Source organism: Netta rufina (assembly GCF_964035555.1).
Source record: "Netta rufina genome assembly, chromosome: 19".
Classification (NCBI taxonomy): Eukaryota; Metazoa; Chordata; class Aves; order Anseriformes; family Anatidae; genus Netta; species Netta rufina.
In genome coordinates, this window is record NC_140143.1 from 8213734 (window position 1) to 8352504 (window position 138771).

The following is a 138771-nucleotide window of genomic DNA, read 5'->3' on the forward strand; positions in this document are numbered from 1 at the left end:
CCCCGTGCTGCTCAGAGCTGCCTGCCAGCGCCGCGACGTGCTCCGGCTGCGCCAGGCACCAGGCGACATAGAGCTGTGATGTACCTCCCTGCACCACCAAAAGCATTGAGGATTTTGGCCCATTCTCAGCAAAAAAGCGCCCCCAGTTTGCTTTGTCAGCACTCAGGGCACTGAGCTAAGAGCAGGGAGGGGATGCAGCATCCCAAAGCCGCCTTGTGTCCCTGCCCGTGGGAAGCTCAGGAGCCACAGACGTGAGTCAGTGCCACTGGGATGCCCCAGGGACAGCAGGTGGAAAAGGAACGAGCCAGGAGGTGGCACCAGCCCTGGCGTCCTGCTGGGGATAGGCTCGACCCAAGCTCTGGGCTCGAGGCTTTTGCCAGCACTCTGCTTGTGTTCACTGCAAATATTGCACAGGGAGAAGTCAAAAAGAATATTTACCTGCCCTGCAGCCAGGGTACGGCTAGTAAGCTGCAGCGAGTGCTTAGGTTTGAGGCCAGGACCTCAGATATCCACCGTGCCCTTGTTTCTTGCCCCTACAACCCCACCTTGCGTTGGAACCGGAGCAGCAGACCCCAGCCCCACCACCTGCTGCTGCTCTGGCTGGAGCCACAGCTTAAAAGCAGGGGCACTTGGTACCTGTGACCACTCAGGACATCTTTGCCCCAAAGATCTGGTGAAGAATAAAGTCAGCGGTGGGGCCAGGAACAGGGGAACACGCCAGTTTTGGCGCTGGCAAGCACAGCGTTTTAAGAGCAGACCAAAATTTAACCACAAGATTTTAACAGGCAGAGCACACCCCTGGGAGAGCAGCAGCACCCAACGCCCCTGGGGATGCTGCACTGGGGTGGGTCCAACCACAGACCCCAAGCAGGGACCTGCCCGAGTTCCCCCAGGGACGCAGAGAAGCAGTGAGGCTGTAGGAAATTTGGTTTATGGGTAACTTGGTGTCCCCACACCAGGTCCCCCAAGGCTGCTGGTGGAGAACAAGGGTCAGGCAGGGACCGTGGCCGATGGGGACATCCCCACGCTGCTGATCACACAGCCCAGGGGCTCCAGAACCTGCTGGAGATGTGCAGTGGGAGCACAGCACCCTCTGCTCCCAGCACCACGGGGCAGCACCACCACAGCCCTGCACGAGGAGCTCAGGGAGCTCCTGCCCTCGCCAGCCCATCAGCACCACAAATCCTCTGCTGCCTTCAGCTGCTGACTCAATTCCAGCTTGGGAGAATGATAGGAAGGTAAGGAGGGCTCCGCGGGTCCCAACAGGATTGTGTGTTTTGAGGGAAAAAGAAGCTGAATTTCCCTTCTTTTTAGGGAAGGGAATTAGTGCATTTGTCTTATGGTGTTAATTAAAAGCAGCAACAACCCTTGCTTAGCCAAGGAGAAAAAAAAAAAAAATAGCAAGAGGTAAAAGGAAAGCCTGAACCAGCTTTATCAATCCAAAACACTTCCTGGCTGCCCTGCTGTGGAGGGAAGCGCCCAGTGGAAACAAAAGCAGCAATTAAAAATTAAAGAGAGGGAATGAGACGCGGCAGAGCACGGAGGTGCCCTTGTGCCACTGCGGGGCGTCAGCAGGGCTGCAGCTCCCCTTCGCCTGACACCAGCGGAGATGCTCCCGGTCCTCACAGCCGTGGGCAGCTCCCAGCAGCCCAGAGCCGGGCAGGGAAGAAGAAATGAAAATGGGACTGAGCCAGAAATCCCCCTTTGGGTGAGGTTGGTTGAGGCTAAGCCCCTGGAGAGCCAAAGCCAGGCTGGGGGGCAGGCAGCCCCTGCTGGGTTGGGTCCGGATGCCTCCAAAGCAGGTCCTGGATCCATCCTTTGGCCAAGCAGGTTCCTCGGGGCTGCCACTTCAGCTTTGCCTCCTCCTCCACGCTGCTGGCACACGCAGCAGAGCGGCATTCTACAGCCCAGCATGGTCCCAGAGGACGCTCCATTGCTCAGGCTCTGAATTAGCATTGAGAGGACATCGCACAGGGGAGACCAGAAGAAAAATAGGCTGGAGGAGCCTCGCAGGGTGGATAGCTCCTGCTGCAAGCTCTGCCTCCCCTGACAGGGTCTGCCCAGGGCCAACTGGTGCCCCCCAGCAGGGCTGGTTTGTCCCCCAGGGCTCAGCCAAAGGAGCTCGCTTGTCTGGCAGCACCAAATGCAGGGTTTGGAGAGGTGTCTGAGCCTGAGAACGGGAGAGGATGCCAAGAGCTGAGAGGAAGGAAGAGCTTATAGCCTGCCAGAACTACCTCCTGCTCACCAAAACCCAGCCCTGGGCTGTGAGCACCATGTCCTGCAAAGAGCTGAGGCGCAGGGGAGCCAAAATCCTTCCCAGCCCTCCAGCACCCAGACACATCCGCAGCCTGCTCACCTCCCCAGGGACACAGCGTGCGGTCACCGCCTCTGCCAGCGGCTGAGCCCCACACATCTGCGACACCAGCACCCAGAGGAGAGTTGCAGAGCCCTTGTCCCAGCCAAGGCAGCCCCCAAACTCCCCCCCCCCAAGAAGCTGGTGCGCCCCAGGCAAGGCACTTCCCCTGCCAGCACCCAGCCACGGCTCTGCAGCAGGACAACCAGCACACGTCCACCCCAGAACATGAACCTCACTTCACATCCCATCTCATACACCCACCCTGCTCCCTTCATTTTCCCTCTCCTAACGACCCCAGCAGGATCAGACCCCATGCAGGGGCTTCACTTGCCTCTCCCAGATGCAGCAGAGGGAGACCCGAAGGGCACCCTCATTGCAACCAGCCCCTCGCTCCTACTGGGTTTTCCTCCCACCCCCTCTCAGTACCCCCAAACCTCCACAACCATTACCCCACAATTAACACCAGGCAATCCTAGAGCCCTCCCATGCCCTGGAGACCACCCAGACCCATTGCACCCCAGCACCCCAAAACCTCCTGGCTGTACGCAGCATCAGGACAGCACCAAGCAAACTGAGGGCACCAGCTCAGGGCAGAAGGAGGCACAAAGGGACATCAGGCACAGCTTGTTTTTTCATTATCAAGCCTTTTTCCTAATGCAAAGCACCTGGGAGACCCTGGCAGCACATCCCACAGCCTCCCAGCCCCATCCAGCCCCAGGAACTGGTGATGCTCTGGATTATCTGAGCACACAGAGCTGGGGGCAGCAGCCCAGAGGCTTCTCCAGCCAGCATGGGGTGATGCTCAAGGGGATTTCATCGGGTACCTGCTGTGCTCGAGGCTGCTGTGTCGGGAGGCACCTTCCTGCCGTGCCCAGACACGGGGAGAAGTCACATTTTGCAGCCCTGCCCCTGCCAAAAGGCTTCAAAAATCACCCAGGGAGTTTTATGTTGTCCTGACACATTCAAATTCATAGAGCAACAAATGCAAAGCCCCCAGCTACAGGCTGAGATCATGCAATTAGGCCATTGAAAAAATAAAGCCCTGAAACCCTCAGACATTTAAACCTGATAGGCTAGATGAAGAAAAATGGTCGCTTTTCACATGCGATGAGTGGAAATCATTTTAGGTTTTTATTATTATTATTTTAGAAGGGAAATAAGCATATTTCAATCCAGTCAAGAGTGAAATTGAGTTTAACAACAAAGCAATTTGTATTAGAAGAGACCCAGGGAAAAAGCACAGATGAATAGAGGACCAGGAGATACAGAGAGACGTGTCAGACAACGGTGGGATTAGGAACTAAAAGCGACTTTGCTTTACCGCTGCTAATATAAGCACATAATGATCCACCTCGTTGCTCTCTTCCCAAATAAACACCATAAAAGCACAACAGCAGAAAAGACATCAGGCCCATGAGGCTGCAGCCTCCCCTTCAGCCTGCAGCCCCGGTTTTGCCCCTGGTGGACAATAAAACCTTTACTGGGAGCTTTGTTTGCCCTGCTTTGGTGCGCAGCTTGGTTTTGGGATGGACACCTGGCACGACAGCGTCTCTGTGGGATGCTGAAGGTCCTTGTCGTGCCTTGTTCCTCCTTTTGAATCAGCTCCATTGCACAGGATCAAGGCCACTGGGTCAAAACTTGGACATGTGAACCGGTTGAAGCAATCGTAGTGTCCTACATCTTCCCTGGCTTCAAGGATTCACCTCACTGGGCAGCTCTGCTTGCATCCCCCCAGCACAATTCATGACTTGAATAGGGAGACAAGCGGATATTGATTACATGCATTATTAAGTGGAATTTTGGAGGCTCTTTTCTTTCATTTTTCTTTCTCTCCATCACTCTTTTCCTGCAGACAAGGAGGCCACCAGACAAGAAGGCTTTTCTTTTTCTCTTCTCATGGGGAAGGGCGCGGCCGGCAGCGCTGCTCTCCCACGTCTGCCCACACCAGCACCCTTGCCAGGCCCTTTCTTCTCCAATTTCCCAAAACTGAGAGGAGCAAATCAGAACCAGCAAACTGAGGAGACATCAGAGCCGTGCATGGCATTGGCAAGGACTGATAAATCTCCTCCAACACGAGCAAACCACCAGCCTTCGCTGCTCGCTCAGGGGGAGCACCCCCCAAACCTCCGCAGTTACGCCTTTGTCTCCTGGAAGCTAGTAAATAATTCAAACAAACTCTCTCTCTCTCTCTCTTTTTTTTTTTTTTTTGTTGCTTTTGTTTCCATTTTAATTAATCCACATAGAATTTTGTCCTCCAAACACAATCGCGGCAGCGCAGGAACAGCAGGTAGAGAATCTCATTACCCAGCCTGGCAGCCAGCTCCTCGCGCCGTTATTAATAGAGACGTCACCGCGCGAGGAATTAATAAAACCCGACTGCGAGGGGGAAGGGAAGGGCTTCTCCTGGAGCTCGTCACCCTCTGCCTGGTCCCCAGGGTGCTGGAGACACCAGGGGGGTGCTGGGCTCCATCCTGTCCCCGTCCTGGTGTCTGCAGCCCCGTCGTGGCTCCTCATCCTCTCCAAGCCCAGCAGTGCCACCTCGCCGGCTGCAGTGGGATCCCAAAGCAAGGCGAGGAGATGGAGAAGCCCATCCCCAGATATTTGGATGGTGCCTCGGCATCAGGACCTGATATCACCCATGGGTGGCTTTGCAGGGGCACGATAAGCTCCGAGGTGATGCCAGAAGGACGCAGCGGGGTCGTTCCTGTGCTCGATCCCATACCCGTGCCCCGGGATGTCCTCATTCCCCACCTCCAGCTCCTGCCCTCGCAGCTCCCCACAGGGCTGTGACCCGCTCAGGCTCGTGGCTCGTTGCCTTCATCAGCTGCACTCAGCAGCACATCGCTTAGCAGCTTTAATTAGAGGTGTTAATAGCGCCGGGAGCTCGGGGAAAGAGCAGCAAGGCAGGAGGGAGCACGGTTTGCAGCCTGATAAGATAACAACGGGAGGAGCTGGGAGACCCCAACCTCCCCAGGGCTTCCCCTCATGCTGCAGGAGAGCCGCCGGTGCCGGCACGGGGACCATCGAGCTCCAGGAGGCTGCGTGAGATTGCTAGGGAAACATCACCCGCGCTGATTATCCTGAATAATTTATGCAGATGTTGTTACGCATCCGTATTTCACGGAAGGCTCGCAAAGCCACCACCCTAGTTATTCGCAACCATTTGCTGCGTTCCCAAAAGATCTCGTCCGTGGCAGGGCAGGGAGGGGGGATCAGGGGGCAGGTTGCACCTCGGGGTCCTCAGCTCCCCGCAGCACCGGGGGCAGCCGTGTCCCCGGGCACCTGCAGTTCCCTGGTGGCTGGGACCTTCCTCCCAGGGGCTCCCCGACAATGAAAAAAAGGGAATAAGGGAAAATTTGAGGTGTGCAGACCGTGCTGGAGGAGGACACAGCCCAGGGGAAGCCTGCTGTTACCCAGCAGAGAGGGTGCTAAAGGAAATATCTGGTGGGTATTTTGCTCCCTGTGGCTCCAGTGTCCCTGTCCCCTACATCCTGGCAGGGTCACCCCACCCTGGCCACCTTTTCTTGGTTTCGTTTCTTTCCCTCTGGAGGCACGCCAGGGAAGTTTCACCCAAGCCAGGCTGCCTCTGCCTTCCGTGAGCCTCACCTTTTAATTACAGACACAGCCCAAACGAGGAGGCCAGCCAACTGAGCTCCTGCAAGGCAGGGCTGTGGAGACAAGCGGGTTCTGCTATGCTCGGAGCCTCATTTATCACTCACAAGGACGCCGGCGTGCCGAGCCCCCCGCTGCGGGCAGGGAGCCAGCAGCACCCCCAGCAGGGGGAATTTCATCCAGCTTGGCCCCTGCAGCACGGGGCAATCGGGTATGGAGCTCGGGGAAGGAGCTGGTGCCTGCCCCAAGGCGAGCATGAACCCGGGGACTTGCCCAGAGCCCAAATCCCTCCGGGAGCTCACAGCATGAGCTGTTATAGCACAGCATGGGTGATTTATTGGGAGAGCTGCTGTCTGCAGCAGCTGCGAGCCGTGAGGATGGAGTACCAGCATCTGCTTCAGCACAGAGGGGTCGGCAACGACACGGTGTGATTTACAGGGGGGAGCTGCTGTTTGGGCACAGGGAGACCCTCCTGCCTGGCTGAGAGCTGCCACCAAGGGTCTTGGGGGTGACAAGCCAGGGGTGGCAGCACAAGGAGGGCACGATGCTCACCTGCAGCCCCCCCAGCCACCTGCCACCTCCTCAAAACTCCACTAAAAAGTAGGAAATTTGGAAATGCCACCTCTGCAAGAGGCCACCAAGCCCCAACAGCAGGTGTGTGCTCTTTGGGGTTTTGCAGGAGGCAGGGAAAACCTAAATACAGCACGGATCAGAAATTTCTGCCAATTAAAGCCCATAGGGATGCTGGCCATGCATTAAAGGATCCATGCAGCCCGAGCATCCTCCTGTCCTGACCCCTAGAGCTTCACATGGGGCTGAGAAGTCAGCTCCACCTGAGCAGGGCTCTCGTAGCCCCAAGGAGGCAGGAAAATACAGAAGGGATGGAAATCAGGACCCATCCCTCCTGTTCCCTGGCCCCGATGCAGCAAACCAGGCTGCAGAGGACTAAAGGAGCAGAGCACACAGCAGCTGAGGGCAGGGAGAGCACTCCTCAGCTCCAAACATACAAAAGAAGCCTTTTTTTTAAATCTTTTCTAGGGAAACAGCTTCATTTCTTTTTTGTCTGGAGCAGCCAATCAAGCCCAAAGAGTTGCATCCAACTGCGAGAGGGGAAAAAAAAAATACAGGTCTATTAAAAATGATGAAAGACACCTTGACAGTGTCCTTTTAATGTAATTAAAAACCTATTTAAAGGCATGCCAAATGTTTACTAATTAAATGAGCGCTTCATTCTGTAGACATAATGGGGAAAAAAGTAATCACGATACTTTTAGCAAATCCCAGGTTTTTAAAGAAATAATTACTTGATAGAAAATGAGTTACTAAATTAAACCATTCTTTACCAACTGCGGTGTTTTTTTCTTCTTTTCTCTTTTTGCTCATTTTGTGCAGCAAGTCGAATCCCCAAACTACCTGGGATGGGTTTTTATTCTGAATAACGAATGGTTCAGATGAAAGGAACGAAGAAGGAAGAGGAGTGGGACTGACCAGCGGGTCTCCAGGCCCTAGCCCGTGGCTACTAAAGGGAAAAGGGTGATGTGATTGGAACAAACTTTGGGGTTTCAGCCTCCCTTGGGAACGGGGGACTTCTGGAAGGTGTCTGTGGGGCTGATGCTTCGTGGTGCCCTGGCTCTGCTCCACCACAGCCACCAGCGGAGGCAGAGCCCCGCTCAGCCCCCGGGCAGGATGGCCATGAGGTTGGCTGTGGGTTGTCAGGAGGTGTTCAGAAGCCCCCCAGACACAGTTTGGGTGGCCCCGCAGTGGGTTTGGAGCCTCCCACGTCCCTTCCCAGCCCAGGCGCCCTGTGATGGCCCAGGAGGGCAGGAAAGGGGCTGGTGCCAAAGGCAACGCTGCAGCCCCCGGCCCTGCCTGCCAGTCCCAGCTCCCAGATCCAGCACACGGGAAGGGAAAAAGGAATCCAGGCACCTCACAACCAACAGAAACCAGCACGTCCCCTCCTCCCGCAGGCACTTGCAAAAGCAATTCTGGCCAAGCCAGCTCTTATTTCCGCGCATCGAGCACGCGGCGCTTAACAGAACACGGCTCCATAAACCACCTGGCACTTATTTTTTTCAGCCCAGCAGCTCTACCTGGCTTTTTCCAGGCAGAGGCACAGACCGCAAACACGAGCCCGCTAATTTAAGGCGACACCAGCCCGAGAGGAGAGGTGGCAGAGGCGCGGCGGCGGCCGACATCTGCGCAGGCAGGCGGCTGACGGCTGGCTCCGAGCTGTCGGCTCGCAGGGCACTTTGATAGCAGATGGCGAGTCTGATTGCATTTGCTGATAGCGGCTTAGGAGGCTTAGCTTTGATCTTGACTTTCCCCCGGTTAGCCGATTTCTGGCGGGGCGCTGCGGGGAGGTGTTACGAGAGATTTATTAACAAGATAAAGTGCAACGCCAGGAAAAGCTGCTTCGGCAAAACGCGCTCTCCCCCTCACGCACGCACAGACATAAATCCACCCCCTGCTTGACTACACTCAGCATCTCTCCTCCTCAGGGGACTCGAGCAGACCGGCTCTTCCCCTCTCCGTGTGCTGCTGGAGCTTCACAGGTGCAGGGGGAAGCTGCTGCAGCCCTCCCTGCCCAGCCATCCGACAAAACCCAACGTGCATCCATTTGCCAGCGAGGCCAAGCGTAAGCACCTCACCAGCCAGGCATCCAGGGCAGAAAAAACTGGGGTAACTCCATGGCACAGCCTCTCCCGGCCTCATCTTCTCTCGGCTGCTTTTGCAATCAGCCCTCAGAGCCTGGCTTGCACCAAGCCCCCTTCCAGGAGCTGGGGGCACACACATAGCCCTTTATAGGGGTTACACTGCTGGCCCCTTGCACAAAAACCAGCCTGGAGAGAGCTGCTGAAGCCAAGTCATTAATTTTCAGGTGTTATTCCTCGAGCTCAGCCCACCAGGCATCCCCCACGCTCTCCAGATGCAGACTCGTGGTCGCAATGCTCCCATGGTGCGGGGGGAAAGCTGGGACAGGCTTTAAGTCACTTGCCCAAGACCAGCCAAGGAGCAAGGATTGGAGGCATGGAGCTCGAAGCTGTGTCTCTTTTGTGCCACTCACCCTCTGCTCCAGGAGCAGGACTCACTGGCACTGCGGGGGGACAACCCCAAACCCCCTCGCAGACCCCACACCAGCAGCCACGGCCACCAGCGTCCTCCAGAGGAAGGGGTCCTCTCAGCAGCTCAAAGCACAGGAAGCAGCAGCTCTAAAAGCAACCGACAGCTGCCGCATATTTAATCTCACGCTTGGCTACAAGCTGCAGAAATTGGCTTTCCTGTGAAACAGCAGCTGTCACCGTGCCAGCCACGCCGGAGTGCCCGCAGCATCCCCAAACCTGCAGCCAGGGCGATCTGCTCAGCGTGACAAACCCCTCGGTTTGCTGCCTTCCAGTAGCCCGCTTGCTCTCTGAGGATTAACCTGATCTTGTAGCTCTGTTTCCCTGAGGGAGGCTGGGGAGAGGCGTTGCCTGGTCCCCAGTGCCACCGAGCAAAGTGCCACAAAGCACGAGCGACCTTCTGGGACGCGGATCTACAAGCCTGCTCTGCTCTCTCCGTCAGTGCCCGGGGTATTTGCAACAACCGAGGCCCCGTGCAGAGGAAGGATGGCACCGGAGGCTGTTCCCATGTCTGCCTTCAGCCCCGAGGATGATAAATGACTCCCGCAGCCCAGCCGCAATTCATCTCAGCTGGCTGCCTGCTGCCTTTAGAGCCGGGATCCGAGAGCAGCCACCACTTAGCCTGGCCAATTTCCTCTGCTGATGCTTCACCCGTGACCCTGGCGGGAGAGACTCATTAATTACAGAGGCTGGAATCGTCTCCCCGGTAGATGAGGGGGGAGCCAAACGTGGGTCAGCAGCCGCACGGCCCCAGCAGAGCACTGAACTCACCAGCAGCTGCTGCTACACGCAGTGCTGGGCTGGCTGAGCTGCTCAGTTTGGGCAATGAGGGTGCCTCGGGGAGGGGAGATGCTGCCACGTTCGGGACTTCTTTGGCAGCTGGAAGAGGCTCCCTGCCCACCTGGGGGCTCCCAGCACCTGCTGTATTTCGGGCAGGACTTGGATTCCTGCATCCAAAGCCCAACAGGGACCTGCAGCTTCGTGGCTCAGGAGGATTTGCTCCAAAACCCAGTCCTTTCCGGTGGCAGAGCATCCCCTACCGACCCAGGATTGGAGCAAGGAGTTACCTGCACACCCGGGTGCTGATGAAACTCTCATCACCACTGTGCTCATCCCAGGGAGCCCAGCTCTGTGCCGAGCATCTTCAGAGCATCGCCTTCTGGCTGCCCCAGGAGGATGCACAACAGCCTCTGCAAACACAGGGGACAGCCTGCACTCCGTCAAGCCTTTTCCCATCTTCCAGCACTCAGAAACAGGCTTAAATCCCCCAGCATAAAGTCCGAGAGCTCTTCTGCTGCTTCTGTGGTCATTAATTATGACAATTGGACCTAGGAGGGCTTTGTGTGCTTCGAGTGCTGTGCGTGCAACAGCCGACCAGCATCATGCACACCCCACACCTCCCGCTGCCCACCCGAGCCCTGCAGAAGAAATTGCTACAGGAAAGAAAAATGGGAAAAAAAATATGTTGGCTCCCAGCATTTTCTCTTCTTTTTTTTTTTTTTTTTTTTTTTAATATATATATATTTATTTTTTACAAGGTGCATTTCGAGAATCTTCTAACCTCATGTTATGACGGATGCTGCCTGGCAAGAGCTGGGCTGGATTTAACTGGAAGCTGTTTGCTGGCAGTGGGAGCAGGGGACCCAAGAGGGCACTTTCCAAAGTACAGGGGGAAGTATTTTACATCCAAAAGAGGGGAGAGCTGTTAATGGGTACAGGCTCCCAGGACGGGAGCATGGGCTGGGGACCTGCAAGCAAAAACTGCTAACGTCAGCTCCGCCGCTGAGGATGCCCAGAGCCCTGGGCACAACTTCACTGTGCTCCAAAATTATCCTGCTCTGCAATATTTATCCTGTGTGAACTTTTCAGGACAGTTTATTGGCAGAGGAAAAGCGAATCAAGTATTTCAGAGCAGTGCTTTGCAGCAGGAAGCACGGAGAAGTCACACCAAGTATTATTGACACCAAGTCTGTAACTCCACCAGGGACAAAACAAATTCATGTGAGAGCTTGTCAATGACCCCCAAACACCATCGTTCTCGCTAAATACAGCCTCTCTTTAAAATATTGACTGTCAAACTCCACTTCCAGCTGCTTGGAATATGGCACAGGGTCCCAGCTCCTTGCACACTGTGTCCTCCTCCCTTCCCCATCCCTGGTGGCAGTGCTTTATTTGTTTACCACCGAACACAAGCCTTCTTATCGCCCAGCAAACTTTTAAAATCCAATTGCTTTCTGCGTGAAATGAAACTCAGCGTGCACAGTGCCCTTTCCTCCGCCTCCAGCCACTTCTGGTGCGTGCATCAAACCCCAGCAGCGCTAGCAGGGAGCGTACCCAGCGCCGCTCCACGCTGAGCACCAAACACCCGCAGGGGCACCACACGCCAGCCTCCGCTGCAGGCTGGGAAAGGGCAGCACTGCGTGTATTCCTGAAACAACTGAGAAGTTGCAGAATTAGGCTCTTACGAGGTATGATTATTATAATTATTCATAACTGTCATTGAGCTCTGCCTGTGATTGCTGCTCTACTTCGCTCCGCATTGAGGTAGGGGCAGCACACAAATGTGAGCACGGGAATATTCCTGTTTGGAAAAAAAGTTTCACTCATGCCTTAATTTCCTCCAGAAATCCCAATTACAGCACAAGCGGCCCTAGTACTGGTGAGTTCCTAGTGCCTGCCCACTGCACAGCCCAACACGCCAAGGGAGAGCATCGGTCTCACGCCAGTGCCTGCAGCTCCAAAGGCAGAGGAAGAGTCCCAGCGCCGAGGGGAGGAAGAGCAGGGAGGAGGAGCAGCCACCTTCATCACGGTGTGCATGGAGAACACCCCTAACTGGAAGCACCAGCTGATGCGTGTGTCGTCTGAGCGCAGGAATACATCAGAACAGTGGTCATTTATATTCCGTACAAGTATTTCACAGGAATCGCATATTGGGAAGAAAGATCATTTAAAAACGTAGTCTGCAAATTTCAGATTAGTGTCACAGATAAATTAGCAGTAAGGGGAAATGCTGAGCCTTCACAGCTGTCCTCCACCTGCACTCCTCCATCACTCACGCTGTCCAAACAGGAGAGAAGTGCCCTGGCAGCTTGTGATTCCTCCCAGTTCCTCCCCCTTTTAGCACCATGCTGTCACAGAAGTGAGCATAACACGCAGCCCAGGGCATCCTCAGCTGCTGAGAGGTGTGACACCAGCAGCAAAGCCGCCACCAGACAGCTCCCAGCTGGACATCCCGCTCCCACCTCTGGACAGATGCCTGCGGGGTGTCTGACAGCTGCCTCCAGGCTGGCGTTCCACCCATGGCACCGACTCCTTATCCCCAAATCACAGGGCCAACCAGCACGTCTGCTCATAAAACGCGTATTTAATAAAAAAAATCAGCAATTAGACGTTTAGTCTGGAAAACGTAAGGTCACACCAGTTCACTGGTTCAACTGGAGGACTGCTCGTTTTATTTCCTTAGCAGAACCATTCAGCACAGGAGCAGGTGAGTGCTCTGTACCAGTTATACTTCTGCAAGCACGAAACAAATAGCGATGTATGTTGGCGAGGCTCTTTTAAAGAAGCTATTATCTGTGTAATTGTTTTTGTTTTCTTTACATGAAGATTAATCATAACAAAGTCCGCAGGTCAGGCATTGTAAGATGAGTGGCTCTGACAATAAGCAGTCACCGGTGCCTTCAGAAAAGTTGCTTAATTGAAGCTAATTTCATTAAGTGACCTTAACAAATAGCTGTTTCCCTTCATTATGACAGAATGAATGATTCTTCATTTAAGGCACAAGCTTTTCTATTCTCTCCCCTCTTTACGATTTAACTTTGAAGCACAAACTACTAAATGTCCTTTTATCCAAAGCCTCAAAAGGGCTGAGTGCAATGAAAGCTAACCTAGGAGGTTCTTCTATTTGCACATATAAAGGATTTTGCAGTCAGCAATTGAATGTAGATAAATTATCTCGGAAATGAGAACACCAAGGCCACCTAGATGTCACGCTATGGAACCACGGAGGATTTTTGAGGAATTTGCAAGTGACAGCATCTTCAGAGAAAAATGCAGTGGGGAAAATCTGTCTGTCCTAGCCTCATGCCACTGGCACCTTCCCCTCTGCAGTCATGTTTTCACATACAAGCCAGTGCGACTGCATCACAGTTTCTGATGGGACAGCCACCCTCCTCACCTCCACCTGATTTCAGATAAGCAGGATCCAAACAGCAAGCTGCAAGCCACAGTTCTGACAATTTCATGGAGTATCAGACATGCAACACTTGAATTTGGAGAAAAGTAGCAGCAGAAAAGGACCCAAAGTCATGGGAAAGGGGAATGGAAGAGGAATCAAAAAAAAAAAAATTGGATCATTCTCTTCTTACCAACAGGATCACTTTGTGAAAGATGGGTTCTTAAATCCACACAGAGATGGAATGGGCCAGGACTGGATCAGCCACCCTCATTTCCTCATGACATTTCTCTAGCCTATGCCATAGCTAGAATTAAGTTACTCAAAAAGGCTGCCTAAGCCTTTTTTGTTTTCCTAAGTAGGCCCTTACAAATGACAAAATACTTCAGAGATCCATCAGTTAAGACCATCTCTTTTCCTTTACAAAGTTGTTCCCCCCCCACCACCATCCTGGAGTGTTTAAAACAGTTTAAGAGCAATTCAGATGACTTCACCAGCATATTAATAAAATCATTGTCTGTCATTTTTATTTGCGTGGCTGTGACCATGTAAAGAAATATAATAGAGGCTGTTTTCATTCAATACATTTGAAATCAATGTTTTCATTAGGATAAATGTGAGCCTGTTCTCAATTAATGCATCATCAATTCAAACCTAAACACACCTTCTGTAAAAGAGTTTTCAACCATTAGACTTAGAATGAATTTGACAATGTCAAAGTGTAAAGAAATGACAGGATAGCTCGGAAGAGGACATTCAACAACTGAAGTAACTAAGACAGCAGAGAAAGCATGAAACAAACAGAAATTGAGTTAATTCCAGCAGCTGCAGCTATGTGCCCAAACTCAACTGCACAAAGCATCCCCTCCGTGTGCCTGCTGTGAAGCGTTATCCTCAGTTCAGTTTCGTTCTGTTCCTCTTTAGGGCAGTTTCTTCCACTGTCATTAGTGCTTCTCTTGTGGCAAGAACATAATTTCCAAAATTAAGCTTATCAAAGTGTCATTCGGAATTTATCTGCAAAAACAACAACCGACAGACTCTCACCCCTGCTCCTGAACCAATGCGGACACATCAGAATGACAAGCAGCTTGCTTCTTGACTTCAGCTCCACCTTTAACTCTGCCTTTTTGGTTTTCTTCCTTTTGCTGACAGCAAACAATTAAACACTGCTCTAGAAAACGTGAAGTTCTCTTCATGCGTGGCCTACTTTTCAAGCAGAGGCAGACTCCTAGGCAACCTCCGCAGCATTACTCACTGGCATTTAATGTAGCCTGTCAGGGGAGCCACATTCCCCAGCTGAAGTAAACTAGTGGAGTTAGCAGAAAGGCAAGTGGAGCTTTCTCAGTCTGGTCAACTCATGCAAGGCCCCAGATTTACAGTTTTCTACACTAAAATTATTCTTCAAAGCTCAACCAACAAACCCCACCAGGAAGGTGTTTCCCATACAGCTTAAACTGGTCACAAAAATGTAGGGAACTTTACCAGTAGACTTGTAGCTTTTAAATAGGCACACCACAGGAGGGCTTCTACTAAGACAGGACCTTAGTAAAAGTCATGACTTCCCCCAAATATCCCTTATTAGTTTAGATGTATCAGCAAAAGATTATAAAGACCAGACTTAAAAAGAACGTTTTATGAATGGTTCCCTTGTTTATCTCAGCTTTCTAACATAGGTTGTACCAAATGAAATGATCACAACAAAAATAAGAAGGACATAACTTAATTATGAACAAGGTCTAAAGCTGTAGAAATTCTCTTTGCATACATTCATATTATATCAGAAGGAAAACCAACTGGCAAGACAAAAATATAGATATGCTTATACGATATGCATGAAAGACTAATTTACAGCAGCTTCTTTGGCACTCAGAAGTCATGAATATCAGTTTTCATTTCCGCTTAACATTTGTTTGAAAAACTTGGATGTGATACGTCAGGATATTAGACTTCAGTAACAATGTAAAAGGATACAAGCAGCAAAAAAAGATGTTTTTAATAAGCCTAAGCAAATTAATGTGTACTTTCACTTAAAGATAAAATCTCTAACATAAAACAAAACCATGATAGCACAAATACAGCAAAAGCCTTTTTTCAAATCCCACTGAAATAAACAGTAAGCTTACAACTAAGATTAATGTGAAATCGTTCAAAGATCAAGGAAGCAAAATGAATGGGGTATCGTCTCAGGGCTGGTAAATACTGATAAAAAGATTAAGAGATGGAATGATAATGGATGCCAGCATTCCTATTCTTCATACTGCTCTACCAAAAATTCTGACCAAACTATTGAGTTTTGCTGTGTGGATTTTTATTACCCAACAAATCAAGGAAATAAGTGAAAAGCAATCATGTGTCATGGCCAGCTTGATTAACTGAGAACGGTTTCTTAAGATCAAAAGGTACAAGGTACACTTAGTTAATAGTAAAATAAAAAATGAAATCCATGAAATTCTCTAAACTGCATCACAGATAGCCTTGTAAAACTTGTCAGAGCAATAATACTTCACTTCAATAACCCAATAAATAGTTCTGAATGGCCTTCTAACATCATCCAATATTGAGTCAGACCAAGCAGAACAGAAAGAAGGGAAAAAAGAGTAAAACATCTGATTCACATACATACTGAACGTGCACAAGTCCTAGTTCATTAGAATCCCTGAAAGCCAGCTTCAAAATGCTTGCTGAAGCTACACAAACTTAGAGATTTCCTTCAATTCCTAATAAAATAGTTGATATAATTCTTATGCTGCAGATGAACACCACAGAAGTTCATTAAAAGGGATCAATTTTAAAAGCAACCTCATGAGAGGCATTACCTAGCTAAAATTAAGCTGCATCACTTTAAATGCATTTGTAAGTTACTCATTACCACAAGACCTGAGAATCGTTTTCCCTTCCCATGTACTGTAAGACAAAGTTGTTCCTTGTGGACTTTCAGTCCTTCTCTTGTTGATATGTACAGCAAAAACAGGTCCCACAAATAATCAGACAGAAAAGAACTCCGTATCTTAAAAAAAAAAAAGACTTGATCACTTACAGTATTTGGAAGAAAATACAAATACATAGCAACAAGAGAAGTGTCATCACTGACAGTGTGCTGTCATCCACGATGTATAACCTGTTACCTAAGATGTATACCTTCAGGTGTTCAAGATAAAAATAGTATGGTTCCAATTACAGGAGAACAGGAGTGGATAAGAGCATTAGAGTGCTGCTACTCATTTTTGACTGAATACTGAACATCCAGTTTGACAAATTGGAATGACTTCAATAACCCCAGTCAATGTGTGCTTTTTTTTTTTTTTTTAAACATTATTCATTTAATCTCCTGGGAATACACAAGGGCTTTCCTGCCTGTCCTTACATTTCTTTGCTTGCCAAATGTTCAGGTGCCCAATAATCCTCCCTAACACCCTCTGAACTAACTCACAGCAAGAACCTGGAGTGAATTTAAAATCTTTCTGTATGCCTCTAAAATAATTCTTTGCTATTTTATTGTGCATGAAGACAGCTGTGCTTCACGGGAGTAGTGCTGCATGCCCTGTGAGAGTAAAAGTGACAGCAAATGTCACGGGAGATACTGCACTCCCTCAACAAGTCCAACCTCAGGTACACCTACGTAGTTATGAGATGTAGGAGCTACTGACAAATACTCTGAGTCAACTTTTTGTTTTTAAATGTCTTCAAAAATAAGACATTTGCATTCTGACTATACATAAAAAGGCTAACAAACAGTACTTTTCTAAAAATAGGAGTGTCGAAAGACACACCTTTCTCAGTCTTCCATATCTGCTCTCAGCTGCATCTTGTCTGCTGGATGCAAACAATGCTGCAAGAATTAAAGTCATGTAGATGGATAAAATCAAGGTGGTTTTGCGTTTGCTGCCTACATTAGACTACCATCTACAACAGTTCTGGATTAAGAGTTAGTTGCTGTGCTATTCAGCATGTTTTCACATTTTGCAGAATGAGATTACAGTACAGTATTCCCAAAATATATTGAACGAAACAGCTTACGTCAATCGCCTCAGGTATTTTTAGACTATGCTGTAGAATAAACACCACAAGATTGTTCTTACAGTTCACATTCTGGGTCCGTTTGACAATGCTTCCATCACAGATTATGATGAAGGTTTCAGCAAACTCAAAGGGACTATTTGGAAGTCTAAGATGGAAGCCATGTCCTGTGGTCCTTCATATGGCACCACCCTGAGAAAGTTACAGCAGCGACCTCAACGCAGTTCAATGCTGATAGATGCTGAGCCTACAAGCTGTTTCCAAATACCAGTACTTCACAGGATCATGTCTTTAAGATGACTAAGTGAAGCAAATTCTTGTAAACAAGAATTTGAAGACTTTCAGTTAAAGTAGTAAGGCAACATTTCCCACAGAAATACTTCTGCATATCTAATTGCTGAACAAGTCAATGACGAATTCATTTTTCAGTTGTACAGACACACTCTGTAATAACACCTAATGAAAGTATTGCTCGTTCAATAGAAGAACTCAAGTGTCTGCAGAACTAGAACATAGGTAGAAAATAATATATGAAAAATAATTCTGTAGTGAATAATAGAGTAAAATTAGGCAATTACACCTTCAGAAAGGTATGGCTTAGAACAGAATTGCTCAATACATAAGTCCCTATTTGCTTCCATCTCTAACACGGGATTTTTAAGAGCATGCATACCACACTCAGCTGATTAAAGAAAAAAGGCTATCAGACTTGGCATTTTTTCCTCCCATGTTTTGTGTTCAGTTAGACTGATGGCAGTTTAGGAGTAGCTTCCTCCATCTTAATCTCTTCAACTCGATCTTTTCACCTTCCCACATCACTTGGCAGTAGTGTGCCTCTGCTTTTCCTTACGTTGGACTACGTGTGGTGTATCTAGATCAAATGCTGCTGTACTCAGAGCCACGGGCACGAAGAGTCGCTGCTTTCCACTCCACTGCAAAGAAGGTGATTGTTCCGAAGAAGCCCACAATCACCATGATGAGAAGTTGCCACTGCAGAAGGAAGTAGTTGCTGTAGAAATATGCAACTGCTGCACAGATGGACTGAGAAAACAAAAGCAAAGATAAAGACCGTATGTGTAGATATCCAGTCCAGCATTGGTATATAAGGATGATCAAAGTGATATATGAACTGATACACATAGTTAACATGCATCCCTTGATACACTTCTTTAGAAGGTATGCCATCTTAAACTCCATTATACCTCAACATATGCCTTGATTTGATATACAACAGATTTAGTTTTAACTTGTTATTTAAATAGCATAAGCTATAGAAAGCGAACACCACATCCAAAAGCGTGTGTTGCATAGCAAGTGCAGTTCTCTGGTATTTCAAAACATTTTGTCTGGAAGCAACACAGCCAAGGCTTTAGGACAAAATCCAGAAAACCTATTTTCAGTTTTACAGCATCACAAAATATTCTATACCAAAATAGCTGGAAGTTTTGACAGGCATTGCTGCTCGCTTGCAGTATATCCTTTTTAAGGGTAAAGTTTTCATTAGAGCTTGCATAAAGAATCTTTACCTTTCTTGTCTATCTCAGATTTTAAATATCACTGAGAAGATATATAAGATGGAGCGGTGCACCAGAAAAAAAAATATCACAGAAGATAAAAGCCCTAAGGCAAGCAATGATAATCTTTTAAACTGGACACACCCTGGACTCTCCTGCCAGCACTAATTTATGATGGCGTGACCATCCGTGAATCGTTTCAATGCCTTGTACCTCAGTTTTCCTACTGACACCTCTGATTAACGCAGATCTTAACCCATCAGTATCAAACAGGGTTAATTCCTGTGAGCAAAGTGATCTATCCAGAACACACATATGAAGACTTTTCACTGAGTCTCCAGCTAGCATAAATACATCCGTTTTGGCATTATGACAACTTAAAAACAGGTAAAAAAAAAAACTTTTCTTTTGTCTGCATACCCACCTGGTAACACCCAATGTCATAACACAACACCTGCAAACTCTTCATCCAATACTTAAACTTTTTTTTCCTTTTAACTCAATCCTGTAGCTAAAAACTTAAGTAAATAAATTCCATAGACAAATATTTGCATAAAACTCAAGCCTGCTTAACTGTGCAAGTCTTCTGACTTTAAACAAGAGTTTCCAGTATTTCTAATCTCCCTCACAACTTGTAATAGCAGTTTGATTACATAATCACAGCAAGCTATACAATTAAGCTACTCCTACTTGAGAACTCCTCTGTGAAAAGCAGGTTCACATCCTTTGTGGAAATAACATTTTCTTGAGCTCAATAAAGAAGCCAACATGACACTTCAATAATATTCCAACAACCTTACATTCAAAAAACTGTGAGAGGTAGTACCTGAACAAACTTAAAGATGGCAAAGGCAGGAGCACTGTCTTCAGAATACAGGAATCCTAAAATGCTGAGGAGTTGGGTATTAAAGCAGCTGTCTCCCAGGCCCAACAGAAAGCTGCAGAATATGGCCACCTCTTTGCTGAAGGAAAAAGCAAACCAAATTTGAGAATCATTCATTCAAACAGCTTACACAGCTACAAACTAATGTACAAGCCTACGAACTATTTTTTGGCAGACTTACTTGGAAATGGAGAATGGAAGAAAGTTACCAAACTTTAAATTTCACTGGAAAAGAACTGGGAACATTTGGCTGGCAAAAAGAATAGTTTCATCAGATTTTAATTGCTTGAATGCCAAGACTTCTGTTAGTATTACCAACAATTGATTCTAAACTGAATTAGAATTGCTAAAAACTCATTTTGGTGCCTGGAGCCACAAAGCCCACATGGTAGTGATCGAAAGCTAAGACACATATGGTGAAGTCACAGAAACTGTGGGAATACAAAAGAAAGACCAATTCATATTGCAGAACGATACTCCAGTTAAAAAAAAAAAAAAAAGGTGCCTGTACAGGCACAAATGCTTATAATTGCATCTTAGCAGCTGTGCCTGCACAAACTGACAACACGAGCTTCATGCAAACTGGCAAAGATACACCCCAAAAGAAGGTTGCAGTGATGAGATAAGAAAGCTCCCTATGGTCTTTCCCTAACACTGAGCAGTATAAGACAGGCAGAGCACGGCTCAAACTAGATCAAGTGGACTTCAAAGAGCTTTCAAAGACTTTGGAAACTAGAGCTACAGGACAAGGCTGGTGCTCTATGCTACTGTAAAACTGAGCCCAACAGTTAAACCGAGTTCCTGACATCTAGCACAACAGTTGTTGGTCATACCCGTAAGAGTCATGTTCTCAAATGGCATAATTGCTGCCAAATATCCTCATGCTTTTTTAAATTCTTAAAATGAGTGTACACTGGTAGAATATCTAACACAAATATACCAAGAACTCCCAAAAGCCTTTTCTACAGGCTTAGTCTCTACAAAGCGAAGCAGCTTCAAGGAGTTTTCTGTTAAAGCACAGGCTGTTTATATACATCTTGAGATATACCAGCCAGAGCAAAGAGCTTACATACCTTGGAATCATATAAGCAACACCATCTGTTCCTTCCATGGGAGCAATAGGGGCATCATTTGGCATGTTTATAAAAATTAAATAGAAGGCTATGAAATGAATAATGATGCCTAGCATCACAACAGGGTTCCTGCCAAAGCGATTATTCTTGCTCAGTAAACCAAAGATTCCTCCACCTGTAGAAATGGAAAAGATCAAATAATAATCAGAACTGAAGAGATAAAGAACAGAACCAAACTTAAAATACTGAAAACTGAAAAATGATGAAAACATGCTGCAACTTTCCCCATGTTAAATGAAACCAGCCCCAAGGAGTTTGCCAGTTCTGCCAGACCAGCTTGCCAGATGACAGAACCTCTGGGTTGCTGGAGATGTCTGAGAAAATGTAGGCAGGGGATTTATCAGATGAGTGCTGAAGACAACACTTAACCTTTTTGCAAGATATTTTGCCAGGCTACTGTTTCCTCCAGGATCACAATGTTATGAAGTAAAAAGGGACAACCTTATGTTTAGCTTTTGTAGCTGCAAAAGCATGCATCTCTCTATGCAGCCAAGCTACTTGCCAACAGAAAATGTGTTTAAATGCTGCAGTACTTGAGTTTAACAAAAAATATATATTAACACTATCTATATTCAGTTTTATTTAAAAATCAAATATCATTTAACACAAGCTTTTAAGAAAAATCTTGTGTATTTAATGAAAAACAGTTATCATTTAAATAATAAATGTAAAGAGAATACAATTTAAGAGCAAAATATCAAAAATGCTGAAAATTACCAAATGCAAGTTTCTCCCATCCTAAATTGTGTTCCTCTGCACTAACCCAAGAACACCACAAAATCTTAAGATTCATAGCCAACAGTATTTCACATCCTACTTTGCATTCATTTTACATGGCGTACGATATAATTCACAGTGCAATAAAGAACCATGCTGACAATTTTATTTGAGATTTTATTTTTTGTTCACGTAATCGTTGCTAAAAGCTTGAAAGGCACTATTCAGCCAAACACAAAAAAACATTTTGAATAACTACAACATCTTAAACCCTTTCTCCTCTAGAAAGTGGTAAGTTTAGACTCACCTAAAATTTCTCCAACGCCAATAAAAATACCAGAGAGACCAATAAGGCTTTTCTCATCACCACCAAACCTATTCACAGCACCAATACATGTTCCATATACTCCAGAAAAGAATGTTAATTCCAAACCTTTGAAGAAAACCAAACAAAACTGACAGATGAGCTATTACAAAGCTAATGAAAAAACATTGTATCTAAATGTTTTTCCCTAAAGTAACTTTCAAATACATATTTTAATGAGGTAAACATAACAGAAGGAAACAAGAGGATTTTTAAGCTATGTAATTACAGTAATTTCCTATGCCAGTTTATGTAAACATTAGAAAAAACTGCCACTCTAATTAGTGTCAGATGCACTTAGAGTCAGTGCTGCTGCTGTTGACAGTTCCTGTATACCCTTAATATATAGTTTGCATCTTTATTTCTCAAGATCTTTGGAGTTTCATTCAAATGGAAAGCACTATGTGCAACAACACTTAAAATAACCGAGGAAATGAAGCAATTTCAGTTTAAGATGGTTTTCCCTAGATTATAGTATTTGTAAGACCCCTGCATCTCCAAATTCCAACAAATAGGTAGTATTTTTAGACTGAATTGTTTACTTTTTCCAAACACACATAATGAACTAAACTGAGCAAGAACAACTATTTTTTAAAATTCTTCTTTCTTTCTATTGTCATTGTTGTGAAGAAAAGTAATGTAGCAAAAGGAAACAGTGTGAAAATACTAGCTTCTTAATAGAAGTTATATTTAAAAGAATATAAAGTGTAATGCTTAATAAAAAAGTTATAAACTAAATCTGTTTCTCATTCACCTCTGTCTTTTGTTATTGCAAAAACACAGTACACCACTTACTGGTCTACCAGTAGCAGGATATCTAACATGGTATGTGAACTGCACAGCCTCAAAGCTGTGATCAGTCTTATTAATCAGACCATATTGTGGGGGGATGTAAAAACTTTTGTTAACCTTAAACTGAGCTTTCCTATAAACTGGCAATATTGACCAAGAGCCACCAGATGGCAGCAGATGGTTCTTCCAAGCTGAACTGACTTTTTCCACATACCTTCAGGACCTATTTCAAATTAATCATGCAAGACCAAACTCCCCGTTGCCTCATTATCTTGCTTCACATTCCTATTGTATGAGGACTTCAAGTTAATTTGGGTTAACACAACACTGGAAATGCTGTGAAGTAACTTGCAACTCAAATTAGTAGCTCTTAAGTCAGCTTGCACCACTATCACTACTTCCACTGGAAAGTGACTGCAAACTTTGGCAGACCTTATGGCACCATTTCTACTTTATTCACATTTTAAAGTTTCTTTTCACCTACAAGACTTAATTTTTCATAATGGAAACTCAGAGATGAGGTTCGAAAGATATATCTATCTTTCCAAAAACTTAATTTGAATATTTTGAGCATTTTATTTTATTTTTGTGGAAGAAGTGCTTTAATATACAGCAAAAATAAATGCATTTTTATTCTCCTGCTCATAATTTGGTCTAATGATGGCAGGTCAAGTTTAACTAAAGTTGATAAAAAGAGAGCTCCTACCACTGTAAATACTAAAGACAAAAATGGCTTAACTTTTACCTAGTCTTTGTTTTAGCCTAGGTTCTATTGGGAAATCCCCCACATCTCATTACAAGCCTAGTAAAGGTGATACTGAAAGTGTAATCTGCAAAAATTGTAATTCAGATGTAATGTAGTTGGATTGAATATAAACTATAACCTACTGATAGCACAACACCAAATTACATTAAAATTAGCCACATAAATTTTGCCTAACTCTCAATTTGGGTGACCCTGAAGTATATCAAAACAAGTATCATTATATGCCAGTGTTAGCAGCGTTAGGTACACCCCTCCTCTCATACAGAAACACTTTCCAGAACATAGAAATGTCATAAATGAGTAACTCATTCAAAGATAACTGAAATGTTCAAGTAACATTTGTGGAGATACAGAATCACAATTCACTTTATATGGTTATTGGTTAAAATCCCTAACAATGCCCCAACACTGCTACATCATTACACACTCTCTGCTTGCTTCATACCTGTGTAGGCTGTTGTAACACTGAGAAGCAGAATCTCCTTGGTGAAGCTTAGCTTTACAGATCTCTCTATAAAGACACAATAATAGAAATTAATACAGCTTCCACTAGCATTATGAAGAGTATCTGCACTTTTGCTCTTTGCTTAAAGCAGAAATAAGTTGAAATTATTCAAACTGTGACTTTACTGAAATAAAAAAATTACAGAGTGCTAAACAGACAGACCTTGACTTGTGCTTTAAAAAAAAAAAAAAATGTTTTGATCCTAAAACTTTTTTTTTTTGTAAGAAATGCGAGAGAGGGAAATATTAAAGCAGGAGATGAAGTTTTCAAACGATCTCAGAATTAGCAGACAGTTTTTTTTGTTCTTGTTTTTTCTTAAACTCACTGTATTTTTGTACTCTCAGTTCATGGTGATTATCTCCAAAAAGAATAAATGCTTTTTTTTTTTTCCATGAAGATCTCCATGTTCTCAAAACAAACTAACAGTTACAAAGTTTGATATGGCATGTTAGTGAAACTGTGGACAGTCCAGTTCAAAAATGTTGACTTAAATGGTATCATTTGGTGACAAAATAAAACAATATACAACTTCTCTACTAACATAACAGCATAAAGGAGAAGAAAACTTTACTTTAATGCAGTAGCTTTCCCAAGCAGTGACCTGCTGTTTTTGAGCTTATCTGTATAAGTCACTGTAAATCTTTGCTTGCAGTCCAACTTTGTTTCTATGATACAGCCATCTGGAAGGAGCACTTTTGAAGCATAAGAAGCCAGCCCAATATCCATATAGAAATCTGAATTCTTATGAGGCTCAGAATTCAGTCCCATAACCCTATGTGAGTGGTCATCGCTGGTCTGAAAACCATTGCCATTTGGCATTCATTTTCTCCTGTAGACCAGACCTGAAGTTCTATATTTGAAGTGGAATAACCTAATTCTTAACCTCATCTGCCTGCAAATTTTTTTTGTTCTCAATGATTTGTACATTATCACACCTCAGCAGAATCATGGAGAATTGTAAAAGATATGTTAGCATTTTTTTTGAAGCAACTCATTTTAAATAGTACTTACTAAAGGCATCCACTGCTTTTGTCATTTTGTTTTGTGCAGACCTGGGGAAGCAAATGACTTAGTCAAAATGGGAAAAGAATAGCCACATTTCATTGCCAAGCTGGAAAGCAACTGAACTCATTTTTTAAAGTGGCTGTATATTTTTAGGCCAGCATTATATACCAGAATATGCCAATATATTGTTAGAAGTTTGAGACTTTAAACTACTGACCACAAGTTGTATTTGCTTTCTGGGCAAGTGAATGCCATTCAAAAATTAACCTACTCAACAGACCTTCTGAGCATTTTTCACAATGAGCACTTTTTTCACTAGCATACCTGTTCATGATGTTCTAACACATTCATTGTCCTTTTAATTAAACAAAGATATCTAAAATGATGTCTCAGACAAAACTGGACTGAATCTGTCTGCCTACCTAAGCATTTCTAATGTATTCAGCTGTGGCCTCTATACATTTAGAGAGGATGCAACAAACATATCAGTATGCAAGAAAACTTATAAAAAGGAAGGGAATAATTTCTGCTCATTACATCCCTTAACCTGGACTGATGAGGGCAAGAAAGATGATGAAAGGTAGCTATATGTTTAACAATCAGCAAAAAAAAACACTTGCCATAAACACTTACGAGCTTTCCCCTGGGATTTCATTAGTAGAATCTGCCTCCCCTGGAGCTTTCGTGTCCTCTTGTTTCCTAATCAGAAAGAAGAGAACTGTGCCCACCAGACTGATAACAGTCAGCGCAATGAAGACAGTTCTGCGATCGCTCTCTGGAAAAGCAAGTAAGAGTCATAACTAGATGTGCAGAAGTAATTCAAAGTAAGACAACTACCTTCACAGAACTAATACAGGGATACTTCTTTGTGTTTAAAATGCATACCAATTTTCAAAACTTATGTTGCATATGGAGCAAAAAGAACCCAGCTGCTGTTAAATCCCTATCTCAGTTTTATGATTCTCATAAAATATTGTTATGTTAAAGAGTGTTCCTTAATTCTCTCACATGCTATAGCCAAGGAGGAGCCAATTAGCAATGGAAGTGCATAAATTATTAGAAGAATAAAGTATGTCTTTCAAGATTTGTATAATTTAGAGTAGAGATGACAAGCTATGCCAAAACCTTTCAGATTTCTAAAAAAAACTCTTACCAGCATCACAAAAGTTAACACTGTAACATCAAACTATTAGGCCTGTAAACTACAAAGGCCTTAAAACCACTGAAATCTCAATAACTGACGCAGGACATAATGTGTTGATGGAAGAAGGTAATTACTGCCCTCTGCACCTGCTCTGGCACACTACTCAACTTGTTTGGCACAGGAAAACCTGCAACACTAAAGTCATTCCTATTTGCAAACATTAGTGAGGGGAAAAAAAACACCAAGAAACAGCAAATAACTGTGACAGAACTAACGTAAAAACCTGAGGACATTGTCTGTGCTTATATTTACTGCACTTTAGCTTAAAGGTAAACAGGAAGCTGTTCTATGTCAATTAAAAATAACCAGTGTATGATTATAGATCAAGAAGAAAATGTGCTTCCTCTTCAAAATATCTATAATGTTCTCATAGAGGTAGTAAAAGGAAGGAGGAATTGATTTTTAAACAATGTCAAACCTTCCAAAACCTACAGCTATCTTTTAATAAAGAGAAGTCTCAAGACATCAAGAGTGTCTTCCATTTAAAGATGAAGGTAAATGTAACAGCAGAACTCTGATAATAAATTGCTGTATTCTGTGGTTAGCAAGGGCAATGAAATCTAGAATGCACAGAACTTCAAGGCCTCCTGTACTTTCAGTAGCATTCAAGTCTCTGTGCTAAAGATGATGGAATGTGGGAGCTGACCTTTCAAAACTAACCTGTGCAGTGCTACCAAGCCCATGTCTGTAGAGAACCTGAGAAGATATATCTAACAGAGACATGACTACTCATTTCAACAGAGCAGCATTTCTAAAGCATGATAATTATCATTTAGAAGTCAACATCTTATTCCTGATTGAACAATTTTTCTAACATATAATAGACAAGGCTATTTCTCCTATAGTCATTCAGCTAGATATTTTAGTTTGTAAGACCACAATAATAAAATAAAACAACTCTCATGATCATTACAGACCAGGTCAATTAACCCTATTTATTAATAAATTTCCAGCAATTTTTTTTTTTGTAATTAAAGTCTTACGATTTGCTCTATCTTCACTATTGCAGCTTTCTTCACAGATAGCCCTACCCAGCTTGCCTTACTGACTTCAGCAGTTGCCAGAAAACTTTATTCCTTTATTTCATAGGTTAATCAGTCTCCAATCTGATTTATAATCATGGTCTACACTGGGAACTTACTCTGGAATGGGATAGCATTCATATTAAACACAGTCATTCCAGAACACCTTTCCCAACAAACGTGAGTGTTTTGGCATGCATGTGCACAGAGGAAAATCCCATGGTAGCTACCACAGAAAACTTCATTCTGAACTAGCATTTTGAATAACTTTGTAGGAAATATCCTAAAAGAAGTCATCCAAAGCGCACTGCATGCAGAAAACCAACATACAAAATACAAGGGCTGTGTGTACTGTGGAACACTGAATCAAAACATCCTCTAAAAATACAGTCTATTGGGTATCGTACAAGTTTCTTGCTGCTTTCCAGTTATTTCATATGTTCATGTTACTATACACCGAAGGATAGTTTCCCACAAAGAAGTAATACCCACCTGTTATGTAAGTTTTTCCTTGCCAAGCAAAGTATATGTAGAGGTTTCCAAAAAATAAGCTGCAAATAAAAAAAGACAGCACAGGTAAGCAGCACTTTCTGTGGTTAGATTAAGGTTATAGCATCATGGTAATACTATTATATGCAAAAGTAGTGAAAGAATTGTGAAAGAAAAAGAAGCTAATCATTCTCCACATCAACTGCTAACTCCATACAATATTTCAAACAGTAGAGGATTTTTTTTTTGCCATGAGAGTAGGCATTCATTTTTAGGAATCAATACACAACAAGATGGCAAAACCGAGGAAATTAACCATCTAAGTTGCCTCTCTCCCTGATTTTGTTGAGCATAGCTTAGAAAATTGGCCTATCCTATAGAAAGAATGTTGCAGTGCTTCCCTAGGAATCACGTGCCTTGCCTGAAATATTGGCCCAGCAACGCTAAATTGGTTGTCAACAGCTCAAGGGAAATTCTGTTTCTACCTATAGCTTCCTGAAGTACATTAACTCACAATGAACAGTGACTCAAAACAGCCTAAGAGTGAAGCTTCCTCGTGTAAAACCATGCATTTTATTTCCTGTAAAGCACGATTAGTTGGGATTGTAGAAATTGCTCCTCTGGTAAAGTACCAAGATGTTAATTCCTGAACATGAAACTTAAAGGACACAACAAGCACACCACTGCCTCATACTGATGTTCCATTAATGCAGCATTCTATCTCCCCAACAGCATTAGCAAGGCAATTTAGCACAAGCTCAGCAGCCCAAACACTGTGATTCATTCCCCTCATTACCTCCCAATATCCAGAATTACTGTACAAGCAGTGGTAAGAGGTATCTGCCTTCAGGATACATTTGTGGACCTGCCATCAATGAATTTCTTTGCTCCCTTTTTGGTTTTGCTGACACTGCCCAACTTCAAACCCTCCTGTAGCAGCAAGTTCCAGAAGTTTATAATCCGTCATGGGAATAAGCACCTCAGCTGTTCCAAACCAATCCTCCTCCAGCCTCACCAAGCAACTAGAGCTCCAGCATTTGGTGAGTAATAGCTTTACACTCAGCTCATCTGCCACCTTCATGTTTTGGTAACCCATGAGTAACCCTTCTCAGCCACCTTCTCTCCAAACTGACTGGCCCAGCCTTTTTAATGTCTCCTCAAATCTAGAGCTCTATTTTCAAGCATGTTGTTGTTATTTTTCCCTATACTTAAACTGCATTACATTCTCCCAAGATGGATAAACCCTTTCTGCACAAAACATTCAAAGGCAAGCTTTCTTAAGGCAGGAACACAGCATCCACTGCCCTTGTTGAGGCTGAGCATTTTGTTGGCTTTTTTTAGTTGCTGCAACGCATTAAGCTTAACTTCAGAGAACTATCAACAAAAAACATACGCTTTCTTCTCTGACTTCCAGCTGCCAGTTCTACCTTCAGCATCTTCCTTTTGGAAGCTCATCAGTGAGCAGCATGGTTCAACTGCTCCCTCAGGGTAAGAAGGCTAAGAATCAAGGGGGATAACACAACCAGCTAGGAAGGAACCTTACCAGCTAGAGGCCAACTCCACATCCCCAAGTAAAGAAAGCCAAAAGACGGACTGTAGATAGGGTCACCCAAGAGACCAGAGCATCAAACAAGCTTGTGGTGATAAGGCAAGCCAGAGATCAAGTCAAAAAAAACAATCCACAGGCCAGAGTCATAACCAATAATTGCCACACAGGTCCACAGTAACAATGCAGAACTAAGATGGGAAATCATTTTGTGGATTGTGGTCCAGATCAACAGGGCTTAAACCAGATGCAGGCATGCATGTATCTGAACTGGAGACCAGTTCTCCTCTAGCACAGCTCCAGAAGAAGTAAAGGCTCAGCCCTGAGCTTAAATGGGGGCACATGGGTGGGGTGGGGAGGTAGTGGTCCCAAGTGAAGCAGTTCAAGGTCATTAGGGCTCATTAGTACGCTCAGGATCCTCAAACAAATTAACACAGCCCTCCAAAATCAACAAGATTTCTATTACATACACCAAATGGTCCCAAAACTGAAATGTATATTTTAGCGCATCAAAAGCGGAGACTTGCAATAGGTAGCTCTCATTTGCTGTTCTGTAATGCACAATAGCAACAGTATTTTTGCTTCTAACTTTCCCTTCTGCTTCATTGACTGCAACATGCCAGTGGATGTTTTTTGTGTTTTGTTTTTTGTTTTTTGTTTTTTGATGCAGTCTACCATTTATCAAAAAATATAAAAAGTAGCATGTGTACACAACCAAAAATATTAACAAACTAAGATTACCTGGACTGTAAGAGTGCCCAAAATACTCCACTGTTCCTTCCAATGCTGTTTTCATCAGAATTTACAGTCAAGCAATTTCCCTGTGCTGTCCATAGTACTGTCATATACAAAAGATATTGGTCAGGAAATAGAAGTGTTTTAGAGGTATATTTAAATATAGCAAATAATAGTGAGCAGAGTAAGAGCAATGCTTACCAGCAGCTGCAATGCCAATAAAAACAGAAGCAGTGTAGAAACTCCACGTAGAAGGTTGGATAAAAACTGCAATGTACAAGCTGGAAGAGAACAGATCTGTTTATTGAATGTAGACTTAAAGTGGACAGAGTTCTTTGACAAATGAGTATCTCACTTGGCTTCTTCTAAATCCTCTACTGTCACCCAAATGACCTTGGAAAATAGTTCAGGTCATGTGTGAAAAAGGTAAGCTTTTAACTCCACCAAGCATGCAGAATGTTGTTACTGTAGCCATTAACCTGAGACCACAAACTGAACTCCACAGTCAGCAAAGTCTGGAAATGCTGAGGAAAAAATACACTCTGTTTCCAGTAGCCTGAAGGACCTTGAAGTTACTCACCTCCTGACACATACACTAGCTCTGCGAGACACTCCGCTTAGCCAGTGCAATTTCATGTATGGCAGAGTACTTTTGTGTGAAAAAATGACAGAAAGACATTTCAAAGAAAGCAGACAAAATCAAAAATAATACTTGCCTATAAAATAGGCCACTAACAACCATGGAGAGTTGAGGTCCCACTATTGCAACCACTGAAGGTGAGAAAAGGTTTGATGCCGAGAATACTCCATAAATAATGGACATGCTGCATAAATAAAAAACAGAGATGGTTAAGTACTTAAAATACAGGTTATAAATGCAGCTGGTTTAAGAAGACTGCTCAGTTGATTTCAAAGTATCAGTATAGATAACTTATGTAACTGCCTAACTTTCATATTCAAATATTCCCTTCCTTTCTCTTACTAATTACCTGCAATCATTGCACTCTGTCTAGGAATATAGGAGTGTATAATGTTTCTAGGACTGATGAATCACGTCCCAAACTATTGCAGGCCAGCACATCCTGTCATTTACAACATGGATTTGTCAAATTGTGCCTTACCAACAGTTACTGTATTTTGTGCCCAGTACTTCTACAAGAGAATGTACCAAAAGCTCTTTCATCTATTAGTGAGATTTTCAGCTTCTATAAAACACACCATGGAAATTGTATAGACATATTTTGTGCTAGCTGTACTTTTAATTTATATTGAGACTGTAAATCCTTCCCAGCAGCAACCGGGTTTTCCTATATGACAGATCAATTGGTTTACAAAAGCTCCCTGACTGTACTTGGTGAGTCTGGCTATGCCAGTGCAATAAACAATCAGATTGGTATTTTGCAGCTTTGAACCTTGCTTCTCTTCTTGTCTTTCTGATTACTCCTTAAACATTTACATTGCAGTATTTCCTGCAAGTTGATCCAAACAACCCATTCTACACAAAGGCACAGAGGTGTACATGGACAAACAACCAAGGCTTTAGCAAGTTTTAAACTTCATTCTTCATCTCCTAAGACAAAAAGCTGAGAATGTGATGACTGCATGTCTTTTCTCCCTACAAAGAAAATATCCAAAACGGGCATGTAGCTCAATTAGAAATTAATAATTCAGAATAAAACTAGACTAAGTGTGAGAATGCCACATTTTAAACTGCTTTGAGTCAGCAGTACGCTAGAATCTCTTGAGATCATATCTCTACCAGATGTAATTATAACTAGCTTCACCCTGCAAGGAGCAAAGTAGTAAGATCTGTGTAAATTACCTCGTGTAGCCGCTGCCATGAAAATCTGTGCTGTTTAAATTTGTTATAACAGTTTGCTGTGAGGAGAAATCAAATGAAATAATGTTAGAATGTCTCTTGTAATTTGAAAACATTTGCATTAGTTTGAAGTCAGTATTAAATGTTAGAAATTATCATTAACAGACCCTACAAAGTACTTAATTTAGAGTGTTAATTACAACTCACAACACCTCCACACTGACGATGAAGGAGATATTTGGCAGGGAAACATTTATGTTTGAAGCAGTAATAAGTATTTTAGGATTATACTATGATTTCACCAAGATCTTCAAGTATTTTCCAAAACTTGTTTCACAAAACACCTCTCTTAGATAACTATGCATGACTATCTTCATGTAAAAAGTGGGGGGAAAAAAGGCTGAAGCTGTACTCTTAATTTAGCCTGACTCCTGGACTTCAGCTAAGAGTTTCCATTCTTTCTGTCTTCCTGTCAACACCCTGTTCCGTTTTTTTTTCCCTTGAATCAGCTTTAGTGATCATGAGACCATGTAATGAGCTGGATTCTCTGGCAGATCTGATTGAAAATCACTTTTAATGACTTTAATGACAATACAGTACATGATTGCATGATTACTAGGTCCGGTTCAGTGATATGCTATAAATTCATTGCATAACAGAACTTCTATGTTCGCTGTGCTGTACTTAGGTACTGATACATGGTATCATGCTGTGCAACGATTTTAATAAGAACTGTTGTAAGCAATTATTTCTATAATGCAAGGAAGGGCATTTATATGTCTGAATCTAGAAAGGATTCTTCTTACACACAAGAAAAGAGAAGCTCTAAGGCCTGTAAGCTCAAGAGGTATGTTGAAATCTAACAGCCTTTCAAGCATAAAACTATATTGAAAGTAATGTCAACAACTAAGTCAGAGGATCTGGTCTATCAGATTCTAAGCATTTAATCAGTAAGAGTGCAGTGTGCTTGTATTAGTAAATGTGGATTATGTTATTCCCAATTTTGCTTCAGCATGCAAAGATACACAAGATATACTAGCAGTAAATTTCTTCTTCAGATGGAACGTGACTTGGCAGATCTAGCAATTGTGGAAGTCTGACTATTTGTCAGATGTTATCCTCATACCCCTCAATGTCTAAAGACACTCTAGGAGAAACTACAGGCATATTAAAAAGGGGTTAATTATAACATCTTAGTCAAATATTCTGAAAGGGACTGTGTAGGAAAATCAGAAATATGAAAGATACAACTGTTAAATATTGCAAGTGTCAAAGCAGACATTGAAGTTCTAACATTTAACATGATTAATTATTTTTCTAAGCAATCAGGCACAGCTACATATGTAGCTATATTAAATAAATAAACCGCTTAAATATCCAGTTGATCAACTTAATCTAGTTAATGCTAAACCTAAAGAAAGGAGAAAAAATTATCTATTGTATATTAAAAAATCTCCAGTAAAGCAAAAGACAATAAAACTGTGATACAAATGCGGCATGTTTTGAAATTCACACCTACCGCAATATTTCCACATGTTTGAAAAGCTGTAAATATAAACATAAATGAGACTCCCAAAATAAGTACGTTGAAAAGTTTTTTTGATTCAGGAGACATTTTGTGTTTTCTTGCCAAGTCCTCAGCTTCAGTCTGGAAAACCTCTATTTCCCTTGAAATAAAGTCCCTTTTCCCTTCAGTTTCCACTGAAAGTCCTGTTTAAAAAATAAAAAAAAAAAAAAAAGGAAAAGAAAGAATGCTTCAAAAATTATGATTACTTATTGCTTCTTGTTAGTTCTAACAAGAAATCTAGCGACTGTCTTAAATAATGTACAGCAAAGGCAGTAACTTGGAAAACAAAAAGGAAAATAAAGGTTCAAAAGGTAACATTCAAGCTTCTCCCTACCTTCTCCCATGAAGTTAACAGAGCAGGCTGCAGTTACTTCTTCGTGACATCTCTTGCCACCAAACGAAGCTGTTTTCTAAATATCAAGCTAGTTAATCAACGCAGTTTCTTGCCATTGTTCTGGATCGGAATTCCAGCCAAAAGCTGTTAAATCACCTGACAAAGGGAAGATGAGACATTTGTACACACAAGTCATTTCCATGTATGTTGGACAGGAAATCGGGAACATTTCACAATACGGATCAGCTGACTCTGCCCAGAAAGCCCTTGTGCACTATGGGAAATGCAGTTTTATGAAAGTACACTTTTTTTTTTTTTTTTCTTCTCTACTTGAAAGTGTGGAAATCTGCTGAGTGACTCCTAAGGGCAAAAGATTCCCACTTCAGAGAAACCAATGTTAAGTGCTTCAGTGCTACCAATGCACATGTTCTGCTCATTGCTTCTGCCTTTCATTATCTTAATGATTCAGGAGAGGAGACGGTCTTTATAACATTTCACTGCTTTGTCTCAAGCAACTACATTCATTTTTAGCGACAATAAACACTTAATATTCTGTTGTATGTTTGTTTGTTTGTTTTATGGTATTTTTCACTAATAAATTCAAGATCAATTGATCTTTTCATTTTGAAGATCTCTGTTAAAATATCAGCAAAATTAAAACAGGGAATCACACACCTTCTATGGACCAAATTGTTGCTTTTTACTGTTAGAATCTTGTGTATGTTCTATCGAAACATAAGCCCCACTTAACTGCCAGACAGAGAAAGGGATGGAAATCCAGAATTGGAGTAAATGGCAAATCACAAAATTTCACACCTGCTATCTACAGTAAAGGACTAAAACAAAATCCATACCTCAGCTACCGTGTTTAATATTATTTTTAAATTCTTGAGTTGTATTTTCTAAAAATGTAAATTTTACCTTTTAAACAACTTTTACTTGAAAAAAGTCAATGGAACCATGCAGAAGCCGCTTTACAAAGATGAAATGAGAATATCAAGGTGCTGTTTTTAATTCAGGTGAAGCTAACTTATTTTCCTACATTAAGTATGTACAGTTCAGTTAGATTTTTAAGATCCAGCTTTTATGGTTACTTTAAGCTGTCATTAAAAAAAAAATAAACCCCATGTTTCCAATGCCTCTAGCCACTGTGTTCCACTCACGCTGCTTTTTTCCCCTTGTACTAGCAAAAACATTCACCCAGCTACATGGAAAATTGAGCTGGTATGCTGGCCACAGTAGGTTATATTGATTTGAACTTATTGTGAAACTCACTTCAAATCAATATAAGGAGAAAAGAAACAGAGGAAGCTCCTTGTGTCATTTTAAGGAAATTGTTGGAAAGATAGGATTTTGAAGGATTTCAGCAGATGAATCAGAAAATTTTGAATCAAAACTATCTGAGCAGGAAAAGAACAATATAGCATGAAGCAATAAAGTATGTTTAAAAAGCTAGGTTAATTAATTCCTTTGTAGCAAGAAACAAATCATTGCTTCTGGGTTTGTATCCATGCAATTTTATTTTGTACTTCAGTGTAAATAAAAAAGTTTATTAAACACAATTACAGTAAGAATAAGGATTTTAATACTAAATCTGAAATTGCTTTCTCCCTTTTTTTTTCTCTTTACTCATACCAATACTGTGTTTTTATTTCTATTAATAAGGGATTTCAGAACAGATGAGTAGAAAGATCCAGTGTTGTTTTACGAAGTAGATATTGCAGTTTATGTTTGTGGCTTTTATTGAGTGCCTAGAGTGACAACTTGGAGGGCTTTTATGACTTCTCTAGCAAAACCCAGGGAACTTGTTTGCCCTCCTTCCACAAGGGCAGATCTCCCTCGCTCCGCTTTCACCACGCACGTTGCCTGGACACAAACTTTCAGCGTATCCGACGGCACCAGCAGCTTAAAACTCCAGTATTTCTCAGCCTTGATTCCCCCAGGCCTCAACACGCCGGGTGGAAACCGCCGTAGTGCCAGGAGCGTCCCGGTGCCTGAGGCGTGCCCGAGGGGCACCCACTCCCCTCCACCAGCACCCCGCTTCGTGCCCCCACCACAGCGTGGCCAGGAGCCCGAGCAAACCGGGGCGGCTTTAGGGGAAGGTTCCCTCTTTTTAGGGGAAGCCGAGGGCAGGAGGAGGCAGCATGGAGCAGCGGGCAGCCCGCCGGGCCCAGCCGCAGCCCCGCACGCTACCTCCCCCCTCACCTCCCCTCAGCGGCCGCCATTTTAAACCGTCACCTCCCCCCTCCCTCACGGGGGGCGCTTCCCTTCGTTAAGTTTATTTTTTATTATTTTGTTTTCCCACACGGTAGGGGTTGCCCACCCCTCTCCCTCCCCCCTTAGAATAGCCAACCCTCGGCTTATTTCCGATTTTGGGCCGTTTTCAGCACAAATCGTTCAAATTTTCCCCGCCTCCTCCCATTCTTTCCGGGTCACGCCACAGCAGCCTTCAACGGCCGCTTTAAAACGGCGGCGAGCCGGGCACTTAAACACTAAATTTCCACCTTCCGCCTCAGGGAAGGGCGGCTGATTAGAAAAAAAAAAATAGGAAAAAAAGATTAAAAAAAGCGTCGGGGAGAGGTGAATCCCCACCACCACCCCCCAATTTCTCTTCCGGGGCGGCGGCGGCCATTTTGTGGCGTTAAGTAGGCGCGCGCGGGCGGCGCCCCGCTCATTTCCTCACAGCGGCGGGCGCGGGCGGTGGCTGCCGGCGCCTCGTCCCCGCTCCGGCCCTCGGCCGCCTCCCGGAGCCCCGAGGTGGGTGCCTGCCCCCCTTCGTCTCCCCGTTGAGGAGCTCTTCTCTTTCCTTTCTCCGCGTTTTTTTGTTTTATTTTTATTTCCCTCCCCTTCCCTCTATGTGCTGTGAGGCCGCTGTGAGGCCTCTCCCCCCCCTCGCGCGCCGGGCCGCGCCGCCTCCTGCCGGCTCCCCACACGCACACGCCGCTTTCCTTCGGGTTTCTTCTCCTCAGCCGCCGCTGCCCCTCGGGGGTCGTTGCCCGCCATGAGCTACGGGCGCCCCCCGCCGGACGTGGAGGGCATGACGTCCCTCAAGGTGGACAACCTGACCTACCGCACCTCCCCGGACACCCTCCGGAGGGTCTTCGAGAAATACGGCCGGGTCGGCGACGTCTACATCCCCCGGGACCGCTACACTAAGGAGAGCCGAGGCTTCGCCTTCGTCCGTTTCCACGACAAACGCGACGCCGAGGACGCCATGGACGCGATGGACGGGGCCGTGCTGGATGGCCGGGAGCTGCGGGTGCAGATGGCCCGCTACGGCCGGCCCCCCGACTCGCACCACAGCCGCCGGGGGCCGCCGCCACGCCGCTATGGGAGCAGCGGTTACGGCCGCCGCAGCCGCAGGTGAGCGCCTGGAAGGGTGGAAGGGACCAGCGGTGTCTCAGGAGCAAGGCAAGGAGCCCTGGCTGATACACGTGTGTGTGCGGTGGGGCTGCTTCGTTTTGTTTCCCTTCCCAAGTGAGTTTCGACCTGGGGAGGGAGCGAGGGGGTTGGCACTGAGAGCACGTGGAGTTGTCTCGTGGAGTTGTCTGGGAGCGGGAGGGTTTCTCTCGCTTACTAGATTTAGCCCCCGGCCACTCACTCTTGAACAATGGCGCCCTCTTAACTCGTTTTCTCGCCCACGTGGGGCCCGTTTCGCCTGCCCTGTCCCGAAGTAGTCGCGGCAGACTGTTGCGCCGCCTGCGTTCGACTTTTAACGCACTTTTTTTCCCCCCTCTCTTGTTATGTTTTAGCCCTAGAAGACGCCGTCGCAGCCGATCTAGGAGCAGGAGCCGCTCTAGGTCCCGCAGTCGGTCTCGTTACAGTCGGTCCAAATCCCGCTCCCGCACACGCTCTCGGTCTCGCTCCACATCCAAGTCCAGATCTGCCAGGAGATCCAAGTCAAAGTCCTCATCTGTGTCCAGATCCCGGTCCAGATCAAGATCTCGGTCTAGATCTAGAAGCCCTCCACCTGCATCAAAGAGGGAATCCAACTCCAGATCCAGGTCTAAGAGCCCTCCCAAGTCTCCGGAAGAAGAAGGAGCTGTATCCTCCTAGGAAAATGGTAATGTACCTCGGGATCAGCACACCTTGCATGTTACTTTATTGTAGCACTTCAGTGGGGTGTTGGGTAGTTTTTAGCATTAATAGCCTGAACCAAGTGGATCCTAATGGGGCACGTTGTTAGCTTTTTTTCTTTCTTGAGCAGTGCTTTTTGGTTATTGGTTTAGGGAAATTAATACCAAAGGGCTTTCTACACAGAAAATTTTCATGTTTTGTTGAGAGATTAATGGCTTGATTTTAATAAAATATTGTATGAGACGCAACCTATGATGAAAATGACTATTTCTTACTGTATTTATCCAACATCTGCATTTTCCCCTTTAAAGCTGCGGTCTCCTGTTTGCTAAAAGAATATTGGCCAGTATTGCAGATTTTAACTGATTTGGCTGATCCTCCAGGGACCAGTTTCTGTGGGCGTGTGTTGGAGCAGGTTTGTCTTTAAATGTTAAAGATACACTATCCTTTTATAATGGAAGATCGGTTCAGTGGCCGTTATACTGACTGGAGGTAACTGTTCTAGAAAAGTGGCAAATTCATTGCAACGAGAAATCAACGGAAACTTAATTTTTCCTCAAGTGGACAACTTGAAGAGGCTTCTAAGGATACACACCGGGTGGGGAAAGGATAGTGTGTCTTTAACCCTTCAAACTGTTTGGTCCTATTTTTTAAAAGGAAAGGGCCTGAGCTAGCTCTGAAGTTAGATAATTGTAGCCAAAGTAGTGACACTTTGTTTTGAATGCTAATTAGAGTTTAGTTAAGTTTTTATTGAGCAGTGTTAGATTTATAACTTTTATATAACTTTTATTTAACTGTTAATAATTTATCGTTAAACAGGCTGGTTTCAAGTTAATGGTGGCTCGACCTACAGCCTGATGCTTATTCTTCTTTGTAACTTAATGCTTCGGCAGAACCTTACATTTGGCCTCTGAATTAAAGCAACACCTGGGGGGAGGTGGAACACTGTGGTAATTCCTAAAACTTTAAGAAATTAGGCAAAGCCAGTTGAAACACAACTAGAAATATACGTGAAGTCATCCACACAAGTGAAAAAAACAAAACACACAAGGTTAGAAACCTAGCTGAACTCTTCTTTCTTCAAACCTAGATGCATCAGATAAATGAGAGCCTACCTAAAGGACGCCTTTGGGGGGAAAAGATCGCTTGAGTCTTCAGTCCATGGGAGAGACCCCTGGCCCGAGCAACCAGCTGTTGAAAAGGTTATTTTGTAACATTTTGTCTAACTTTTTACTTGTTTAAGTTGCGCCTCAAGTGGCAGATTTTACATTTTTATGTGCCATTTTGTTGCTGTTATTCAAATTTCTTGTAATTTAGTGAAGTGAACGACTACCGATTTCATTATTGGCTTGGATATTTGAGGTAAAACTTCATTTTTGTTTATATAGTGCTGACTTTTATTTGAAATTAAACTGATGGCAACTTGCTGCCTCAAGTTTCATACTGAGGAAATATGCAGCCGTTACATGCTGAGTAGCAAACTGTCAAAAAAAAAGAAAGGAAAGAAAGTATGCTCAATTTTGTCTTTATTACTTAAATAAAAATCTGCAAAACTACAATTTGAAATTTACTGTAAATGCTTTTTTACTTTGAATTCAAATAGTATCTTCAAATCCAAATTGGTAGAAATCTTTTCAGGTGACAGTTGATGTTTGAAAGGATTGTTTTATCAGACTCAATTCTAATCTCTTCTCTTATGTATTTTTGTGCACTAGGCGCAGTTGTGTAGCAGTTGAGTAATGCTGGTTAGCTGTTAAGGTGGCGTGTTGCAGTGCAGAGTGCTTGGCTGTTTCCTGTTTTCTCCTGATTGCTCCTGTGTAACGATGCCTTGTCGTGCAGAAACAAATGGCTGTCCAGTTAATTAAAATGCCTGACAACTGCACTTCCAGTCACCCGGGCCTTGCATAAAAATAACGGAGCATACAGTGAGCACATCTAGCTGATGATATACACACCTTATTTTTTCCAGAATGGTAAATCTTGCCAACATGCATATATGAACTTGCATTTGAGAAATGTAATGTTAAGAAAGAAATGGTTCATTCCTCTGTAAGTACTGATTGGTGTATCTTTTGCTTAAGACATCCTGTACTATACCCACTGTCTCTGTAGTTAATATTAAACATTTTTCTGTGTTAACTTTTCTCAACGTAATGTCCGAGTCAGCTTATTTTTAGCTTGAAAAGATTTCTGCAATTATACTGTCAATGTTTAACTTCTATATAGTAACTGAATGCATTCTACTGCTTCTAAATTTTATCCACTGGGGTTGCTTTTAAGTTACTATGGGCAAACTTACTAGTATTGTGACTAACCCGAATGCTGTATGACTAGTGTTGCACACCAGATGATAAACATGAAATCAGACAGGTCTGTTGGACATTGTTATGGAAGATACACACTGAGCAGTACTAATTGCATTTGCTGTGTGCTTGCCCTGCCTCAACAGGCTGCTGCTTGATGGTAGCTAATCTTACAGTAATGATTTTTTCTTCTTGATTTGGATACCAACTGAATTGTAATGTCAACTGTCACATGTCAAGGGTTATTGTAATGCCTTGTTAACTTTATGCATGTATGTTTTAACGGGAATGGGAAGATCTGAATACTTGCAATCTGGCTTGACTGAGGATTAAAAGTACTTTTCTACAAACTGAGGAGCTTGTGTGTTCCAGGACTGCGTGTCTAACAGCAGTCTACATAGTCACTTAAAAACAAAGGGACTGGCTTTTTGTATACAAACCTTCAGGAAAGAGCTTCAGTCCTGGGCAACCGATCCTAAGGGGATATTTTTTTATCTTGAAAGAGTGCGGTTAACCTTTCTTCATAGCTGAAGTTGTGAATTTAAGTTGGATCTTGTGGATTGTCAGGTTGTTAAGCTATGTTGTGTAGTGGCTTACATAATGGAATTGAGTCTTTTGAACTATTACATGGTCTTTGGGAAGGAGGACAAATTTCTCAAAAGCCATAGTTAAACAAATGAACAGCTTTATTTTTACAATGCATGTTTTAAGTACTGCTGAGGGGGTCTGCTTCCCAAAAAAATACGCATGAGGTTTGCTGTAAATCAGACTGTTCTCTGCAGATCCATGCTAAAGTAAAAGTTAAATATCATCTTGTATTGGAACCAACAAGTGGAATAAACTTAAGTACCATCTGATCTTGCCAGTGAGATGATCATCATTTCAATTGTATGTCTGCCTGGTAGTGAAGAGCCAGCCAGGTGCTCTTTGTCTGCACCGAAGGAATGTAACGGAATGGGGGTGTTCTTCAGCTTCCACTTGTAGAGCAAAGCCTCGATAGACCAGTCAGCACTGAGGGGAGGGAACGTCAATGCATGAAAACACAACCCGAGTGTGGAACTTCAGCAGGGATTAGAGGAGGCTGTCACCAAAGTTAAATATGATGCCCCAACACTGAGTTTGTTTACTGTTCTCTATTCGACAATAAACCTGGGGTCAGCTGCTTTTATCTGATGCTCCCAGGATTTATTTGGCTAATACCAACCTGATTCACAGTCTGAGAGCAGCTTAGCCTTTGGAATCAGTGCAGTTGTGCCTCTGAGAAGTTGGTATTCTCTGGTGATGTAAATGAGCTAAGGCAGGATTAAAGTTCTCAGTCCTACACGTACAAAAATGCTTACCTTCGGACTTGGTAAGTAGTCCAGAACTGAGCTTGTGGATTCTTTTCCAGCAAAAAGTAAACTGTAGTTAAAATATCTTCGAAGTCTGCATAGTTGGGAGGAGATAAAGCAGTCTTCGTTAGTCTCCAGATTCATAGAGTAGTTAAATGTCTGCTTATATGAAACAGTGGTTGAAAATCAAAGTAAAGTGCATCTGTAGGAGAAATTTGAGAAGGATGGCCTTGAGCAGTTAGCTAATTATTCCAATTTTCTGATAATTTATCTTCCAGTAGTATTTATGATAGTTTCATATTGCTTACCCCAAGAATAACAAGTTCATTTACAGTATCCCTGTAAAAATCTGACACTTCATTTTTTTTGACAGTGTTTGGAAAGGAGAAGTCCTTGCATTTTGTCCCAAACCAAAGCCACCTGAGAGTGTCACCCTACCTTTTGGGTCAAAAAAGACATCAGACCCTAAAATAACATCTATGGGAGGCAGAGAGAGCAGCTGGGGAGACATCCTCCCCCAGGTGATGCCTAGAACGGGTATGTGGGGCAGGGCGTTCATCAGGCAGCTCCGCCGGCAGTTCTCCAGGCACTGGGGCAGCTCCTCGCTGTCCGACAGCAGCACCTCGGCCCCACACTTGGCAGCCACTATTCCGGGGAGGCTCACGCCTGCTCCGAGCTGGAAGGAGAGGGGAAGGAGAGGGGTTCCGTGAGGGATTCCGTGAACGAGGGGGAACGTGGGAAGGGGAAGGGTGGTGGTGGCGGGGTGTCCTGCTGCCCCACAGCCCCTCACACCCTGCGGCTCAGGGAAGATGCTCCCCAGGGAGAGAGAGCAGTTACCTGAGGGGTAACTGGTAACTGCTTGGGGGCTTGTCTGAGTAGCTAAGTATTAACTTAATTAATTAATTAATCAAGATAATTAATTAAGCAGTTGATCAATTAAGCAATTAATTAAGCAATTAATTGCAGAAGTGGGGCTCTAGGAGCTGCAGGAGGGCTCCCCTGCCCTGCCTGTGAAGCAAAGCATCGCACGAGGCCCATTTTACAGCAATTCTCATGCTTTTCACAGCCCGCCCTTCCCCGCCGCCCCCACCCGGGGTGCTCAGACCCGGGCTCTCCCCCTCCGTTCCCCCGTTACCTCCAGCACCCTGCGGCCGGGCAGCGCTCCCCGGCGGGACCAGACGAACTGTGCCAGCACGGCGGCGCAGGGCCAGACGTAGAGGCCGTAGCGGCGGTCGGAAACCTGCAACACGACCGCGCTGCAACCGGGACCCCCCCGCTGCCCCCCCACGGTTCCCTTCTCCCCGCCCCCCCCCCCCCCCCCCCGTGCCGGTACCTCGGGCACGCGCAGCGTCAGCGCCTCCCGCCGCCCGCCCCCCTCCTCCGCGAACCGGAACCGCCGCGGCTCCGCCATGGCCTCGCCCAATCGGCCGCCGCCACGTCACGGCAGCGGGAGGCGCTGGCCAATGGCAGCCTTGCCAGGTTGCTGCCTCACGCGGAGCGCCGCCGGGCTGGCTTCGCCTCCGCGAAGCCCGGCGCTAGGCCGCAGTACGGCCTCAGCCCGTACGGCCCCGCCGAGCGGCCGGCTGGCCCCGGGAGGCTGAGGGGGAGGCGAGGGGAAGCGGCGAGGCGGGCGGCGGGCGGCCCTCCCCGCTCCGGGCGCGCCCCGCTAGGCCGCCTCCTCTCCCTCCCGCCCGCCGCCAGCACCGCCCTTCCCAAGATGGCCGCCGCGCCGCGCCTCTTTCCCCTCCTTCCCCCTCTCCGCCCAATCAGCGGGCGAGGCGTGACGGAAGACGGCGGCGCGGCTGGCCAATGGGAGCGCGGCGAGGGCGGGCTCTCGGCGGCGGCGGCCGGGGGGTGAAATTTCTGGAAGGTGCGGGCGGGGCCGGGCCGCGCGCACGGCGGGGGGGGGGCGGGGGGGGTCTCGAGGACCCCCTCAGGTGCCGACCATGAACCACAAGAGCAAGAAGCGGATCCGCGAGGCGAAGCGCAGCGCCCGGCCTGAGCTGAAGGATTCGCTCGATTGGACCCGGCACAACTACTGCGAGACCTTCCCGCTCAGCCCCGCCGCCTGCAAGGTGAGGGGGGGCCCTGAGGGGATTTTTTGGGGGGAAACGGGGTCCTGAAGGGGGTAAGGGGGATCCTGAGGGGATTGAGGGAGGTCCTGAGGGGAATGGGGGGCTGGGAGGGGGTCCTGAGGGGGTTGGGGGGCAGCTCTGAGGGGAATAGGGGAGCTCTGAGGGGATTGGGGGGGTGAAAGGGGTCTGAAGGGGATTGGGGGGGGGTCCTGAGGGCATTGGGGGCAGCTCTGAGGGGGATGTTGGGGTCCTGGGGGATTGGGGGGTGGGAGGCTGAAGGGAATAAGGGAGCTCTGAGGGGAATTTGGGGGGGGGGGTGAAGGGAGCACCGAAAGAGCGGGAGGGGGGTCCTGAGGGAAAGGGGGGGAGGCTGATGGAGAGGGGGAGGGATAAGGGGGTGTGAAAAAAGCGTGGAGGGGTCCTGAAGGGAATGGGAGGAAACCAGGGGGGTCCTGATGGGAAGGGTGGAAGCCGGGGGGAGGTCTTTAAGGGAGCTGGGGGGGCTCTGAGGGGATGGGGGGGTCAGGGGGTCCCAAAGGGAGGGGGAAGGGGGAGTCTGCACTGGGGGGAGCCTGAGGGGGTGAGGAGGGACCTGAAGAGAGTAGGGGGGGGTCCTGAGGGGAATGGGGGGAAGTGGGGGGGTTCTCGAAGGGAAGTGGGGGGTTCTGAGGGGAAGGGGGGGGGGGGGGGGATGAGGGAGTTCTGAAAGGAATCGGGGGGCGCTGAAGGGGGTGGGAGGAGGCTGAGGGCAATAGGGTGCTGAGGGGGACCCGAGGGGAGTAGTGGGACCCTGAAAGGAGTTGGGGGGAGAGGGGAAGCTGGGGGCTGGGGAATCACAGGGAGCCCAGGAGCTCCCTGTACCGGAGGCTGGAGCTGCCCTTGAGATGTGCTGGCCGTGGAAGCTCGAGGGGGAGCACGTGTGCTCTCTCCTTCCCCAATTCCTCTCTCCTTCCTTCCCTCGGGGAGCAGCGGGAGAGGGGGCGAGGAGGGAGCAGTGAGCCCTGAAATAGGGTGAGGGTCTGTCAGCCCAGAGGGCAGGGAGTTACCGTGCTGGAGACTGGTGCCAAACGCTGCCTCAGCCTGCTGGTGTTACCGCTGGGCACGGAGAGCAGGGCTGCAGCCTCCAGGAGCTTAAAATAACGCACAGGCAGCTCCATGTCCTCGTGGTGCGTGGTACGAAGTGTGAGCGCCTCCGCGCCGATGCAGAGAGCGCAGCTCGGGGATGTTAAAGGCTGTCCCAACCTTCTGTATTCTCCGTGTTCCCCTCTCGGCTCCCCAGGATAACGTGGAGAGGGCAGATGCGCTCCAGTTAACGGTGGAAGAATTCGTGGAGCGTTACGAAAAGCCTTACAAGCCCGTAGTCCTGCTGAACGCTCAGGTGGGCTGGTCTGCCCAGGAGAAGTGGACTCTGGAACGGCTGAAACGCAAGTACAGGAACCAGAAGTTCAAATGCGGGGAGGACAACGACGGGTATTCGGTGAAGATGAAGATGAAATACTACATAGAGTACATGGAGACCACGCGTGACGACAGCCCGCTGTACATATTTGACAGCAGTTACGGAGAGCATCCCAAGCGCAGGAAACTCCTGGAGGACTACAAAGTGCCCAAGTTCTTCACTGATGACCTGTTCCAGTATGCGGGGGAGAAACGAAGGCCTCCGTACAGGTGTGTATGGTACAGACACCAACATACAAGTAGGTGTTTTCCCCATCATTAGGTATTCCTACATAGGTACCGCTTTTTTTAAAATAAAGCAATTGTAGTTTTCTATCAGCTGTTCTGAAACGAGCACGTGCCTGGAACCCAAAAGAAGGGAAGAGCTGGTTTGTATGTTGAGGCTTCTGGCCCTGTCACCGGTGTAATTATTATTTTTTTTAATTAGTTTGCCTCACTTGTGTGATTTAAATAAATAGGGACATAGCTCCCGAAAGCTATGAAGATTCCTTTCTTGCTGCGTGTGACATTGCCTGCTGGCCTTTGCATTTTCAAGTACCTCAGGACTAGCTCCTGGGCCTTGCTGCAGTGGCTCATGTGCAGTGTGGGAATTGGTTTAATTATGAGTCAGTCCTTTCAAGGTAAAGATCTTAAGCTAGATTAGTATGAAGTGTGGAGGCTGGCTCTTAGCTTCCCTTCAGGGGATACAGGACAATATTTTCCCATCTTTTTTTGCATCTGATTTGAAGAGTTGGCACTTGATTCCTGAAGCCAGGTGCAGCAACCAGGTATTTTGGCTAGTAGATGCTCAAGTAATCGCCATTTGCATTAATGTAGTGCTTCATAGCATAGAATAAGCTGAACGTTCCCAAGTAATTAAAGCCTTTATAGCCATGTTATAATTGTCAGAGAAAGCCTTGCCCTTTGAATGACACAAGGCTCTGATGTGGATGGGTTTTTGTTCTTTAAATATAATAGAACAAGTAATGAATAAGAGTAGAAGTAATAGTTCGGTTGTGCTTCTTCAGGAGTGAAGTGTGAAACCAGTTCTGTTTAAGAGCAGGTGTCTTTACAAAGTTGTAACCAAACCTTTTATCATGAGTTTAGAGCATCTGCTGCTGGGATCAGATGCGAAAGCAGGGTGGGTGCAGTCTCCAGCAGTAACTGAATGCTCTGACAGGACAGGGAATGGTTTATCAGACCTAGAGGTAAACCAGGTAACCTAGCTGTGACTCACACTGATATTCCTTATCCCATGCCCTCCCCGCCTACAGGCACGTGCTGAGCTCGTCGCTTGTGAGCTTAGTGTTTGTAATTCTTGCACCTTGCTCTGGAAAATGTGAGTTTGGTCTCACTTTTTTGAGACAAGTGATGCAGTAGAGCACATCTGATGCCTCCCAGGGGTAGAGGTTTAATCTAGGTGCAGAAATGGTTGAAGATTATTCAGTAGTTCAGTGCCACAAGGGAAAAATCAACCAGAAGTGATGCTTTCCAACCATGTGATCAAGATGTGCGCTCTACAGATTGACTTCTGGGCTGAGAGGTGTGGTAGTGTACAGGTCTTAAATAAGAACTCATGCCTTTTAGGCCATCTTCACTGGAGTTGTTCCTCCTTAAAATAAGGGCAGTAATTCTTGGAAGCTGTTCCCTGAAGTAGCTGTTTTGTTTCAGGGGATTTTTATGATGTTGCTGTCATTTGTTTTAAGTTGACATTACAGGCCTTGAAGTTTTTAATTGTAAATTTGGTGTGGCCAACTGGGTTATGTTCATCATAAACTAAATTCCTGCAGAAAGATGCTGGTAAGTGAGAGTGTTGCTAAGTAAGAATTTAAAGGCCTTCCCTGTGTAAATTCTGACAAGAGAAGTGACAAACGGCCTGGTTTTTATGGTGCTTTCATGAAGCAGGAAGTGTGCTAACAAAACTTAGTCCTATAGTCGGTGCTAGCAAACAGTGAGTTTGCTGCTGAATTTATACCTGGATTGGGAAGGGAGATGGAGAGTTCTGTGACTGGTGGTATTTTTTCAACATTTGAGCTCCTCTTGCTCAGTATCAGTGCCCGTCAGCCACCCAGTGGAGAGGTCTTAGTGGAAGAAGACTCAGATCCATGGTTTTGTAGTTTCTTCCCTCTAAACAGCTGCTGCCATTTCTTCCTCCTGCTGTGTGGTAATAAATCACCTGGCTTACCCTGGTTTATCTGGTATAGTAGGTCTTACTGTTCTGTTATGCAGCGATTGGAGGTGCTGCTGCTGTTAAATATCTGTAGCAGCTAAACTTCATCATAGGGAGAAACAAGCTTTGCAAATTGGGAATTAGAATATACACGCCAAATCCTGAATTGCCACAAAAGAATAAGCCCCAGCGAGTTAAATATAGGAATAAAAAGCCTTTTGTACATGAACAGAAGGCACAGAGGCAGGCCTGGGTTGCATAACTTCACTCTCCTCTTTATTTGTGTCGCTTTTTGTTTGTTCCTCATTGTTCTGTAGTTCTGGATCTATTTATGAGTAGCAAATTTTAGAAAAACAGAGGCTTAGGAGCATCCTCCTGCATAGCAAGAGCCCTGATGCGGGCTATTGTGACTTAACCACGTTCATAAACATTGCTGCAAAAGCATGAAGGCTTAAACCTTGAGGCCAGTGTGTATTTTCTTGAAGAACTGCTAACGTTTCATAGCTGTATTTTGTGTTACAAAGCTATCTACTGTCTTGGCCTAGAGACCTTCCTGTCCTGATTCATTTTGGTTCTTAGCTTAAACGCATGTCATATCATTTGCTGTAGCCTGAGCCTAACAATCTCAAGAAGGTAAATGAAGAAAGCAATTGAGGTAACTTGTATGAGAACTTAACAGCTGTAAATGCCTGTCGAAATGTGAGGAAAAGAGAAGGCAGCAACTTGCTTTCCGACTAAAGGATTTTTTCTTCCTCTCCGTGCAGGTGGTTTGTGATGGGCCCGCCTCGGTCTGGCACAGGAATTCACATCGACCCCTTGGGAACTAGCGCGTGGAATGCCTTAGTCCAGGGACACAAGCGTTGGTGCCTGTTCCCCACCAGCACCCCCAGAGAGCTGATCAAAGTGACGCGAGAGGAGGGAGGGAACCAGCAGGATGAAGCTATCACGTGGTTCAACGTCATCTATCCCAGGACACAGCTCCCCAACTGGCCCCCTGAGTTCAAACCCTTGGAAATCTTACAGAAACCAGGCGAGACGGTCTTTGTACCAGGTACGTACAGTATCTCTGGTAAGTGAATCTGGCAGAGAAAAGCATGTTTTTAACGTGAATAATAGAGATAAAGAGAATATTTCAGATTATTTTGTGGCTCATCTCTTAGGAAAGAGAGGACTATATATTGTGAGGCCCTCTTCGAGACTGTTGAGTGGTTTTCGGAATGTCGTGACATGTAAATGGGCTGTAGCATAGGATTGCGTGTGGTACAGATGGCAAACCAAATGGAAATCGAGTTGCAGAATCCTAGGAATGTGATCCTGAACTAAATTACATAAATAAGAAGAGATGGAAGCATAAAAGAATAGAGCTGTTTGAGTATTAGTAACGCTCAGACAAAAAATATTTGAGTTTATACACACTGTACCAAATTCATTAGTGAATTTTGTAGCCTGGGTAGGCTGACTGCATATGTGTTTTTCTTGGCTGTGGGAAAAGAACTTGAAGTCACTGACACATTCCGCCCACTTCTCTGTGGTTATGCTTAATCTGGTGTTTGAAATCAAAAGCTAAAGAAAGATCTGATAAGGATGCTGTTCCTGGAGGGTGGCTGTGCAGCGTGTCCCCACTGTAACTAGGAGGTGAGGTGGCTAGTGGATAGAGTGGGTGAGTTCAGCGCCTAGCTTCCAACCCCTAAATCTTGCATTGTTTCTGTGCAGCATGCCACATAGCATCTATCCACCCTGCTCGGCTCTAATAGCTGACTTCATGTTTGAAGGGTGCCTTGTGATTGTCTTGGCACTTATTAGTGACTCCTCGGTGTACCTTCTGTTAGGATTTTGTAGCTGTCGGTTTCCATTAAACCGTAGTCTTTTTATGAGGTTTTAAGTGGGGTGTAGGAACATTGCTGCCTATTTTTGTTCTGTGTGGGGAACCAATTTGCATCTATTTTTAAATGAAAGGTTGGTCTGTGATCATAAGAACCTTACTAATTCAGCATGGAGAGTGTTCCCTAGCTTAACAGAGAGGATCTCTGTGCTGTCTGGGTTACAATGGCTCTCTTAAATATGCTGTCAGCAGCCAGTGTGTTGCTGTCGAGTCAGATCTTAAGTACTGTTCACGAGCTGGATGACTTGCTCAGAGCATTGTGCAGCCTTCTATAATAAGAACCTGTAGAGGATTGGAATGAATCCTGAAATAAGACTGAGGACAGAAGACCCTGTGGCAAACTCACCTGGCTCAGGAGATGAGGTCTAATTTCCTGTGGGGCAAAAGATGCGTGGCTATTCTCCAGCGTGCTTTCTGCTGCGTAGCCAGAAGTAGTCACTGGTGTTGTGTTTACAGGTGGCTGGTGGCACGTGGTTCTTAATCTCGACACGACGATTGCCATCACGCAGAACTTTGCCAGCTGCACCAACTTCCCCGTGGTGTGGCACAAGACAGTAAGAGGGAGACCCAAGCTGTCACGGAAGTGGTACAGGTAAGAGAGTTAGTAACGCTCTTTTTGTGTTCTCTAAAACAGAGAAGCAAAACTGCTACTGTTCAGGGGTTAATGCTGATGTTTGAACTGTGTTTAGGATCTTAAAGCAGGAGCATCCTGACTTGGCAGCCTTGGCTGATTCGGTTGATCTCCAGGAATCTACTGGTATTGCTTCTGACAGCTCTAGTGATTCGTCCAGTTCCTCAAGTTCTAGCTCCTCCGACTCTGATTCAGAGGTAATGGGTTTGATTTCTTTTTTTTTTTTTTTTTTTTTTTACTATAGTAGGTAATCCGTATTCTGCAGTTGGTTATTTACGTACCTGATAATGTGTTATCTCGAATCATAATCCACATCCTAAGATTCACATCTTACTGAAGAATTTTTTAGAAAGCAACTAAAAAAAACTGTGGAAGAATCTGTGCTCCCAGCAGGTTCTGTCTGCTGAAGCCCATCCTTGTGTTGGGAAATGAATTTGGCTTCTTTGATTTGTGCTTCTCTAATATATAAATCTGTCACACATTTTGCTAAGCCATGCTTGTATAAAATGGCAGCAAACTGGATGCCTTTCAAATGGGAAGGGGGATTGAGGTCCAGAACAGAGACTACCGGTTAGTCTCTTCACTGTAGTGGCATAAACTTGTCAGAAAGTGCTGAATCTGCTCTTAGATGATTAGATCCTTCTAGGAGCCAAACTGAATGCATCAATTGTCTTGCCACCAAGCTGCATTAGCCAACGACCAAATCTAAGAACGTGCCAGTTTCTGGGTTTTGATCACTAAATTTAAAATTGATTTCATGTGTTTAATCTAGACTGGTCTTTGACTGTTCATTATTCTGGGTTGCTGAGGCAGTTCTTGTGCTGAATTCTGTAGCACAAACATTTTACCAAGTTTCTCTGAATTCTGGTCATCTCTTCATATTTCAGTGTGACTCTGGCTCCGAGACAGAGGGCATGATGCACCGGAGGAAAAAGAGGCGAACGTGCAGTATGATGGGTAACGGTGACACGACTTCCCAAGACGACTGTGTCAGCAAAGAGCGCAGCTCCTCCAGGTGACCCGATGGCGACTGTTTTCCTTTTAAACAAACAAAAGACAATGCAGGGCAGAGCTGTCAGTAGGATAGGACAAGTCCTGAGCTGAGTAGAGGGGTGGAGAGCAAGGGGATCCTTAGGGGGTGTGACACCGTTGGCTAGGGGTGATACCCTCCTTCCATGAAGTTGCTCCAAACTGAAAACTAAGATTCTTGGTGTTTTTAAAAAGAAAATGAATTTTCTACATTATTTAATAAACAATTTTATTACTTTTTCTAGTTGTCTTTTTAATAGAGAAAGCATATTTTTCAATCGGAGAGGTGGGGTATTTTAATTGCTCCCTTTAGAGCACAAATAATGAGTGAACAGTTTTGGAATGGTCAGGCCAGACTCTGTTTCAGATGTCTTGCTGTCCAAACAGAAAACCTTCAAGTACTTGTATGGTGTCTTGTTTCATTGTGGCTTGGATTACTTCAGTTTGGTGCACTCTTTTATCTGTTAAAGGCAGAATTCATCCAAAATCACAGATGTCTGTGTTTACCTGTTCAAAAAAAAAAAAAGCAAGCTTCTCATCAGTCAAGATGGATGGAGGGAATACTAATGCTGCAGAACCAAGAATAGATAATTGTTGGGGGGTAAAATTAATGAGGAAGTTCTGAGTTGTCAGGCTAAAAACAGAGAAACAGTAGGAAACTGAGTATACTGCAGGGGAGAACAAACAAACACAGAAAGTCTTTGCTAAATGAAGCATTTTTCCTCATATAAGAGAAGCTTGCCAAAATTCTGAAGCAAACTAACTCCTGGTGGTTTGGGTAACCAGTGCTCCTGCAATAGCTGCCTGCCTGCACTAGGGTGCTGTCTAGTTCCTGAGCTGTTGGATTCTCCAGGTTTGGCACGGGTACAAGTGCTGCAGTGACTTAGTGCGTGGTCTGCTAGAGAGGCTGTGCAAAAGTAATTTATCAGAGAAAGTCCAGATTCTCAGCCTTACACCCTACCTATTAGGCCAGGTACTGCCTAAAGACCTGGTTGCTCCTGTCCTTGTTGCCACTTTTCTGGCTGGGATATTTTGCTCTCTTGTTTTCAGGAGTTGCTTGTAGCTGGCTACAATTGAGTTAAAGTGCAGAGCATCCTTAAACAGTTGGAGTGAGCTGTGCTGACTGCTTATTTTCCCCTAGAGGTTTTAATAATTTGTCACAGTGCTGTCAAATCCAATTTCAGCAGACAGTTGTGATTTCAGGCAGGGAACAAGCAGCAGGTGATAACAAATCATAATGCAGCCCCTGCTTTAAATAAAGCTGCAAAAGCAGACCACATGTGCAGATCTGCTCTGTTGAAAGTCCTGTGTGTTTTTCTGTTCTTTGCCCTTCACATTTTGATTATCTTAAGTATTAAAAATTAGCACCTTGCCTAGAACCTCCTCTTTCTGGGTTTCATTCTTCCTGAATGTCGATTGTTCCTCTCTGTGAGGATGGGTGGGATTTCTGCTCCAGCTGTGTGACGGATCAGTTAACAGAAACAGTTTCAAGCACAGAATCTTACCTAGTCTGTACGATCGTGGGGGAAGTAAAATCACACAATTAACCTGCATGTTGTGATCTTGTGCCCTGGTATGAGGGGAAATGCTATAGTTGATGACAGGCAGTTGTACCTTTTTTTGACAGGATTAGGGAATCTTGTGGAGGCCGCAGTTACCCCTGAGAGATAACAGCACCCGCCTAGAGGCAGCTGCCGATTGAAGCTCCGTTAGCAGCCAGCCAGCTCTGTTCTACCCCCCTCTGCTCCTGTTTCTCACGGTCCTTACGTTTGTTTGTCACTCTTCAGTCCAAACATCCATCTTCATTACGTGCTGTCGAAGGTTGGCTCCTTACTAACTGAAAGGGGAACTCCCCACCTCCATTATTGTGCAATGCTTTGTCCCCTCCGCGCCCCAAGTGAGTGCACTAAGAGCCCATCTTTGGGTAAGGACGTGCCGAGTATTTAATGGTTCACGTAACTGGCGAGGAAGACAACGGTCAGTTTTTAAAGAACTCTTTTTAAAACCAGCAGGTAAACCTAGAAACCTGCCTTGCTTTGACACTGTCATATGTTTACATGTTGTCCTGTACACTTGAGGAAAGGAACACCAGCCCTTCTGGCCCGTCTGAACGTCTGGCAGATCTCACACCAGAATTTCAGGAAAGGAAGGTGGTACGGATGCTCCAAATGCTGAAGCAACTTCCATGGAGGTGGCCACCTACCTGAAGCATCTTTTGTGGCCCTTACCTCCACGCGTGCATCAAAGGTGTGACACACTAACCAGCAGCAGGCGGTTTACTTCTGCTCTGTGTGGTAACAAAGATGCACTAGCACCTTGCGATAGGAAGCTCGATGGAGCAGGAGAATCCTGGAGTTTCTTGCACAGCAAAAACGAGGGAGAAAAGTCAGTGTTTGCAGGTAATTACACTCCTCTAGGTGCAGGTGTGATGTTTAGCACTGGGTACCAACTGACAAAGTCAGGCTGACTCACATGGCAACAACAGTTGTTGGGCTTTAAATACTGAACAGTTTCAAGGCCGTGGGCTTGTTCAGGCCAGTGCAGTTCACAAACATAAACGGCTTTTCTTTGAGGCTATGGGTTCAGAAATTTCCAGACCTTGCAGTGCCAATTTTAAAGGACTGGGAGGGGGGACGTTGTTTTATGCTTTAAAAAAAAAAAAAAAAATGCAATATGATGCTTAAGTCTGTGTTAGGTGCATTTCTGTTATACCAGGTGAAGCGCTCATCCCCAAGGGATCTGTTGGAGTTGCTTTCTTTCGCAGGGGCTTGTGCTGGTAGTGTCAGCAGCAAGGTCTGTCTTGCCAGAGGTATGCTGCAAGGAGGTGAGGAGGTGATCCTTCTCGATCTGAGCAGCGCAGCCAGAAGCCAGCTGTAGTTTGGGATGCTTCCTTGGGTGCTCTCCTGAGACCCAGGAGGTGGGATTGGAGCTCACATCAGCCGTCCTTCTTTAGGAGAGGAAACCTGGAACCAGAAATGGTCACATTCACTAATCATGAAGGCCCAGGCACTGGTAGCTGGATTAAGAAGCAGATTGGCAGTCTTTAATTATGACTTTCTTACAGTTCTTTCTTTCTGTTGGGTTTGATGGAAGCCAGAACATTGCTTGTCTGTGCTGTTGGGGTTTTTGTTTTGTTTTCAAGCCTGTCTCTTCCTATTTAAATGCTCTCTCCTTTCTTGGAGACTGGGCCATATCCTGTTGTACGAGGGAATCCTAACTCCATTCATCAGGATCTCTGTTTCTGAAACTTCTGTACCAGTCAGTTATGTCGGAGCAGTGTGATGAAAAAACAGAGGGAGTGAAGGTTTAGTGGTGCATTCCTTAGCTGTCCTGACTCCTGAATTTCCTGTGATAGCCAGACATACGTGAGCGTGCTTGCTCCATACAGTGCTGCAGATTCTTCCAGGAAACTACTTCCCAAACTTCTAGCATTTCTGGCCAAGGTTGCCTTTTTTTTTTTTTTTTTTTCCTGCCCAGTTGAACAGCCTGGGAGCCTGCACAACCCATTTAGTCCTTCCTAGACAGAACAGGCTTCAGCTGCTGCCTTTTGGAAGAACATAGTGGCCTCGGGAGGCGAAGGCTCAGCACTCAGCTCTGTCCTGGTGAGGTGAGCCCTTATTAAACAACCACCTGCTGTTGGAGCAAGGCTGCCTGCCCTCCCTGGTGGCTTGATGGTTAGTACGTATGGAAGATGGCTCATGCAGTAGCTTGCTGCTGTTTGGCTGCATGGTTCAGCTTTGGGTTCAGCTTTGCCATCTGAAAATCTGAAGCATGCTTGGAAGGCTGATCACTGCGCCAGGAATCCCATGCCTCTTCCCCCAGAAGCACAGCGGGAAGATGGGGAGCGCAGAGTGTTCCTCCGTGCCTGTGAGCTCGTCGTGGTGTGGAATAAAACCATTTCAGTTCACAGCCTGTGTAAACGTGACGTCCTTCACAAGGAAATGTGTTTGAAACGGGCCGCAGGCGTCAGGATACCAGCAACACCGTGCTGACTGCTCCACGAGGCGCTCTGTGATACGCCATGAGGCTGTGTGTGCATAGGCAGCAAGGGAATTGCAGCTCCTGGGGCCTCTGGGTCTTCCTCTTAAAGGTTCTTGCCTCGACCAGACTGATGAGCCTCTCTTTGTCTCTGTAGACAGGAAAACACCTACCTCACAGGGGTGTTGTGAGGCTGAAATGTATTAACTGTAATGTGCTTTGACATCCTCCTCCCACAAGAAGTGTTCCAGAAATACCGAGCAAGCCGAGGCTTCCTAACCTGGCATTAGCTTTTCCTAGCAGAAAACATCAGGGATGTTGTTCCGCAGTTTTGGCCCTGGGGCGTTCTCTGGTGGCCCTTCCAGAATTGCTCTGTGGTACGTCAGCTGGGGCAGAATGAGGCTTTTTGTCTCTCCGGGGTTTAACTGGTGGCGTTTCATGGCCTGCTCTAACCAGGAGGTCCTGCTAGATCAGGATTTCTTTTAAATCGGGCTGGGTTCGTTATTCCTAGCAGGGAGTTAGCCTTGCAGGAAGGTGGGGGTGCTTCCAGGCCCTCTTCCCAAGCCACGTGTGTTGGGCACGGAGTTAAAAATCAGCTCCCCTGTGCCTAGAGCCCTGCTTGTGGGAGGCTGACCGTGGAGAGTGCGTTTTGTGCTCTCACCTCTCCGTGCTGTGCTTCCCATGGCTCTGATGCCTCAACCCCAGCATCTGTGTACTGTGGAGCCCCTGCATGTAGCAGGCTGCTGCGGGCTGTGCCCAGGCCCAGCGAGCCCCTCGTTTCCCGGAGCCCCAGAGCAGCACCAGCAGGGGCTGTCAGCCTCCCCTGGGTGCCGTGGGGCTGCCTCGCTGCCCAGCCTGAGAGAGCCACGTGCTGGTTTGTTCCGTGGGCTTCCTCTCCGAGCGGTGTGTTGGTGCCAGTGTTCTGCCTGCCCTGGCAAAACCTAAGGGCTTTGTGAGCTCTGGTCACCAACACGGGCTCGTCTGCTCTGATATGTCAGGAGGAAATTAACTCACAGCCCCACGGAGCTGTTGCTGTGAGCATGCACACCGAACCCAGCGCCTGCTCTCTGCACAAGCGCTCTGGGAGCAGGCGATGCCGAGGAGGCACTGCCCTCCCTGGGCACTGCCCTCCCTTCCTCCCCTTCCTCCCCTTCCCTTCCCAGCGAGCGCAGGCTGGCTCCAGTTCGTCTCCTCAGCTCCACTCAGCCTCCCCGCACGCCTAGAAGGAAGACAGCGACCTCTTTCATAGCTAACCCAGACCCTTCTCCTCCCCGAATCCCCAGCCATCGCGGGGCAGGAAGCGAGACTGTTGATGGAATCAGAGCTGAAATGCCTGAAATGTTGGGCTAATTGGAACAGCAAGGTTTTGGCGTTCCCCTCACGAAGGGAAAGGAAAGGAAAAAGCTTACCCGATCCCTTCGACAGTCACGCTGTCGGCCCCGAGCCCTGCCACCGCCATTAGCTGCTTTTATCACCCCGTCCAGCAGAGCTGGGATACTCTTAATTGTCTTGTTTGGATGATTGTGGTTTTGCTTTTTATTTTAAATAAAATCAATTATTTTGCATTACCCTGCTTGCTGGTCGCTTTTTCTTTTTGCATGATGGTCTGAAAGGACTACGGGCACCCGTGTTTCCTGCAGTAGGGTGGTGTCCCTCGTCACTGAGCTCTGTTAAAAACAGGAGCTGCGGGTAAAGAAGAGTGTGGGACGCAGCCTGGAGGCTTTTGAAGTATTTATATATATATTGTGGATTGAAACACTGGAGAATTGTGTTGGCAACAGACAAGTTTGCTGATTTCCACATAAACCTCTGTCCTTCCCTCGCCAAACACCGATGTAAGAACTCCTCTTGTTTATTGTTGGTTAAAAAATAAAGCTTTTTTTTCTCCTTTCCAGCTGCTTCTCAGCGGCTCTCCCCTGGTGCCCTGTCGGTACCCTCTGCTGGCTGCTGCCTCGCTCAGGGCAGCCGTGCTCAGTGATGAGCCTCTGGTCGTGCGGGCTCTCTGGGGGGGGAACACCAGTGCTCAGCGCTTAAAAGCCCCAATTCCAGCAAGCTGTGGTGGCTGAGAGCAGTGCAGAGCCGCTGTAGAAATGTTCTAACGTCTCTCCTGCTTCTCTTTCCCGAGAGAGGTGACTTTGTGCGTTTAGCTTTAAAATAATCCCTTTGTTCTTCCTAATCTGCAGGTGCTGAGGGCACCTCCTTCAGCGCCGCTGCGGCCTTGATTTGGTTTTATTCCCCTGATTTACTTACCTGGCTTCCTTTTTGTGACAGTTGCAGCCTAATATCTTATTTAAACAAGAGCAACAGCACGTGGGGAGCTTTTCCTTGCTCCTGGGGAGCCAACACAAGGTTATGAGTGGGGATGTGGAGAGCTGATTGCGCTGCGCCTCGCTGGTGTCCTTGTGCCTTCCAGTTTGGTGTAAAACCCTAGCTGAGTGTTAGCCACAGCACCAAGTGACTGCACAATTTGGGATGGTTTGGGATTAAACTAACGTGTTTGCAGAGCCTCCACTGCTTTTCAAGCCGTGCAAAGGCTCCTCTGTGGGACTGCCCCTCTGCTGCTGGAGCAGCGCAAATTGGGGCAGGTGGAGCTGGTTGGAAACGTGTGCAAAAGAGGGGTGGGGGGAGAAACAACAACTCATTCCCTGTCCCTTCTGATTTGAGATCTGGCAGCTGCCACCTGTGTGCGGTGCCTGTCCTCAGCAGTTGTGCCCTCTCCATAGACACGGGGACCTGGAGCTGGTGGCTGCCACGTGGGGAGAGCAGGAGGGGCATTGGAGAGCTTGGATATTGCTGTAGGGATTACGCTGGAAAATGTGGGCCTGAAGGCTGTGAAGGAACAGCTGTGCTGGGTCAGGGGGGTAGGAACGGGTGCTGAGGGGGAAGGTCTGAAAACCAGTGCTCCCAAGAGAGCCCTTTAACAGGATCCGTCCTTCCAGTGAGAGCCAGGCCTGTCCATCACCTCCCTGGTGCTGCTCGGACCCCTGGGTGAGCCGAGCTCCTCGGGGCATCCAGGCTGAGAGCCGGAGCAGCTCTTGGGCACGTCGGAGCTTGGGCACGGCTGGGTGTGAGGAGGTGAGCGCGGGGCACTCGGCTGGGCTGGTGGCCTCCAAGCTGGGGCCAGCTGAAGACCAGGGCTTTCCCTTTCCCCAGATGGCTTCTGCTTTCTGGTGCCAGGGCAGAGAGGACGTGGGGAGAGTGAGTGGGGCTTGCAGAAACGGAGTTCGGACAACGGGCCCGGTGTGTGCTCGTGCTGCGTTGGGAGGGAAATGGGATCTGGGATGACTTGGGGGCACAGTCAGCTCCCTGGACGAGGCACTGCACTGCTCGTGTGCTGGGGGGCAGAGCCGGCCGCGGCACAGCAGCCCTTGTATTAGGGTGCTCTGCCAGTGAGCACCCATGGGACCCCCCCCAGCTGCAGCCAGCTCCCTGCTGCAGAGCTGGGCTTCTCCCAAGAGAGGGCAGCCTGCCCGCTCGGCTTGGCTCCCACGCAGGGAGCAGCTCCACGAAGAGCATCACTCATGGGAGCCCCCCTGGTGCTCCCCCTGCTCCAAGCCGGCCCCGCAGTGTGTGGTGTAACAGCAGGAGCCGATCCCGTTCATCCCGCTGTTGGGATGCTGCACAGCAGGAGCTGATCCCATTAATTCTGGTGTTGGGATCCAGCACAGCGGGAGCTGATCCCACTCATCCCGCTGTTGGGATGCTGCACGGCAGGAGCTGATCCCATTCACTGTGGTCTCGCAGACCCTCTCGGTGACACCAAGCCTGGCTCCTGGTGCACAAAGGAGCTGCCACCAGTTTCTGTGGGCCTCCCACCCTGCTGGACGTGTGGATTTCCCATCCCTGCGGCAGTTCAGAGGGACAGCAGTGTATTTTTATGAGTAAATTGATGGGGAAACCATACGGATACCCTCCATCCCTGCCAGTGGGAACCTGGCTGCACTGGGGCAAGTTTTCTCTATCCCATTGCCTCTGGAAAGCCACAGAGGGGACAAGAGGGCATCACACGGGGCATGCTGGGTCTGGGTTCTGCTTGGGGCATCATCCCCGTCAGATCCTATTCTGCAGGAGAGGAAATTCCTCCTTGTCCCCAGATCCGACCGCACACCCGCACAGGGGAGCAGGGAGCCAGTCCGAAAGCCTCGGTGCCATGGGTTTTGTAGGTTTTTGTGGGTTTTTGTGGGTTTTTGTGGGTTTTTGCTGCTCCCTGGCAGAGTCCCCCAGAGGGGGACTCAGCTTGAGGAAGGATTTCAATCCGACTGCCCTCGGAGCCACTCGTGCTGCTTTGTATTTCTCTGCTGAGCACAGCTGGCAGGCGTGCGCCTCGTGCTTTTCCTCCTGGTGAGTCAAACTTCTGGAAGCCGGTAGCTTTGCTGAGATAAAGAGCAGATTTGGAGGAGAAGGGACCAAATATGCATCCAAAAACGATGCTGAGCCCATCCTCTGCTGAATGGTGCTGAGGTGCCACCAGGCTCTGGAGGTTTTGGCCGAGCTCTCGAGCAGCTCTGACGATCAGCGCCCACAAACCACAAAACAGGAGAGGGGAGGATAAGTGCCAGGCTCGATTGTTACTAAGAATACAATTATCCATACGCCGACGGTTGCCTGCCTGATAGGATTACCAGTAAAGACAAACGGCAGCGAGGATCACGGCTTCACTTCCTTCCTCCCACCCTGGGGATTTAATCCCCTCTTTGTCCCCGGCTTGTTTTTAGCCCGTCCGTAACGAAATTCTGCTCTCACAGACAGCTCCCAAAGCTTTTCCCTGGAGGCAGCTCTGGGGGCACATTCCCATGTCTGCTCCCCGTGCGTGCAGCTGGGAGAAAGCTCGGGGCTGGCTTTGCCCTGGCAGGAATAGCTCAGGCCTTCTAATTTCAGCCCGCCCTGCAGACCGGTGCCTAATCCTCCCCGCGGTCCCCAGAGGCAGGAAATCCTCGGCAGCAGGGCCTGGGAGGACCTGGCAAGCCCTTGGGCAGACTCCCTGCCGGCTCACGGTGGGTTCCCAGCACCCAGGCTTTGAATATTCCCATTTTCCAGCCCCCCCCCAGCAGCAAGGTGCCGGGGGGAGGCTCCTGCAGCCCACCTGCCCCCGGCACCCGCTGGGTGCGAGCGTGGCTCGTGTCGTGGCATCGGGGGCACCCGAGGGTGCTGTGGGCAGGGGGTAAATGGCATGGGCATGGCCTGGAGAGTGTGGGCATTGCTTGGAGAGCTTGGGCATCACCTGGGGAGCTTGGGCATCACCTGGGGAGCTCGGGCATGGCCTGGAGAGCTTGGACATCTCCTGGGGAGCTCGGGCATTGCTTGGAGAGCTTGGGCATCACCTGGGGAGCTTGGGCATTGCCTGGGGAGCTCGGGCATTGCCTGGGGAATGTGGGCATCTCCTGCAGCCCCCTGGGCAGGTGGAGCGATGCTCTGTGCCCTCACACAGATGCCCCTTGCTGAGGGTGGCACAGCCTCCCCTCACCACCCCAGCCCCTGCGCCTCCCAAGCGAGGGCCCAAAAGGTGCAAACGCTCCCCAAGGAGCATCGCCCGCAGCCCGGCTGCCACCCCCAGATCCCACAAATCCTCCCCGGGGAGCTTTGCGAGGCGTGAAGCGATCCCAGAGAGCGAGCAGTCCGCAGAAAGGCCCTCAAAAAAAAAAAAAAAAAAACCCTCCCAGCCCCAGGGTTGCGATTTTTGGGGCTGGGGGCCACCCAGCGCGGGGGGCTCCCCGATACCACAGGGAAGCCTCCCCCGGCTCTCCCTCGCCCCAAATCCCTCCGGGTTTCGGTCGAGGCCGGCTCGGGGAGTGGGAGGAGAAGGGGGCCGGGGCTGTGGGCAGGGCTCGGGGAGATGACGCCGGGTAAAGCCGGCCGGGAGCCGGCCCAGCCCCGCAGCGGGGCGGCTCGGGGCAGGGAGGCAGCCCGGCCATGGAGCTCTACCTGGCCGTGCCGCTGCTCTTCACCCTCCTGGCCCTCGTCCTGGCCTCCGTCTTTGTGAGGCTGCGAGGGACGGGAGGAGAAGGAGAAGGAGGAGGAGGAGGAGGAGAAGGAAGAAGAGGGGAGAGGCTCCGGGAAGCGGAGGAGCCGGGCTCTGAGGGGCCGGAGGCTGAGGGCGGCCGGGTGCCTGTGGAGGAGGTCGGGGCGGGCGGTGAGGGGAAGGAGGCGGCCTCCGAGCGGCGGGGGGACGAGGAGAAGAAGGAGGAGAAGGAGTTGAAAGAAGGGAAAGGAGAGAAAGGAGGCAAGGAGGAGGCTGCAGCAGCAGCACAGCGGGGCCCCGAGGCTGAGCAGAGCCCCGCGGAGATCGAGAGCATCCCCAGGCAGCCTCCAGCCAACGAGCCCCGGGAGGCCGGGCAGCAGCAGCAGCAGGAGGAGCAGGAGGAGAAGGAGAAGGACACCAAGGTAAGGCCGACACCGGGCTGGGGGCTGAGGAGGGCATGGAGGAGGCTTTGAGGGGGTTGAGGCTGCTGGGGTGAGGCTGGGGGGGAGCGCTGCGGGCTGGGCTCCGCTGCCAGCATCCTCCCCACCGGAAAAAATACGGGTGGGGAGGGGGATTTAGGGCTGGGGGAGCCTCTCCTCTCCCCACATCCAGCCCCAGGGGGTTGTCTCCTTCCCCCGGGAGCTCATCCAGGTGCTGGGGGTGTGGGGTGATGGTGCTCCCTCTCCTCGCCCTCTTTCTGTGGGTTGCCCCCATCTGGTCCCTTGAAGCTCAGGGATGCCTTTGGTGCCCTGCTGCTGTCCTTGCCCCCTAGGGAGGGTCCTGCCTCCCCCCTGCCTCCCTCCCACCCCCAGCAGGACGCTGCCCCCAAGCTCTGACCCCTGCTTGAACTAAGGGGGAGGCGGCGGGGGCTGCCTGCTAAATCCTCCTCCAGCCCCGGATCTTGTTTAAAAATAAAAGGGCGACCCGGCGGCTGTGGAAAAAGCGCCTGGCTTTGCTCCCGCCCGGCTCTGCCCTGTGCCAGGGGCTCGGTGACCAGCCCAGGGGGCTGAGCTCGCTGCTCCTCGGCCCCAAAAAGGGGGAAGTGAGCCATGGGGTGGCTCCCGGCCCCGGGAGGGATGCTGCCCGCAGCCTGCTTGCGCTGCGTGTTTCGGCTGGGGAGCGCAGGCCCTGGGCGCTGGCGCCTGCTGGCTATTATTAGCAGCCTTTGTAATACTCAGCGACCGTGCCCAGGCTGCTGGGCAGCATGCAGGCAGACAGACAACCCTCAGACAGACAGACAGCACTCGCCACTGACTCACTGGATGGCCTCGGGGAAGTCCCAGCGGGCTGAGCTCTGTCCTGGGCTCTGGGGGCTGCGCCCATCCTCTGGCACCCCAACCCCTCCTCGCCTCCCGTTTCCTTCCCCGAGCCCCTGCGCCCTTCTTGGCCATGGGCACGGCTCTCGAGCAGCCCCCTCCTTCATCTGCCCCCCTTCGGGGTGATTTAGGGGTGCCTTTGAGCTGCTTTGTCAGGCTGGGAGCCCTGTGCCTGCCTCGAGCTGGTCGGATCCCAGCTGGGTTTGTTGGCAGCACCCAGCTGGAGCTGCTGCGGGGCCAGGGAACGAGCAGGGCTCCCTGGTGGGACGTGTCCAGAGCTCCCAGCACGCAGCTCCTCGCCCGTCCCGTTAGCTTGAGTCCTCTCAGGAATGTTTTTCCTGCCTTCTGGCTGTTCTTCAGCCCCAATTTCCTCGACCAGGCACCGCTGCAATCCTTCAGAAACGTGCTCAGCTCTGTTCAGGCAAAGGCGGCACCGTGGGGTCTGCTCGGGGCGCACGGGGAGGCTCCTGACCCCACAAGTGCCCTGGTGAGCCTGGCACTGGGTGGCCACAGTCTCGAGGGCACTTTGCCATGCTGCAGGTTGTGCCAGCCCCTCTTACCACAGCGCAAAAATGGGCACAGGACCCGAGGAGGGTCCTGACCAATTTGGTTTTTGCCTGCCAAATGATTCCTTTGGCTGTAGGAGCTGGGTGGGATGAGGTGCCGTGGCCCCCGAGCTGCGTTTTTTTGGGGAAGGAGCAGGACCAGGGGGCGGCTGCGATCTGGGCGGTGATGGAGAGCAGCAGGAAGGGGGAGGGATGCGTCCCGCTGCTGAGTAAGTGTTTGGGAGCGCTGCCCTGTGCGTGATCGTGGGGCTGCCAGCACGGCCCGGTGCAGGCTGCCAGCTTGGCAGGGGCTGATGGTGCTGGGCAGCCGGCAGGGAGCAGGGAATGGCGGAATGCATTCACCTCCCGCAGGCACCGCACCCGAGGGAGCGGGGACTATCGATCCCATGGGCAGAGCAGGGCAGACCCTCCCCGGCGCTGCAGCCCCCCTGTTTTTTGTGGGATGTTCCCTGCAAAGGCCCTCCAAGCTGCCTTGATGCTGCTTTCCGTAAAGCCCAGTGGATGGGACTGGCCTTGGGCAGGGAGCTGGCTGGGAGCAGCGTGAGCTTCGCAGGCTGCTGCTGCTGGGATCCAGCCTGGCTGTGGCTGTGCCGGGGGCTGCGGCCCCGATGTGACTCAGCAGAGGCTCCCAGACAGCTTTGGGGCTGCTCAATTGACTCCATACAGCAGAGGGCTGCACTCTGAGATCTTTCTTCCTTTTTTCTTTTATTTTTTTTTTCCTGTCTGCTCAGCGGGTCGGGGCTCCCCGCAGCCATTAAGCGCTCCGCCAAGTGCTGACGGATGAACCTGCTCGGGGTTTGCAGCGCTGGCACGTCTCATGGCCGGCTGCAGCCCTGCACCCTGCTGCCTCCTCTCCCTTTGGGGGCAGCTGCCGAGCTCTGCGGCCCTCCTGCTCCCTCCCCACGGCCCCGTGCCCTGTCCCGGGGGCTCCATCTCCTGGGGCAGGTCCGACAGAGAATGGATCAGAGGGAGAGGAGCCCAGAGCCCTCGTGTCCATCCGCTGCTGGCCGTGGTTCCCCTCCTCCCTGCTGGCTTCCATCACTGAAGGAGAAGTTAATTAGTGTGTCACTGGCTGTTCCCAGCCCCAGCTCGTTAAGCGACAAGGCGCTGCTGCTGCTGGAGTGCTCCCTAATGAAAGGCTGCTGAATCTGCAAAAAATGGCCCCAAATCTCCAATTCTCCACTGAGAAATTCTCCAATTTCTGCCCTGCCCAGAGGCTGCTGCTGCTCCCCAAGGGTGGGCAGGAGGGAGGCACTTTGCTACCACGGGGCTGAGCACTCCCCCTGTGTCCCTGCTGTCACCCAGGGGGCTTCCACCTGCCCCTAACGCCGAGCCCGAGCAGCCCTGAGCACACCCCTCTGCTGGAAGGGAGTGTGTCTAATTAGCCTGCCTTTAATTAGCCCCCGGGCCAGGCTGTGCCTGCAGCGAGGTGGGGAGGGATGGGGCGATGTGCAAGCCCTGCTAGGGGGGATGTGGGGCCAGGAGGGCTCTCCCGAACCCACAAAACTTGGATGTGCCCTGACTTTAGCCTGGCTCCATCCGTGCTGCTAACGAACGTGCCACAAATTGGGAAGGAGGCAGGAAGGGAGGCAGGAGGTGGCGGCCCTCCGGGGAGCCCACGTGTGCCGTGCCCGTCCCTCCAACCAAGCCTGGGTACGGCCGAGGAGCTGCACGGGAGCACCAGAGGAGCTCCAGGACCCGTCCTTGCCTGCAGCAGGGTGATGGGGGCGGTTTTGTGGGGTCAGGCCTGTAGGGTGCTGCCTCTCTCCATATGGGGACACGGCCCCGGGGCAGGAGAGCATCCCCACAGCGTGGCTCAGCTGCTTGGGCTGCCAGGAGGACGGGGAGCCGCGGGGTCGGGCTGAAAGGGAGCTGCCGACACAGCAGCTGCTCCGCTTTGCTAAACCTTGCCCCACGTCTTTCTTTCTTTCTTTCTTTTTTTAAGGCTTCCTCCTTTCCTTTTTCCTCCTGGCTTCTCTCCTTCTGGCCCCGCTCTGCTCTCTTTGTATTCTTTCTCTTGCAGAGTCTTGCATCAGGCTTGGATCAGAAAGCGCAGCCATAAATGGCAAGGCGCAGGGCCCGCAGCTCGTTCCAAGACCGCTCTCTCCCCGCTCGTTGCAGCCCTGGGACCTTCCCTTTGCCCACAGTGGGGCTCTGCCTGTCCCCATCCTGCCCGTAGGCACCGGGGCTGTCCCTTTGACCGGGATAGGGGAGAGGGACCCCAGCCCGATGGCCTCCTCGTGTCCCTAATGAGAAGGGAAACCCATTTGGGGATGGAGGGAGCGGGGAGGAAACATCTCCGATCAGCCAGAAATGAGCTGAAAAGACCAAATGGAGTTGTGGTGGGGATCCCAGCCTCTTCCCGTGGCACCGAGCTGCCCCCCGAGCCTCTCCTGGAACCGCTCCCAGCTTCGGGTCGGGCTGGGAGAGGCCCCCTATGGTGGCAGAGCCACATGTGGGCTTTTTCTGGGGGGACAGCACCAAGCTGGCACACCCGAGCTGCCTTCCCTGGGGGACCGGGGCTGTGCCCAGTGCCACCGTGCCCCAAAAATCCCCGCAGGTCCTGTCCTCACCCCTGCTTTTCCCTGAAGCCTCCGCTCTGGAGTCAAGGCTCGCGCGCAGGCGTCTGCGTGCGGGCCGTGGAAACTAAAAGGGCAAAAGCACATTTCTGAGAGCTAACGAACGCCTCAGCTCCAAAGCCAAGGCCTGCCAGGAGCCAAGACAGCTGGATTGCTGCATTGTTGGTTAAGGTAAACCCCTTGCTGGCTCTTAACCCTGCTTGTGGGCGAGGGCTGTGGCCGTGCGGGCTGCGTTCCTCGCGGCTGCCCCCGCGATCCCCTCCCCTGAGCTCCTGGCTGCCCCAGCTCCACCTGGTTCCCCCTCTCCACAGCCAGGGTGGGCTTCCCAAAGCTGCTCTGCGGGGCGTTTTTGGGAGCGGAGCAGGCAGGAGCTGTGCCAGGGGCTGAATCTGGCCGCCTGCAGCGGGGAGCAGCCGGGGGCCGTGGGCACGTTCCCAATTCCCAGCCCCGGGGCCAGGCAGCTGCTGCCCCGCACGTCCCCTCGCCGAAGGCAATGCCACCTTTGTCTGCTGCAGCAGCTGGCCCGGACAGCCCGTGTCAATCCTCCTCCTGGATGTGAGCAGCCCCCCTACAGCTTGCGGCGCTTTTTGTCCCCCTCTTTTTCTGCGGGGAGGCTTTTTTTGTTCGGTGTATGTTTGCTGATGTGAAACTAGGAACACGCAGGCTGGTGGTCGGAGCGCTCGGGTCTCCAAATCTCCAGCAGCTCCTGCTGCTCTCCGGCCCTGGTTTGCATTTCTTTGCTCCCTGCATCGTCCTGGGCTGTGCTTCATGTAGAAAAGCCTGCTGGAAATTCGGGACCGGCTCCCTGGGGTGCAGTGATGCTCTTTTTCTCTGCCCCGGCTGTCTGGGCTGCGGGCATGGCGTGGGTTTTGTCCCTGGCTGCTGTTTTGCAAGGCTGCCCGGGGGCTGCTCCCATCCCCGGGCTGGTATTCGGCTGCAAGGCCACGGGGACGCGGCGTTCCTGCTCCCTGCCCACGCACAGCCGCCTCCACGGGCACCACAGGGCTGGGAGGGGAGGGCTGGGAGGGGAGGATTCTGCCTCCAAGCTGCAGAATGCAGAAACCCCAGCCTGGGGGGCGAGAATATTTAGGGGGAGGAAGCTTCCCTGCGATGGAGAAGGTTGGGAGCGGAGCTGCTCCTCTCCTATCACCCCCTGCTGCAGCAGCCTGCTGGGCTTTAGCATCCCCAAATCCCCGTGTGAACACGACGTGGTCCCAGGGTGGCAGGGCCCAGGGGGTGAAGCCTGCCCCCTGCGCTCCCCTGGGGCTTCGGGGATCCTCTCCCAGCTGTGTTCGTGTGCTGGGGGTGCAGAAATGCTCCTCGGATGTGCGCCCAGGGCTGGGAGCGCTGCACGGCTTGGCCCCATGCGCGCCCCTTGGCAGCTGGCTGTGAGCAGACAGACAGACAGACAGACGGATATCGGAGCCAGAGCTGCAGCACAGGGGGAAGGGAGGTGCAGGCATCTGCCCCTGAGCAGAAAAACGTTTGCTCTCTCCAGCAAACTGTCGGCTGCCACGGGCAGGGGTTCCCGGCACGGCCGGGGCACGCTGCTGTCGCCTGCCAGCTTGGCAGCCCCGGCTGCTCCCGCTCTGCTCCCATCAAGTGGTGCCTCCAGAGGGTCAGGGCTGAAATATTTTCTGTCCCTGGAGGTCTGGGACTCCTCTTCTCCCTCGTCCTCGGCAGGGACAAAACTCCGTAAACCCATCGGGGTTGTTCCTCCAGATCCTGGGGGGTTCGGCAGCGTTCTGGGGGAGAAAGGCTGCTCCCTGTGCTGGAAAACAAAGCACCCACGTTTCCTAATTGCTTCCACTGATAAATGCTGAGAAATTCTCCCTTCCCGATGCCTGGGAAGGGAACAGGCTAAAAAAAAAAACCCTCCTGGGTGGCTCCTGGGTTGGTGAGGTCTGCAGGAGGGGTGGATGTGGCCAAAATGCTTCCTCGGGTTTAGCTGGGAGCATCCCCGGGGCCAGGGCCGAGCATCCCCTCCCCGAGGCTGCTGCTTTGGGTGCTGCCGGCCCCGGGGGTGTCGCAGCAAAGTGCCCATGTTAGGAAGCGTGGCCCGAAATAGCGGTGGCTGCTGGGGGCGGGGGGCTCGGCCGCGTGTCCTGCTGGGGAGCCCGAGAGCCGGGTGGTGAGGAGTGGCCGTGAATAATGCACATTCCTCCCCGATGACAAAGCAGCCCAGTTCTCTGCAGCATACCACCACGGGGCGGTTTCTACAAAGCCGTGCGCTGCAAACCCTGCGTGGGGTCCGTCCAGGTTTCCCTGGGGTCTCCGTCACCCCTGATTTTCCCCCTGTCCCCCCCCCAGGCTCCCCCACGCTCCCTCTCCCCATCCCACATTCTTTGTCCTCGGCACGTGAGCCCTGCTGCTGTGAGCTGGGATCACGGTGGGTGCTGAGGGTGCTGTGTGTGCCTGGGTTTCGCCCGGGGGGGGTTTGCAGCCTTATCTCCGGGGCTGGCGAGGTTTCCTCCCTCCCTGCTTCCCATCTGCGTGGCTTCGTTCTGCGCGTACCGCAAGCGCGAGGAATCTGGGCTTGATAAAGTTTGTCGCAGCTGGTGGGAGGCAATCCTAAAAACTTTCAGACTTGCTTTGTGTTATAAAAAAAAAAAGAAAAAAACAACGCACAAAACAGCCGTGCTGTTTAATTCCTGTGCTCCAAAGCCCAGCCCAGCCGGTGCAGCAGGAGCAGGGAGGTGCGTCCTGGGGTCCCAGCACGAATCCCCCGGAGCACGTGTATGGGACGGCAGGGCAGGATGCTCCTTGTGCCTCTCCGTGCCCTGGACCCAGCCCAAAACCTGCCTCCTGCCCTCCTAGGGCTATTTTTGGTGCTCGAGGGCCCGAGGGAGGAAATGACTTTGATGGCAGCCCTGTGGGCACGGGGACCAGAGCAGCCTCCACAACGCGTGTGCGTGCTCACAGCCGCTGCTGCGGGACGCCGGCCCCGGTGGGTGCATGGCTGTGCCCGGGGGCTCCTCGCTGTCCCCCACTTTACAGGGAGATGCTGGAGGTTTGCAGCCCAAAACCCCACTGGCACCCAGCGAGAAAGAAGCAGGTTAATGAGCACTTCTCGTTAGTGGGCATCCTTTTGGCTTCTTCCCGAAACGAGGCAGGGAAGGGGTGCCCAGCTGTGGGTTCTCGTGGCCAAGCTGAACACGGGTTCTTTAGGGCAGTGCCTTCCCCTCACGGCTGCTCTGTCTTTTATCCCCTCCAGGAGGAAGATCCGGACTCAGAAAGTGAGAAGTTGGTGGTGAGAGAGCCGGAGGATGAGGATGGTGAGTGCCGAGGAAGGCTCTGGGGGAGGCTCTGGGAGGCTGAACCCACAAGAGCTTGGGGCTGGTCTCCTTCCTCCAGACAACACAGAAGGGACCGACAGCCCAAAATGAAGGGAAATGTAGGGCAAGCAGGTACCAGGGTCCCCGCAACAACCCAAGGGCTCCCGTAGCTTGTATTTATATTTATGTCCTTATTTATAAATAGCTGGGAGCAGGCAAGAGCCAGGATTAGTGCCCAGAGCCAGGGTGGGCGAGGGGCAGACTCGCTCGGCCCCAACTTTGCACCCCAACAGCCCCTTTTAGCTTCCCCTGGCACAGCACGATGGAGCTGCCCCAAAAGCTCCTCGCTCCCCTCCAGGAAGATCTCCAGGAGCTTTAGTCAGAGCCGCGTTTAACTGCTTAGGCAATTAGTTGATTGGAAAACGATTAATTGGCTCGTTGGGGGGACAACTGCTGGGCTAAGAAAATGAAACAGATGGGGACAAGCAAAGTGGGTCCGGGGGGACTCTGCCCTGCCCAGGGGTGCTGGGACGTCCCCCAAGGCCTGGTCTTTCAGAAGGGTGCGGGATGTTCCCCCTTCCCTGCCCCACTTTCCACCTGCCCTTTTTAAGGCTGCGATCCTGGCTCAGGAGGATTACACCTAATGCCCCAGGGAATCCAATTTGAAGCCCGGTGCCGTGCCCAGGGTGGGAGAAGCGCCTCCCCGGCAGGCAGGGCAGCCAGGGGACGCCGACTGCACCCGCTTGGGCGTCCAGCTGCTGGCGAGGGTGTCAGCAGGACCCGGTTTGAGGCACAAGGGCCTCATCCTGCCCTAAGGATGCTCGGTGACGTTGCTCCGCCAGGGTTTGCCTCTTTGGGGTCAGGGCTGTTTGGGGGCCGCGCCGCTGTGCGTCACCCCCAGGCGGCTGGGGCTCAGATGGAGATCTTCATCTCGGGCTCGTGCCTTGCTCAGCATCCCCCAAAACCCAGGATGTCTCTGCGGGAACAGGCAGACCACCAGAGCATCCCGTCCCCACTCCGTGCCATCCCACCCTTAGGGAGGGAGCAGCTGCAGAGCTCGGGGGTGCCCCCACCCCGCTCACACCCCTACAAGCCCAGGGTCTGTCGCAATGCGAGCGCAGGGAGATGAAAGACAAATATTTTCTTTAATAGGATCTCCGCGAGGCTCCCGGTAAGTAGGTCACCTCGAGTTCCCCTAGTGTTTTCGCCATCCCCGCGGAAGCCCTGCCTGCTGTTTTGGGTTCGTTTCCTGAAGTTTGTTTTCAGTCTGCAGAGAAAGTTCAGAAAACATCCAGCGGTTTCCAAAGCTGTGTGCTGGCTCTTTTTTTTTTTTTCATTTTTAACCACAATACGTGGGCAGTGAGATAGGTAACCTCCTCTCCTCCCTGTTTGCTTCTTTTCTGGCAGGGCGGCAATGAAACTGCCCTTTTTCGGACAGGCCAAATCCCCAAATACAATTTTTTTTTTTTTTTTTGGCAGAGAACTGCATGAGGGAAATGCTTTTAATTGTCCTTGAAATCAGGCAGGCTAGACAAAGGTAGTAAAACAGCTCCTGCTCTGCATCGGGGCAAGGAACAGGATGTTACACCCTGGGGTTTGTTTGCTTTTTTTGTCGTCCCCCCCAAGATCTCCCAGGGCAGGGCCAGCCCAATTTTCTTCCCGTGCACTTTTTATGGCCACCCCCAGGGGCTGAGGAGCTGCGTTACCATTTCCAGCTGGCCAGGCTCGTTGGGCTGCTGGTTTGGAGGGGGGTTTCTACCCAGGGAAGTGGGATACGGCCAGGCTGAACGTGTGGGGCTGTAGGATCGGAGCACGGAGGGTTGGGTTGGCCAGGCTGCTCCCTGGCAGCGGTTTAGGATTAGAGAAATCGTAGAATCAGGGAATCTCCCGAGCTGGAAGGGACCCACAAGGATCAGCGAGTCCAACGCCTGGCACCACACAGGGCAACCCAAAAATGCTGCGGACCAGCAGGCGACCACATCACCAGGACTTCATGGGAAAGCTCAGTAGGGTCAGAGACAGAGGCAGGATGAGGCTCTGGCTTTCCTGTTGCCTGGGCATCCCAAGCTTTCCAAGAGCGCCGGCAGCCGCTGCAGCCGCGTGGGAGCCTGCGCTTGGAGGAATTGCCAAATCGAGCCCCAAAGAAAATCCTTACGGGCTGGGTTGCCCAGAAAATAAAGGAAAGGTTCTGATGCTGAATCCCGGGAGCGAGGAAGGGAGGGGGGAGGCTGTGGGGTGGTGGTCACTGGGGCAGGGGAGACTTTGAGGCTGGAAGGGGCTCCCTGGGGCCAGAGGCTACACGGGTGGGGTTTTCTCTCCCGCCCAGGAGTCAGAGCGGTTTCACCACTTTTGGGGTCTTGTTGGTCCCCCGGAGGTATCACGCGGGGTATTTGGTTTGTGGATAACGTGCAGCTTTCCAAGGAGAGCGAGATAACATCTGCCGGCTCCTCAGAAGTGGCCCCAGGGCTCGGCGGGTCTGTGGCAGGAGCAGATGTTTTGTGTGGACGTGGAAAGAGCAAGGCTGGATGGATCGAGGGGAGGCAGCCCTGGGGAGATAAAGGCTCACAGATAAGAGCCCGCAGCTAACCAGGAAAGGCAGCTGCCCCGAGCAGCCGCTCCTCCTGGGCTGCCCTTTGGATTTGCCCTCTGCTCCCGCTGTTTTCTCCTGCGCGGGGGAAGATAAAGCAGGGAGAGGTTCTTAAAAGCAAACAGCGCTCCCACCAAATCCGATTGGGGAAGGATCGGCTTTGGCTCAGAGGCCGTGAGCTCCGGTGCTAATTAGCCCAGAGGAGGAGACCCCCGTGGCCTCGTCAGGTCTGCTGCTGTGACGGAGGGGGCTCAGCGCCAGCCGTGTTGGTGCTGTGGGGGTCTCACGGGCTCTGCTGTTTGCACCCCGGGGTGCACAGCCTGGCACCTCCTCTCCTCGCCAGCTTTGCCACGAGGGCTGCAAGCTCAGGGGAGCCGCTGGGTGATGTGACCCGCACCAGCTCTGCTCGGGGCACCGTCCCCTGAAAGGTCCCCTGGATGAGGAGGGGGAGAGAAGAGGAATGCAGGTCTGGAGAGGAGAAGCAGTAAATGCTGCCAGCTAATCAGGGCAGGATTAGCATGCCTGGATAAGCCGGGATGGGTCTGCGAGGCTCTTGAGGGCAGGCAGAGCGCAACACGCGCTTCCCGTGCTGTGGGATTTGTGTGTCTGCTCCCAAAGCAGGCGGCTCGCTCAGGCTGGTGAAATCCCATCTCTCTGCTGCGATCCCTGGCACTGCCCGGGTTTTCTGGAGGCTCTGGAGCTGATGGCAGGAGTCTCCTGTGGTGGGGCAACCCGGGGTGTGTGTGGCAGCAGGGGTCAGCAGCTGGAGGGAACAAGCCCCTGGGTGTCGATGGTCACTCTCGGGTGCTTTCTGCCTCACGCCATCTCCTTTCTCTTCCTTCTCGCCCTCTCCAGCTGCAGACGAGGCGTTCTCTTTCAAATACAGTCCTGGAAAGCTGCGGGGCAACCAGTACAAGTCGATGATGACCAAAGAAGAACTCGAGGAAGAACAAAGGTACGTCGAGCTTCCTTGCTCTCCTTGCCCGGCCCGGTCGGCACCCCCTTGAAGCCAGCGGGGTGTGTGCAGCCCTCCACGGGTCCAGGCCTCTCCCAGCCAGGAAAACCTGGGAACAAAGTCGTGCCGATCGGGGAGACGAGACACTGTGGCCCTTCAGACATGTATCTGGGGCTGGTTCAGCTCAGACCAAATATCCCAGCTTGTCCAAGTCGGTGTAGCTCCCCCAGCCCCGTTAGCACCTTGCTGATTCCCGTCTGCTGCGGGGCTGCTCACCAGCTTCTTCCCCTCCCTTTGCCCCAGGATGGCCTCCAAGCTGAGGACGTGGGCATAGTTTAGAAATACCAGAGCGAAGTGAGTGTCTGGGGAGCTTTAGAGCTCACTGGGATGGGGCTGAGACAGGGATTTGCGTGTAGCAGGCCTGCTGGGGATTTATCCATCCCACGGTCCTGGCTGAAGTTTCCTCCTGAGCTCGAGCCCTGTCCTGTGACCACAACCCAGCTTTCTAGCTGATCGTTTCCCACTTCCCAGCCTGTACAAAGAAAGTCACCCTCAGCCTTGCACCCGGAGCTGCAAAATGCTCTCTGGACCCAGCCTGGGCTGAGGTCCCTTTGTCTGGCAGCGTGCGGGGGGAGCCCTACAGCCCTCGGGCACCCCCAGCCTGTGCTGACCTGGAGCCTTCAAACCCCACAGCCGGGGGCTTTGCCCTACAAGCAGCCTTTGCAGAAGGCTTTGAGATGTTGTTCCCTCCCTCACCATCCCGGGGGAAGGGCTGTGGGGCCCGGTGGTGTCACCTCCTGGGATGATTTGGGGGGGATTTGTCAGCCCTGCAGCGCTGTGGTTTGGTACCACCGAGCCCCACATGGAGAAGGCAAGGACGGAGGGATCGCACCTCGCCCTGCATTGCTGGTGGCGTCAGGAGAAATGTTTGCTCTCTTCCTTTTGCTCTCTTTATCACGCCTGGAGCACCCAAATGTCCTACACTAAGCAGGGCGGTGAGCGTGTTGTGTTTTCCCTTGGAAGGGTGATGGTGGAAGGACCAAATGAATGTGAATGAGGCCCTGGGGGCGTGATGGGAATTGCTTTTCAGGATCCTGTTAGGCACCGATACAAAAATCTGCCCCTGAAGGCAAATTCAAACCCTGTGCACAGCGGCTCCCTCCAACCAGCTGAGCAATCACTGCTTGGGGTGTCAAGGATGGGAGTCCCGCAGGGCCTCAGGTGGTTCCCCCATGGCACAAACCCTCCTGCTGCCACCCGTGGCGCTGGGGACGTCAGCTGGGGACAGCAGTGAGGCTGGGATTTTGTGTTCTGGATCAAAGGATGGGCTCCAGGGGGTGGCAGACCCTTCCCAGGCACAGGGGACCTGCCAGGAATCGCTGCTCACGTCCGTCTGTAGCGGTCCCAGGGCAGGGCCGTGCACCTAGGACTGACAGACACTGCCTGGGCATTGGGGACTTATAGGATCTCACAGCATCTTTCCACCCTGAGGGCCCTCGGCAGCGTTTTCCTACCGCTCCTTTATTTTCTCGTCTCTCTTCTGTATTTCTGTTGTTCCTTTCTTTCAGGCAGCTTTGTGATTTTTTACTTTATTTTTTTTTTCTTCCCTGTCTCGCTATGTCGCTGGCTTATATTCTTCCCCCCTCAAAAAAAAAAAAAAAAAAATCTTCACTGTGGCATCAAGCAGCTTCTCATTTCAGGCCTCGCGGGTGGTGCAAGGGGACAGGGCTGCTGCCAGGTAAGGTCCCTGCTCAGCCTGGTCCCGCACCTTCCTCCCTCGGCAGCCCTGTCCCCCCCTCCCTGTCCCCGCGCCCCCCACGCTGTCCCGCCCGCCGCCCGTGCCGCCGACCCGCTGTGACCCAGGTTTGCCACCTTTATGTTGCAGGATTGAGCTGACCTCTGATCTCACATCCCTGTAGCACGTACCTTAGGTCCTCGGCCACACACATTCTTGCAAACCCTTTTGGTAAGGACGCGCCGGCTCTCAGAGGTAGCGGTACCACCGGTAACGGCTGCTAACGTGTTGGTTTTGCTTTGGGGGCTCTATTTTTTTTTTGGGGGGGGAGGGTTTGTTTCTGACTGCAGTTGACTGCCTGTCCCCCCTCCCTCCCTCCCCACCTCTCTCCCGTTCCCTCCCCATAACAGATTAATGATCCCGCTCCCCTCTGCCTCCATCTCGCCTTCCACGAGCCCCAAAGGGACCAGGATCGAGGCTTTAGGTTTGGGTGCTCGCCTCATCAGACATCCCACAACCACTTCTGTTGCCTGATTTGGGAATTTAGGGCTGCTGGGCGAGCTGGTAATTAGTCCTAGGGCACGGAGCTGGAGCTGGGGTGCTGCTAGGCCCCCCGTTTCCCCAGGGACCAGCAGGGACCCATGTGAAGCAGCTTGTAAGCAACAGCCCCAAAATGCAGGTGGGTCCCCCAGGCCCCCTTAAAGCTGTTGGCATTTTGCTTGTCATAGCCCACAAGTCTTAATTTGGGACGTCCGATTTTGGAGATGCCGTTGAATTCCTTCCTTTTCCAGGCAGGAGAGAGCAGGCCAGCAGGAGAAGGGGTTGTTTAACCGCAAACCCACTGCTGCTCCAAGCCACATCCCTCCAGAAGCTGCAGTTATCTCGCCGACTGCTCGCGGGAGCCTTGTGGCTTCGGGCTGGTGCTAAATCTGTCCTCAAAGGGGAAGGAGTGTGACCTCTACGGAGTGATGCGACTTCCTGCTCCTGGGCCCTTCAGCCTTAAAAAACAGAGGGGCTCCTCGCTGGGGGAGGACGGTAACTGCTGCTGGCAAACACATCTGCTTGTGTGCTGGCCCTGCTCGGCCACACCTGGTGGGTTAGCGGGGCTTTTCGAGCAGAGGCACGTAGCGTTTGTTCCCCTGGGGGAGAAAAACAGTCTGGGCAGGAAGGGGAAGAGTGCAGGGGAAGGATGCAGCCTTTTGGTCGGGGCAGCGCAGCGTGGTTCCCAAATCTTTCTGCGCTGCACCTGAGGATTTTGGCCATCGGTTGCCGGCCGGAGCTGCCGTGGGGCAAAGCAGGGGTACGGGATGGGATGTGGAGCTCGAGCAGTGCAGCCTGTGCCCGTCTGCTGGCCTGGCTGGGCACCCTGTGCACGTGCAGGAGGGAGAGGAAGGGCTCCCCGGTGTGCTGCAGGGCCTGGCTCCCGTGGATGGGCTGCAGTGGTCTCTGCCAGCTGCTTTTCAGCCCTCCCCTGAGCTAGAAAGACGTTAGTGGGGTTGTTTTTGCAGGTAGGAGCATGATCAGGGCTGTGCTGAGCAGCGACAGCTGCGATGAGGCTTTGCTTTTAGTAGAAAACAATCAGGGGAACGGCTCCCTTGGGTTTTTGTTTTCGGTTCTCTCTGCAAGGCAGAGCAGGACCTGGCAAAGTCCTGGCTGGCCTCGGTGATGCCGAGAGGTCGAGCTGCCTGCGCTCTGTCCCTGCTGCTCTTCCTTTGGTGTGCAGGCTGGAAAAAAAAAAAAGAGATGGGATCCCATCACAGAAAGGTCTCTCCTTTATCCTCTCTTGTATCTCAGGTTTAGGGAGAGGTGGGGTGGGAAGCCAGAGGCTGTCCCCTGGCCCTCCTGGGCACGGAGGTGAAGCTCTGGGTCCCGCAGTGACATTTCCCAATCAGTCAGCAGCCCTGGGCAGCACGAAGCCACCGAGATGCTTCTCACTGCAGCACCAGGCAGAGGCTGTGCGTGCGCTCCCTGCCTGCTCGGATGAAGTGTTTGTGGTTTCGTGTAACTCTAAGCAGTGCTGGGAGATGAGTGGAAAGTCAGAAAGAGGACAGGAAAACCCCTGACCCCACAGGGCTCAGCTGCGAGCAGGAGGGCATCTGCAGAGCTGGACAAAACCCTGTCCCAGCAGCCCACAATGCTCTGGATCCCCTTGAGCAGGGTCCAAGTGAATGGCACCAAACTGCTCAGGCTGCGCTCGTGGACGGGGCAGCTGAACCCCCAAGCACCCCCCAGCCTCTCTCAGACTTGAGGAGAAGGCAGGAGGAGCTGCCTGGTTTCCTTTGCTAGGTTCCCAGCATCAGCTCGCCCTCCTCGGAGCAAGTTCTCGTCCTGGCCAGCCGTGGGTGGGCCGAGGAGGCGCTGCTGGAATCCAGGCTAGACTTAAGCCTAGGGCTCAACTGCAAATTGGGATTCAGGCAAGGGGAGCTGGGTGGCTGTAAATCTCACCCTTGGTGCTCTTCTTGGTGGTCATTTAGCAACGGAAACCTGGCTCCTCCCCAGCTGGGTGCAGAGTGCCTCTCGGTGATGAGGCACTGAACAAAGCCAGGCTCGGAGCCTGCAGCAAGGCAGGGGGGGCCCGGCCAGAGCCTGGCTCCAGGGAAAGGCAGAGAGGAGAGGAGAGACCAGGGGGGCAGCTGTGGCTTTGGGCAGACCCGTGCCAAAGTTCAGCTGTGAAGCAGACAATGCTTGCAGCGATGGGGAGCACAGAAGGGCAGGAAGCAGCTGCAGGGCTTTAGCTGATGGACCTTGACCTATTTCAAACACCTCCGCTCCCAGCCCTCCAGAAAGAAGGGGGTGGGCTGATGTGGGGGAGGTTTTATTTCAGGAGAACTCCATCGGCATCTGTCCCTGTCCACCCCTGCCTTGCCATCACATTGCCCTGGCTCGCTCGCTTGCTCCCCTCTCTACAGCATGGGCTCTGGGCCTCTTTCTCCTTCCTTCTCCTCTGCCAACCCTCGCCCCCAGCCCAGCTTTGCTGTCCTGTCCCGTCCAGCATGGTGCTTCTTTTGTATGAGGGTCGCCGGTAAGTTTGGGCTTGCTTTGGGGTTTTTATTATTTGTTTGCTCTTCATCTCCTGCAGCACGATAGTCGTCCTGGGCCGAGGGGGGAGGAGGAGGAGCAGTGGCAAGGGCTACAAAGACCAGGGCTGTGAGACTCTGCTCAGGGCAGGCTGGCCACTGCTTCACCGCGGCCACCAGCCTCAGGGATGGCACTGACTATAGGCAAGGCTTCCTCCAGCCCCAAAACACCATCGCCTGCCTCCTGGAGGAAAGGGACACGTGTGCTTTGGGGTGCCCAGCGAGCTCCCCTGGTTCCATGCTCCCCCGCAGGTGCCAGGGGTGCTGGTGCAAGGAGCGATCTCCTGGTGGCCCAGCAGTTCTCTGCCTCCAGTAGCTCCCTAGGGAATGTGTCCTCCGGCCTTATGGGATGGCAGAGGAGTTGAGCTCTGGCCCTATTTATAGAGCATCGGCTTGAGTCACGAGTCCCCGGCGGCTTTAACCACGGAGCAGCTCAGGGCGCCTCCCTCGGAAATGCAGGGGAAGGGGAGGCCTGGAGGCCCCTTCCCCGTCCCCTCCTCTCCCATCCCAGAGGGGAAACTTTTCCAAGCTCCCCCGCAGCCTTTGCAGGGTGTGAGCCTCCAACCCTGCCGTGGGACGAGCTTTCAGACCAGACAGCAGCTCTGCTTTGAGCTCCCAGGGCTTTCCTTGCGGCTCAGGCCCCAAACTGTCCCAGCTTATGGCTGCTTCCCCGCACCTCCCTCGCCCGGCGCTCCCAACTTCTCTTCATTTGCTTCTGCTTAGTCCTGCGCGGCATGGGCAGCTCGCCGATCTGTCTGCTAACCCTCTGCGGGCCTGGGACAGCCTCCTGTGCCACATCGAGGGCTGTGGGGCAGCTGGGCACAGCACCAGGCTGGATGTGAGCTGCCAGCCCAAGCCGGAGCAGCGGCGCCGAGGGATGGAGGGGAGTGCAGGCTGCCCCATCCATAGCTCTCCTCGCTGCTGTGGCTCAGGAGCGATGTGAAGGGATGGGCAGGCAACTGAAGGAGGTGATCATGGCCTCTGAGCCACCTTCCTGGCTGTGGCTGGGAAGCGTAGGAGGCTTCTGCCTTGAAACAGCGGTGAGCGAGGGCAGCCTGGCCGGCGGCACAGTCCCCGACCCCACAAACTCCTCGCCAGCCCCCGTCCTCGAGGTGCTGGGAGCTGTGCTCCCTGATCCCGCAGGCTCTGGCAGCCTTGGCTGCTTCCCTGGTGTTCCTGAGGAGCAGCAGGTACTTCCCGAGGTCCTGTGTACCTCGGGAAGGGAGGAATTTCAGATTTGTGTTGATAAAATCTCCCTTTGGTACCTTTTGCTCTCACTTTTCTCTTTTCTAAGCGCTGTCTGTCTCCTTGTTCTGCTGTACCGGCCTCTCTCCGTATTCTACCTGTTGGCTGAAGCAACAGGCCCACAATTTTGGGACCACCGGGAACGCTTAGATTTAGTATGGCCTTTCTCATATTCTTCCTGCAGTGCTGTGACCCTGGACGAGATCGGGGTATGGTCGCTACCAGAAATGAGATGGTAGCTGTCCCAGGGGTAGAGACGTGGGACGTGCTGGTGATGGGACCAGCCAGTAGCAAGATGGGGGGGAAATGCAGCAGTGCCTGGGGCCTTTCCTCACTGCTCTCGACCTTCCAAGGTCAGCCATAGCTTTGGGATGAGAAGAGCCCAAAGCCACCTTGCTAGCCGCCCTCCCTGCCAGCATTGCAGACCAGAGGACTGGTGTTCCTCAGAAGCTGAGCACTGGCCTCCCCGCCAGGGAAAGGAGCTGGGAATGCTCCATGCTTCTGAAAACCAGCTTTCTGAGGGAAACTCTTCCTGAAAAGGGTGCAAGCATTTCCCAGAGGTGTTCAGAGCAAGGGATGTTCTGGGATCTTCTCCTTGGAGTGCAAGGGCCGCTCTGGAAAGCTCTGGTCTGTGGATGGGCTCCAGGATTTCCTGACCTCCTGCTGTGGAGTTTGCATGCACGAAGGATAAAAGCACGTGGGGATGCCGCCAGCCTGCCCTGTTTGTCAGTGCTGTCTGCTCTCTGAGGCAAGAAGTCCGTGCCCTTGTGCCAGTGCCACTGCTGAGCCGGAGTGAGGGGAATGTTTCTGAGCCCATGGGAGTGACACTCAATTTCCATCTGTGCTGGAGATGCTGATGGCAGACTGCAGAGGAACTGGGCAAAAAGAAAGGAGGGCTCCAGGGCTCTGAACTCCCTACCAGAACATCCTCCCCGTGTCCCCAGCAGCAGAGGCCAGTCACCTCCTGCTTCCTGCACTGGTGGTCAGCCTCAGGCTCCAGTGCTCCCACTGCCAGCTCAGGTGTGGCACCTGGGGGTCTCGGTGTGCTGCCTCTGGCTGCTCTGCTGAGAAGGATGTTGTATGAGTCCCTGCTACCTCGTTCCTCCCACGGAGATGTTGCCCCAAGCCCCTCATAGCTCAGAAGTGATGTCTTCGAGACCTTCAGCTCCCGGACCTTCCTTACAACCAGGGCCCTTCCCTCGTCTGAGCTTCTTCTTCTCCGGGTGTTCCTCGCACGTGGCCACGGCCAGCTGACAAAAAGTACAATTTTATATTAAATTCAAATAGGGGCGTCTAGCAAAAGCAGAACTTCACCTGGCTTGCCTGACGTGCTGCTGGGGGAAAGCACGCTGGCCTGGCTGATTTCACCATCCGAGGCAAATGGAAAGGAGGGAAGAGCCCGGGATAAGCAGAGGCTCACGGCTCAGCCTCCACCCCAAGATAATTAAGTCTCTTAGACTCCGGGGCAGCAATGCCAGAGCTTCTCAGCCTGGGGGTTACGTGGCTTTGATGTCCCTGGTGACAGACTGCCTCGTGCTCTTTAATCCCCCTCCCAGCTCGCTCCAGGAGCAGCCAGGGGTATCCCTGTTGTGCAGTGGGGAACTCATGGCTTTGACAGACGTCCTCATAAAGATCTCAGCCCAGCTGTCTGCCTGGCCCCGTCCTGGAGGTGAGTATCCCTGCGGAGGGGATGCAGCCGATCCCCGGCCCATCTCCCTGACACCCTCCATCCCTCCCCGCTCCAACGGCGGCACGCTGGAGGGGACCTCTCCCTTCTGGCCCCGGTGGCCACGAGCTTATGCCCTCATGCGTGAAATCTGATTACGCTCGCGTGGCTTGAGCGGGATGATCTGATCCTCAGCGCTGCGGATCCCACAGAGCGATTATCCACTCCGGAGAATTTCCTTTCTTTGGCCTAATGGGCCAGCCACTGAGCCTCCCCAGCACTGCCTGAGTCACCCTGCACCCCCGTGAGGCTTCAGCCTGCACCTCCCAGCCAGGATCCAGGTCGACAACTGCACTCACAAGGCAGCTGGAAAGCGGAACCTTTTGCAGAAGAGTAAGGAAGAAATGAGGCTGCAACTCGCCCTCCTGCCCTAGCTGCCAGGAGCTGGTGACTTCTGGATGAGACTCAGGCGTTAGGGACCACGAATCCTGCTGAATTCAGGGGAATTAGGCTGGGGTGCATCCGCGTGTTTGTAAGTGCAAGGTAATGGGCGTTGTGGCTTCCTCAGCACAGGTCTCCGTGGCTGTGGGGAGCTCCCCAGCCTCCTGCTGGGTGTTTCTGGTTTTGGATGGTGGGCCATGAGAGATGCTGGGGCACTCAGGGCAGAGCATCTGCAGCGTTCAAGCTGGGAACAAAGGACCACATTCTTTTAGCCCTGCTCTGCTAACAACATGCTGCAAGACCCTGGGGAGTGCCTGAATGTCCCATCCATGAGACATGTCTCATAAACTCACTCTCCTTCTCTGAGATATTGGGAAAAAGTACCATTAAAAGGAAGCCCCATGGCTTGTAGGGTCTGTTTTTGGGGGTTTTTGCTTCATTTCCACAATCAGACACATCAGTAGGAAGATCAAGAAAGGTCGACCTGCTCAGGCACACTGCTCTGTGAGACCAGGACTCGATCCTGGCTCACCTGGTTGCAGGTAGGAGGAGGAATCAGAGCTGGTGAGGTGTGCCAGCAGCCCAAGGGGGCTCTGCACAGGAGAGCGAGGCAGTAATCCCTGGAGCTAACTGAGGTTTCCCATTAGCTGGGCTTCTCCAGCTCTCATCAGTAGCTCAGAGAGGTTGTCGTTTAGATTTGGTGCCAGACGTGAGGATTGACACTTCTTTGGTTGGGTTTCAGCTATCCTGCTGCAGTTGATGAAGCGATGTGCCTCCTTAGGGGCTGAGGTTTGCAAACAGGGGCTTGCTGCCCCCAGAAGGGGGAAGCTGACTTGCCTCCCCCCAGACACGCTGAGTTCTCCCCCTGCTCGTTTATGTGAATAATAATGAACCAACCTGAGGGGTGAAAGGACTGAAATGATTTCTCTTCTCTCCCTGTTTCTCTTTGCAGAACTGAAGACTATATGAAGTTGTCCCTAGCCTCCTCCTAAAGGCATCCCTTGGCATCTTTAAAGGCTTGAGAGAAATACCAAAACCAACCAAACACACCCATAAGAGAAATCCATAAGCCCTCAAAACTTGGCATCCCCTCTTGGTCTGAAGTTGAGTCCTTCAAAAACTCCTGTGGTATCAAGTTTGAGGAGATCCTGTTGTGTGGCTCCAGGGACCGGGGCTGGGCCCGAGGAGTGACTTGAGTTGTGTTTGGGGGGCTGGGATGTCCTAGGAGATGAACCTTTTTTCCCTCTCCCTCAAACAGAACCCAAATTGGATACCAAATCTGCAGCAAGTCCATTAGTTGTGTTCATCACCGTGTGTTAGCCCTGCCATGAAATCTGTGTTGTTCCTTTAGAGGGGTGGGTGAACCGTAGCTCTTCTCCCAGACCAGCCTGGCCCTCGTCCCAGACCACAAAGCTGTTTCTCCCCAGAGCCAAACTCCTCTTTATTGCTGGGGGGTGGGAGCTGTCTAGGATTTCAGGCGTACAGCGTTGCTCTATTTGAAGGATAAAGCAGGTCAAAGTGAGGGAGGGAAGCTGGTAGCTGGACCGCCCCAAATCTTGCTTCTGTAGTGCTTTTAGCAGAGAGCTGCTCTTGCGGGTAGAGGGAAGACTCGAGAGGTGCTGAGGACTGATAGTTTAGCGGTTCTGTTTGTGGTGGAGGTTTAGGAGCCCACACTTTGGCTGCTGTTGGTACTCTGGATTCACGCTTCCCTACTCTGGTCCCCAGGGGGAGCGATCTGAGGAGGTAGCTACGGTGTCACGGGGTCCCTGTGGCTCAGGATGAGACCTGGGGGGGTCCTGGAAGAGACAGCCTTCCTGCCCCTCTGCCCACTTGCTGTTCCATTGCCCTCTTCTCTTGCTAGCCCCGTGGCTTGTCCGTGGGAGCCAGAACTCAGCACCCCCCCCAGCTCTGTCACGTACAGGAGATGTGTTTGGCTGGGGGCATTTACCTGCTTCAGGCACAGCAGGTTTCAAACCAAACCCTGCTGGTTTGCGAGGCGAGAAGAGGGTCCCAGCTCTCTAGCGATGCTGTAGGAACACCAGGCTGGCTGGGGATGCGTCCTTCAGAGTTTCTCCCTCACTGCAAGACAAGAGCCTCTTGGCTAAAGCTGCAAACATATCAGAACCCCAACAGGCTGCTTTCCTTTTTTTTTTTTTTTTTTTTCCTTTTTAATTCCTATGCAGACAATACTTGAAACCTTGTACACAGTTGTCCTTTCCAGCGCCTGGGGTTGGCAAACTCTTAATAAAAGGGCTCATTTAAGGAACAGCAGGAGACTTCAGCTTCAGAAGAGGCTGGGCTGCCCCTTCCCAGCCAACAACTGCAAGCGTGCTCGGTGGGTTGCGTATGAGCTTAGGCACACCCAGACCCTCTGCTTCGACATCCCTCTAGTACGGCCGCTGTCCCCCTCCGGTGCTGGCCGGCTGACTGTGTCCCAAGCACCCAACTATGCAAAGAATGCCTTATATACGTTGTGTTTCTGTTACATGGCAATATGTACATCGAGCAAAGTCTATAGTCGAGCCCAGGTTTTTTGCTAGTGGCGGCGAGTCAAACCATTTCTTCAACTCAAATGGCTGTCTGGGTATTTTTTACTTTTGTTTGTTTTGTTTGTTTGTTTTGTATCTGATGGTGGCTCTTATACCAAGGACTGTAATTCTAGTGGCTTGAATCTGTAAAAATTGCCTTTGTTTGGTCCAATAAACCTTTGAATAGTTTATTTGGTTTGTGCTTGTTCTCCCTGCCTCCAGCAGCTTGTAACTTCTCCCTCAAGAGATTTGTGTTGAAAATCTGGGTTTTAGGTTAGAGGTACATTCTGCTTTCTCGTGCCTTTTACCCCAGAAGTGATTCCACTGACTTGAACAGGAATAGTCAGGCCAGTGGTGAAAGCCAGGGATTTTCTGCTGTTTCTGCTGGAGCAGCAGGGTTGCAGAAGGATCCTGGTTTTGTCTGGCTGTGGAGCAATGAGTAAAAGTCTCAAAGGCAGAGCTCTGCCCAGGATTTCAGCTGCTGTGAACACAGATGCCCAGCAGTTCCTGAAACATAAATCTCCTTTAATATGCCTCTGGCTAACTGTCCCAAAACTTCAGCTAACTGTAAAAGTTTGGGACTCAAATGTCTAGAGGAGCCTAAGGGAGTTAAGAATGCAAATTCAATTCCCTATCAAGAAGTTGGCTGCTTTGAAAAGCCTTAATTATTCTGTCAGCAATAAGTAAAATCCTGATTTACCTCTTGAATCCAAGTAGCTTTGAGGACAGCACTTATGGAGAGAATGATTTTACTCGCAAATGGGGTAGGTTTGATCTGAAGTCGTCAAGAAAATACAACCCAGAACACTACAAAGTTGTTTTACAAGGTCGCCTTTGATAGGAGAAGCTCCTTTATGAAATCATGTTCATGTTTTTGATGCCTTTCTCTTCTTTCCCAGGCTCTTTTCTCTCTATCTTTGTTTTGTTCTCCCTTTGTTTTAGATTATGTAGCACACAGCAGTACCAGCTCTTTTTTCATTTCTGTTTTCACATGCACAGCCGTGATATTTAAAGTCAAGGGGATAGCAAAATACACTGGTGTGTTTAAAAAAATAAGTGGGTATTGTCTGTGATCTTGATTTTAGAGGTGTGGAGACAAAGAAACGGGGCTTTGGGGAGCTGCAGGTTTCAGCAGTGTTGATGCCTGTGAAATAATAAGCGAGGGCTGCAGACCTGCGTGGAGCATTCCCAGCTGGCATGCATTTCCGACATGTGAGGCAAAGATGTGTATTGAATTTCTCCACATCAGAATGGAAATGTGCCCTCTAGTGCTCAGCGGTGATCTAAAATAAAATATTGATCGCTAACGACTGTGCTTCCCTTCATCTGGTCTGGAAAGCGCACTCGGATGTATTTCGTGTGAGTGCAAAAATATACAGAAGAGGCAAACAAATCCAGGTGCTTGAGAGCCTGTGGGCAGAGCTTTCTTGACCGGAAGATCCCACGTCATTATCAGGCTATGTTTGGCCTGGGGACAATTGCATTTTAATTGTAATACTATGTAATTGGCAAACGAGCTTCCTCTTGCCAGGATCCGCTTTCTTCCAGCCCTGCCTGCAGCAGTGGTGCTGGGAAGACAGCCAGCTGCTCCTGCTGGGGCTGAGCCTCGGAGAGGGGAAAACGCAGAGCCCCACTCATCAGGAGCTCAGCACGTGAAGGCTCCTCTGCCCTTTCCCAGTGGTCTCCTTCCATTGATCTTGTTCCTGGTGTGATTGCTTCTGATGCGTTGATGCTGCGCTCTCTTCTTTCTAGCAAAGGTTGTGTCCTAGTTTTGCCTGTCAATACATATTTGTACTGCTCCTGTTACGGCAACAGCTTGCCTACATAGGACTTGCAGGGAGACTACCCCAGGTTGACTAATGACATGAATTTAAGTGGATTAATTACGGCGTATTAAAGCCTTATGCAGAAAACTGGCTGTGGCGGGGACAAAGGACTCTTGACAGGACGACCATGTGGAAGTAAAAGCCAGAGGCTGTATTTCCAGCCCAGGGGAGGACTGATGATGGCGAAGACATAGGAGGAGCTGGGATTGCAACAAATCTGTGTTCTGAGTTGCCATGGCTGAATTGTGACCCCACAGTCCTTCAGGGACAAAATGAGCCTTGAAGTAACAGAAATTTCTTCTCCCTTGGTACAACCTAAAGCACCACAACCTCCTGAATTGTTTTAATCTCACACAGCAGAGTCAGGTATGAGGTGTGCTAGGCAGCGCTGCAATCTGATCTCGATCCTACAAGAGTCTGGTAGTGAGAACGTACCAGCCCAGATCAGAGCCATGGTGCACATTCATTTGGACCTAAAAAGTGATTTTGTAAACAGTTGCATTAATTCATGATGTACTTGAGAACACGATATTCCTGTACAGCCCACCCTTTTGTATTTCTGGGCAATGATCAGTAGATGAATGAACAATATACACTCTTTTATAAAGATTCCTCAAATAAAGCACTGTCTGACAAATACCAATCTTTGCGCTGCAGGACATATAACAATGGTTAACTTCTTCAGGTTAGGCAAAAGTCAGGATATAATTTTTTATGGGGAACAGGAAGTTAATCATCAGCTGTGGGACTTCCTAGGGTTGTAAATCTGAGCTAGATGGTCTGTTGGTCAGACTCTGCCCACAGAGGAATCACCTTTTTGCTGTACTGACTACAGAGGCCATCTCATTTTTGACAGTGGCAGATCAACCCTTGAATCTAAGCAGATTTTATCTATGATCTTATCTTCCAGTGGCTGATTACAGTCATGTCCACCCTGGAAGGCAGTCTAGTCTCTAGTTTTAAGGTAGGGTATACATTTTCAATTTTATGGTTATTCCTGAATTACTCTGTATCTGCATACATATTCTCATTACAGAATGAAAGGACTCTGTGCTGATGAAGCTTAATGTGGTTTTGTTATAGGGTCTGCTAGATCAGGACATAGTGGCCTTACAAAATTCCACATGTGGAGTTAACCTGGAACTTTGAGCATAGATAAACCCTAAGAAACTCCAAAGCTGCTGCTAAAGCAGTCATTTTCCTCTCCATATATAAAGAACCACAGAGAGATCTGCAAGATAATTGGATAGCTGGGAGGGTGGAGGAAGGAGAACCAGAAGCTATCCCTTTCTCATCTCACACGGGCAGGTTTCCTGCTGTCAGCAGGGCTTGTAAAATGACCCACGTTTGGTTTCATGTTTCGTTTGACCATGGTGTGCTTGCTTGAAGTGCGTGCTGGGGACTGGCTATTCCTACTTCTCCTTTTCTTGTTGACAGGGTTCAGAGAGAGCAGCTGGCTGCCATCTTCAGGCTCATGAAGGAAAAAAGTGACACATTTGGAGAGATGTCTGAAGGAGACATGAAGGAGCAGCTTAGACTGTATGATATATAACCCTGTAGCCAGTGAAGACTATGTCCAGAAGTCATCTTGGCCCTTATGCAGGACACTGGAGATTGTAGTACTATAAACATGTTTCAGTAGTTATTTTGCATTTCCAGGTTGTTTTGCAAATCTGTATAGGTCTATGATATGTATTTTTAAAGACTTGCATTTTTTCACCCTTTTCATCATTTTTTCTTGAACTATCATGGCATTTTCATCTCATATAGAGATTTTACCTCTTTCTGGCTGGGCCATATGTCTCAGTCATTCAAAGCAGTTAAACTTTAAACTTTTCCCTGGTCATGCTTTGTAAGAATGAATTTTCAAACCTAGTCATTAATTGGTTTGAGACCTGATAGAAGCCAAAGATGATAATAGAACAGATTTAAAATGGATGAAGAGAATAGAATCATAAAACAATTTGTGTTGGAAGAACAAAAGGAGGTCTGTAGTTCAGCCTCCTGCTCAAAGCAGTATCAGCTATGGGATCAGGCCAGTTTACTCAGGGCTTTATCCTGTTGGGTCTTGAAAATCTCCATGGATGGAGACTGCACAACCTCTCTTGGCAGAGAGGCTTTCAATCCTACAGTTAGAAAGGAAATAGCCAAAGACAAAGCATTTATGCTCTGATTAGATGTGAGCTGCCATTCCCATCTCCTTGAAAGGAATACTTCATCCTCCTTCACACTGGATTTTTGAAACAAATCCAAGACGATTCCGGCTGACCCCGCTGAGCTCATCTTCATGCCTGTGAAAACTGCAGCTAGCTTCAGCCTGGAAGCAGAAACATCTCTTCGCCTCTTGACTCTGGTAAAAACAGTACAGAAAGGTGGCTGGCATTTTTACAAGGACGATTGTGTCAAACTCAGATCCTATTCTCCTAGTGTAAAAATTATGTAGGAAACTATGTGCTTTGAAAACCTCTGTGAACTTACCGTGTTTTGAACAGTCTTGACCGACCCTTGGTGGTTTGGACAGAGTAAATCAGTGAGCATTCCTAACTTAAACTGAATGTCTTCTTGTGTACTTCTCTCTCCTGTTAAACATTTTATTATCAGGAAGGACTTCTTGGTTTTAATAACTGCTGACAAAGGGAGGAAAAATTTTCTGACCCAGTTGTATGGAATGATATTTTCATATTAGGTTTTTGTTTTGTGTAATTCTTTTGAATCTGAAAATTGTACCAAGTGTTTCTCTATCTGGTCAGTTTCCCACTACAGCACATCCTATAATACTATACCATTTGACTTACAGGAATCATTTTAACTTTAAATGTTTTCACTTGAGTCAGTGTACCCTTATTATGAGATCAAGCTGGCTTTACTACCAAGTCATGACTTCACCTAAATGTTTTATCTGAAAATTCTCTCGTTCAACATCAAGTATGTGGGCAAAGTTGTCTCACATTAAAAATCAAGCAGACAGAAAGCTGCTGTGTGACTAGCCCACTATTTCCTTTGTCAACCTGTACAATAGGAGAAAGGTAGGAAATTTTATGTGGGACTTCTCCCTCATTCCAACCTTGTTCTTTTCCAAAATTCTCTTTGAAAGAAAGGAACGGAAAAATAAGATTTGGATGATTATTTATTTAGTTAGTCTTTGTCTTGGAGACTTTGCAGTTTATTCCCAAAGTATTTTTTTATTTATTGTTTTACATTTGAGCCTTCCCTGAACAAAACCACTTCCTCAAACACCTCGGTTTAACTCCATGCAGCAGCAACAGCCTCAAGCACGGAAGAACAGCTGCCATCAACCCCATCCCGCCACACCTCCCGTGGGCAGCATGACCGAAATGTTGAGATGCTGCTGATGACAGGACAGCAGTAAAAGCCCTCTGCCGTTTACGAGGCCCATATTTAAGACAGAAATGAAGCCAGTTAAGCAGCCTCTGCCTAAGCCATGAGGCAGAGGGATGTCTGCATGTCCAGCCCCTGGTTGCTGCAGGAAGGTCCAGCACTGCCGGGCTCTGACAAACGGGAGCCCCTTGGACATGGCCGTGGGCATAAAAGGGGAGACGGCGCTCGGGAGCGGGGGGGGAGAGCTTTGGGCAACCGGGTGGCGCGACCGGAAGGAGCAGGCCCCGTTGCCATGGCAACCGACAACTCCTTCCGGGAGGAACGGTCCCGAAACGGCCATGCGCGGGCGCGTCCGGAAGTGCGCATGCGCACTCTGTGTGCGCAGCCGGGCGCTGCCAGCGATGGGCGGGGGAGGGACGCGCATGCGCGGGGCCGTCCTCGGCCGCACGACAAAATGGCGGCGGCTGCTGGCGAGGGGCTGTTCATGTGTTTATATGCGTGTCAGAGAGCTGTGCTAAAGTGCTTTGTAGCTGCCTTTTTTTTTTTTCTTTTTTCTTCAAGTTTTCGTGATTCTCCCTTCTTCTGGGGCTCTTATGCGTGTGTGTTCCTCATCTCAGGGTGCCCCAGTGTTACGATCCCTTACTGAGCAAATAAAGAATGTGCTGTGCTGGCTGGGTCTGAGCTGGGGCGGGTCAGGGAATAAGAGCATTCTGTTACACGCCTGCAGTCTTTTTGGATGTGTTTATTGTCTTTCATACAGGCAAGTCTTCGAGCAGGGAGTAGAGATCCAGTGCATTCTATTTTCTTTCTGTAAGTTATAATGATTTAGCTATCGAGCTTTGGGTGGTAGAGTTGAAGACAGGACACAACAGATTTCCCCTCCTTTCACTCTGTTAGGAGCTTTGGTAGGGATTTCATCTTCAGAAAGTTACTCTACAGATCTCCTATGTTTGCTTTTCTTTGCGTAGTTTACCTCTGATACCGGTAAACTCTGTGCTGCGTGATTTGAGAGCATCTGCTTTGCGCTCCAGCTGGTGTAAGTTACCTATAATTGGGCTTGGCCCAGTGCATTAGTACTTAAAGTGGTCGACTGTGCCTACCCTATGAGGAGTTGTGCCAGTGAATGTGGCAGATGTATCTCATAGCAAAGAGATGGGTTTCCACTGTCATTTTCTTCAACGGAAATAGGAATAGTAATAGCAGGGACAGGTTGTGGCCCCATACCCACCATATAACCTGTGCTATTTGTTCCTACAGTGGTATTTTCTATGTTACATTGCCGCCTTCTGCATTCTTCGGGGGAGTTCCAGGGTTTTTGCAAACTATGTCAAATATTTTGATTAAATTCCTCTTAGGTATTTCTCAGAATGAATCAAAGGCAAAAGTTCTCATTAATATCCACCAGAGGAGAACACGTAGGAGTTTCCAGACTAGTTTTGGGGAAGAAAAAGCACTCCCCCTTGTCCCTTGTTTCTCTTAATCGCTGTATCCAGGCTGTGTGTGTCTGGCGGGGAATTAAATCTGCAGTCTCTCTGAATTTGTAATAAACTGGATTTATTTCTGTAATAATGGTGGGAAGAGAACTGAAAAATGTTGTATATAACAGGCTATTTTAGAAAATATATTTTCTTCTGAAAAGTGAAATAGCCAGTTCTGAAACATGCAGTAACTACTGGCTAGAAGGAATTTGTGTGGTAACCAAGCAGTGAATGTGTGGCGTAAGCATCTCCTTAAGAAGGCAGTTTCACCTTTACTACCTCCCAAGCTTTTCTCAATGAGTCATGTTGATATGACACGAGGACAATATGGAAAAAGGCCAAAGAAACAAATCTCTAAAACCTGGATGTTTTATCCCTTTCTGCCTGTTTTTCTCTGGAAGTTGTCTGGCATAACCTCAGAGGTGGCAGAAAACGTGTAGTGAAAATGCATACTTTCCCTTTGTGGCACGTGCATGATTCTCCTTTCTCTGTGATATGACTAAAGCTTTTCTCACAGAAGTGGGGTTTTTTAGGGCTTTTGATGTGTTCCAGGAATCTGATCGTTCATGTGAGTCCTCTCTAAATGTCAAACGACACAGCAGAGGTTCTGGTCTGAGTGCGTGTTCAGACTGTGAGTTGTGGAAGAAGCACTAGATAGTAAGAATTCCTAAAGGTAAGCTAAGGAGATGAAAGCATAGTGCTAGAACCACATCTCTGAATCTGGCTTTCTGCAAGGACAACCTGGGAGTCCATGTGAATTATGTTCACTTTGAATATTATCTTGTACGTATGAAGCTCATCTAATTAGTGGATCCCAGCCAGGAACTTTGGAATAGCTGTGAGATGCTCCTTTCTCTGAAGTGGAAAGTCTGCTTGAAATGCCAGCTTAATTCCCCAAGTAGGTCAGGAATGCAGTCATTGAGTTACCAGTGTGTAGTGAGTGAGTCACGGTGTGGTCAGCTGCTGAGAATGCTGTGTACTGCTCACATTTGTTCACTGCCAAATTGCATCTGGAACAATAAACAAACAAAAGAGGAAGCCTTGCATAGCTTGTTTCATCTTCATTTGTCTCAAAGAAAGGGGCTAATTGGTCTTGTTTTCTGTGAGAGGGTAGTGTCATACCTCTGCTGCTGGAATTGGCTGTTTTCACGTGTTAAACCGAATTGTTAAGGTTCCCACTGTACAGACAGATGAAACAGCCGTTGTCCTGGGGAATCCTAACCAGCCTCAACACATCACCAAAATTGGGCTGAACGTAGCGGGGGAGCTGCATGCCTTCTCCGTGTGGTCATACGTAGGCTCACTGCAGCACATCTGGCTGCGAAGCTGTTTCCAGTGGTAAAATCCAAGGGTGAGGTATGATGACCAATTACCTCTGCTGGGGTCATTTTTTCCACCCCTGCGGCAATTAAGAGATGAAATTCGTGGTGCAAGGAATGGCAGTGTTTGGAGGGCGATGGTGCTGCGGAATTGTCTGCTGACAGAGATGCCTGGCGGTGGAAAATTTAATTCTTTTGGGAGCTATTTTTTACCGCTCTCCTGAAATGTCTGACCTTTTCTTACCCAAGGCTAAAATAAGTGCAGCACTAGGACATTTAAAATTGGAATAAAGCTTATATGCTGCGTTTTCTGTAGATGGACGTGGGGAGGTGGGAGAGGAAAAGCAAGTGCTGCTTATCCGCTGGATGGTGCTGTTGTTTTATACAAACAGCAGAGAGGTCCCGCACAGCTCCAACTGAGACCTCGAGTAGTTTTGCTTCAGCAAGGATTCGGAAGAAGGATGTGCACAATCTTCCTCCTTAACAGGATTCATCAGAAAATTGCTATTTTGTGATCCGCCTGTTATTTAGCATTCCTGGGACTGGCTAAACTTAGCTAATTACTAAATATGGGAAAACTCATATTTTCACTGGTTTCCACCCAGCCTGTTTCAAGTCTGAGTAATTCTTCCTAATCAGAACCAGATTTAAACTATATATATATTGAAAACTTTCCTCAGTTCTCCAGTCCCCAAAGATGAAGTTTTGTTTCATCTTCAGGATGAATATTTGTTGGCTCGCTCAAGTGCAGTAAGTTAGCTAAGTCATCGCAGTAAAAGTTTGTTGTCAGAGTTTGTGGTTTTACCTCGTAGTGTGGGAAGAGAAGATGCATTCCTCACATACAGCCCTTTCCCGATGGCAAGATGTGTTTGAATTGTTTGCCTGCCATAGCGTCAGATAAGATCTGAAATAGGTATTTGCAACGTATATTACATTTTTGTAATATTCTTGACTTTTTTTTTTTTCTCTTTAACTCCCTTAAAGAAGTAACTGTGATCCTTACGAAGAAGACTTTGTGGATCATTCCTTCTCTGTAATTTGTCTGCCTTGTTGGCAGTTGCAGCCCTTTATCAGAAAGGAAGCGAAGAATAGTAGCCCATGTAGTGAGATATTATTGTGCAACCTCTATTGATGTGACTCAGTTGTTGGAATTCAGCTACTGATAATTGATGGAAGCGGGAATTACTCAAGGTTCTGGTTTTAAGGAAATGGGAGGGTGGGAAAAGAAGTGATGTAAGTGCTTCATCTGTAGCAAGGGGGATGGCTGCTTCAGTTCAGTAAGTCTTCCTAAAAGCAATATTAATTAATCTTTAATGCCTTCCAGCATCATAGGACTGGCTTTCAGCTTTCTCCAGTTTCCAGATACTTAGGAAGTGTGGCAGCAAGAAGCCTGCTGGCAGTAGATGTTTCTGAAGACCATTAACAGTCTGTGGAGTGCAGGTTGAAAACCAGTGTGTGATGACACTGATGAGTACACAGCATTGTGTTTGTGACTGTTTGTGTTTGTACCTGTTAGCTCATGTCTGAGCTAACTGGGAGCTGATTTGGTGAGATGCACGCCCAGGTGTGACTAACCAGGGTCTAGAGAATAGCCCCTATAAATGAAGGACGTCAGAAGAGATGGTATCGTACTCTGCTGTTACTGGGTCATATGTGAAGCAGGTCCTGACTTAAGATAAATAACAACATCAGATTCATCCCTGCATTTCTCATCCTACTGTAAGCTGCTTGGACTTGGTATTAGTTCAACAGGGAGCTTCTACCGAATCTTCTAATTCCTCCTGTCACCCTGAATTCCCACAAGCTGCCATTCTGTTTGTGTCTAGTGCCGTTTCATGGCAGCAAGGACCATTTGAAAATCCAGCTTTTTCATATGGGAGGTGAAATGTTGCAGCCCAGCAGCTAATGGGCGCTGCTGTGACCTTTGGAAGGAAGAAAGCAGGCACTGAAAATGTGACTGGACAGACAAAATAGGGCTGCCCAGGGATTTGCAGGGAGATGGAATGACTGACAGCCTTGGCTTGTCCCAGGATCTGACATTTGTCCTAAAAATCGGAGCTGTCTTTAACAAAATGGAGGAGTTACTGCCTCTGGATGCTTCTGAGATGTGGTTTACATGAGGACAGAGTGGCTGGAAGGGAGAATCAGACGAACCCGTTGGTCTCTGAACTTTGTTTTGGCTTTTCGTTAACTCGTCTCCTCAGCCTGGAAAACTGTTGTCTGTTCCTCTTTTATGATCTGTGTTCTGTTTCTTTTTCCACTGCGATATGGATGAGTTGCTTGGGGTGTTACCCTGTGTATTAATAATAGAAAACCTGTGGAAGCTGGATGGAGAAAATAGAAAGCCCAGCTTTTCTCTGTAGATTATGCTGAAGTTTTCACACCCACGCACCGAAATCTACTTAAATCAACAGAGAAGTTTGACTTTTGGCATAAGCGAGATTTCTGTTTCGGGCAGCGCTGCATGAAAATTGTAGGCTTGGTGCTGCCAATTCTTCCTCCTGTGTGAACTGGGTTTCTTTGTCTTGCAGTAACAGTTCCTGTCTCGTATCTGCTGTCCTTGTGACAGGATAGAGCTATGTGAAGAGGGGGAATACTAGGATATATGAACCCCAGTCACCCCTGAAATAGGGGAAGTGACTTTCTGAAAACTTATTTCTAGGGGGAGATTTTCTTTCAGCTGTTTTCAGGCTGCCCATGGACACACGGGTGTTGGACCTTAGTCCTTCTCTCCCTTCTCTTGTGTAGGCCCTGCCGGTTTCAACAACCCTACAATCTCACTTTTAAATTAGCAATGCTGGGACTGGGGTGATGAGACAGTTCCCTAAAATGTCCTGAGGAAATTGCATGCTTTCCTGCAGACCTCTGTCTTCTAAAAACTTCTGTCAGCACAGTGGAGGTGGAAGGATTTCTGTTTGGCTATTTGTTTGCATAGTTATTGGTATTTTGGTATATATATATTGGTGTATTTTTGGTTATAATACCTCATTCAGGCAACTGGAAGGTCCAGCAGCCCGTTGTGCTGCCCTGAAACCTGCAGGGGATTTCAGTCCCAAGCTTTCTGCTCTCCCCTGTGGCTGTTCTCACAAATAACGTACACATCAGAGGGCAAAACTAGGGGAAGAAACCTGATGTTAATGCAACTGAGAATATAATTTCGTCAGGAATTTCTGAGGGATACAGGCATAAAAAGAAAACCTGGCGTCGTTGGCTCTTGGCCCTGCCCTTTCACTGTGAGGAAATGCCTGCTGTGAAGCACCCACCGCTGAAATGTTGTGCCTGGGATGCAGCACAGTCGGGTGCTGTGAGATCCTGCGGAGTGGGGTGTTGGTGAGCAGTGCCCTGCTCTGAGACACGCTGCCCGTCCAGATGGGTTCCTGTGGGGCAGCAGGAGTGTCACCTCCTTTCTGCTACCACTCGTTCTCTTTGCCAGTTCGCCCTTTAGCCCTTTGCGGCAAATGGTTTCTTAACAAAGGGTGAGCTGTCATCCTAGTTTGCTCATGGATATTCTGTACCCAGGGATGATCGGCATTGTGTGTGACAGTTGGATAATATTTATACTGAAAAGACTACGGAGGTGGTGTTGATGTCTCTGTTCACCTTTCCGCAACAAGAGACAGGGCAGATCCCTGTGGTAGTTTTATCACAAAATGGTGGGCTTTACCTTGCCCTTTTCAGCCTTATCCACCCCCTGACCACCCTAACTGAGGACAAACGACCATCTCCATGTCTGTGAGGGAGTGGAGTTAGGATCTGGGAGCCTGAGACTGATCCATCATGTTGTCCTAAGGGGACAGAGCAACTGATGATGGCAGCGGTCAGGCTCTGTCCCCTCCACCTGGGGGGTCAGCATGTGGTGGGACAGCAGAGGTGTGATCCAAGACCAACTGGTTCAAACCTCCCTTCCCTCTCTAAACAATTCGAACAGATGGCAGGTTGCTCTGCGTTTGTTGCCTCTGTCGTGTCCTTGAGTCTGTTTTGCGCTTTGTAAGAATCAGAAAATAGCCGTGAGTGACCCTCCAGGCCTTTGGGTGGTTAATTTAGAGAAAGGTGTGGCTAGGAGACTGGCAGTGCGCTCCTCAGGTCACTTAGCTGACAATATTGACAAGCCTGGCATGTAAAATCATGTTTCAATGCACTTAGGAAGGGATGGGGTAAGAAGGGCACGTTATTTGCCAGTTCTGCTCTCCGTGCATCAGTTCCACCTGCCAGAAGGGGTGGTGAAACAGAACTTCATCATCTGGACTCTGACTCAAGCCAGCTTTATACAGTTGGTGGCTGAGAGCTTGCAGGTATGAGTGTGACTCGGTTTGCCCTTCAGGAAAACCCCGGTGATGTTGGTGACTGCTGAGCCTGTCTTGATTTTGGCATTCCAGGTGCAGTTTGCAAAGCAGGCAGGTGGAATGGGTGTCTGTGGCTGAGTGTGCCTAACCCTGAGTCCCTGACGCAAGATTGGGCAGCCGTAAGATACCGTTTTTGTTGATTTTTGTATTCACTGAATAGTGTTTAACAGGGAACAATAAACAACTGAAGGGGATGACCTTGTAGAAAACTATTGCAATTAATGAGATCCCTAGGCAATAAATTGTTTTGAAGGATAACAAACCAAAGGCTAATCATGTGACGTGACAGGAAGTATTTTTATTTCCTGAACAGATTAGATAGCAAACAGTATGAAAAACTCACAAATAAAATGCTATTATCTTTTATATGACTATTTATCTTTAAACAGAAAGAGCAATTAAACCTAAAGACAATGTAGTGTACATTTTTCTGATTCTGAAATCAAATTGTATTTATCAAAGTTCCATCCAGGACACAGTGCAGTTATTCTAATGTATCTGTGGGACACTCGTCATCATCCAAATGATTTTCGTAGGCAGACTTGCTGAACAACAAGTGAAATATTTTGGCAGTGGCAAAACAAAAAGCCCACTTTAGACTTGAGAGCTGCTGGAGCATTGTGGCTTCAGCCATCAGGGTTCTCAGCATGTTGTGGTGGAGCCACCAGTGTCTAGATGAAGCTAAAACCAAAAAAAAATCCTCATAGCTCTGGCGAAAGCAGGGCTGTTGGCATCATCCTGATTAAATTCTCTTGTGTTTAACTGCCTTTTACTGCTCCTTTACTGTCTCCTTTCTGCTTATTTCAGGGAACTTCTGTCTGAAAACATGTGGTGCTGGAGCACGGCTGGTCGTATGCCTGCAGTAAAGTCTGTGTTTCTGTACCAATGGGAGGAAACGCAGTGAGGTAATACCCAAATGCATTAGGACAAATTACATAAATGTTATAAACCCAACTCTTGTTATATGCTATTGGATTCTCAGGCTGCTTTACCATACTGCTCCACAGAACAGCACAAGTTGATAAACAACCGGAAGAGTTATATTCTAAAGTCCTTATTTTTATAGAATCATTTGGGTTGGAAAAGACATCTGAAATCAAGGACAGCCACTGGGACAATGGATTCTCGGTGTCTGCTCTTGATTGTTTTGTGCATTGTCTTATCAAATTTTATTTTAAGTAAATTTGGCTGCTGTTTTCTTATGGTTATAAGATCAAAGGGTAAACATAAACTCTGACATTAACCAAGCTGAAAGGTTCAGTGGAACAAGATTGGTATCACAAAAAACTTGATAGAGTTTTTTTTACAGTTTACACACTGGAGCGTGATGCAGTGTTATGGATTGATTAGGGAGAGGGAGGGAAAACGCTAGCACTGAACAATAAACAAACTGCAGCTCGTATCTCCTTGGACCCACGGGTGTGGTTCAGATATCAACGTGATGCCTAGGGACTGCATGAGATGTCTCTTCCAGCCTTTGTGGCTGGGGTTGTGTGGTGTGAGTAACTTGCTCTACACAAATGGGCACGCAGTGTCTGAGAGCAAAATGCATGCTACAGGGAGGAGAGAGCTCTGAGTGTAGGCTAGTGGGGATTGGCACAAGGGCTAAAGGCCACCAGCGTTTGGCATCATCCTGTTAACAACACAGCTTAGACTGTTTCTGTTAGAGTCTCGATCATTCTCATTTGATAACTAAGAATGGGGAAACAAGGTTCAAGGTGCAAGCCACAGAACTAGGGATAAACAGACCCAGTGTGTGTCCTGCTTGATTTCTCTGTGCCATGGTTTTCGCTGGGGGAGCACCTGTCTTCGGGAAATGTAGTTTATGGGAAGAGATGTATAATAACACAGCATTCTTAGAAACGGACTGGATGATGCTCCTGGCCCAGGCTGAGACTCTGCAAACCTCCCTTAAGATCTAATGCCTGTGAGGCAAACCCCAGCTGAAAAGATCCTAAGTAACTTCCAGGGAACTGGGAGAGAACGGTATGCCATTCGTGAGCACGAGGATCTCACATTTCCCCTAAAGCAGCAGCGTGCTGCTCTCCTGTCCAGCAACTTCTTTGCCTGTGATTTTCTCAGTATATTTATAGCTGATGTGCAGCTGGGGTGGCAAAGAGTCACCTTCTCTCCCTGGCTGGTGAAAGCCTTTGCCAAGTTAATAGGAGTAACGTGGAGAAAAGTAGCATGGGACCTCTAGGTTTCTAAATAAAACAGGGGAAGAACTGTTGAATAGAAGACAATATACGGAAGAGAGAAGGGAAGAAAAGCACGAAACCCATCTAACTTTTCACGGGACCCCATGGCTTTGCTACTCCTGCAGCTAACAGCGTGAAGGCACTTTTCTGATGCATTTGTCAGGGACACAGATGAAGGCACTGTGAGGCCACAGATTTCCAGCTGTAAGGCAGGGACATGATGATTTCCACCACTCAGGAAGCAGGCTTACATTCCTGTAGCACTTAGCATCCTTTGGAGTGAAAAGTTGTCCTGCCAGAGGTCCAGAATGATGGTTTGTGATGTTGAGTCAGTGGGAAGAGTATGGGAAAAGCCTTCCCAAGAATTGTTTCACTTCTGGTTTCAAAAGTAGTAGGCCTGCACAGCTGTGATTCTGTAATTCAAAGGGACTTTGACAGGCTTGAGAGGTGGGCCTGTGCGAACTTCACGAGGTTCAAGAAGACCAAGTGGAAGGTCTGGCATCTGGGCTGGGGCAATCCCAAGCACAAAGAGGGTGGGCAGAGAATGGATTGAGAGCAGCCCTGAGGAGAAGGACCTGGGGGTGTTGGTTGATGAGAAGCTCGACACGAGCTGGCAATGTGTGCCTGCAGCCCAGAAAGCCAACCATGTCCTGGGCTGCACCAAAAGGAGCGTGGCAGCAGGTCAAGGGAGGGGATTACCCCCCTCTGCTCTCATAGGACCCCACCTGGAGCCCTGCATTCAGCTCTGGGGTCCCCAGCACAAGAAGGACACAGAAGTGTTAGAACGAGTCTAAGGGAGGGCTATGAAGGTGATGAAGGGGCTGGAGCACCTCTCCTGTGGAGACAGGGAGTTGGGGGTGTTCAGCCTGGAGAAGAGAAGGCTCCAGGGAGTCCTTAGAGCAGCCTTCCAGTACCTGCAGGGGGCTGCAGGAAGGCTGGGGAGGGACTTTTTGTCAGGGAGTGCAGTGACAGGACAAGTGGGAATGGCTTTAAACTAAAAGAGGATAGGTTTAGATTAGGTATAAGGAAGAAATTCTTTATTCAGAGGGTGGTGAGGCATGGGCACAGGCTGCCCAGAGGAGCTGTGGCTGCCCCATCCCTGGAGGTGTTTAAGGCCAGGCTGGTTGGGGCTTGGAGCAACCTGGGCTGGTGGGAGGGGTCCTGCCCATGGCAGGGGGTTGGAATTAGATGATCTTTAAGGTCCCATCCAACCCAACCCATTCTATGAATTAACAACTGTGCAGATCCTCATTTGTGCAGCCAGGTGTGAAATGCTGCGAGGTGTGCCTGCATGTCTTATCAGGGGTGTGGAGAGGGATGTAGGTTTTGTGGTCCTTCTGTTTCCCGCTCCAGAGCAACAGAGAATCCTGGAATGCTCCTGTTCCTGGCAGCTGTGAGAGGCAGGAATTGAAAAGGCTGTTTTTCTGGTAAGGGGGCCAGCTAAACATAAGTTTAATAAATTAGCTGCTCACCTGTCTACAATACTGTCCTGCTGATATGGGAACAGCTTTCTCAGAGATTCCCCAGAGGGAACAGAATATTTTTTAACTTTCCATCAAATAGGTTGTGAAGGAAAAACAAACAAAAGAAAAAGAAAACAAACCCACAAATCAACTGTGACGTGGTGTCAGTTGTGTCCCTGTCAGCTCTCTGTCATGCTAGGCTTCCTGTCGGGGTGGGACAGACAAAAGGATGTTGACTTGATGGAGGCGTTTGGATGGTAAGTGCACAGGGCAGAGGCAAGTCAACAAGATTTGATACACAGCCCTCAAAAGCTTGCACTCAGATTGTTGGCATAGCTCAGACTCTAGCTGGCAGCCACAACACACACAGCTTAAAATCTAACTGAGAGAGTTTGTTTAAAAAAAAAAACAAAAAAAAACCAAACACAACAAAACAGGCAAATCTGCTTTTTATTTGTCCAGGGTGTAAGTAAGGATGTATTTAAGTGGATCTGGAATTAAATGGCGTGCTATAGATGGAAAAGCGCTAAGAGAACCATCTTCGCTTGATGGTCCCGGATATTTTCCTAGAAAAAATACTTGTTTTCAGTGCTAAAGAACAGAAGAACTTCTGGTGTGGGCACCAGTGTTGGTAGCTGGACACACTGGACATGGAGCAGTTGTGCCAGAGCTAGGAGTCTCAGCACTACAAGGGTAGCAGCATCTCTGGGGATTGCCAGTAGGGCTGCAGAGAAGCACTCACAACCTCTCCTTTGCCGAAGGAAGCTGGTATCTGGCCTGTGGCTTTTAGAGATGTTGCCAGCTGCTGTGTCAGGTGCAGTCTTGTTAATTATCTCCCTGGATGTGGAGGTCAGAGAGCAGTTTTTATGGGCTGTGAGCTCAGTGTTTCTCAGGAATCACACTGCTTACAGAGAGCAAATGGAGCAGCTCTGCTCTTGGCCTCTGCTTTCGATACGGTCATCCCTAATCTTGGATGAGAGTTCGTGCACAGCCCCATCTACTAAGTTGACCTTGTGTTTAAGCTCGCCAGCCTGGCTGAGCTATGATGGGCTGACTCCAGTCATGGGGGTGGAAAGATGATGAAATAATGTTCCATGGAAGTCCAAGGCGGTAGTCTCTGACGGCGTGTTTTTTCACAAGGTGAGAAGCTGTATGTTTGGCGTAGCAAGCCTGGGTTCGGCCACTCTGCCTGCCAGAGATTCGGATATTCCCCCAGGCACGGTCTTTGTCAGACACAGAGTATTACAGACATGTTCGCCGATTGCCAGCGCAGTGCCTTAAAAGCAAAGAAAGCTGTCTTTTTTCTGGTTATAGGGATCTTGCTCTCCCTTGTGGCTCTTGGTTTCGCAGTGATGTTACATGGAAGGACTGGAAGGAAAACGTTGGCTGCCTCCAGAATTTCCCTTTGGGATCCTGCTAACAATAAAAGCCTTATAGTCACACACAAGCAGCTTCTTCCAAGCGGTATGCCTGGAGTGAAAAAGGAAGGCTAACATGAAGCCACTGCTATACATGGTGCGTATCAGTGCTTCAGGACTGCTGTCTGCCACTGGAAGGGATCTTCTGAGCACTGAGTTGCTGCTTGCCTGCTGCACACCCAGATCTGTAGCCCATCTCTCCAGAACTGCCTGGAGCTCCTGAGGGCTACCCAGGAGTAGGGCAATACCATGACTGATTCCCTTCTCAATGCCTCTAATTATGCAGTGGGTCTCCTTTGATTGTAGGATCACTTTGAGAAGGATGAAATGTTTCGCTGTAGATGGAAGCAGGGTTATAGCCTGGACTAACAACCTCCCCCATGTTTCTTCAGCACCTTTCTTGCTATTTAACTTTTCTCTCCTAGGCCCTCTGAGAACTGATGTTTTGCACTTTGCACCAGAGACATTAATTTATCTGCAATTATGGGCAGTAGAGAAATGCACCTGCTTTTATTGTACAGGGAATCCTTGCAGCTTTTTTTTTTTTTTTGCTGTGATGTGCGGATGGGTACAAGGTAGGTGTGAAATCTGATTGGCTTCCTTGTAACTGAAAGCTCTCTGTGTATTCAGTAACAGTGTGAATGTTAGCTTTAAAGAATTGTGATGTCAGCAAGAAAATCTCAATCTGAGCTTAATTATTGATAAGAGCTGTACAAACCAACTTCTGTAGTAAGAGGCCATATAACCTTTTCCATTTTAACTGTTAGGGTTAATTTTTAACTGCTTCCCATGGTTAAAAATATCCATTTGCTGTAGTATGTAAAACTATATCTGTGTTATTCATCTGTGCTCATCTTTCCCTCTGCTAGTGGGGAGATGTTTTTAGGACTGCTAGAAGTCGATCTCTAGGCAAACTGCTGATTTTCACGAAAAAGAGAGGTTGAGACATGAGGATTGTCAGGTGCTACATGTCAACGAGGAGCAACACATCCTAGATCTGAATGTCCCGACTGCTCTACTCCAAGTGGGGTGTGAACCCCAAGGTTGCAGCACGGATTCATTACCCTTGGAGAGTTTCACATGCACGTGGCATCAGCGAAGCTTTGTTTGACCTGACAGTATGATGATCAAAGCCTGGTTGTAATGTTTAGTTCCCAAACGACCAGGGTCCTAGTAAGGACAGTGGCATAGAAGGCAGTTGTCTGTCCATGATGACAATTCACACATGAGAAGCATGAAATGTTTCGTGGAATAAAAATTCAGATATATTGAATGCTTCCTTGAAACCAGCTGAATTTCAGGTAGCTGTGCTGTGGGGGTCACCAAGGTGATCCAATTCTGAATTCTCCAACTAACCACAGACCCAAATTCATCTGTGTCCTGTTTCAGTGCTGTCATTTTCTGCCACTCAGTGATCACTGTGAAGTGCTGGGTTGAGAGCTGAAAAAACAAAAGTAAAAGCCCAGTCCTAGCCATGGTACTGGAGGAAACTTGACTGAGAGCCTCAAAAGCAGAGCAGCTGGAGAGCACACGGTGCTGCTACCTGTACGAGCAGCTCAGAGCTCAGGTGGCTTGTTCCTGAGACAGCTGGGGAATCTGAGCTCCAGGCAAGGCCGTGCAACAAGTCTGTCAGCAGTAGCGGGGTTAGTTTGGGATGCAGTTGATTCTTTCCAAGGAAGTGAAATGCCGGATTGCAGTTTTTCCAGTTGCCTCAAAGGCAGGTCAGCTTTGTTAGAGAGGGAGGGGACTGTCTGGCTGCGCCCAGCCCTGCAATGCGCTAGCTGAGCACTAAGCTGCCTTAAACACAAATTCCTCCTCTGTAGTGGATTTGCAAGGAGTCCAACTCCGACTTGTAGCAAAGCAGTCACAAGGTAAAACAGATGTGTATGTAGCCATCAGCTTTTTGGGGCAGGGATTGGCTTTGGATCGGAGCTACGAGCAGTTACAGCAAGAAGAAAAGAGCAGAGATCTGTTTATGTTATGGCTATGCTGAAAAATCTTCCTGTGCCCATGGGCAGGTGGTAGTCTGAAAGTTAGTTTCTTTGTCTGCAAAGTGTGGTGCTCTCCTAATTCACACAAATGTTCCCACTTTTCTCCCCAGATTTGAGGCGAAGGGTTTCCTTCTCACACCAGACTAACCTCACTGAGGAAAATAGAGGAAACCTCCCTTGGCTGCAGGAAAAGGTGTTTCGTTCCCTGCTCCGTGTTGCAGTGAGCTTAGGGTGATAGTCGGGAGCAGTGCAAGGTGGCTGGCTGGTCTGAGAAGTTGGATCTGTGTGCAAAGTGTCCGGGAACGTCGACAGGGAGGGTGTGCATGTTCTCATAGGGACACCCAGGGAGAAGACCAGCCCACTCCTTCCACATACCTGTGGAAAGCACTGCCTAGCAAGCACCTCTGGGCAGCAGCAGCAGAGCCTCTCGTCTCTCCCAGGCATCTCACCATGGTTCTTTTCATCAGAAAGCTTCTGATAGCTCCCAGAGCCTTCGTTGGGCTTCTTGGCTTAATGCTACTTTTCCTCACCATTACTAATTTTAGCTCCTTGTTTGGCTTGGAGAAAAGCGTTTTCAGGTAAGAGCCCAGCTTCCTTGCAATACACGCTGCCTGGATATCCTCTCTTTCATTCCTCCCTCCTTTTACCCTGGAAGTTGCACTTCCGATCGGAGTTAGGTGCCCGCTTTGCTTTAGCACACCACGTTGTATACAGTCAGAGCACGCTGCTAGAAGCTCGCAGGCTGAAACTTTCTGCTGTTGGATCACCAGCTTCTAGTGTTTCCTCGCATAGCTGTTCAAGAAAGCAGCTTTTGTTTTACTGACTCTGTTTTCATAGTTTGGCACTGCATCGTATTTGCTTTTACCTGGTGGCTCCTGTGAGGACCTCATTCAATACTAGTCCAGATTGCATTACTGGGATTGATTTCCTGGGTTACCTTTATGCTTAAAGTGAGCTCTGCATTTAATTCTGCATCTAATACAAATATGCAGTGTATTGGGACACTCGTGTCATGCAGACACGATAAATACAAATAGGTTTTTTTTATATAAATGATTAAGTAAATCCTACAAGAATGGGTGTGGAGGGAATTACAGTGTAGACCACGGTAGTGTCTCTGGTACTGTTGTCCAGAAGCTCGTTCTTGTGTTAAATCAGCAGATAACTGAGCTTGTCCTACTACAAACACAGTTCTCACATTGGTGCCCTGTGTTGTGTAGGAAGCACTGCTCCCCAGCCTCCCCACCACCCCTGGGTGCTCCCAGCTTCCCAGTGAGCTCATCTTGGGGGGGGGTTACTTTTTCTGGAAACATCCATATTTTTGAAATTTTAGATAAAACACAAGGCACGAGTGGTATGTGGCTATCTGTTCAATTTCTGTACTTTTATATGCAACATAAAACACAGCGAGCATCATTTTAATGGTTTACTTGTTCCTGGGCTCTGTAAATTGCAAAGGAAAATGACAGTAAATATCGTTGTGCTTCTACAGCTGTTTGCCAGCTGGATTCTAGAACCTGAAATTTGGTGGGCTGGGCTGACCAGTTGTCTGGATTGGGAGAGCAAGGTCCTGTGTAGGCACAAGCCACGGGGATTTGACTGCAGGAAGCAAGGTTTTAGATATGAAGCAAGGTTTTGGATATGAAGGGCCTTCACTTTTGCATTTTGCTCTCTGTTTGGCTCAGTATTTGAATTTGAAGTGTAATAAAGCTAGAACGGAATCTCTTCCCTGTGAGATAACACGTGTGTGGGGTGAATGGTTTGTCACGCTGTCCCATTTCATTGTCCTCTGTCTTTTAATTTAAAAAAATTAAACATCTTAAAATTACAACAGAAAATCATTCAGGGATTTAAGAATTGCCAGTACAACCTTACCGAACTTCTCTTTATGTAGAGTATAATTAAAAACTTCCCTTTTATTAGGTAGCATACAGGAGCACATTTAAACATGAAGCACTGTGATAAAAAAACAACTGCTGTGTACTGGGCTGAAACTGGCTAAAAGAGAGGAGGTAGAGGGAGAGCTGATAAGCCAGTTACCAGCATGTCTGTCCAATAGAAATGATGTTGGAAATGTCCAAATATCTGATAAAAACTGATTTTTAAAAGTCTCCACAGGCTGATAATTTCCTGGCCACTTGAATGAATGGCATACTGCTCTGAAGCTTCAGCAGCAAGCTGCTCTCTCCAGCCTGCTATCTGTGGAGTTGTTTTTTTTTTTTTTTCCCCATTTATCACCTTGGAAGCAGCCCACAGCATCATGTAACAACTGCGTCATGCAAACAAGTGCGTCACGCAAAGGGCAAACGTAGTGTGAAATCAGCCCGCCGCAACTCCGCTGCTTTATCCTGAGAAGCTTTGCCGTACGTCCGAGCTCAACCACAGCATTTTTTCAGCTTCCTTTTTCCTGTTCCACCCTTCAACCATGTGTAGATAAGAAGGAATGTTTGGGACAAAATCCCACTGCTTTTTGCCTGGGTGATTTTTCTGGGTTTTGTCTCAGTCTTCTTGTCGCAGGTGGCTCTTCTGCTGTTGGCAGCCGTATCAATGGGGTTGCAGCAGGCTGGTGGCCGCTCACTAGTGGGGTCCTCTCGGGCTCTGTTTTGGGTTTGGTCCTCTCCAATGTTCTTATAAATGATCTGGATGCAGGACTGGGATGCATACTAAGTAAGTTTGCAGGTGATGCTAAATTAGGACCTGTTGACTCCCTCAAGGGTGGAGAGGCTTTGAAGAGAGAGCTTAACAAAATAAGAGGGCTGGGCAATCACCAACTACAAGATTATAAAGAAAATGGTAACAATAGGACTATTTTATGGCCGTAATTTCCAATCTTGTAAGTGCAAGCCGTGTAAAAGAAGTGACATATGGTAAAGGAATGAATTTCACTTTTTATCAGACTTCCCTTTCTGAGTCCCCTCAGATCTTCATACTCTGCTGCTGCAGCTCCTGGCTCTGCTGGCGAAGAAGGCAGAGCACCAGGTGGCTGTCTCCACGATGCGTCCCATGTCCTGAGCTCAGCATCTGAGAAACACAATCCTACAGTGCCCTGCGGACATTGCTGGGGTGTCCTGCCCACTGCTATTCTCTGCTGGTTTGCAGTTGCTGCCAATGTGGAGGATAATTCATGAGCAAAGTGCCAGAGAGGAGTATGTAGTCTCCCAGATGAGCTTGCTTTGTGTGGAAATGAGCAGTGTTCAGGACAGAATGGGATGGGAATTTGAATAATGCTTTGGTGTGGCAAATATGTAAATGAAATTGAATTCAGGCAGCGTCCTGCAGGGAAGGATGTGTTGTGTTGCTTCCCTGCAGAAACTCGGTGGCAGATTTGCTCTGAAGTGCAGAGTGAAAAGCAAAAGAAATGTGCTGGAAGCTGCTAAGTGTGTGTGATGTGTCTGCTTTTCCTTCATTCAGGCCGTTCAGTATTTTCCAGCGCGCCCCAGCTGTGCAACGAGTGGACACCCAAGAGCAACAAGGTTCAGACTATTCTGCTAATGGGAACGCAAGTGGAATTTCAGAGGTGGATTTGGAGAGAAACGCTACAAGGCTTGAACAAGGTACAGCTGAGAGGACACCAAGCTGGGAAGAAGAGGAGCAGAAGAACACAACGAGACCACTTCCCAGGGTGGAGGAAGCCAAGGAGAAGGTGACTGTGAAACAGCCCCCTGAGGTGAAGGGAATCAGGAGCACTACAGTGGAAACAGCCACGAGGGTGGAGGGGAACAAGGAGAAAACAGCAGCAAGATTGGCTCCAGGGGCAGAGGAAGCCATGCAGAAGGTGACTCTGAAACAGCCCCCTGAAGTGGAGGAAATCAAGAGTACAACAGTGGAAATAGCCTCAAAGGTGGAGGGAAACAAGGAGAAAACAGCAGCGAGACTGGCTCCAGGGGCAGAGGAAGCCATGCAGAAGGTGACTCTGAAACTGGCCCCTGAGGTGGAGGGAATCAAAAATACAACGGTGGAAACAGCCACGAGGGTGGAGGGAAACAAGGAGAAAACAGTGGTGAGACAAACCCCAGGGGGAAAGGAAGGGGTAAATGACAAGACAACGCCAAAATCACTTCCCAGGGGAGAGGGAATCAAAGAGAAGACAACAGAGAAACCATCCTCTGGGGTGAAGGTAGCTCATGGAGACAACACAACCAAAGACAAAACAACACCAAAAGACCCTTCGCTGTCAGTGAAAACCGTGCAACCCGTGACTCAGACTGCTGCAGTGACAGAAAAGAAGAGACTGAGGGCTGCTGACTTCAAGTCTGAGCCACAGTGGGATTTCGAGGATGAGTACCTGCTGGACAGCTCGGCTCCACCAGCGGTAAGCGTGATGGCCGTGCGTGTTTGTCCATGTTGACCTCCTTATCTGGGAAATATCTCTCCTTCTAGGTGTGCCACAAGGTGATCCTGCTCTTAGGTGCCTTGCTCTATTGCACAGGCACACAGTGCCTTCATCTCTGTTGTATGCAGCCCAGCTAAAAACCAAATAGACACACAAAAACAAAACAAAAAAACACACACAAAAACCCCACAGGGTCATGGGGAGGGAACAGGAGCAGGAACGCATCTGAGCATCTGCTTACCCAAGTACGTATTTATCAAAGCAAGTCAAAAAAATTTTGGCAGCAGGGAGGAACCTGACGTGCTCGTGCTGTGCTATAAAGGAGGATGGTGAGGAGGGTCTTGCAGGAACGGAGGCTTCCTTAGTTGCTTGTGCTGAAGTCAAAATAAGGTCAGAGCAAAAGCATTAGATGATGCGTGATAAGCAGTTGCGTGCCTGCTCTGGAGGCAGTAGGGTGGAGACTGTTTCCGTTTTTCATGTTTTTTATTTGTACTGGTGAAAATTAAACTATGTGTGGGTGTGCCCCATTGGAGTACCGATGGTTAAAAAATAACTTTTTTTTTTTTTTTACTTGTTTATTTTAAGGAAGATGGGAGTCTTTACCAGGTGCTGGGGATTCACCTTTTCCACCCTGTATGTAGAGCAGGCAGATTCTTTACCCATCTTTACCAATCTTCTCCCATTGCCATACGCCATGGTGCTGGCACTAAGGGTGAATGCAGATGTTGCTTCAGGGGTCTGCCAGGGCTGCAGGCACCGTGTTGTTCTGCTCACACCCCTCCCAGTGGAGCAGGGGCTGCTCCTGAAAAAGTTAATCCTGTTCCCCAACCTCAGGGTGCCCAGGATGCCCTGGGAGACATACGGAGAGCAGAGGTAGCTGAGCTGGGCTGATAAAAGGTCCTGGGACAAGCGTTACTGCTTTGGAGTTTTCTTTTTGAGCTCTCTCTCCCTTGTGGCATCTTTCTGTGGTGCCATTTGCCCCTTTTGGCAGTGAGTGCCATTCTTTTGCTGACAGGGTGTGCATTGAATTGCTTGAAAGGAGAGGCTGGCCCTTCTGTTACCCAAAGATCTGTGATTCTTTTACCCAAAGATCTGTGATTCTGCTAAATGCGAGGCTTGGCTGTTAAACCCTTGAGCTCGCATTCTGGCCCAGCCTTGCTGAGACACAGCAGAAGGGCCTGGCAGACGATCAAGTCTGTAGAGCAGGATGTGCATCTTTGTTCCTGGTCTCTCCTGGGCTTGAGTCACCCAAAATACAAATGGGAGTGGGTGAAATAGGAGGCTGAGTGTGTACACACCATCAGGTAATCCCTGACCCCTCCTGCCCAGCGTTACTGCGCTGCATGCCTCGAGGTTAGGTCACCAGGATCCTGCTGCTGGCTCCCAGATGCTCCCGTCCTCCCCAGTGAGCCGCAGAGCACGTGCACCCATCGCAGAAGCTCGGAGCAGGAGCTGGCAGAGGAACGTGAGCCGACAGCTTACAGCGGGAAGCTGAGAGCGTGTTCTGCTGTCAGCGGGGCTGCAGGCCATCTGGGCGTGCAGAACGGCTGATGGAGTGTGAAAAACCCTTCCCCGGCGGTGGAAAGAGGAGGAAATACACACGGGAGGGTCTTTAGGGAGGGTTTGGATCTAGACAGCACGCATAGGGTCTTGCTCCCAAAGCTGATCTCTAATTGTGGGAGAGGGGGAGTGACTGGAACCACAACAACCTGGTTTGTGTCCTTCCCTCTGCTCTTAGCTATTCCTCCAGCCTAGCTGTGGAGGCACAAGGAGGAGCAGGCCTTGGACAGTATCAAGTACAGCATGAGCCAGCAGGGAACATCCTCGTCTCTGGACGTGAAACATGCTGCAAATGAAACGATGCCAACGTCAAACCCTCCACAGTGTTCTTCTCATTGTGCTGCTGTGACAGGCACGATGTCACCGTCACCTGCAGCACGGAGCCCAGCTCAGCTGTGGAGCGCACCGCAGGGCTTTGGCCATGTCTGGTCATTGCTGGGGGCTTGGGGTGGACACACAGCTCCACTCGGTCTTCTTTCATCTTTTGGTACTAAGTATTTGGTGAAGGTGTCTGTGAAAAAGCCCAAACTGACTCCGTGGAAAATCCACAGCAGTGGACTCGAGCTCTCCATCTGCACACGCAGGCTAACACTTGCCAGCTGCACTGAGCCCGCTCTTGTTAAGAGAATAAACTGACTTGGATTCCCTTATCGGCTACATGCCACCCTGTGATTGCTTTATGACATTGAGCAAGTTGTTTGCATGCTTTTCCTTATCTGTCGAGGGAGTGATAATGGTGATCTGATCCCCTCGCTTTGTCAGTGAGTGGATTCGTGTGTTGCCTGGGGCAAGGGCCTTGTGAGGTGCCTTATCTGGTGGATTCAGGTTAGACCCATCACAGGTGGGTTTTTGCATCAGGTAGAGGGGTCCAAAGCTGTTAAAAACATGTGAGCATTTTAGGCCTGTTGTTCTTATGGGGAAAGTCCCGGAGACCTGCAGTAATTCTGTCTTATCTGGCGGTGATTTTCCATCAGCTAATTGTTAATCTAATGCTGAAATTGTTCGTCATGTTCACAGTGATGGGGGCACTGGGAGGGATGGATCCTGAACCCCTGGAGCTTCTCTGGTTCTTTCCAGTACTCTCACGCACAGAGACACATGCACTGGCACTCAGGTTTATCAGCTCGCTGCTAATCAGCCCTTATTATTTCTTCTTTTTCAAGACCTGCTCCGAATCAGTGAAGGCCAAGGCTGCCAAGTCGGACTGGCTGCGAGATCTTTTCCTGCCTAACATCATGCTCTTCACCGACAAGAGGTACTTCAACGACAGGGAGTGGGACCGCCTGGAGCACTTCGCACCTCCCTACGGCTTCATGGAGCTCAATTACTCACGTGAGTCCCTGGGGGCACGTCAGGATGGGATCCCCAAACCTCCCACAGGAACTGGGCGCCAAATAGCTGCTGGCTGGCAGGATCTCCCTGTCAAAGGCATCAGGCTGGGCAGATCTTATGGGGGAAACTGTGGTGGTTTCCCTGGGTCCATCCCCGAGGCTCTTGATGCTAATTCTTCCCCATGTTTGCTTTGCAGTGGTGAAAGAGGTCATGACATTGCTGCCCCCACAGCCCCACCAGCAGCTGCTCCTGGCCAACAGCAGCAGAAACGAGTCAGCGTGCATTAGCTGTGCTGTTGTGGGGAACGGGGGAATACTGAATAACTCCGGGATGGGCCAGGAGATCGACTCCCATGACTACGTGTTCCGGTAAGGCAGTCTGATCGCTGCTCCCTTACAAGATGCACAGCCTGTTCTGGCTAGCAGCTAACTGCGCTGACTCTGAAGTGCCAAAATGGTTGGTGGCAGGAAAAGATGAAAAATCAAAAAGTTTTTTTCTCTTTTCCTGTTACAAACATGCTGCTAAGGTTTTTGCAAGGTCACCTGCTAACTCTGCTCCTCTGTTTATTTCCTTGGCTAGGGTGAGTGGGGCTGTAATCAAAGGTTACGAAAAAGATGTGGGAACAAAAACCTCCTTTTACGGATTCACAGCCTACTCCCTGGTGTCCTCTCTCCAGATCTTGGGACACAAAGGGTTCAGCAAGATTCCACGGGGAAAAGTAAGTCCGGTCCATGCTGTTTGCTTGCACAGCTTTGACAGGATGCTGTTAGCCTTCAGTTCTGATCTTGCTATGCGTGATGAGCAATGGGGCTGAGCTAATCCTTTAGCATTACCCTTGGCGAGGGAACCTGCATTGGCTTGAGAGTCAGTCTTCACAGTGGCAAGTTGCTTTAGTCCTACCCCAGCCCTTTAGAACAGACGAGAATTGGTCACTTGGACCTACAAAGATCAAGTCCCACTGCCTCACCACTTCAGGGCTAACAAACGTTAATGTTATTAATGGCATTGTCCAAATACTTACTAAACATTGCCAGCCACCTCTCTAGGGAGCACGTTCCAACGTTTGAACTCCCTCACAAACCTTTGGCATGTTGGAGTAGCTATACATCAGATGTCCTCTCCATTCTGCTTTGGTGGGATAATTAAAATATCAGAGGTGTGTGCCTGAAAAAGTCGGTGAACCTAGGTGCCCGCTTGCTTTTTGGTGCTACAGGGTGTCTCTCTCCTGTGCTGTTCATTAATGCTCATTTTTTGTCTTAGCATATCAGATACATTCACTTCCTGGAGGGAGCTAGAGACTATGAGTGGCTGAAGGCTCTTCTGCTGAACAAGGACATCAGGAAAGGATTCCTGAACCACTACGGGTAATCAAACTGGCCCCACCTCTACACCCTTCAGCGTGGAGCTCTTTGCCCTACCATCTTCCTCTCCACGGTGCTCAGTCCTGCTGAGGTGCAGGCCAGGGTCAAGCTGTGTTAAATCCTCCCTCCTCTTCCAGATTTATCTGGAGAAACGTATTATTTCCTCCCCAGCTATGAGCACTGCTGTAACCAATACATCTCCTTCTTAGAAATAGCTGGGTTTAGAGATGTGTGGCTTGAGCTCAGAGAAAGCTGTGGATGAATGCATGCTGTTGCTTGATTCAGTGTCTGTGCGTGGTCCTGCTCGTGGATGGAGGCCTGATTTCACAATGTGTTGTCTATGAGCATGCATGTTTTAAACATTTGTTTCCTGTTGTTGCTTTTCCTCCTGCATCTCTTCCCCTGCAACACAGGCTGTGGAGGCTTTCCCATCTAAGAAATGTTGCAGAATAACTTAAGAGTGTTTGTGATTCTTCTCTCATCACCAAGTGCATCAGGGCTGATGCTTTTCAGCCGTGATGAAATACAGAAGCTTGTCCTGAATCTCCATATTCCTGTCCGTAGGCAAAGGCCCCGGGATAGATTCGATGAGGATTTCACGTTGGACAAATACCTGGTAGTTCACCCAGACTTCCTCAGATACATGAAAAACAGGTGAGCTGGGGACCGTGTGCTTTGTGGCCAGCACCAGCTCTCTCTGGGTTCTCTCTTCCCAGGCTACTCTTGTAACTGCAGCTCAGCCACACCAGCAGACTGGGGGGGAGTTTCAGCAGTGTGCCAAGCGCTCGGTGGTATTGCAGGGGAAGGTGGTTGTGGGCAGATCCACAAACACCTCATCTGTGAGCTGGAGAAACAAGAGCTGTCAGACAGTTTGGCTGTCTGCATCCAAAAGAGGTCCCAGGCAGGTGTCGATGTTAGGTGTGGGCAGAGCATTGCTCAAGTGCCAGAGTGGTTGATGCAGTTCAGGACCAACCCTTCACGTTCCCCATTGCTCAGCACCCTGGAGGAAGGCTCTGTAACAGTCCTCCTCTTCTGAGACCCTGCCTTAACCCAAGGGGTTGGCTGTGCCCTCAGGCTCTTCTTCAGTATCCCATTCACCTGGCCTGGCTGTGCTTCTTTGTGTCCCCAGTCCTTTCCACTGTCGCTGTAAGATCTGCCAGCTGTGGGCCTCGTGGCCAGGAGGTGTAGGCAGACGAGTTCCCGTTGTGCCCTGCTTTGATTGTGTTTGCCCTTCGGTCTCCTTGAGCGCTACGTTACGCCTCCTCGATAGATAGCACACGCAGTGCCAGATGGCTCACACTCCCCTGCTTGTCCTGCTGTCTCCCCTCTGACTTGGGTCCTTTCCAAGGCTAAGAGGGCTCAAATGCTATTTTTTTTTCCTTGCTCCTACCTTCCTAACAACTGCTGGCACAAAACACGGCAGCTCGCAGTGGGTTTTGTGACCCTCCTTCTGCAGAGCAGGGCTCGGTGCAGGTTTGCAGGTTTCGGTGGAGGGGATGGGAGCATTCTGGGCTGGCCTTGTGCTTTACAGCACTACCCACACGTGAGCACAGTCGTGGCTTATCTGAAATGCTCGGCATGGCCACAGGCTGCTGCAAGGAGGGAAAATGCCACATGAGCCAAGGAGGACAAGCCATTCCCAGCTTGAACCAGCACAACCAGCAGCCGCTCCACGCTTTCTTCTCTTCTGCTGCAGGTTTTTAAAATCTAAAAGTCTGCAAAAACATTACTGGCGGCTGTACAGACCCACAACGGGAGCATTCCTGCTGCTGACTGCCCTCCACCTCTGTGACCAGGTAAGGGCATGGTGATTCTTGCACGCAGCCCAGTCTGGAAGCAAGGACAGGATAACAGGGCAGAGCACGGCTGGCCCCAACCCTGACTGTCATGTGCCTGGAGGTTATATGGCTTCTGGTCAGCTGGGAGGGAACAGATTCGGGACAAGAGAAACAACCCTGGTATAGTTCACAGGGCCTGAGGGCTGTCGTGCTTCCCAGGGAGACATTTGAGAGGAGATCAGGCTCTCTGGAGCCTCTTTTCACAGTCTAGTCCATCTTGGATGCCCATGCAGGGCCACTGAGGGGCAGCCCTGACTTGCAGCCCTGTCCTGTGCTCCTACCTGTTTGGGAGCTGTGTAGGATTTCATTTCGCTCCCTCTGCCTTTGGTATCTCTCCCCACTGAGCCCTCTGCCTTTCCCAGGTGAGTGCCTATGGCTACATCACGGAAGGTCACGAGAAGTACTCGGACCACTACTACGACAAGGAGTGGAAACGTCTGATCTTCTACATTAACCATGACTTCAACCTGGAGAAGCAGGTGTGGAAAAAGCTGCACGATGAGAATATCATTAGGCTCTACCAGAGATCCTGATTGCGTGGCAAGGGACATTGCCTGGGAAATCTCAACACCACCTCAAGAAGACCTCCAGATGAGTAAGAGGGCCACCAGGGCCAGGGTTAGCTCTGGACTTCCAGGCACAGTTTCATCTCCACAAAGATATTTCCCTCCTTCGGAACCTTTATTCTCTCACAATGCTTCAAAAAATGTGCAAATTCTACAGACCAGGAGAACAGCAGCAAAAAAAATGCCACCGAAGAAGGCCCAACTGACTGGGCTGCCACTGCTGTGGGTGGCTGCAGGTGCTCTGGTGTTGGGAGAGAGGAATCCAGGGTGAATCCAAGCAGCATCCAGGCTTTCCCTCTGCAGGGAGACGGTCCTCAGGCCGGGGCCAGTTTTGTTCTGGTTGGGTTCTCACAGCTGGTGGTGCCCCTCTTGGAGCTGGGTGCCTGGTCTAAGGAGGCTCCCTCTGCAGTGGATGGAGGTGGACACACAGAGCTTGTCTCAGGAGGCTGACTTTTGTCCTGGAGGTGCTGCTGTCACTCCGCTCGCTGTAGAGATGAAGGCTAGACTGGACACTTGGCTACCAGATGGTTTATTCGAGAGAGGATGAGACTTCTGCCCCTGAGTGTGGCTTCGCTGTGACACCTCCAAAGGAGCACTGTGACACCTGGGGTCCAGTCGCTGCCCTGGGCCCCACTCACAAGGGAAGGCAAACAATCCCCGTAGCGCAGCAGGCTGCCAGAAGTCGTGCCTCTTGCTGTGGGGCTCCCCTGGCTGCAGATCCTGTTTAACGGTCCCGGTGTGCCAAGCCGGTGCCTGGCTTTGGCACGCGTGGCTCCCAGCTCTGCCAGGAGCACCGTGCCTGCCTCCTGCCCGCGGAGGTAGGAGCTCTGCAGCTCCGGGGCTGGATGCTCTGCTGTTGCTGCTGGCTGCAGCGCCCGCATTGTGCTGGGAGAGGCATCGTGGCAGCCAGCAAGGCTTCCGAGCGCTGGCCTTCAGAATGTGGTTTTGCAAGCAAAATAAACGGCACCACTTTGGCCAACCCTGTGGTGTGTGATTATTTAGTGGGCATCCGAAGCAGCTGTTTAAAGTCTGAGATAGCAGGTAATGAAGCCGGGAAAGGGAGGGAGAGGAAGAAGCAGGGCTGACTGTTAATTAAAACAACTCCGTCTGTGGGTGCTGTGCTACTTGTCTGGACACAGCTGAGCACTCTCCGGTTGCCCACCCCGCTGTTGCAGGAGGGGGGATGAGAGCTGGCCAAATGCCTCCCTGAGAACGTGGATAAGCTCCCGGAGAGCTCGTCCTTGTCCCAGCAGCTGCTCTCTGGGTATATCAGATGCTGGAGATGAGAGCATGGGGGCTGGATATTTCCCCTGTGACACCCCACAGGAAAAAAAACACTTGCAGGGTGCAGACAGGCCCAGCACCTCTCCCTGCACCCACCAGGCTCAGGGCTGGGGCCGGCACTACACCCACTGCCTGGTCCCAGCCGACCTGCTCTGCCTGTGAGAGGTTTTCCTTTCGCCCAGCATTTCTCACGGGTGCTGCAGCATCTCCGGGGCTCCGAGGGAGGCATTTCAGCATGGGTTGGCAGCGGGGTTTGTCCCGACTGATTTCCTTTGTCTCTTTATTGCTTGTGCTGTGGAGGGATCAAGCGGTTTCTCATGAGTAAGCGGGTTTGCAAAGGCCAGCCCCCTACCCCCACCAATAACCTAAATAATAAATCCAGCTTCTCTGGGTGAGGGTGTAGCCCGTGGTGTCGTGCAGTTACCCAAAATTCAACGAGCCGCTGTTGGGAATAACTTACAGCCCTGTGTGAGCTCCAGACCCATGCGGAGCCATCATGGGATTTGGGGCAGACCCCAAATCCTTCCCAAGCAGCAGACGGCCTCCCCTAGAGGGACACCCCAATGGGGACTGGCCGCCTTCCAGGGCCAACCGAGGCAGCCTCCCGCTGCAGCCAGGAGCTCGGGGCTCAGCGGGACATCCCCGTCCCCTGCAGCCAGGCCACCCATGGCTCTGGGTGGGCAGCGAGGTGGCTTTGTTCCTTGCCCATGCACCGGGGCCCTGCCGAATTGCTGCGGGTTGCTTAGTGACCGCCTCCGAGCGGCTATTCTTCCCGTCTGAATAGGGCTTTTCTCCTCCCAAGAAGTTGGAAGAAGTTTCTGTTAAACTCCTCCCTGCCCCCCTCTTCTTCTTTTGTTTGCCTCTCTTCTGGGAAACGGGACAGGGCTGAGCAAGGGGACCGTGGTGGGCAAGGAGGGGACAGGCTGGCAGCCCCCAGCCCACGCTTTTTCCCCCTGTGCCCGGCTCCTCCGTGGCTGAGGTGTCCCAGAACCAAGGGAAGGAAATTTCCTGGCGTGTTTTCCCCACCAGCAGACCCCGTTCCCTCCAGGCTCTGCTCCTGGGATGGAGCCAGCTCCACAGAGGGTTTGGAGCCCTGTGGTTTTGTGCATTCCCCAGGGGGAAAGTGGCGATGCCGAGCTGTGCCAGCGCATCCCCAGCCTCCCTAGCCCAGCTAAACGGAGCCGCAGGGATGCCCGAGGACAGTGCCGTGGTGCAGGGCCACCCAGCTGTCCCCACCTATGTCCCTGCGGCATTGTCCCGGTGCCACCAGGTGGCGGCTCCTGTTCAGGGACCCGCCAGCACCCTGCTGTGTCCGAGGTGTCCAGGTCTGGTGGCCAAACACCCGGCGGCTGCCCGCGCTGTGCCAGGCTGCTGTCCCTGGGCGTCCCAAGCTTTGTAATGCCCACCTGCCCATGGGGTTATGGCCTGGGACCTCCTTCAGGTACCTGGGGACATGTGCAGAAGCGATTTGGTGGCTTCGAGTGCCACCCAGCTGCCAAGGATGTGCCAAGGTGCAGCCTCAGCTTGTGCAACGTGGCACGGTGCTGGAGGCAGCGCGAGCGGAGGGACCGGCAGCAGGATGAGGTCTGGTGTCCTCAGCACCCAGTGCTCCTCCTGGGGCACGAACACAGCACCCAGTGCTCCTCCTGGGGCACGGACAGCACCCAGTGCTCCTCCTGGGGCATGGACACAGCACCCAGTGCCCCTCCTGGGGTACGAACACAGCACCCAGTGCCAGCCGGTGGCAGCACCCGCTCCCCTTTGCCAGCCAGGAGCTCCAGGGTCTGCAGGATTTAAAACAGGATGTCGAGCCTCTGATCTGGGTAAGAAATACAGAGCTGGGCATCAGCACACCCAGAAGTTTCTGTCGCATTTGTCCTGCTTTTTCTGGAACTTACCACGAGGTGGAAGTACCGCCGTGCCCCGCTCCTCCCTGGGCTCCCCAGGAGTTAACACAGCCTCTGGATGCTCCCAGCGGGGCTGCGAGAGACAAATCCTCTCTCTCGCAGTGCCACATTCCTGGCGGGGCCTCGAATCATTTGTTTGGTTTCCTCGCTGCCCTTTTCACGGCGTGACGCCTCGCCTGTCCCCAGCAGAAGCAGGAGCTGTGGCCGACTGCATGCTTGCAGGCATGTCGCTGCCGGGCTGGAGGAGGCAGATTGGGGTTCCTGGGCTGTGCCAACCACCCCACGTCCCTCTCCCCCAGCACTGCTGTGTGTGCCACGTGTGACATCCACATTGTCACTCCCGTCCCTCTGTTCCCAGGCAAGAAACTCCGAGCAGTGAGGTGAGCAGGACACCGCTGGACACCAGCACCCAGCTTCCCAGCATGGAGCGAGCGCTCCCGGGCAGCACAAAAACCCCTGTGCTGGTGACTTGCCGCGTGGTTTTTGTATTTATTTGTGTTATCCAAGCAGAGAGAGGATTTGGGGGCAGGCCCTGCCTGCGCAGCGGCGAGGCCTGCACCCCGCTCACCCTGCGTTCCCTCCTGCCGCAGGGATGTGGCAGCAGGGAAATGCAGTCAGACGAGAAAAACTATTGATAACAGGGGAGGGTGACCAAGATAAAGGAGCAGCCCGTGGCTTTGTTCTGCACACAAGTACCAGATGACCTCCGGGCTGTTCCTTTCCAGCAAGCCCTGACCTCCGGGTGGGTGTTGGAGCAGGGCCCCGCGGGCAAACAGCTCCTGGGGACGCAGCGGGCCCCAGTTCCAAGGGTTTCCTCTGCCAGGCACTGTGGGGTTTCCCCAGCCTGTTTGGGCCCTCAGGAAGCAAATCCCAGGTGCTGGGGCCTGGGAACATGCCAGGCTCCCTCCATCTCTCCTAAAGCTGTGTTTGCAGGCAGGGACCATGCAGGCAGCCAAGGGGCCAGCAGCATCGCACACTCAGAGACCGTGTCCCCTGTCCCCAGCTGTGTCCTTGCAGGACAGAGCCTGGCCAGCCCCCTGGGCCATGTGGCAAACACAATCCCCTGTTTGAGCAACCCCTGGGGATGTTTGGCCTGCAGAGAACCGGGCAGGATCACTCCAGGCCTGCCCTGCCCAGCCCGGAGCTGGCGAGAGAGCGGTTGGGGTTGTGCCACCCCAATTTCTCAGAGGTGTTTTCCAGCTCCGAGCCCCTCCAGGCCATAACCCAAAGCCTCAGCGGTTGCCTCATGCCCTGCAGAGACCTTCGGACTGTGTGCTGGGCTTATCTCTGTCCCAGTCAATGGTCCGGGGCTGACCGGCAGCACCGCCATGCACAGGAGGCTCTGCGATAAGAGCGGGGCCGAGCCCGGCAGCTGCTGGCACAAGCCACCGCGAGCCATGGGGCTGTCCAGCTTGCCACCCTCTCTGTGGCTCGTCCCCGTGATGTTCCTGCTTTTGTAGGGAGCAGGGGGGGACTAAAGGGTGTGTTTGCCCAGCGGGCTGGATCCTGCTGGTTTTGCTGCAAAGACGGCTCGGTTTCCCCTCAAGCTGCATCCCACTCTGTCCATACTATCCATTTGGGGCTGTGCCCTGGGGAAGGATTCTCCCATTCCTCGGGCAGCCTTTTGGGGTGAAAGGCAGAAAGGCAGAGCCCATTGCTCGGAGCTGCAGGCACCACGGGGTGGTGCTGAGCATGGCCCTGAGCATCCCTATTCCTGTAGCTGCACCATGTTCCCTGTGCCCACGCACCCTCCGTGCAGTCACATCTCCCCAAAAACCCCCTGGGGACCAGCAGGGAGCACCCAGGGTGCCACAGAGGCACCGAATTTTGCCTGAGCCTGGCTCTGCAGGGACCTGGCATGAGGAGTTTTGGCTGAGCCGTGTTCCCACCCCGCTGGGAAGGGGCCATGCACGGCCTCCCGAGACATCTGCTCATGGTTCGTGCTCATGCAACCACCTCGTCCCCGCGAGCAGCCATATGGCCCCACGTTCCCTGGCAGGGCTGATGCTGCAACGCGTTTCTAAGGTCCATGCTTTGAATTTCAGGGAAATTTCCCATAAACGGATATGTTTTTGGCACTTTTTTAAACGTCCCTTCAACCTGTGCTGGACAAACTGGGAGGTATGAATCCTCCGGGAGATTTTTGGAGATCGTTTTCTCCCAGCTGGGCAGTTCGTCATGGCAAAGACCCCAAGGCTTTCCTCCACCAACAGCCCGATGGTGCGGATTGTTCTCGTTTCCCTCCCGCTCTCTCTAGCGATGTGGATGGCTCGGGTTTTGTTTCCAAGGGTAATTACTGGGATAAAAAGCCCAGGCTAAAAATGATACATACTGGCTGTCATTGTAATTTCTTTTGTGTTCTTTTTCTAATCTTTATTTGGCAACTATCACCCTAAAAGGTTTTCACACTTATTCAACTTCTAAATAGGCGCCACTTAATTTTGGGGCAGGGGCCAAAACGTATTGTAGCATGAAACAAGCAGAGCAGATGAAGAACTGCATCTCATTTTCATCCCCTAATGAAAAAAAAAAAAAAAAAGAAAAAAACAAAAAACAGTAAATGTGTCACCCCGCAAGCAGCTCCTCCACCCCACGGGGCAAAGGCACCAATGCTGCTGCTCACCGGGGTCTGCATTTTGGGGCCACAAACATCCCCGGGTGCCAAATCCCAGGCTTTCCCAGGCCACTCGTGGGGGAACTTTGCACCTCCAGGGCTGTGCTAGCTCCCCCATGGCTTACTGGAGCAGTTGGTAATAATTAGCCATGACTAACGAAGAGCTGAGAGCACATGAGCTGAAGCATGGGGTCACAAGGAGGGAATCTCCCTTGGTGCATGGAGGGGAACGGGGCCAGCGTGGTGCCCTCCTGTTCTGGGGGCTGGAATCCCCTTGGGGACCAGGGCTGGCACCTGGGGGACCTAGGGAGCTGCGTCCCCCTGGCTGGGGTTTTGGGACAGCCGTGCTTTCCCTGCCAGCCTCCGCAGAGGGTCACCCCCCAGGGTGGTGCAGCTGAAGACCCCCTTCCTAAAGGGGATCCCCCCCCACTGCTCCGTGCCTGCCCTACGCTGCGTCCCTCGGGGTCTCTGCAGCTCAGTCTTAGCCCTGAGACCACTCAGCAGCCTCTAATTCCTCTGATTTATTGGTCTGATACTAATTGTGGCCCTAAAGCTGGCTTTTGGCTAGGAGAGGATTTGTAGGAAGAAAAAAAAAAAAAAGAAAGCCAAAAAGAGACTGAAACAAGGTAGTTTAAAGGGATTTTTGCATTTATCTTTCTCTGAACCAGCAGCATCGCTGGAAGCATGGCGGTGTGGGTAGGAATGGAGGTGGGGGGCCTGGATCTGGGGGGGGATGAGAAATGTTGGGGAAAATGCACCAGCGGGGGGCTGGGGAGGTGCCGGGGGGATGCGGGGCTGGATGGAGCAGGGCTCGCTGCTGCTGCTGCTCCCCGGGGCTGGTGGCTTCCTAAAAATCCCCCTCCCTCCCCCCAGAATCCCCACAGCTCACTTTAAATGCCTGTTTTCCCAGCTGGATCCCTTCCCCCAGTGTGAAAGCGTTTGGGTGTTTCCTTTAGTTTTCAGGTTTGTTTCCTTTCTTGTGATGAATGTCGTTAAACTTTTCTCGAAATGCTCTTTCAAGAACGACCCAGAGGCGCTTTCCTTCCGAAAACACCAAAATGCTTCGTCCACGTTTCCCTCCTGCCCTCCCCTCCCCAGCCCAAACTCGAATTCAGCACAAATTTGTGAATTCGTGTTGGTTGCTGTGAGATTGGGGAATTCCATGGGAAATTATTTGTTCCTCTGCAAAAGCCTGTGGGTCCCGGGTAGCCCCACCAGCGCTCAGGCAGCTTTGCCTTTTTTCCCCTCGTTTCATCCCAGATTTGCTCCTGTGGCGGGGAGCTTTTGTGGATCCCTGCGTGTACATGCTGCAGAGCTGTATCGGGCACCGGGAGCTGGAGCTTGGGATTTTCTGATCTGCCACAACAACCCCAGCCCCGAGGGGTCCCCGGGTGTGGGCTGCGTGGGAGCGCAGGGCTGGAGGCGAAGGAGAAAGTTACAAAAAAAAAAAAAAAAATGGGGAGAAAAGGGGAAAAGCTCTGCTTTGTGAGCTGTAAGTGGGTGGCACGAAAGGGAGGCGAAAAAAAAAAAAAAAAAAAAAAAAAGCTCATTTCTCCGTTGGTCTGAGTAAATGTTTAATCCCCGGCTCGGAGCAAAAGCAGCTCAAAAGTGCGTTTTTTCTCAGCAAGCCCGAACCAGTCAGCCCGGTGCCTCCTCCCTCCGCTCACGCTCTCCCTCCCACCGCTCCCCAGGGACATCCGAGGAGCTCTGCGAGGTGCAGCGGGGCCAGGAGGGAGCCAGCCTCAACCTCTACCCCAACGGGTGGGCAGCGGGGGCTCAGCTCCACGCGGGGCTCGGAACATCGCCTTCGCCACTCGAGCAGCGGGATGGGGTCCCCGCACTGGAAGCGTCTCTGCCTCTTGCTGCTGGCGGCTTTTTCATCCTCCCTCGTCCTCTACGGGCACTACTACGCCACGGTGGAGCTGCCCGCTGGTCAGAGGGTCATAGCCAGGTAAGGGCGAGGTGCTGGGGAGGGGGATTTGGGGTGCTGGGGTGCTGGGGCAAGCCCCTTGGAGCAGGTTATCCCCACTGCGCCCCGGTTTCTTTGCTGGGTTGAGGAGAGATCGCAGCAGGCTCTGCCTCCCCGAGGTGCCCACGGCCACCAGCAGCACCCAGGGGTGCCCAGGGAGGGACCCCGGGGTGAGGGGGGGGCTGCAGGGGTCCCTGCGTGGGTTCAGCCCAGCGCGGTGCCAAGGAACCAAAGGTGCGGGGGCAGCTGAGGGTGCTCAGCACCCGGCAGGACTAAAATCACCTCCAGCAGCCGGGCAGACCGGGCTGCAGCCGGCTCCTTTCCCCGGGGGGGGTCTGGCCCCACGCTGCAGCACTGACCCTGGACGGGGCAGAGCTGCCCGCAGCCTGCTCAGCTCCCTCGGGGCTGCTGGCAAACTCCAGCAAGTCCCCAGCTCCACCAGTGGGCATCTCCCCCTTCGTTTTTCCCTTCGGGCTTCCCCTGCAGCCTCCACCCTGCCCTGAGGCTCAGCCGGAGTCCCCCTGGTGCTGGGCTGGGTGCTGGGGAGCCCTGGGGTGCCAGCAGGAGCAGGCACCCTCCTGTGCCCCGAGCAGCGGGTACCACGCCAGCAGAGTGCTACGGGTGCCCCTCGCCTCCGTGCTGGGTGCTCGTGGGTGCTCTCAGAGCTCAGGAGGGAGAGGAGGATGCTGCGGGGACCTGGTCCTGCTCACGACCTGCCTGGGTTGGACTGGGAGCTACTGGGGTGCAGCCGGGTGGGCTGCCCTGGGGTCCCCACGCTGCTTCTTTCCCCGCTGGGAGCGCGGAGCTGTGTCTGCGCCCTCCCGTCCTGCCCGGCACGGGGCTCTGCTCCCTGCAGGAGCATCCCCGTGGCGGGAGCTGGCTCTGGGTGACCGGGGATGGCGGTGACAACAGAGCCAACCCCTGCCACACGGTGCTGGGGCGCTCACGATTGTGGTGCTGAGCTGCTCCCTGCTCAGCCCCTCCGGGAGCCCGCAGCAACGCGCCCGGGAGCACCACAGGCTCCAAAATACTTCCAGTTTTGTGTTTTTTGTTTTTTTTTTACTTCCCTTGGCTTCAAGCCAAACACTAAAGCCACAGCCATGGCAGAGCAGGTCCTGTTCGCCTCAATTCCCCGTGTCCACACGCACCCCGACCCCGAATCTCTGCTCGTCCGTAAAAGTTGTGTTAAAGCCTAAGCCCGGAGCAACCAGCGCTGCCCGGGGGCTGATGCAGGGCTGGATCTGGAAGCGAAACCTGTGCGTGCAGTGCTCCTTGCTGCTAAAGCACAGCCACGGTGCAGGATTTGTGCTTTTCCTCCCGTTGGGGCAGGAGGGGAGGGTCAGCAGTGCTCCTGCTTCGGTGCCACGTTTTGGGGAGGTTTGCGGGCACAAAGGGGGTCGGGAGGCACCGCCTGGTGCTGGCTGCTGCAAGCACCAACCCACCCCACCAGGGGTACGTGTGGCACTGCCCTGACCCCCTCTGGTTCGGTACGAGGCTGGTGGCAGCATTGAGGACCCCGTGGAGATGGACAAAACCCTCCTGTCCCTGCTGTGAGTCAGCTGCACCGCGGGCTGCCAGCCTGTCCTCCTGCAGCCCCGTCCCACGCCCTGCCTGGACGTTTCTCCAAACCCCTCCAGATTTCTGCTGGGACTTCTCACGGCTTTAATTCCAGCAAATGGGCTGGGCACCATCCTGCCTTGGCTCTGCACCAGGGGATGATGCCTCGAGCCCGGCCCTTTGCGGCGGGACGCAGCCCACGGCCACGGTGCTGCTCCGGCTCCTTCAAACAGCCCCGCGGGGACCCAGGAGAGTTTGGTTAAGATAGCGCTGGAGTGTGTGCTCTGAAACACTTGTGCACATATTTATCTTCCGGAAAAGGAGGGTGGGCACGGGCCAGAAGCGTCACGTTGGGCAGCTTTACAGCTTTACACACCCAGGCTTGGCTCGCTCCTCTGCCGTGGCCAGTGCGCCCGGGCGGCCGCGGGCCACTCCTTTCCCGGGAGCCCCATTGTGCATCCGTCGGTCCCCGGGGGGGAAGGGGGGTCGTCTTCTGAGTCAACCAAGCATCGCAGGGCACGGAGCCACCGAGGCTTCGCCACATCCTGGCCACTGACGTCAAGGCGCCGGGCTCGGCCGGGTTTGGGCAGCGGCCACGGTGCCGCGGGGATGGCACCGGCGGGTGGGAGGGGGGCGCCGCCTGGGTTGGCGTCATGGGTTCGGCACAGGGCCTGGGAGGGGATCTGCAAACACCCAGCGCTGTGTTTGGCCACCAAAGGGAAGTGGGAGCCATCGCCAGCCTGAGCTGGAGGGGGTTTTAGCAGCCCGTGCTGCCCCAGATGTTCCTATAACAGCCCAAAGTAGCCGGCGCCGAGAGCCTGGGGCTGTGCCGGGGTCTCTGCCCACCACAAAGGCACCAGGATATCAGAGGGAGGGGATGGGAAGGAGCTGGGGAGGCAGCGAGGTGCAGCTGGGGCTCGTGAGCCTGATGGGGAGGGGATGAGGAAGGATTGGGGCAGGGATGGGCCGTTTGTGTGCAGCTCCTGGGGAGGCATGGGAACTGCTCCAGGGGCTCGCTGGGGGGCTGTGTGTCCATGGTGGCAGAAAGGGGCAGGTGGCCGAGCTGGGGGCTTCGTGTGCTCTGCTTTGGGTCCCACAACTCCACAGGACTTGGTTCTGGATGGACTTCAGGTTCGGGTGGTGGCAACACCAAGGAGCTCCTTTGGGGAGGCGCTGGGGCTGGGGCTGGGCATCTCCTGCGGTGCCAAATGGAGGAGATGCCCGGGGCTGGGGCTCAGCTACCTGTGAGATGCCACCAGGGTTTGGCACCGCTGGGCTGACCCGGCAGGCAAAGAATTTCTTGTTTCTTGAGACTTTCAGCTCGAGCTGTGCTCTGAGCAGTGCGTGCTGCCTGCGGCTGGGCCAGCCCAGCAGCGAGGTGCTCTGTGTGCATGGGGCAGCCCCAGCACGGTGCCTGCTGCTTCGGGTTTGGGGTGGCCTCGAGGGGTGCGTGGGGCTGGGGGCAGCACCTGCAGCCCCCCCCCTGCCCCGGCGTGGCCATACCGGGGCTGCTGGTGCTCAGCCTGTGTGAAACGGGGACCCGTTCGCCCTCGGCATCGCCCATCCTGAGCCAGCCCCGTCCTAAACTGGTGGGATGGAGCCCGAGGAGCTGCCAATCCCCCAGGGAACACCGTACCCAGCTCTGGGCAGCGTCCTGGTGGCAAACGGGTCCGGATCAGCTCCGGGACAGGGCTGGCACCCGTGGGGAGGAGGCGTCCCCGCGGCAGGGGACAGGGGAGGTGGCTGGGAGGAAACCCAACGCTCGCCGTGCGGGGGGAGGCAGAGCTGCGCTCCCCACCTGCCTCTACCTGTCCCCGAGCACAGATCCCGTAACAAGGGGCCCTTGTCTGCTCCACAATACCCCGCTCTGCCGCGAGCACCTGCTGCCCCGGCTGGGGCTGGCGCCGGGGTGCTCTGAAGGGCCCTTCTGTGCGGGGATGAATGGGAGCCTGTTCCCCGCCGGTGGGTGCCCACCTCCTGCCACCGGGCTGGGACCCTGCTGGGCCACAAACCCCCCCCGGGGGCACCCCTGGGGCTCTGGGCCCCCCAAGATGCTCGGGGTGGAGAGTTCCCTGCTGCTGTCTCCCACCGGTTGGTGATGCACGGGAGCAGGGTTTTATTTCCCCTTTCCTTGCTGTGCTTGCTTGGAAAGCTGGAGGGGACCCCCGCTAGCGAGTACCCAGCTTCAAGAAAGAGAAGAAAAGCCAAGGAAATTTTTGCTAGTTTTCTTCCCTTTACCCCCAGGGATTTGCTGGGGACGTAGCCGGTTGGTAGCTTCTGGCCCTGCTTCCTTTGGGGCTCAGTGTTTTGTGTCCCCTGAGGGTCCCCGACCAGCCCCATCTCTGATGGGGGCATCAGGGCACGGCCCACCCAGCCCCACGCACCCCAGGGACCCTCCCCATCCCCTGTTCCCATCACTTTTCCAGCACAGCACCACGCTTCTCATGTATGGGGGTTGTCGGTGGGGTCGGTGCCACCTCCCCTCATCCCGGTGTCCCCTTGCAGCCTGATGCAGCCAGAGCCGCTGCTCCTGGCTCCGTCGGGGACCTCGCACCCAGCCGGCAGCCACAGGGCCCTCCGAGGCAGCTTGGAGAGGTAACGTGGGGGAAAAGGGGTGCGTGGGGAACCCAGAACAGGCTGGGAGAGCGCTGCGGGGCTCCCCAGGCCCCAAGGGACAGGTTCTGACAGCTCTGTTTCCATTTTTCTGGCAGGGAGTCCTTCAAACCTTCCTCGCAGCCAGAGGAGCGCAACCGGAGGCAGGTAATGCTTGGCAAAACGTGATGTGCTCCTGGTGCTTCCTCCTGCCTGGGCTTTTTGTCTGGGTGGGGAAGCTGGGGGCCAGTTGGGCTGAAAGCAGCACGGTCTGGAAGGGTTTTTAGTGTGTCCGTGTCCGTGCACGTGGGTCTCCTGGAGCTGCCCCGGGGTGGTGGCAGGACGCCTGAGCTTCCAAATCCCCCAGCTGAGCGGCACCTGGGCTGGAGAATTGTGAAAAAAGCCCCGGCCTCCCGAGGAGCTGGGCCCAGGGCTGTGCTTTGCCAGGGTAAAGGACTAAAAGATGCTGCATCCGTCACGGTGCGTGCTCCCTTGGTGACTCCGTGAGCCCAAATCCTCCCACGCCATGGGGAGCCAGGGGCTCGGGGGACCCAGGCACGAGGCAGCCATGCCAAGGTGACCCAGCAGAAAACATGATGGGCGAGGAGCAGTGCTGTCCCCGGGCTTGTCCCCAGCTGGGTGGAGATGTTGGGGAGAAATTGGCTCCAGCCTGGGGTCCGAACCGAGCTCCTCTCGCCCCCAGCCCAGCCCCTGCCCCCACTCGGTGGTGGAGGCAGCCAAGGCGCACCCCGCCTTTGGGGAGCTCTTCCAGTTTGCCACCCCGGTGCTGATGTGGGACCAGCACTTCAACCCCGAGACCTGGACCAGGCTGAAGGAGCGACACGTCCCCTACGGCTGGCAAGGCTTGTCCCACGCAGGTAGGGCACCGAGCGGGCTGGGGGTGGTGGCAGCCACGGTACGGGGTGGCTCGAGGGGACTGGGGACAACTGGGGACCCCAGGGGAATGGGGACCGGGGACCTTGGTCCCTTCCCACTCCACCTCCCCGGGAGCAGGGTGGAGGGCACGGCTCTGCAAATGCCACTCGCAGCATCTTGTGACATTTTCCCCAGATAAAAGCTCCAGTGTGTGCATGATTATTAACTGGGGCCCGGAGGACCTCGGACAACCCGCTCCATTGTTGCCGGAGGAGATTGTTTCCCTTCCAACCCCAAACCTACTCCCTGCTCTCCCCGGCAGCCGCCAGCTTCAGGCCTTGGGCTGGGAAGTGCTGGGGACGGCGAGGCGGGGGGGCAAACCAGGGGCAGCTGCAAGGAGGCATTGTCAGGACGGGAAATGAGCCGGGCTGCCATCAGCACCCGCGGGACCGGGGCTGGAGACGTCCGGATGTGTCCCCGTGCCATGCACAGCACCTGGCAGCCGCTGCTTGGAGCAGGATCAGTAATGCTGGGGGCTGTAAGGTGGCTGGATTTGGCTTTCTGGGGGTACCCAGCACTTCGAGCTGGTGTTTGTCCACCCCCCTGCAGACCCCTCCCATACACGAGGATGCCATGAGCTTTTTTGTGGCGCCAGGCTGTCTGCGCGCTGCTTCGAGGGGCAGGTTTTGCTCTCTCGCAGCCGTGCTGCTGCAAACCTTTCCCTTTTCCCCTGTGTGCCCCCCACCCAGCCGTCAGCAGCACCCTCCGGCTCCTCAACGCCTCGGCCAACAGGCACCTCTTCGACCGGCGCCGCTTCCCGGGGGGCTGCGTGCGCTGCGCCGTGGTGGGCAACGGCGGCATCCTCAACGGCTCGCGGCAGGGCGAGGCGATCGACGCGCACGACCTGGTGTTCAGGTGGGGCCGGGGAAGGATTGAGGGGGAGTCCTGGGGGTGCTGGGGAGGTCCCAGCCCCGGACACGGCCCCGCGGTGCTCCCACAGGCTCAACGGTGCCGTGATCAGGGGCTTCGAGGAGGACGTCGGGACCAAGATCTCCTTCTATGGGTTCACGGTGAACACCATGAAGAACTCGCTCATTGCCTACGAGGAGTACGGCTTCACCCGGATACCCCAGGCTGAGGTGGGACCCCCACCATGGGGCACAGCAGGGGGGGTGGGTGGCTGACCCCAAATTGGCCCCTGAGGCCGGGATACACCTTGCCCCAAACCTTCTCCAAGTCGCAGGAGCCTCAGCCCTCACCTCGCAGGAGGGCAGTGCCCCAAATTCCTCCCCCCCCAGGCCTCGTGTCTGTGTCCCCGCTGCAGGACCTGAAGTACATCTTCATCCCCTCGGACGTGCGGGACTACATCATGCTGAGGTCGGCCATCCAGGGCAGCCCGGTCCCCGAGGGCTCGGACAAGGGTGACGAGTGAGTACCCATGGGTGAGGCACCCGAGGGAGCGCGAGCTGCCCCCGCCTTTGTCCCCGCTGGGCTAAATCCCAAGTGGCACCCATTCTCCTCTCCCTGCTGCAGTCCACGGAAATATTTTGGACCGGAGGTGTCCGCGGAGAAGTTCAAGCTGCTGCACCCGGATTTCCTACACTACCTCACAGCCAGGTGAGGAGGAGCCCGATGCAAAGCCCTGGTTCAGCACCCGGAGGTGTGCGGCTCTGCCCGCCCGCCTCCCGGCCCTGCTTTCTGCAGCGTGGCCCCACAGCTGCCCAGTGCCAAAACTGGGCTCCAGCCCTGGTTCCAGCCCTGGTCCGTCCCCAGAACTGGAGCCACCTCTGTCCTGCTCTCTGCAGGCAAGGCAGGGAGATCCCCCCCTGCCATTCCCATTCCTTGCGGTGCCACGCACGTTTCCTCCTGGCAGGGAGACTCATACAGCCCTGCTGCACTCACCTGGCCCTCCACTTCCCAAAACACATTAACCCATTTTGAACCAGTCTAAAGAAGCAGAGAGAAGGTCCAAAGGGATTTTTTTTTTCCCCCTACATCTCACGCAAACCAGTGCCTGGCTTGGGACAACTTAAGATACCGAGGCGGTGCGTGTTAGCAGCTCGCAGAGCACGAGCTGAACCTTAGTAGCAGACACCCGAGAATCCACAGACGGTGAATTTGTGGGTGCTTGCCGCTCGGTGCCCCTGCCTTATCGGGGCTGGAGGTGCTGGGTGTGTGTCACGCGCTGGCGAGGCACCGGGCGGTGCTGTTTGGCCGCGTGCCCCCCTCCAGCACCGCGTCTGCGCCCGCAGGTTCCTGCGCTCGGAGCTGCTCAACATGCAGTACGGCCACCTCTACATGCCCAGCACCGGCGCCCTCATGCTCCTGACGGCCCTCCACACCTGCGACCAGGTAAGAAGCCACGGGGCCGCCTTCCCCAAACACCTGGGGGGGTCCCTTTTGGGCGTTGTTGGGCCCCCTGAGGCGCTCACCGCCCTCTGTCCGCCCGTCCCGTGGCAGGTCAGCGCCTACGGGTTCATCACGGGCAACTACGAGCAGTTCTCGGACCACTACTACGAGGTGGAGAAGAAACCCCTGGTGTTCTACGCCAACCACGACATGCTGCTGGAAGCAGAGCTGTGGAGGAACTTGCACCAGGCAGGCATCATGGAGCTGTACCAGCGCTGAGGCCAGGCACCGGCCCAACGGGGTGACCCCGAGGCGTCCCCGCGCAGCGTGGAGGGGCTCTCCTCCTTCCCGAGGGCCCCGTCCGTCCCCGCAGGGCTCTCCCGACGCGACGGGCCAGCCCGAGGAGCGGGCAAGCTGGCAGCAGAGCCGTGGGGATGGTGCTAACGGGAGAGCCCACGGTTCCTCAGGGATCTCCAGCAACTCCTTCGTGGCGCCGTGAGACCGAGCGCGGACTTCAGGGCACCGAAAAGCGCCGCTGAGCGTGGCTGTCACCTCCCCATGCCACCAAGGTGTCCCTTGGGGTGGCAGCAGGCCCTGGGAAACACGGTGCTGGTCTGCAGCTGGGGCAAGGGGATGCTGGAAGAGGATGCTGAAGAAGTGTACATCCGACCACCTTTTTTCCTTTTATTTTTTTGAGTTTTCTGGAGATTCGATGCCTTTTCTGCGTGCAGTTTCCAGCTGGAAAACCCCCTTCACTCCGCCAGCACGCCCCAGCCCAAACGCTCGGCACTGGGGCAGGACAAGTGGGAGGAATCCTTGGCCTGGAGACGAGATGGTCTGAATTAAAGAGTGGTGCTGTGCTCGGACACCTCCTCTCCTGGATTATTTAATGCCTCAGCTTCAGGCAGCTCTGGGCTGACAGCCTTAGCTGCCCTCTCTTATGACAAAACCTATAATGTATGGTGGCAGCAGATTTTTTTTTTTTTTTCAAGGCTAAGCTATTTAAAAAGGAGAAAAAATCCTAAAAGTGAACTAAAAACCCTGGGTGCAATGATGCCGTGGCAGATGTGTGCGGGTGGCTGGAGGGTTGGTGTTGCACAGCGGGGGGAGCGCTGTGCCCTGAAACTTTCCCATTTTGTACAATTACAGGAACTTTTTGTAACTTTCCTCCGTGCCTGCTGTGGTGGGTCAGCTACGATGCCCTCTGTCCTGTGGCAGAGGGGCTGGAGGCTGTGAAACAGCGCGGCTTCAACGTGGGGACGGCTCAGAGGCTGAGCAGGGCCCTGACACAACCCCCCCAGCCGGGCGGTGGCTGCGTGGGATCGGATCCCCGGGCACTCTTCCACACAGCCCGTCCCCACCTCTGATGCTGTTTCTTTCCAGCAGCTGAAGGAGCAACTTCTTGCAGAGATGGCAAGAGATAGCCTGGCCCTTAGCCAGGGAACTCTGCACCCCCCCAGGCTCCATCTCCCTTTGTGAGAGCAAGCTGCACGCAGCTAGTTAGGAGTGAGCTGAGGAAGATTACATCTGAAACGGGCTGGCGGGCTGATCCCCAGTGTGGAGCCCGGCTTGGGAGCCTCCAATTAACCTTTGTGCACGTCAATCACCTCACAATGGTACCCAGGCAGCCTGTTAGGCCTGTTCCTGTAGGCAGAACCCCTTCCAGGACAAGAAGGAGCCTGATTCCCGTGCTGCCTCAGTAATGTGCCACCAAAACCTCCTCAAACTAGCTCGGGCCAAGCATGAGCACAAGCCATGTGGCTGTAATCACAGCGATGGGTGGCACTGACGCACATGGCAAAAAGCAGTGTGTTTTTTTTTTTTTTAAAGATGAATGCTGTCATAGTCAAGCATCCTGCCAGGGCTCCCAGCCAGCTTCCATGGGTAGAGCTGTGTGCACAGGAGCTGCCGCACTCACACACCTTTCCTGTTCCAAAAAAGGAGGTTTTTCTATCCGCTGGTGCAGGCTAGCCCTGCAGTTAAACGTCCCTCCCTCATTTTATGGCCTTATCAAGGAACCTGATTGTTGGACTGCTGCCTCTCGCTTCTCTTTGAGCTTCTAAGCAGACAAGAACTGTGTTTTTACCAGTTCTAGCTTTTCCATAAAGTTTTGTCACGGTTACCATGAATTTCTTCAGCATTTTCCTGTAGAAGACACTCAAGTCTAAAGACTTCATCAGGTACTGGAGAGAAGTAGGCAGTGCTGTGAAGGGCAAGCTCAGTTTCTGTGATTTCAGAAAGCATTTCACCCTGAAATCCTTTCTATCTGCTCAAAATCCTTTGTTTGATTAGATACCCATTACAAAACAAAACAAAACAAAAAAAACTTGAACTCTCAAGCCAGTTTCAATACTTTGTGTTTTATTCTGGAACAGAAGACTGCAGGGAACCACTCCTTCCTCCAGCCAGCTGCAGAGCAGGTCCTAGTAGAAAAGACAGCGTCAGAGAAGCAACTGTCAGATGAAAAGTTTCCACTGATTTGCATTATTTAATCAAGAGTACATATCTCAGAAGACTGGGAAGTGCTCTTATGAGCAACAGCTCAGCCTTTATTCTGCATCCAGCTGGCAGAAGCCTGCACGCTGAATATGTGATCCTGCTTTTCGTAACACAGCTAGCCTCTCCGTAGCCAAGGCTTCAGGGTTCTAAAACGTGCTTCTCCCCCAAAGCCACCAGCACTAGCGCCTGAATCCTCTCTGGTCTTACTGGGATCTTACCAGTGACACAGTTGTAACAGCCATCGAGCAGAGACAGAGCCCGCAGTATGCCCAGGTGCCCGTTTTACATCACTTCAAGTGAAGTGCTATCAGTTGTGAGACCCTCTGCAGAACGATCCTCCTGCTGGTGCTGGGAGACACCGCAAAACAATGCTGTCACTGCCCTAAGCATGCCTGCTTTGAACTCCTGCCCCTCTCTGTTCTCCCAACACTGGCCACCTGTTACTTCTCCCATCACGCTGCCCCTTCACCTTTTTTCCCCTCACTCTGTGGAAGCCCGAAGCCCCACGGGCTCTTCCCAGTGACTTCAGGGGAAGGTAACCGTATTTGCAAAGCAAGCACTCTGCCGGGCTGTAGTAACGTTCCCTCCCCCTTTGTATACTAACCTGGACTTAAGGACGGAGGCAGTCCACTGTTGTCAAGCCTGCTGGTTCAGCCCGTCACCGACCATTATTGATCTGCAAACAAATTCGGGTTCTGTTAAATAAAGCATGGAACTTACAGCAGAACGCAGCTGTCAGCTGCCTGCAGATAAAGCACAGTTACAGTGTGTGTTCAGTGACTGTACATCGCGTCAGATAAAAACACGTTTCTTATCTGCCCTCTCAACGTGCCTTACCGTTTGCACAAGCGACTTAAAAGCCATTCGCAGATCTAGAACTAAACTGTGCTCTGACAAGAGCAGCCTGCGTTTATTGTACTCCCTGCACGACCTTGCCACATCTGGGCTCCTGAGGGCCGGCTGCTGAAGGACAGACGGGCGCATGGAGAAGTTTTTGTGCGTGCTCGTGCATCACAAGGGCAGGAGGAAAGCAGGCAGGCGCCGATTTTGCCTTCCCGGGGTCATTTGTGTCACTTTAGCCCTTGCAAGACGCAGGAGGGCTGCTGAGGGGAAATACGTAAGCCTCAGTGGACAGTTTTTCCCTCACAGATGAGTTGTCAGACAGGGATAACAGCACATCACCGGCTCAGTTTCTCCCCCGTCCTTGGCTACATGAAGTCAAGTTCTACAGAACTGAAGGGCGGAGACGCCCAGATGCAGGCACGTCTGGGAGTCTATGACCTGTGTTCTTCCTGGGAAGCATTCAAAAATTAGGTGTTCTGGTCAGCGGATGAGTCACGCTGCCCACAGACTTGGCGTGTGAGGTGTAAGACGAGCAGCACGCAGTGCTCAAGGGTTCTCTTACCATTTCGACGCCCGACTTCAGAGCTGCCTTCTCGCCAAAGCTGTCCTTGGGGGAAGACACAACCCAGGATTCGACAGCATGTTTTCCTCCTAAATATAAGTTGCGGTGAACATTTAGCAGCAATCCTTCAAGGGAAGTTTGTCCTCCCCTTATAAAAACAGCACCAAGCCACCCAGCAAGAATCAGAGAGGAAGGTTTCCTTTCTGAGAGCCAATTTTTGTCTCAAACTTAGCACAACAGAAACCCGTCCCTCAGAGACAGGGAGCATATTTCACATTTTCGATCTGTTTCACTCGAGAGACAAGCTCTGGGAGATGGGTGCTATTTAAATCCTCGCTTAGACAAAAACACCAGCTTTGAGACTTCGGTGCTTTAGACCCTTTTAAGCTGTTTCAAGCAGCCAGTGCTACTTTTCCCCACCACACAGGAACATCTTACCACAACTCCCCTTGCAGAGAGGAGTAAGGCACTCACTTGGGATGTAAATCACCCATGGACTTGAGAAATGCCCTCAATGTCCATCAGCCACATCCCTTCTAGGAAGGGTTCTTTAGTGTGTGCCCCTTTTGGGCTGACCTTTTGGTGTACGTGAGCTGCATCTCCCTACTCCCAGCCACCCAAAGCAAGCACAAAACTACCCCAGTACACCTCCAGGTTAGCACAGAGACCAATTATCCTTTCACCAGGTTTTCTCCTTTGACAAACACACTTCGGAGATGAGCTGTGTCAAGTGTCTCCGTAATGGGCTGCCATTCAATCCCTCTAATTTCTAATCCCTTCTACTCTTGCTCATCTTTGACAACGTTGACAACCAGGTGCTCCACGGGGCACCAACAACATTCAAATCCCCATTCACTGCGTGCTGCCTTTCAGTTTGAGCTCCATGGTAGCAAAGAGCTGCACACTCAGGTGGCAGCTGCAACAAAGCCACAGCCTTGATTGGCTTAATTACACTAATCAAGCCATTAGGCTTTTATACCTCCTCCCAGCAGCCTGAGAAGGCTATCATCTGACACAGCAGAACAAGTCTTACATCCACGGCCCAACAACAGGAGAAAACTCAAGCAGGATGAGCTAAATGCTGCTGTTTCTCACCCATGTGCTGATGGTGCAGGTCTGCTGCCAAGAGTGGAAAAATCAGCTTCCCTGAAAGGTGAGTGCAAGGTGCATTTTTATGCTTGCTCGACAACGTGCTGCCACCTGGAAGAGTGGAGAGATACTGAGCGTTAATCCATGTAACGTGGACTATATACACGGAGCTTTTATCTTTTTGTCTTTAATGCTGAGCCTCAGAATCATGATTCCACAGGGGAAAACGTGATTTCAGCCAGGGATAACATAATCATCACTAGCTCAGCTGCAGCCCAGGCCTCCTGGAGCCTGCTCCCAGCTCCTTCCCCGGGTGCCAACGACACCTGGCGGGCACAGCACGCTCCGTTTTGCGTTGCTGGGAGGCTCGGCGATGGGGAACGCTGCCTCGGGCCGCCGAGCCTCGCTGCACGAAGCCTGTATGGCCAGCAGTGCTGAGCCGTGCCCGCTGCTGGATTAAATACCCACGTTAAATCCCTGGGAAGCAGCCCCGGCTCGGGGAGGGCCGCAGGGCAGCCGGACACGGTTTAACCCGGCTCTTTGGGGCCGGCCCGGTCCCCGCGAGGGGCACAGAGCCAGACAGGGCCCGGCCTTGCCTCCCCCTTCAGCCGGCCGCCATGACGCGCCGGGCCCACCATTGTGGGGGGGGGGGGGGGGGGGGGGCCGCGATCCGACGCCCCCCACAAGACGCGGAGGCCTCGCCGCACGGCCATGGGCAGCCACGGCGGCGCGCAAACGCCTCCCGCTTCTGCCCGTGCTGTTCCCGAGCCCCTCGGAGCCGCCACACCCGCGGATGGGCGGCGATGGCGGCGGGCCCCACTTACCGAGCGCTGCGCGGCCGCCATGTCGACGCGGGGAAAGAGAGAGCGGCCCGCGCGCGCCTGCCAAGTCTCGCGAGAGGATGGGAGGGGCGAGGCGCGGGGGCTCCTGGGAAGTGTAGTCCTGGCCCCCCAGGGGGGCGAGGCCGGGGCTGCGGTGGGCCCCAGGCCCCACGGCGGGCCCTGCTCCACCCTGCAGCCGGGGCAGGCCTGAGGCGGTGTCTAATAAGAGAAAAATAAAGAAATAAAGACATAAACGAGCATAAAGTAGCACTGGGGCGAGGCCTGGCTGCTCCAGAGGCAGCTTTTGCAGCCTCTCCTGGAGTGGGGCAGTGGGTGGCTGAGGCGGCACTGTGGAAACACATGAAGCTGGGGATAGAAGGATGGTGGCTCGCTTAATCACATTAATGACTTCTAATTAAAACAATCGTTATTAAAGCCAGGGATGGAAGAATGGGGGCTTGCTTAATTGCATGAGAAATAGATGTTGCTGAGTGTCTTTGCTTACTGCTGTGCAAATTAACCGAAACAAGGAGTCTCAGAGAGGATGTTTCCTGACAAAAATGTCCCAAAAACCAGCTGAGACCAACCTTGTGGTTGGGACAAGAGCCAAGGAGCAGCTGAGGCTGTGCAAAGGCAGGGGGTCAGCTGGTGGTGATGAAGAAGAGTTATCAGCCTTCATCCCCATGACCCCCAGGGACCACCACTAGGAGACACTGTGCAAGCACAGACAGAAGGAGTTCATAGAAGTGACTTCTTGGAACTAATTTTAATATGAATTGGGGATAGGTCATGCATATGTATAGGTATATTGGGATACTTCCTGCACATTTCACTCTTTACTGCATATAACCAAGGCAGGTTGCCGTGTTGGGGTGTGCATGCCTTTGGGAGCTATCCCGCATGCGCCCGGCTCCAAAATAAGCCACATACCTACTTCATAACTCATTTGCTTTGAGATGTAGAGTTCTTCCATGAATTGCTCAGAGCCGGGCCCCAGGCTCCTTGCATGGAGATTTTTGCATTTCCATGCTTCTCGCTGTTTGCTTTTCTTGGTTCTTCGTGTGTGCCGCTGCCCAGGGAGGTGCACGTGATTGTAGTTAGCACGCTAAATGCTTCAAAAGGCTGAACAAGCATTAGCTCATGCAGGAAGGGGCACACTTCAAAAAGGCTAATTAGCTGGAGGTTGGGGATTAGCCAGAGATTAGTTGGTAAATGTATGTGCTGTGCTTTGAATACACGGTGCTTGCAGTGTGTACTATGATTAGTTTCTGCTGTTAAAAGCTGCCGCGAAATCTACAGGATCCTGTTTAGTTCACGAGCGGTAATGGAGTGTAAGCAGAACCGGGAGGGGAGCTGCGGATCAGCAGTATCCACTTTCTTGCCCCAAAGCTTTATGAACCCTTGTGGAGAAAAGGTCCATTATTGGAAATGGAAATGAGACAAATCTGAGCCTGAAAGCAGAAAAATGAGCATGGATGAAAGCCTGATGTACAACAGGTGTTGATCCTGAAGTGGGGGGATCCAGTTTCTGGGGGTGTTTGGCTAAAGATGTGTTCTGTGAACACAAAGGTGCCTGGTTCCCTGCACCACAGTAAGCTTCCCACGCTGGCATTACGCTGGGTGACTAACTGATCTGTCTGATCTGGCTGCTGAGCTGCTGAGTCTGTGAAGACAACACCCAACCTTGTCCCGAGGAGCCGCATTGCCCAGGAGCTCAGCCTCTGCTCCTGGATCCCCTCTGATGGCCGGGGACGGCTGTGAGGCCCCTCTCCGGGCAAGGCGGTTGAGTTCCCAGGGAAAGGCAGTGCTGCGTCGTGTTTATTTCTAGTGCCTGGATCTTCCTGGCCTTGCTCCTATTTTAGTACCTGATTTTTTTATTTTTTTTTTTTTTTTTCCCAGAGCACGGATTTAACCTGACTGACAAGTTCTTTGCTTTTTCAAAACACGCCACGTTGCTTCCTGAAAGCCTCTCTTACAAAGTCAATAGGCTGTGAGAAGCATGTCTGTACAGAGGGGCAAGAAGTTTGCAAACAAACACCGATGTATTGTTAGAAATGAACTGCTTCCAGTGTAGGTAGCTGGCTGCAAGGTCTTCCCCAGCCCTCTGTGCCCTCCACTAGCTGTGAAAATCCTCGTGGGCTGCCCTGGTGGGGAGCACAGGGCCACGAAGGGAGCAGCTCACAGCAAGTCCCATGCCCTGCCCTTGTGGGAGCTGGATTCCCGGCCCTTGTGTCCTGCAAGAGCCTGCTGCAGGGTGTTTGACCTGGTGGGAAGGGAAAGCAAGAGGGCAGGTGATGATAGAGAATGGATGTAAATAACACTGCCTGTGTTGCAATGGCTTTTGCCGTCTATGAAGATGTGGCTGGCAACCTGCCTGTTTTTAGCCTTCCAGAGAAGCAGATACGTAAAACTCAAACTAGATTTAGCCTTTTAAATCCCCAAGGGACATCAAGGTTTAAAATAAAGCAGCTAAAATCCTGCCTCGTGCAGCCTTTGGATCCTGGAAGGACAGAACCGTCTTAATCCATCTTGATTTTTGGGGTGGAAGCTGCTCACACCACAGAGTAACTGGCTGCTTATTCTTATAAAGGTGCCGAGTAATGAACTGACTCAACTAAAAGCTCAGGTGAATGGTGCTAGCTAAGCGTGCAGTAGCTTGGCTGGATTTATTCGTGATTGCAGCGCATAGATTGCATAAATCATCTTTCCAACCTGCTCTGGAAGCAGAACAAAGACCCTGGATGGGGAGAGGAGGTGGTCATTGCCTCCCCCGTGCCCCTTTTTCTTAAATCTCTCCAATTTTGCCTGTGTGGCTCGGTCAGGTTTTCTCAGCTCTTCCCTTTAGAGGGCGTTCCTGCTGCACACATCGTGGGGCGAGCTTCGTGGTGGAGCTGCAGCAAGGCGAAGCCTCCCAAAGGTCGGCAGGACCTGGGGGTGGCTCGGAGCCTGCCCAGGGATGCGAGCAGCCTGCTCGGGGTGGTTCTGGCTCAATGCGCTCTGCTTCCTCAGGCGGTTGCCAAGCTTCTCCCAAAGGCAATTTGGACATAATTTTGATGGATTTCCTGTGGCTGCTCTCCATTAGTTACGGTGTTTTCTTCCTCCAGCCTCTTTGAAAGGACTTCTATTTTTTTGTTGAGCAAGTAAAGAAAGCAGTTAAAAGGGCACGGGGATCTGCTATGTGGGATCATTGGGGGGCTGTTCCCAGCTTCTTCCCACCAGGTCATCTGGAGTGGATTACTTCCTCCAGTAGGTCCTGCACTAGATTAAGACCTTACCCTTCTGTTCTCTGGAGGTTTTAGCATTCTCCAGTCTTGCAAAGCCACAGCATCACTCTCCGCAAATAAGTTTGAGCGCTGCTGTAGAGTATTTGGTTATCCCCAGATCAGAGCACAGGAAAAGGGGCAGAATATGTGACCGAGAAGGGGAAGGAAGAAAGAAAACTAAACAGAAATCGATGACAGAACCCCTCCAACTTTGGCTGGGCTTTGATCCCACGCTTGAACTGAGGTCTCCTCCCTGTTTCCCACCCTCTTCCCCTCTTGGCTGCCTGTGAGTCTGCCTGGGGAGCAGCTCTCCATGCTGAACTGATAGCAGCTCGCTTCTCCCCGTCCCACCCTGCAGCCAGGGCTCCGCAACGCCTGGAGGAACGAAGCGTCAGCCTCAGAGCCACCCTGCTGGGGTTGGCGTCTTCGACATATGGCCAGGGGAAGCGAGCGGGGTGTTTGAGCGCATTAAGGAGCGAGTCCCCCACGGCTAACTGCAGCTGGCAGGCAGCAGCCCCCTGCGTGGCTGGAGCTGCGAAGCACGAGGAGAAGCTGAGGTGTAACGGGATCGATGCTGGTCCCTGCTGTGTCCACAAAGAACGGTCCCCTGGGGTTCAGCTGGGGAGTGCTCGCTGGTATTTCAGGTGCCGGGCGTGTAAGGGAAAAGGATCAGCGGTGTTAAGCTTTCCATGAGCTCCCAGGTCAAATCCTGCTGCTTCAGATCAGTCCCAAGCGATGCGAGGAAGGCTCGGGAGCAGACAGGAGCAACATCTTCCCACACAGGACAGGGCACGCTGCAAACAAAGCATCCTTCCCTTCCCCCAGCAGCAAAGCCCTTAAGCCTCCATTGAATGTTAAATGAAACTCAAACCCACTCCTCTGCAGCCTGTCCCGTGTGCTTAAAGAGAATTTTAGCAGCCTCGGAAATGCTCTGCTGTAATCGGGGCCTAAAAAAGGCTGAGCTTTGTGCTTCCTTCCACTGCTTTTCCCATTTCTTGCCCCTTTCTTCAACTGGGTTTTGGGTACATTGCAGCAAACCTGGTCCCAGGGTGCTGTCTGCAACAGTGATGGGGAATGGAGCTTAAGATCGTACTGGGGGAAGGAGACAAGGCTGTTTAATTCCAGATCTGATGTCCCACACAGACAGTGGTCAAAGCCTACCCGGGCTGTGCTCACAGCTTTGTTCCTGGGCTCAGAACGGAGCACGCAGCACGTTGTTCTGAGCCCAGGGACAGTCCCGGGGCCGGACGGATGTCTTGTTGAAACAGCAGCAGGAGGAACCCAGCTCCTTCATCAATGAATGCGTTTGTTTAATGCATATATCCTCAGAGCATACCCAGGTGGGTACAGCTACACAAAGGCACTCGAGGACGGTAGGAAAAACTTCAACTCTGAAGCGAGTGAAACCAGGAGCAAGGCTTCCACCGCTGGAGACCTTTAAGGCCAAGCCAGATAAGCAGCTGCCAGGAGCTGACCTTGCTTTGAGCAAAGAGCTGGATCCTCTCTATTTTCTGTGTCAGCCTGCAAGATTAGAGGCACGGGAAGCACAACGGGAGTGAACTGGTGTAAAAACATCTAGGCAATACTAATGAGGAAATTCTCAGGTCCTCTTCCATCACAAGCAGTGTTTCTTTTTGCCTGGATTGCTCAGCCGAGCAACGCAAAG

General features: G+C 50.9%; 7 protein-coding genes across 20 annotated transcripts; 5 read left to right on the forward strand and 2 right to left on the reverse strand.

Annotated features, from left to right (window-relative positions):
- Positions 1-13770: 13770 nt before the first annotated feature.
- On the reverse strand, positions 13771-33880 carry MFSD11 (major facilitator superfamily domain containing 11). Its single transcript, XM_084298738.1, has 14 exons — positions 33674-33880; positions 33292-33482; positions 31776-31831; positions 30670-30777; positions 30155-30234; positions 29960-30056; positions 27676-27734; positions 25591-25732; positions 24964-25004; positions 23893-23958; positions 21833-21958; positions 20749-20923; positions 19619-19754; positions 13771-18319 (listed from the first exon to the last, which is right to left on the reverse strand). Exons 1-14 carry the CDS (start codon positions 33681-33683, stop codon positions 18155-18157), a joined length of 1452 nt encoding a protein of 483 aa, XP_084154864.1. The 5' UTR covers positions 33684-33880; the 3' UTR covers positions 13771-18154.
- A 2438-nt stretch (positions 33881-36318) lies between these two features.
- Positions 36319-39899, forward strand: SRSF2 (serine and arginine rich splicing factor 2). Of its 8 annotated transcripts, none has more exons than XR_014618964.1 (5): positions 36319-36430; positions 36643-37036; positions 37426-38165; positions 38256-38952; positions 39466-39899. XR_014618964.1 is itself a non-coding variant. In XM_084298267.1 (4 exons), exons 2-3 carry the CDS (start codon positions 36675-36677, stop codon positions 37727-37729), a joined length of 666 nt encoding a protein of 221 aa, XP_084154393.1. In that variant the 5' UTR covers positions 36319-36430; positions 36643-36674; the 3' UTR covers positions 37730-37736; positions 38841-39899. The 8 variants fall into 8 exon arrangements, 1 of the variants encoding a protein (XP_084154393.1); XR_014618966.1 differs by having other exon boundaries at positions 38841-38952; XR_014618967.1 differs by having other exon boundaries at positions 37426-37736; positions 38062-38165; positions 38256-39899.
- A 482-nt stretch (positions 39900-40381) lies between these two features.
- METTL23 (methyltransferase 23, arginine) lies at positions 40382-43064 on the reverse strand. 3 transcript variants are annotated; one of them, XM_084298264.1, is made up of 5 exons: positions 42718-43064; positions 42520-42624; positions 41823-42060; positions 41394-41478; positions 40382-41064 (listed from the first exon to the last, which is right to left on the reverse strand). In XM_084298264.1, the coding sequence occupies exons 1-5, from the start codon at positions 42793-42795 to the stop codon at positions 40896-40898; spliced, it is 675 nt and encodes a 224-aa protein (XP_084154390.1). In that variant the 5' UTR covers positions 42796-43064; the 3' UTR covers positions 40382-40895. The 3 variants fall into 3 exon arrangements, 2 of the variants coding, with proteins under 2 accessions (XP_084154390.1, XP_084154391.1); XR_014618962.1 differs by having other exon boundaries at positions 41000-41064; positions 41394-41586; XM_084298265.1 differs by lacking the exon at positions 42520-42624.
- A 215-nt stretch (positions 43065-43279) lies between these two features.
- JMJD6 (jumonji domain containing 6, arginine demethylase and lysine hydroxylase) lies at positions 43280-56154 on the forward strand. Of its 3 annotated transcripts, XR_014618991.1 has the most exons (8): positions 43280-43459; positions 44739-45127; positions 47831-48117; positions 49405-49540; positions 49638-49776; positions 50467-50594; positions 52236-53007; positions 54086-56154. XR_014618991.1 is itself a non-coding variant. In XM_084298607.1 (7 exons), the coding sequence occupies exons 1-7, from the start codon at positions 43331-43333 to the stop codon at positions 52270-52272; spliced, it is 1245 nt and encodes a 414-aa protein (XP_084154733.1). In that variant the 5' UTR covers positions 43280-43330; the 3' UTR covers positions 52273-56154. The 3 variants fall into 3 exon arrangements, 2 of the variants coding, with proteins under 2 accessions (XP_084154733.1, XP_084154734.1); XM_084298607.1 differs by having other exon boundaries at positions 52236-56154; XM_084298608.1 differs by lacking the exon at positions 52236-53007.
- Positions 56155-60496: 4342 nt separating this feature from the next.
- On the forward strand, positions 60497-86814 carry MXRA7 (matrix remodeling associated 7; the record flags this gene model as incomplete). Of its 2 annotated transcripts, none has more annotated exons than XM_084298762.1 (4): positions 60497-60967; positions 68221-68281; positions 71724-71823; positions 85779-86814. In XM_084298762.1, 4 exons carry the CDS (start codon positions 60497-60499, stop codon positions 85891-85893), a joined length of 747 nt encoding a protein of 248 aa, XP_084154888.1. In that variant the 3' UTR covers positions 85894-86814. The 2 variants fall into 2 exon arrangements, with proteins under 2 accessions (XP_084154888.1, XP_084154889.1); XM_084298763.1 differs by lacking the exon at positions 85779-86814 and adding an exon at positions 80940-82616.
- Positions 86815-100463: 13649 nt separating this feature from the next.
- On the forward strand, positions 100464-112847 carry ST6GALNAC1 (ST6 N-acetylgalactosaminide alpha-2,6-sialyltransferase 1; the record flags this gene model as incomplete). The annotated part of the gene is made up of 9 exons (XM_084298334.1): positions 100464-100474; positions 105302-106202; positions 108947-109115; positions 109312-109483; positions 109695-109833; positions 110376-110479; positions 111041-111130; positions 112173-112272; positions 112677-112847. The coding sequence occupies 9 exons, from the start codon at positions 100464-100466 to the stop codon at positions 112845-112847; spliced, it is 1857 nt and encodes a 618-aa protein (XP_084154460.1).
- A 7664-nt stretch (positions 112848-120511) lies between these two features.
- Positions 120512-128584, forward strand: ST6GALNAC2 (ST6 N-acetylgalactosaminide alpha-2,6-sialyltransferase 2; the record flags this gene model as incomplete). Of its 2 annotated transcripts, none has more annotated exons than XM_084298296.1 (9): positions 120512-120636; positions 124717-124806; positions 125449-125681; positions 126429-126594; positions 126680-126818; positions 127004-127107; positions 127213-127296; positions 127932-128031; positions 128140-128584. In XM_084298296.1, 9 exons carry the CDS (start codon positions 120512-120514, stop codon positions 128305-128307), a joined length of 1209 nt encoding a protein of 402 aa, XP_084154422.1. In that variant the 3' UTR covers positions 128308-128584. The 2 variants fall into 2 exon arrangements, with proteins under 2 accessions (XP_084154422.1, XP_084154423.1); XM_084298297.1 differs by having other exon boundaries at positions 125473-125681.
- Positions 128585-138771: the final 10187 nt, after the last annotated feature.

Bases quoted from the DNA above. Each gene is read 5' to 3' on its own strand.
- MFSD11 (XM_084298738.1), bottom strand. The intron at 30,235-30,669 runs GCAAGTATTATT...GTTCTCTTCCAG, and splicing joins GTTAGTGGCCTATTTTATAG to CTTGTACATTGCAGTTTTTA. The intron at 19,755-20,748 runs GTATGTAAGCTC...TTTTTCCTTCAG, and splicing joins GTTGCTTATATGATTCCAAG to CAAAGAGGTGGCCATATTCT.
- SRSF2 (XM_084298267.1), top strand. From the start codon at position 36,675: ATGAGCTACGGGCGCCCCCCGCCGGACGTGGAGGGCATGACGTCCCTC. The intron at 37,037-37,425 runs GTGAGCGCCTGG...GTTATGTTTTAG, and splicing joins TACGGCCGCCGCAGCCGCAG to CCCTAGAAGACGCCGTCGCA.
- METTL23 (XM_084298264.1), bottom strand. From the start codon at position 42,795: ATGGCGGAGCCGCGGCGGTTCCGGTTCGCGGAGGAGGGGGGCGGGCGG. The intron at 42,625-42,717 runs GTACCGGCACGG...GTCGTGTTGCAG, and splicing joins TGACGCTGCGCGTGCCCGAG to GTTTCCGACCGCCGCTACGG. The intron at 41,065-41,393 runs GTAAGCATTTTT...CCCTCCCCTCAG, and splicing joins ACTACTTACCAAGTCCGAAG to TGCTGACTGGTCTATCGAGG.
- JMJD6 (XM_084298607.1), top strand. From the start codon at position 43,331: ATGAACCACAAGAGCAAGAAGCGGATCCGCGAGGCGAAGCGCAGCGCC. The intron at 45,128-47,830 runs GTGTGTATGGTA...CTCTCCGTGCAG, and splicing joins AAACGAAGGCCTCCGTACAG to GTGGTTTGTGATGGGCCCGC. The intron at 49,541-49,637 runs GTAAGAGAGTTA...AACTGTGTTTAG, and splicing joins CTGTCACGGAAGTGGTACAG to GATCTTAAAGCAGGAGCATC.